Raw genomic sequence first — 144,179 nt, forward strand, 5'->3', positions numbered from 1 at the left:
TACTGCCTCTTGACTCTTGAAACAGCAACACGATAATACAACCACCACTTATTAAACTGTTTGTACAGGACACTGAAGTCATACCTTCTGATTTTGGCATTTACCAGATAACAGACCTTGGAGAGATGAACAACCAGAAAACATACAAACGACAAGTGAGCAATACAAATATAGAAACAAATAAGTAAGCCATTGGCTGTGGGTTGAGTGTATTGGATGGTGATGAATAAGAGACCACGGGGTGTATATTTAGCAAGAGTGGGGTTGCTAAGTAAACCTTCTGTTTTAATCAGTCCAGCATTGAACATTTCCATACTCTTTTCTTCTAAACAGCTAGGGACCTGCTGCAATGGCACTCCAGTTGACCTTAACTCAAGGGTCTTGTCAAAAACACTCAGGAGTTGGAATGCCCCGGTGGCCTGTGGTTAAGAGTTTGGCACTGTCACTGCTGTAGCTCGGGCTGTGGCTTGGGTTCAATCCCTGATCTGGGAACTTCTTTCTGCATGCCGTGGATGTGGCCAAAAACAAAAAGATTCAGGAGTTAACTTTAAGAGGCTCCCCCTAGCCAATGATGAGACAATGTGAGCACCACTTATATGAAATATATCAAATATATTTAAAAATTTTGGAGTTTGTGGAGGTCCCGCCATGGCACAAAGGGTTAAGGATCTGGTGTTGCTGCAGATGTGGCATAGGTCTCAGTTGCACTTCCGATTGGCTCCCTGGCCTTCTGCATCCTGCAGGTGCAGCCAAAAAGTAAAAATGAAAAAATAAAATTTTGGAGTTTGTGATGACAGTGGAATATAATGAGCACCACCACAAAGCAAATGGGAACCAATACATGGTTTTAAAAATTGGTGAACAAACAAAAAGGCTCAAATATTCCCCCAATTTTTTGACATGCACTATGCCAAAGAGCAGCTGAGAGCACGTTTTTCTTTATAGGAAAATTTTCCTTTTAACTGATAAATGAGGAAGGAATGACAGAATACCACCATTCTATTACCATTAATGAATTAATGACTCTAGACATTAATCATCAATGACTGCCAATGTCATTAAAAAAAAAGAACCCCCCCACCTGATGATGGGCCTCCTGATGGAAGAAGACAAACAAAATTGCGCCACCAAAAAACCCCAGAATAACTGGATGCCAGTGAAGTAGGTCCAACAACATTTTTCTTTTTCTTTTTTAGGGCCTCTCCTGAGGCATATAGAAATTCCCAGGTTAGGGGTGGAATTGGAGCTGCGGCTGCCAGTCATTGCAATACCAGATCCAAGTGGTGTCTGCCACCTACATAATATACCACAGCTCATGGCAACGCTGGGTCCTTAATTCACTGAGCAGGGCCAGGGATCCAACCCATGGCCTCATGGGTACTAGTCGGGTTTGTTACTGCTGAGCCATGGTGGGAACTCCCCAACAACAAATTTTTAAGACACAAAGAGGATAGAGAAAAGTGTTAAATGACATAGACTATGGGAAGCGGCATGACCAAGGGTCTGGTTCCTAAACATTAGTTTCAAGGAAACAAAGAGAAGGATGGATAACCACAGACTAAAAGAGAATTTATGAGACATATTACCCATTTATAAGGTGAGGATTCAAACAAACTGTAACAATCTTCTAAAAACATGGATAATTGGAAACCTGAACTCTGATGGGATATTTGATGATTTTAAGGAATTACTGTTAAATTTTCAGGTGTGCTGATGGTATTGCGGTTAAGTTAAAAAAAAAAAAATCCGTTGGCCGAGAGTCCCCGTCCTGGCTCAGTGGAAACGAATCTGACTAGCAAGCATCCATGAGGACGCAGGTTCGATCCCTGGTCTGACTCAGTGGGTTAAGGATCTGGCATTGCTGGGAGCTGTGGCGTAGGTCGCAGACGCCGTTCTGATCTGGTGCTGCGGCGGTTGTGGCATAGGCCAGTGGCTTCTGTTCCAATTTGACCCCTAGCCTGGAAACCTCCAGATGCCACAGGTGCAGCCCTAAACAAAGCAAAACAATCCATTGGCCAATCCAAAATCTGTCCATCCTTTCAACATTAAAACCGTTAATTACTATTAATAGTATTGTATCGATATGAAGTCTTTTGGTGGATTCACCCAATTCCTTTCATGGAACGTCTGGAGAATGGTCTTGGCAATTAGGAAACCTGGGTGTTTTTTTGTTTTTGTTTTTTTCTTTTTTTGGCCGCCTTTCCGCTTATGGAGTTCCAGGGGCAGTGATCGGATCTGAGCCCCAGCTGCGGTTGAGGCACAGCCGTGGCAACGAGGGATCCTTAACCCACAGTTAGGGCTGGGCGTGGAACCTGTGTCCCAGCTCTGAAGAGATGCCCTGGATCCTGTTGAGCCACAGCAGGAACCCCAGGGAACCTTCACTTTTCCATTCACTGGTGGAGTGACTTTGGGAAATGAGGGGCAGGGATGATTTTTTGAACATCCTGCTGGCTGCAGATTCTTGGAGTGGTTAAGAGATTTGAGTCCTGCAGTCAGACTATCTGGATGCCCTAAGTATGTCCTAGTATAAACCATGTGTATCCTAGGCTAAATGTACTTAATCCCCCAGAGCTTCCGCTTTGTAAAATGCAAAGAACAATAATGCTTACTTCAAAGGGATCTTTTGATGATTGACTGAGATACTTAATGCATTCATTCCAAAAATACTGAGTACCTAGCCTCCAGCTCTGGGAGGGGCAGAGAGTGGAGTGGTGAAGAAAACTCTGGGATCCAGGCTATCTGGAGCCTAAAGGGAGATCCCAGATAAAACACAGTAAACGCTAAATAAGAAGGATTTCAAATCGCTGGAAATATGAAGAAAACGCCACACAGCGACTTCATTGAGAGCAGCTTTCCAGGAACATGGGCTACAGTATTAAGTAGGCTGATCGGGCTGCGGAAAGTTGCCTGCCATGGCTGCATGGACAACCTGGCCTTCCACGTGTAGCTGTGGTTCTCAGCCTGGTTGATTTCATTTCCCTCTACCACAGATCTACATCTAGCAAGATTGGGGCATTTTCGATGGTCACAAGTGGCGGAGGCGTGGGGAGGTTGTTCTGGCATCTAGTGGGAAAAGGCCGAGGTATCCTACACTGCATAGAACAGACCAAAAAAATTATCTAGTCCAAAATGTCAGTAGTGGCATGGTTGAGAAAACCTGCTGTAGAGAGAACAGCAAGGGCAAGGGTCATGAGTCAGGAGGGAGCTTGCTGTATATGGGGTACAAGTGGAAATCCAGTGTGGCTGAGTAAACCAGGATGAAGTGAGAGAGGGGGGCTGGGATAGAGGATGGAGCGCTATTGAGGGCACATGTTGAGGAACTTGGAATCATCCCCAAAGCAGCGGGTAGAGAGCTTTAAGCAAGGGAGGAAGGTAACCTACGTAATGCGCTCAACCCTGTAAGCGCAGCCGCAGTAACTCCTCCTGGCCAGAAGGCGGCGCTGGTCAACACTTGGCCTCGGGCCGCTCGGGGCGGCCTTCCTCTTGCCGTCTCCCTGCCTCGCTTTTTCCCCTCAGGAGAAGTCGGGAAGGTGGCGGCGGCGGCGGCGGCGGCGGCGGCTGCGGCGGCGGTTGTCCCGGCCGGGCCGGTTGGTGTGGTCCGTCAGCCTGCGCTCCGCAGCGTCCGCGCGGCGCCGCGCCCAGCTTAGTCGAGTCGAGCCGCGGCGGCCGGGTCCGGCGCGGGCGGCGCGCGCTGACGGAAGGCGGCGGCCGCGGCCAGGGCGGCCGGTGGGACCGCGGGTCCCCGGCGCAGCGCCGCCCGGCTCCCGGCCCTGCCGGCCTCCTCCCTCGGCGCCGCGGCCATGGCGGCCAGCGCGAAGCGGAAGCAGGAGGAGAAGCACCTGAAGATGCTGCGGGACATGACCGGCCTCCCGCACAACCGAAAGTGCTTCGACTGCGACCAGCGCGGCCCCACCTACGTGAACATGACGGTCGGCTCCTTCGTCTGTACCTCCTGCTCCGGCAGCCTGTGAGTGCGGGGCCGCGGGGCGGGCGGGGGGCCTTTCCCTGGGCGTGGGGAGCGGGCGGCGGGCCGGGGGCCCTGCAGGGGTCCGGCCCCGGGCGGCGGTTGGGGCGCGGGCTCGCGGCGCCGGGGGGTCGAGGCCGGGGGCCGAGATGCGGTGGGCCCAGGCTGCTGGGCTGGGGGTGGGCTTTCGATTTCGGTGGGCCGGGGTCCAGGCCCGGGGCAGCCTTTGTGGGTGGGGCGTGGGCGGGGCTGGGGTCGGGAGGGGGCGCCCCGGGTGAAGGTCTCTAGTCCCTTGGAGCCGGCGCCGCCTCCCTTGGGCCTCGGCTCTTGGCTGCTGACCCCACGAAGCTACGGGGAAAAGACGCGAGGAGCCTGGGGAGGGCCGTGCGGGTCCTTTGTGTGCCCCGCCTCCCGGCGGCCGGGGCGCGGCGGTCGAGAGCGAGGCACCTGCCGGGCGCCGGTGGGGGGCGGGGGGAAGATGCTGGGGTGGGAGAGAGCAGGGACGCTTAGTCTGGGCTTTTCCTTCTAGGCTCGAGAGTACCTAGATCACTACGAGAAAGCTGACATTTAGGAGTAGCAGCGAAATTAAAATGTCTTGATGGCAGAGATGTGAATCCCAGGGGAAAAGTTAGAGAGGGTTAATTGGGGGGGGGGGGAGGCAGAGGAAGCAGACGTGAGGTTGTGGGGCTTTATCTTTATGGTCCAAAAAGAGTCAGGAGTTTGGGGAAAGTTTTAATGGAAATAAGGTATTGATTAGAAGCTGTGTCATTGTAAGTATGGTGGTGATATCTGTAAGATTTCTGTCAGTACCAAGTGTCTTGGCTGTATTCAGAAATGGGGAGCGGTGGAAAGACAGCATTCGGAAAAACGGAGACTACCGTCTTGAAATACTGGGATGGTTTCTATTTGTGCTTCTTTGCTTCATTAAACTTAGTTTTGATAAGCCTCTTGCTGTGATTGAAGATTCTTTTTTGAGAGTTTCCTTATGATTTTAGAACAGAGTAAGTTGCTTTTATGTACTAATTATTTTGTATCCAAAGTCATTTATTGACGAAGTGGTCATTTATTCTATCAAACTTCTTAAGTTCTTTCACTTGTACCGTTCTTTCAAATAAAGTAGTTTGGTGCCCCTCCCCCCAAAGAAAAATCTTTGTAAGATTAATGCTGAGACAAAGTATATAGCATATGAGGAAACTCATTCTTGGAAAATGCAAGGACTGCCCAGTAGTGTACGACTTTTTTTTTTTTTTTTTTTTTTTAAAGAGGCTTTTTTGGGGTGGGGGGCGGGGGCAGAGAGGCATTATTAGGCTTCCATAACTATGATTTCTTCAACAAACATTTATTGGGTAGTTTACTAGGTTCTTTGTGAAGCCTTGGGATGTGTTGATGAACGCAGCAAAAGCATTCTCTTGGTGCTTGCATTCTATTGGAAGAGATGGTAACACATAATTAGTAATTAAATGAGAAAAATGTCAGGGGTAAGTATGCACTAAAATAGTATGATGGGAGAGACGTCTGAGAGGCTGCTTTTAGATTGTAGAGTCAGAAAAGCACTCTGAGAAGTTGATAATTAGTGATGTTGTTGAATTACAACAGAATCTTTGAGCTGGGGGTATGTAGGAGATAGAATGGTTCATGCTTTTCATTTAAAAAGACCTAGTTGTCAAGCAGCTTTGCTTCTAAAATTAAGTCACTGGTCCAATTCGTTTTAAGTATATTTGACTTTTATTATGTGCATCATAAGTATTCCCTATTTTTTACTAAACACAAGGTCCTTTGATACACTTAAAGTATTTGGTTTGAAAAAGGCAAGTATGTATTTACTGTTCTGGATTTCTGACATTTCTGTTTAGGGCTTTATCAGTGTAAATTTAATTTATTGCAGCAAATGTATAATATCAAGAAATATTTACAAATTTCTTCCTAGATTCCACGTCAGAAACATTATATATAAAAAGATATCTCAGTATAATGACAATTGTTTACTTTAATGGAATTTAATCTGTAATAGATAGGACTCAATATCTCTGTTTAGTGGTGATTCCACAAATATTTATTGCTCACTTGGCCTGTGTCATACACTGTGGGAGGCACTTGTCCTACTTGGATCTCACTGTCCTTAAGGAATTTGCAGTCTAAGTATGAAAAGACAGTTATGATACATTGTAATATTTCATTTCTTTGAATGAGCTATCTTTGGAATATGTAAATAAATAAGGAAAGCTTCCCAGAAGATTTGATGCCTGAGCAAAGTCCTTTAAAGACAAGATCCATATGGCAAGGGGCTTCATGCAGTTGAGAAGAACACGTGCTTGTGAGCTAGAGAAGCCTAGTTTTGAATCTTGGCTCCACTTAAAAGCTGTGTGGTATTGAGAATGTTATTCAGTCTCTTTGAGATTGAATTTTCTCATCATATGAGAGGATAAAGTTTACTGCATACGTATTGCATGTAGATTAGTTTTCAGTGTTAGAGATTTTGTTTGTTTTACGTCTCATATGATGCCTGGGATGTAACATGGATGGAGGGGCATTATTAGTGAGGGAAGAGGACATTGCTTGTGCAGGGAACACAGCATGAAAGGTGTTGAAGTGAGAAGCACCTTTATAAAAATTTGTGGGTTCGGATTCTTTAGAAGTAACTCAAAACCTGACTCAAGTTGGTTTAAAAATATGAGGGAAATTTATTGTTTGTTTTAAACTAAAACTTTATCCATTGATAAAATGATGTTGCCTAGATTTCCCTCATCCAAAGATGGCAGGCAGTCCCCAGCTCCTGGGGTTACATACTGCCTTAATTTATATCATTGTTGCAACTTTTCCAGAAGTTCTGTGATTCACTCTGGACTAGCCTAGGTCATATGGCTGCCTTGAACCTGTGCCCTCATTGGACATGTTCTATGATGATGTTACTGGAAAAGCAAGGACCCGAAAATAGATTCCCAAATAAGAAATCTAGGATCCTTGCGAAGAAAAGAATGGATCCCAGATCAAATGTCTTCTGTAGAAATATTGAAGGAACAGTAATTTCTGAGGTTTTTTTCCTTTAAAAAGCAATAATACAGGAAAATAATTTAAGAATAATAACATAGCTATTGAGTTTAACAATTATTATGTCTTTTGCTATTTAGATGTCATCGTTTAATTGACAGAATATGAATTTTGAGAAGACTTTGACACTGCCACTAGCTTTGTGACTTAGGGCAAAGTATTAAGCAAGGCTGCTATGTGTAGCTTGGCCTGAATCCATCCCCTTAGCCTCCGTTTTATTTTTTTGTGATAAGAAGATGATATATAACTTAAGGTTGTTCTGAGGATTAAAGGATAAAATTCACTGAATATTTATTGAACATATATTATTTTTGAGGATGGGGCTAAGCAGTGGATGTACATATGCTAAATAAGGCATGCTAGCTGCCCTTCAGAAACCTTGATGTGCCTAAAAAAATGCTAACACAGTCAGTGGTGTCTACTATCATAAATTTTAAATTTTAGGGTAGTCACATGCCTTTTATTATTTATTTAGCAGTATCTTTGTTTAAATTAATTGAACATGTATCCTATGTTATTATTATCACTAGGCTCAGAGCTAATCTTTTCTTTCCTGTTTTTCTTTTTCCAAGATGACTATACTCTGTGCCTGTATTATGCTCATGTGAAACTTTAGATTTAGATGCATTAAGCTATTTGTCACTGAGGTAGAACGGGAGGGTGTTCTAACAGATTGATTTGTTACTATTTCTGGTTCTATCTACAGAAATATTTAGTATTACGAATGGCACTCCACTACAGCCAACGATAAAATATTGCCTTCATGTTAAAGAATTTTCAGTTGATTTACAGACTCAGCTTAGATCAAATTATTTATTTCATGAAGATTAACATTAGGGTAACTAGTAGGTAAGAAAAAAGAAAAAAAACGTTAAAGAATTGTGCTGTCCTGTAAAACTGAGTCGTAAACTTTTCAGGGAGAGTTTGGATAAAAATAAAAAATAATATTTGAGCAACAAACACCCTGTCCCTTTAAATACCAGCTATTTTATGTGGACAGTGCACTTAAACTTGGAATTTCACAGATGGATAAATGTAGCTGGATATTAATTTATACTCTGTTAATTTTGTGTGCATTCTGAGTCTTGTGGTGAATCTTTCTTAGAAGAAATTTCACGTTAAAGTTGGGCTAATGGAAAGAAGCATTTTATTTGTTTTAATACCGTTATTAGCATTTGAATGGATTGCCATCACATACCTTTTTGGAGCTCTGCTTGTAATATTCAGTACCACGTGAGGTCACAGTAAGAAGTGACATATCGTTAATTCCTTTTCCTCTTTTTTTAGTACTCTAACATGGCTACATTCAGTGACATATTTTGACAATGTAGTATAATTTGAAATTTGTGTAAGTGGCAAAACTATGATACTTTTTTAATTATGAAAAATGGTTTTTTTTTTTTTAAAGCAAATATTTTTTAAGTCCAGGCAGTAGCACATATACTGGGGATACAACAATGAAAGTATTAGAAATAATGTTAGTAACTACCTAGTTAGAATTATTGAGCGCTTGTTGTGTATCAGGTATTATTCTAGTAACAATCATATGAGGAAAGCAGTAACCCCCTACAACTTTAAATTGTAAAATTAGCTTACACTCTTACTGCTTATTTGTAAATTATTGTGAATTCTATATATGGGGGATTTAAATGGGGGATTTTACTTTATTGGATTTTAAAAAGACAATCTATGGATGTATCATGCTTTTTTTTTTTTGTAGCTATGTCATGCTTTTTTTTTTTTTTTTTTGGCTGTGCCTTTGGCATGTGGAAATTCTTGGAGCAGGGATTGAACCATAGCAGCCACCTGAGCCACTGCAGTGACAAGGTGGGCTCCTTAACCCACTGCACCACAAGAGAAGTCCAAGTCTTTTTTTTTTTTTTTTGTCTTTTTGCTTTTTCTATGGCCGCACCTGCAACACATGGAGGTTCCCAGGCTAGGGGTCGAATAGCTGCTGGCCTGCGCCAGAGCCACAGCAGTGCGGGTTCCGGGCCGCATCTGCAACCTACACCACAGCTCATGGCAACGCCGGATCCTTAATCCACTGAGCAAGGCCAGGGATTGAACCTGCAACCTCGTGGTTCCTAGTCAGATTCGTCAACCACTGTGCCATGACGGAAACTCCCCTTTTTTTAAAATCAGAGCCTTACTTAGCTTCAAATGTCTGTTCTTAGTTTTGAATTTTAGTTGTAAACTACTGTTGTGTATTGTGACTGTAATGGGATTTGGTTGATGTAGACTTTGGTAAATATATAGTTTAACTTATATACTGGTTCTGATACTGTTTTTTTTTTAATTTGGCACATCTGTACAGCCATGAATTAATCATTTTGATATTTGCTGTAATTGAACTGTAAATATAATTGAAACTGCTAATCTCAGGCAGTTCCATTCAGAATTGATGGTGGCTAGACTTATCAAAGGCAGTGGAAGCAAGCAGTCACGAAAAAGGTACACAAGCGCACACACACACACCACTTAGATTTTTAAATCTTAATATAGAATTGTTAATTTGCCAGAGCTAGGACTTTGAATATATCCGCTGGTTAGATTTTAATATAACTTAGACTCACGTTGTTATGTAAGATTTTTAGAATTTTAAGTTGCTTTTAAAGCAGTTTGAGCAGTGAATTGTTCTAGATCTTTTTTCAGTTTATATCTTTTACAATTCTTTTTTTTTTTTCAGTTTAAATCTACAGTTCTTGTCCACAGTTAAGTAACAGCTTTTCATAATGACTCAATTAAGTCTCTAAAATACTTAGTTTTCACTCATTTATCATTGTTTAGTTAAACTATATATTTACCAAAGACTATACAAACTAAAATTTTTTATATAATATATTAGTATTATATCAAACAATTCTTGATAACCATAAAACTCATTTGGAAGGAGCAAGAGAGAGAGCCTTCTGGCATGAAACTTCATTGAGCAATAGGCATTTGCTGTAGATTTTTTAGCAGAAAGGATGAATATGGATTCATCCAACAAATTGATTAAGAGAGACTCTTCTGTTGTGCTGTGAGCACCTTCTGTCCTGGGAAGACTCTTGGACATGACAGGAGGTGGTGAGGTCATTTGAACTGAACTTGCCACCAAGGGCATTTTTATATCACGTTTGTTTCTGTTCTTCTCGCATTTGTCTATGATAAATTTGGCTCAATGTGGTTGTAAACAGGTTTTTTTTTTTTTTTTGGCTTGCTTTTTAGGGCTGCACCTGCAGCATATGGAAGTTCCCAGGCTAGGGGGCCAAGCGGAGGTACAGCTGCGTGCCTACACCACAGCCACAGCAACGTGGGATCTGAGCCTCGTCTGCCACCTACACCACAGCTCACGGCAATTCTGGATCCTTAACCCACTGAGCGAGGCCAGGGATGGAACCCACATCCTCATGGATCCTAGTCGGGTTCATTAACCACTGAGGCACGATGGGAACTCCAGTGTGATTGTAAACACTTTGACTTTTGGTCATTTTCAAAGCAGTGGCTGTACAATTTATCTAGATTAAATTTATATTAAAATTTAAAATATTAGTGAGTTGTATTACAAATGAAGATAATTGAAACATTCCTTTAAGGAGCTTCCTAACCTCTGGGCATCAATTTGAAAATTATTTTTTAAAAACCTCTGGAGGGCAAGTATTTAAGGCATTATTAGCCTGTTGTGGCCCCCTTTGCCTGGCAAAGCAATAAAGCTATCTTTTTCTCCTACAGCTCCCAACTCCCCACTCCCCCCAAAATAATAAAAACCTCTGGAGTTCTTGGCTGTGGTGCAAGAGGATCTATGGCATCTCTGGAGTGCTGGGATGCAGGTTTGATCCCTGGCCCTGCACAGTGGGTTATGAATCCAATACTGCTACAGTTGCGGTGTAAGTCGCAAAACATACACCTGTATCTAATTTCAGTACACTCTTTGGAAAATAAGTAAATCCCCAGACTGGTAATTTTCAGAGTTTTCTGTGCAAGGTGCACAATGCTCACATGCTTGAGAAGCTCCTGTGGAGATATTCAAGGCGAGTGCCATTATTCTTCCTGTTCCCCCACCCCCCACTCAGTATGGATTATTTCTCAATCCATATAGTCAGATTGATGATCATTTCCTCTTATGTATAAAAAGTAAATGATTCATCCTGGTGTACTTTGTTTAATAGCAGGTTCCTTGTGATATTGTTTCAGTGTGCCACAGGAGAGCTTTTGCCCGAAGAAACCTGATTAGACGTGATTAGAATGACATTCATTAACTTATAGGAGGGGTGGGAACCTTATTTGAATTACTTGAAATATGGGGAATGAGTTTTTGTTTAAGTTAAAACATACTTTTCCAAAAACTCCTGAGTAAGACATAGTCCCTTTTGGATTGGTACCATATCTGTTTGATAGAGGGAAGGAAGTTATAATTGCACTTTGTTTTTATTCTAGTTGCTTATTTTAAGAGATGAATTAACAGAGTGAAGCGTGATATAAAGAATTTGATTAGGATGATAAGGAGATTTGACTAGAGTGAGGGTAGGGAGCAGTACATGCGATCACTATCTTTGGGTAATTTTAAGGCCTTTATGTGGAAGAGGTAATAGGTTTATTCTGTAGGGGGAGATAGAGGACTAGATATGAAAGTAACAGAGAAACATATAGGTAGTGTCAGATTCTAAAAATTCTTGTTCTTCTGGGTTTTTTTTTTTTTTTTTTTTTGGTTAAATTTTGCGAGATTTTTCATGGGGGAGATATGAAAATTGGCAGAACTAATGATGTGGGAAGATGTGGTAAGTTCCTCATTTCTTTCCTCAAACCTTTATCTCCTAATTACTCAGTGATATTTGGTGCCTTTAACTTGGAACAGTTGTGTTCAGTAGGTGCTTTTATAAAAAGATTGCTAGTGTCTAGTGAAGAATCTTGATATTTTTGAAATTTTAAAAATTCTTGGTGAGTGTTTTCATCAAAGAAAATAGCCTGTGTGTGTGTCTGTGTGTGTGTGTGTGTGTGTGTGTGTATATGTTAAATTTGTGAGGTGGAGGAGCCATTTCTTTTTCTTTTTGGCCACACCCTTGGCCTGTGGAATTTCCAGGGCCAAGGATTGAACCCACACTACCCCACCAACTGGAGCCACAGCGGTGACAATACCAGGTCCTTAACCCTCTGAGCCACAAGGGAACTCCTATTTTCCATTTTTAAAAATGTTTATTTTAAAATTCAGTTTTATCTTTTATCAAAAGAACACATGCTCATGGTTTAAAAAGGCAAAGGCTTAAAATGAGCAAATAGCACTTGCCTATTCCTTTCCTCCATTTCTGATTACTGTGGATGGTGAGGTGACAGAACTCAGGTCTGTTTTCTTCTTCTCTAATTGCCTTAATATTTCTAACATGCCTACAGCTATTTTTTTTTGTCTTTCAGTTTTGGCTTTTATCTATTGAATTTTCTACTGTACAAGAGGGAAGATGAGGCTTTGACTCTCTTTTAACACTCCTCTCACTGTCCACCTATACTCTGCGTCTACTCCTTCAATATCATATCACAGTTTTTGGTTTAATCACTATTTAGCATTCTCTGTATTGCATTATGTGCATATTGTTTCCAGCTAAGTCATATAGTTTAATACTACTACGTTTTCTTTCTTGTACAACCCTTTCTCCCTGAAGCTTTTAATCGTCCAGCTTTCTTCATTTGCTTTGTTTTCTATGGTACGTATCATTAATACATCTCCAGATAAATTACCTCTGGCTGAGTTATAAAACTTTTTCCATTATGATCAGATATATCAGGTACCTTAAAAAAAAAAAACAAAAAAAAAACCACTTCTGGGTACTTCGGTCATCCTCTGATCTGGATACGCTGCTCTCTAGGCCTGCTATGCAGCAGTCATCCTAAGACTTTCTTCTACTTCATTCTGGAAATTCCCTTTATGCCTGACTTTTGTTGAACCCTCTCTTTTCAGGACCCCCACATTTCCATTAGCTTCCTGATTAAATGTTAATAGGAGGTCATTTTTGAGAGCTCCATGGCTGAAAAATGTCTTATTCTGCCCTCATTTTAAAAGTATTGATTTGTCTATATTCACAAAGGTGAAAATAGTTTATTTTACCCTTAGAATCTTTAAGACATTGTTTAATTGTCTTTAAACCTTCAGTATTGCTGTTGAGAAATTTAATGCTGTTCTTATTACTCATTCTCTGTGCCCCATTTTCCATTCCCTCTTTGGGAGTATATATGATCTTTTTATTTTTTGTACCTGCTGTTCTGAACCTTATATTGAAGTATTATTTTCATAAAGGTTTTGCTCAGTGCCTTAGGCTTTTTTTGAGGGGGGTGCTGGTTTGGAAACTCCTGCTTTCTTTTTTTAATTATTATTAGTTTAGAGATAATTTTGTCTCATCTTCTTGGGAAATAAAAAAAAAGCCTTGCTGCCATTCTTCTAGGAGCCAGTTGAGGGAGAGGACTAGGGACATAGAATGTATTGTTCAGATAAGCCTCCGGTTTTTATCAGAGGACCCAGTGGCAGTCCTCAGCTATGCCTGAACCCAGAGTCTGTTTGCTATAGTCTCTCCAGATTAAATTTTCCTCCAGACATCTGCCTAGGATTTGGTAGGACTAGTCTTGTTGGATGTAGGGAAACTGAGAATCTGACTATTTTTGACCCTATGAAAATCCCCCCAACCTGTGTTTTGGTTCCTTTTGTAAATCTTTCAGTGGCTCTCCGATGGGACTCACCTGCTAGTTGGCTTCTCTCACCTCTGTAGGAGTTTCTGTTTTGGTTTGCTTTATTCTGCAGAGTCAGTTCACTGCCGATATATTCTCTGAATTTTGTTATTAGAGAACTGTAGTATGTATGCCTTTGAGTTCGTTCCTTGTTCCCTGACCCCCTCTTTGTGGGTTAATGCCTTTTTATTCCTTTGCTATCATTTCAGTGGGGTTTAGGGAGGTAGTAAAGACAGACATTTTTGGATTTTGTCCTCTTTTAACTGGCGTACCTTAATTAGATTTAAATTGTTACCTAAGTATTATTTTTTTGGTGCTGTCCTAAATGTTACAAGGACCTTACAGTGTAGTATTTCTCGCTTTTAAAAATAGGAACCCAAAATAACAGTTATGGTTTGCACTATGGGGTGGGTGGGGATGTGTGTGTGTATTTTCAGTATTTTAAAGTTTGGTTCTGGATAGACTAATATTTTGGACTATCTGATACAGATAGTATCTTGATATTAAAACTCTGTAGATTTTTTGATAATCTCTTAAAGGTATTTTCCATTCATTGTAGAACTTAAATGTGTAATTTTTATAATATGAAACATTCATACATAGTATTTTTACTAAATAGCTAAGATTGGGATAGATCTATGTGTCAAATTAGCTTTATTACTTTATGCTAACATTAACAACCACCTAAATTTCCACAGCCTAATAAAACATTTTAACCATTTTTTCCCCAGCAGGAGAAAAACAATTAATAAATAAGCTAAATAAGCTCTCTTACGTATTCGTCAGCACACATTGCTATTTGAGTTGAACATTTGACTATTTGCAAGATTGTTTGAGGCATAGTTAAGGGTAGCACACTGGGAGTTCCCATTGTGGCTCAGAGGAAACAAATCTGACTAGTAACCATGAGGTTGCAGGTTTGATCCCTGGCCTTGCTCAGTGGGTTAAGGATCTGGCATTGTTGTGAGCTGTGGTGTAGGTCACAGACCCAGCTCGGATCCCATGTGCTGTGGCTGTGGTGTAGGCCGGCAGTTGTAGCTCTGATTAGATCCCTAGCCTGGGAACCTCCAACATGCCGCAACTGCAGCCCTAAAAAAAAAATAGCACACTGGTGGACATATGGAATGAGTCACACCATCTCCATCTGGTTTGCTGTCATACCTGGGTGGTGGTCGTTACAAGTAAAATTCCTGGGGATCTGCATATGACTTAATTACACTGCAGAAACACTGGGCTCCACCAGTAGATGACTTTGGAACTTCTTGAAACCAATTTACTGGCAAACATGCTTTCAAAATATCAGTGCTACTATTATTAAGTGAGTCATTATTTAATTTTTTTTCACTAGAGACTTAAAATGTGTATTTTAGGATCCAGAGTGAGTAGTACTTCAGTATTGGAACTATAAAAATGATGTTGTTTACTTGCCTAACACTTTGATCCAGTAGTTATGACTAATGTCATTATAGTAAAGTGTTTTATAAACACCGGCTTCACATACAGCTAGACTAGACTTAGTAAAAAAGGGGAAGTGGCTCCAGCTTCCAGAATATGTCTTAAAAATAACTAGATGAGTAAATAATTCAGTATTGATTAATTTGGATTTCATTCATTTAACTGATCAGATTTGGTAGATGGAGAAGATGGTCTGCAAATGAAAATTTAATTTGTGTAAAAGTAGTGGCTGCGATAGGTAGTGACATGGATTCTTACGTTGACATACATTAAAACCAGCTTTTTTGTTGTGTAGTTCTATGAGTCTTGTGTGTGTGTGTGTGTTTTGTCTTTTTAGGGCCGCACCCTTGGCATCTGGAGGTTCCCAGGCTCTAGGGGTCTAATCGGAACTGTTGCTGCCAGCCTACGTCAGAGCCATAGCAACGCCAGATCTGAGCTGCGTCTGCGACTTAGACTGCACCTAACGGTAACGCTGGATTCTCAACCCACTGAGCGAAGCCAGGGATTGAACCCGCAACCTCATGGTTCCTAGTTGGATTTGTTTGTGCTGTGCCATGACGGGAACTCCCTAGGAGTCTTAACATGTGTACAGATTCATGTAACTCCGACCACAGTTAGCATATGGAAAAGGGAGTTCCCGTCGTGGCGCAGTGGTTAACGACTGTATAATCTTTTTAGGTTTTAGTGCCTTCTTCACTCAGTATAACTTTAGGATAAATTCCATGTTAATTGTTACATATTTTGATAGTCCATTTCTCCTTATTACTGAGAGTATTTCACTGCTTGTGCATTTACTCATATCTCACTTGAGGGACATTTGGGTTGTTGTCCAGTTTTTGATGCATGTGAACCAACTCAGTTGTTTCATACAGATATTTATATACAGATTTTTATTTCACTGGGGTAAATAGCTAAGAGTAGAATTGTTAGGTCATATGGTAAGTGTATGTTTAATTTAATTAAAAAAATGACGGAGTTCCCATCATGGCTCAGTGGTTAATGAATCTGACTAGGAACCATGAGGTTGTGGGTTCGATCCCTGGCCTCGCTCAGTGGGTTGAGGATCCAGCATTGCCGTGAGCTGTGGTGTAGGTCACAAGTTGCTGTGGCTGGCAGCTACAACTCCAATTCGACCCCTAGCCTGGGAACTTCCATATGCCAAGGGTTCGGCCCTAGAAAACACACACACAAAAAAATTGTCAGTGTTTTTGTTTTGATTTGACTTCCCCTTTATACTGGTTTTAAGGCTATAAATTCCATGTTATTTCATGGTCACCACTGAAACTTTTATTCTCCATCCTAATATTGTAGAGTTAATCAGTATTTTAACCTTCCCCTAATAATACAAAGTCTTTAAAAATACGAAGTGCTGTTGGTGGCAAAATGTTAAATTTGCTCCCTCCCCTCTACTATAAATAGGACACTTTGAAATCAGATGATATTTGTTTACATTTGCCAGTGTGTTTCACAGTTTCTTTGCTCACCTTTTTGCATCTCAGGACCTTCTTGGGGTTATTTTTCTTCTTAAAGTATATGCAGTATACAGTCATCCCTTGTTACACATGGGGGATTCGTTCCAGGATGCCTCGTGTTTACCAAAATCTGAAGATGCTCAAGTCCTTGATGTAAGATGCGTATAACCTGCACCCATCCTCCTGTATACTTTAAACCATCTCTAATTGCTTATGATACCTAATACAATGTGAATGCCTTGTAAATACAGTGTGAATGCTGTGGGCATATGGCAAATTCAAATTTTGCTTTTTGGAACTTGCTGGAATTTTTCTCCTCCAGTAGTTTTGATCTTTAGTTGGTTGAATCTCTGGATGTGGAACCCACGGACACAGAGGGCCAACTGTATGTTTATTTAGTGAAGCTGTCCTGGGGGTAAACTCTGATCTTTGCTTATCTTGAAAATATTTTGATTTTACACTTCAAAGTTTTTTTTTTTGCTGGGGTTTACACTGTTGCTTTTTTCTTCCTACTTGAAGATAATATTCTGCTATTTTCTGTTTTCCATTGAGAAGTCTTTCAGTCAGATTTTGTTTCCTCTGTCTTTTCTTTCATATTGCTTTTAAGATGTTCTCTTCGGAGTTCCCGTCGTGGCGCAGTGGTTAACGAATCCGACTGGGAACCATAAGGTTGCGGGTTCGGTCCCTGCCCTTGCTCAGTGGGTTAATGATCCGGCGTTGCCGTGAGCTTTGGTGTAGATTGCAGATGCGGCTCGGATCCTGCGTTGCTGTGGCTCTGGCATAGGCCGGTGGCTACAGCTCCGATCGGACCCCTAGCCTGGGAACCTCCATATGCCGCGGGAGCGGCCCAAGAAATAGCAAAAAGACAAAAAGAAAAAAAAAAAAAGGTGTTCTCGTCATCTTTGAAGTTTCACCCAAATGTTTCTTAGTATGAATTTCATTTTTGCTGATTTTGTTAAGCTATGTTTCCTATATCTGTAGAGACATGACTTTCATTGACTCTTAAAAATCTCAGCCATTGGCTCTTCTAGTGTTGCCTCTCCTTTTAATTCTGTCTCTCAAAATCAAAAATGTTGATTACACTTTTTAATAGCCCCCTCCTTTCCTTTTCTGAAAGTCTTTTCTGTCTCCTTTTGCACTTGTGCTGCCTTCTGGGTTATTGCTTCTATCTTCTAGGTCACCAAATCCCTCTTTTGTTATGTCTAATCTGCTCCTTTATTTATTGAATTTATTAATGAATTTTTAATTTCCACATTTATACTTTTTTTTAATCTGTGAAAATTCTGACTTTTAAGTTTACATGTTCTGATAATTACATATTTCCTGTTCACTGTTGTTCCATCTTTTGTTAAACATTTCCCATATGCTGTGTTTATCTTATATTTTGTGTTTGATAATGCCAATGGCTAAAATCTTGGGGAGAAGTGGTATAAGAGAGATGTTGTTTCTACTGACTCAGGCTCAGCGATTTGTTGTTGTGTGATGATTTTTTTTTGCTTTTTTTGGGGGGTGGCATTTGTACCTGGCATATGAAGTTTCCAGGCTGGAGTTGGAATTTGGACCTGCCGGCCTATGCCACAGTCACAGCAACACGGGATCGAAGCTGCGTCTGCAACCTACACCACAGCTCATGGCAACACCAGATCTGTAACACACTGAGTAAGGCCAGGAATCAAACTCACATCCTCATGGGTACTTAGTTGGGTTTGTTACTGCTGAGCCATAACAGGATGATTTTTATTGTATTGAACTTAATGGTTCTAAATCCTGATAGCATAAATTATAAGTTAGGAATGCATTTCTCTTGAGAGGATTTGCATATTCTTTTGCTGGGGTCCATGGGGACTACTAACCTGAAGCTACTTAATTCTACGTCCAGGGCCTTAGGTTTAACAGGGATATCTCAGGTCTACGTCTCTCAATCTTGTCTTAGCTGTTGTGGGTATTTGCCTTCTGAGCGACACTGAATTTTTTTGTGTAACATGGACCACTCTTCTGGTTTCAGCTCAGTTTTTTATTTTTTGTCTTTTCTTTAGCAAAGAGGAGTCCTAAGAGATTCCCCTTACTTTCTAGAAATATTAACAATTAAGTGTTTTTTTATCTTTTCTTTTTGAATAATTTACTATGGAGTGTCAGATTTTAGCAGAGGGATCTTTTCAGAATAAATAGTTTTTCGTACTCTTGTAAATTGGGATGGATTAATGAGATTGGATATGCAAAGCGTCAGTGTAGTTACTTTATAAATACTTCCTTCTGCCTTACTAACTTATATTTTACCTACCAATTTGTGTAAGTGTGCTTGACATCATATAGTTTATTCTTGGTTATTTTTGGGGGTGCACTTTGGTTAGTCTTTTCTAATTTAAATTTTAGCATGTACAAATTTAAAACTATATAATTTGTAATTTGATAGTATTTCTAGTTTCTGTTATTCTGGAAATGGTAAAGTTATGGGAAAGTAAAAATCTTTTATTGTAGCGAATTACTGTTGTGGCTCAGTGCGTTAAGAACCTGACTAGTTATCCATGAGAATTTGGGTTCGATCCCTGGCCTTGCTCACTGGGTTAAGGGTCCAGTGTTGCCATGAGCCGAGGTGTAGGTCGTAGACATGGCTTTTGGATCTGGTGCGGCTGTGACATAGGCCGGCAGCTGCAGTTGGAATTTGAACCCTGGCCCGGGAACTTCCATGTGCTGCAGGCGTGGCCCTAAAAACCACAGCCATGGCCACACCACATTCAAGCAGCATCTGTGACCTACATTGGAGGTTATGTGGAGGTGAATGTGTAGAATCTCTTATAAAGATTGAACCTAGGTACAGTTTATATCTCAATAGCGACCTAAAAGAATTCTGCTTCTTTCTTTCACTTGGTAGTTAATATATTTGGTATATTTAGAGCAGTGGTTCTCAGCTACGACTCTGCTACCCCACCCTACCCCCAGGGGACATTTGGCATTATCTTGAAACATTTTTCATGATCTTTACTGGGTTGGGGAATGCTACTGGCACTTAGTGGGTAGAGGCCAGGGATGCTGCTCTACATTGTACAATGCACAGGACAGTCCCGTCACAATAAAGAATTCTCTGGCCACAAATGTCATTAGTGTCTGATTTAGAGAAATGAAGTAAAGGTAAATTGTTGATGCTGGTAGGTGTATTTAGGAGGAAAGTTTTCCAGGATTTTGAGAAAAACTGAAAGAAAGCTTTAGAAAGGAAAACTGTTCTCTCTTTCGTTTTTTTTCTGTAATTTTCAGCATAGACTTTGACATCCATAAAGCCAGGACTACAAGTCCACAGATTTTTTGACTACTATTATTTAGTTGAGTTGTCTATATTTCTTGCTATTTTTTTTATTACAGAATAATAGAAATTCATTGTAGAAAGCTTGAAGAGAATAGAACATTATAAATAGGAAAAAAAAAATCATTCCGTGCCATCATATATAGACACAGACTGTTAACACTTTGGGGTATTTAGTTTATTTTCTTTGCAGACATTTTTTTCTTTTTATGGCTTCACCTGAGGCACATACAAGTTCTTAGGCTAGGGGTCGAGTTAGAGCTGCAGCTGCCGGCTTATGCCACAGCATGACCACACCAAATCCGAGCCGCATCTGTGACCTGCGTTGTAGCTTGCAGAAATGCCAGATCCTTAACCCACTGAGCAAGGCCAGGGTTCAAACCCACATCCTCACAGAGACAACGATGAGTCCTTAACCTGCTGAGCCATAACAGGAACTGCTTCTTTGCAGATATTTTTAATGGGGTTTTGAGAATACTATGTAATTTTCGTCTTAAAAAATTAAAACATAAGCATAAATATATACAGTTATACAGTTTTATTGTCACTTAACCACTTCCTTTTTGGTAATGAAGTGTTTATGATTTTTTTATTATGAGTAATGTTTGATGAACATCTTGTACATAGTTAAGTTTCAGATTCCTTCTTTAGAATAGATTCCTAAGAGATTATTAGTAGGTCAGCTGGCAGGAATGAGGTTCTTGAATCAGGATGGTGAGTTTGGAGTTCATGTCATGGCTCAGGGGTTAACAAACCCGACTAGCATCCATAAGGACGTGGGTTCGATCCCTGGCCTTGCTCAATGGGTTAAGGATCTGGCATTGCTGGGAGCTGTAGTATAGGTCGTAGACGTGGCTTGGATCCTATGTGGCTGTGGCTGTGGCTGTGGCTGTGGCATAGGCAGGCGGCTACAGCTCCATTTTGACCCATAGCCTGGGAACGTCCATATGCTGGGGATGCATCCCTAAAAAGACCAAAAAAAAACATTTTTCACTGCAGACTCATCAGTCTGCATTCTTCCTAAGAGATCAGAGTTGGCCTTCGAATTTTTTTTTCTTTCCACCAAGCTATCTGTAATATTCATGTACAAAACCCTTGAAAGCTATAACAGGAAAACTTTTTGCACTGAAAATGTAATCTACCAGAATTAATGGAGTATAAAAGAGCAATTAGACAGACCAACATGAACAAATGTAAAATTTCCTTGGAGTTACTTAGTTTACATATGTAATATGCCCTTGCAAAATTGTGTCTACTACATTTATAAATTGAATCCTATTTTAAGTGGGCTCAGGGAGCTCATTTGAAGATAGTCTGTAATAAATGTTCTTGTTAGGTAGGAAAGTGTCCTTTCATATTTTGGTTAAGAGTATGTTCTGGTTGTGTTTGTTTCATAAGTTCAAAATTTTGTCCACTTATTTAAATAATAAGAATATCTTCTTTATGCATATATGGACCCTAGGAATAAAGTAGGGCCTCAAGAAGGTATGAGCGAATAAGCTGTACACTGCAGTGCTTTCATGAGATTTTATCTGTATGATATAACTTCAGAAGAGTCAGGGGGTTCCCTCATTTAATGATTTGCAAAGTGTAGGGGTATGATTCATTGTTCCAAAGTTTCTTATCCAAAACATATATCCTTCTAGCAGTGTTTGTCATTTGAAACTTATTAGAAAATTATTCCTTTGCCTTTTCTACATTTTAAAAGCATATTGCAAGGGAAGTGGAAGGGTAGAGGCTGGAACAAGGAGGAGGTATTAGAGACTAAGAAGAGACAAAGTTGCTAGTTACGAGGGAGGGAGCAGAGGAGTTTGAGAGAACAATGAAATTATTCCTCTTTAAGTTGTTTGGAACAAGCCAGAACAAAATAAATATCATAAATTTATAAGCTTGGTGAAAATGATGAGATTAGTTTTATGCTTATGGTATGGATGAATTAGAAAGCAAAATATCCAGCTTTAAAGGACAATAATGACTTTCCTAAATTTGCACGTTTCAAAATTTACAAGACATCTTTAAAGTCTTAATTTGTGATTGCTAGTTTTAAAGGTACTTGAAAGTAATTCATACTGTAGTTTATGTCTTCATAGTTAAGTTTGAAATTTTTACTGGGGTAAAATTGCTGTGTTCAGTTTCTCCTACTGTGCTATCTTTATTTCTGTGTTTTATGACTTATTAAGAGCTGGAAAGAACATAATTTGTTAGTTTAAAACTTAAGGAAAAACAACAGAACCCAATTTAACGTTTCTCCACTTCAAAATGTGAAACAGATAAGTTGCATCTTGTCATAAATCAAGGCATAATCTGAAAAGTATGCCATTTATTTCTTATAGCAGGGAGAGAAAGAAGCAGCAACATATGAGAATTGAGGCGCTTTTGTTAATTCTGTATTATTGTTTTGACAATATATTTTCTATTTCTAGAATTTTCCATACCATATTTAATTATTCAAAAATGTTTCCAGAATATTTTTTGAAAGACTTTTGGTTTATGTGTTATTTTACGTACATTGTTAACTCTCATCAAATTAGCATGGATGATTGCAAGTTAACTATGGCAAGTTTTACAGAAGTATAAACTATCTGTTCTAGACCTTCAATTTCAAGTGAGGTCTTTACTGGAGGATATGATGCCAAACTGATTTTATGAATCTTTACATAGATTACTCATTACTTTGCATAGATTATTTAACCCTTACTCTTGTGGGTGGAGTAGGCCATTTAGTGACAGTTGGATAAAATGTAAGTAGTTCTTACTCTCTGAGTGCATTTCTGTTTAGTTTTTCCTGTGTGTGATACATCAAGCAACTTAAAATCCTCTTGAGGCCATTTATACAGAAAAGGCTTCAAGGTTGTAAAGTACCTTAAAAGTACTTATTCAGGTATGTCTTGAACCTCTTCATGTCCCTACAATTTCCTCTTGAACACTTTGGCCTTGTGAAGTGATTGAAATTATTCTTTATTAGTAACCCTTTTTTGAATTGAAGTTGAAATGGAACTTTTTTCTTATCAGTTAATAACTTCAAGGTTCCTTGGGTTAATTTTCAGTTTTCAAAATCAGCCTCGAAGGTAGTAGGTATTTGATTACAATATTTGTATAACTCCATACTTGACACATCACTGTCACTTTCTTAGGAAATACGAAAATATTTAAATAATAACTTTGTGAATTCTTTACCACGAGCCCATCATGTATATATACGTGTGTGTGTATACGTGTAAAATTCTCCTTCCATCAGAAATACCGCTAAAGCAGTATACCAGTATTTGTATTTTCTAGAAGCCCTTGTGTTATAGTTACTTTGTGCTTCTAACTAGGTCATTTCTCAAATTTATCTGTATATTATTTGGTAAGTCTCACCAAATTTACTTCAACATACCTATTGTGGGGATTCATAGTTTAAAATAATTTTAAAATACTCTTAGTTTATGGAATGAAAACACTGTTCCAGGTTTAAGTGTGTTAATTAAAAATGTTTTGCACTGATGTGCAGTTTTTAAAATACTATGGTATGTAATACTAAATCTGTAAAATATTTTGTTTTTTTAGGCGAGGGTTAAATCCACCACACAGGGTGAAATCCATCTCTATGACAACATTCACACAACAGGAAATTGAGTTCCTTCAAAAACATGGAAATGAAGTAAGTGGCTTTTTTTGTTTGTTTTTTATAATTTTCAACTTTTTTGTTGGCAGTTATTTTAATAAGTTTAGAATGGTGAATTTTCACTGTCTAAAAAGTTATTTTTTTATTCTGTATTTAGATGTTTTAGAATGTACTCACTTAATAATGTATTCAGAATTAATGTCTGCCCCGTAAATACTTTACCTTAAGCCTGGGATGAAACCTGGGTTTAAAATTTGTCAGTATTGAATGTAAAAGGCATTTATGGAGGACATATAGTATTGGCGTAGTTGTTAGTCATTGCTTTAAAAGACAGGAGAGGGAGAAAGAGAACTAAACTTTGTGGTACTGTAGCAAAGTTTTGTTAGGTTGTTTTGAGGTTAGGCTGACATCAGCTTTCGCTTGAGGTCCCCACCTTCCTTTTTATTATGTGTTTAACTCTGGATGTATATGTGATGTCCAGTGTTGAGCAGGTGCTCACTAGCGAGGAAGCTAGTGTTCTGAGGGGGACAGCCTAGTGTCACAAGAAATCCAGTGGAGTAAAGATTTGCAGAGGAACCTTTTCTTTTTACTCTGCTGTAGTGCGCTTCCAGGAATTCCATTCTGTTTGTTTGCTTTCTTGTTGTAGTTTTATGTTTTGGTATTAGTAAAAGTGGTTGTCTGTTATTTTAAAAAGTATATAATAAAATTAACAAGGAAAGCTGGCATGTTTTTTAATCTTGGGGCAAGGATGAGCCAATCAACTCAATTGACTAGTAATAGCTGTTATTATTTAACAGGATGGTTTTATCACCTCCTAGAAAGGAAGTATTTCTTTACTTTTTTTTTTTTTTTTTTTTTTTTGTCTTTTTGTTGTTGTTGTTGTTGCTATTTCTTGGGCCGTTCCCGTGGCATATGGAGCTTCCCAGGCTAGGGGTTGAATCGGAGCTGTAGCCGCCGGCCTACGCCAGAGCCACAGCAACGCGGGATCCGAGCCGCGTCTGCAACCTACACCACAGCTCACGGCAACGCCGGATCATTAACCCACTGAGCAGGGGCAGGGACCAAACCCGCAACCTCATGGTTCCTAGTCGGATTCGTTAACCACTGCGCCATGACGGGAACTCCAAGTATTTCTTTAGTTGTGCCATGGCAGCTTCATGTTTTTGCAGTGAGACAGAAAAGAAGTAAAGTGTTAAGATTTTACTAGTTTGGGGGTTCCTGTTGCCACTCAGCAGTTTAAGAACCCGATCATGGTGTCTGTGAGGATGCAGGTTTGATCCCTGGCCTTGTTCAGCGGGATAAGGATCTGGCATTGCTGCAGGCTGCAGTGTAGGTCGCAGATGTGGCAGATGTGGCTTGGATCTGATGTTGTGCCTGTGGTGTAGGCCTGCAGCTGCAGATTCAGCCCCTAGCCCGGGAACTTCCATACACCATAAGTGTGGCCATAAAAAGAAAAAAAAAAATTTTATTAGTTTCAGTCTTCTTTTTCACCCTCAGAGATGTATGCAAGCATTTTATGCTCTGCCTTTTTCTTCCTAACACTTTAACAGTAATATCTTAAACTTGCTTGCATACTTATGTTGCATGTGTGTATTTGGTTCTAAAGTAGTAAAGAAGTACAAATTTAGGATTATAAAGTATTTTTTAAAACGTGATTTAGAAAATTGAGCACCTACTCGAAGTTTCCAAATTTTGCCAATAAATTATTTTGAGTAATCAAGTTCCAGACTGATGTAGGTACATTGCAGGAAGATCTAAAGCAAGATGAAGGGAAAGAAGATGTGTAATGCCAGTAATTGTAGAAGTGTATTTTTGGATTAAAAGTCAATGTGAAATATTTGTATAAAGTTTGGGATTAGCCTAACAGTGCAAACTTTAAATTACTTTCTTCCAATTTTGGCCTTGTATGCAAAATTTTGGACATCAGAATGGAGCCAGAAATGAAAGAATATCATCTGTTCTTAGATTAAAAATCTAATGATGATAGATAAAGTCAGAGTAATAAAACTGGAAAAGTAGACAATCCACTGGAAAAGTAAGTAAAAAACATTCAAACATGTCAGTAGATAAGGTTAGGTGGAGACTGATCCAATATACAATTGAAGGACCTTTTTTCCCTTAATTTGTGGTAAGTACACTTAACATGAGATATACTCTGTTAAGAAAATTTTAAGTGTACAGTATATTATTGTTAACTTAGGTAAAGTGTTGTAAACAGATTTCTAGAACTTACTCATCTTGCATAACCGAACTTTATACACATCGAGTAGCAACCACTGTTCTACTTTCTCCTTCTGTGAGTTGACTATTGTAGATACTCATCTAAGTGGAATCATATAGTATTTGTCTTCTGTGACTGGCTTATTTCACTTAGCATAATGTTCTTAGGGTTTATCCATGTTGTTGCATATGACAGGATTTTTGAGGAAACAGCTTTTAAGACCCGTGTCAAAATAAATCTAGAATATTTAAAAAATTTTAGACAACCAATTATTTCAAATAGAAACAAAATGCAAACAACTTGGAGGACCGGAATGGATTTAAGGATACTAAATTCTAAAAAGAGTCGTGAAAGTTGATAGGCCGTTTAAGTCCTCACCGTGACAGTCACCGTGCTGGGTGCTTGGATGCAGTTACAGACGTGTCACATAGACTTAGCTGACATAGAGCTCGTGGTATTGTGAGGGTGACAGATAGGTAACAGATAATTATAACTCTGTTAGGTCATTAGTGATAAGAATAAGTTTCACTACAAAAATTGAGTAATTAATAAAAGGTAAGTTTCAGAAGTAATATGGAAGAGGGACCTAACCTGTTGGTGAAAGGAGAGGATTGGGAAGATCTCACAGGGAGGCAAAACATTGTTGGCTTTTGAGGGTGGCTAGGACTTAGGCTGGAGGGAAAAATATTGAAGGCAGAGCAAACGTAGTGCACAAAGAAAAAGAAATTTGCAGTGGTTCTTACTGCTAGAAAGTATACCAGCTGTTTAATTACTTGTTACCATACTTTCCTGTGTCCTAAGAACATCTTAGAATTAAAATATTAGACTGGGTGTATTTGATTCCTTACAATATTAGCAGTATCAGTTTTCTTAAAAATTTAAGAGATGTATAGGTGAGGAGTGTATTATGAAATATAGGACAATTGGTATAACTTGATAAAAAACTGTATAGACAAGTGCTTTATTAGCAGTGTAGTTTATTTAAACATTTAAATCTTAACCATAACATGCATGGAGAAAGAAAAGTACACACATCTTTATTTTTCATTTCAAATAATGTTGCCGTATTTGCACTATGGGTTATCTTGCAGTAGTTTGGAAAGGATCGTCAACATGTAAAGTTTGGGTTAAAAGGCACTGTCACACATCTTGTGCATGAGTGGGTTAAAGTTGAAAGGTCAGAAAGTATATTGACAGGCAGAAGTCCTTTATATTCTACCACTGCAATGGAGGTTTAATATTCTGGGGGGCGTGTTTGTTTGTTGTGATTAGGCAGTGCTGCTGGCTTAATTGTGATATTGTGAGTAAATCATTGTCCTCTATTTAAAGGAATTCCACTATTGGGTTAACTTCAGATTATCAAACCTAATGGAAGGCAGGCTGGCAAACAGCGCTATGGATAATTCAGTAAAAGGAAAATGTAAAGTAATTCCATTTTGTACCACACAGTTTTTCTTTTCTAGTAGTAAATTAATCTTCCTAATTATGTTTTAGAACTGAGAGTGAAAGGGTTACTGCTGATGCCTGTGGACAGGCATGCAGTCTACACATGTGGAAATCATGCCTTGACAGTATTTGATCATCTTTATGCTAGATTAGAGAAATAACTCCAAACTCCAAACTATAGCTTTTAAAAAAAATTCTTTTTTGGAGTTCCGGCTGTGGTGCAGTGGGTTAAGGATCCAGGCTTGTCTTTGCGATGGGGTGGGTGCATTCCAGCTCAGCTTGGTGGGTTAAGAATCTGGCATTGCCACAGTGTGACATAGGTTGCAGCTGCCACTCAGATTTGGTCCCTGGCCCAGGAACTTCCATATGTTTTGGGTACGGCCAGAAGAAATCCTTAAGATAAAGTGTGCTCTTTTCCCCAGTTAACATTCACGATTTATTCCTTCTTCATTCTTGAAGCAGGTATTTATTTATCACCTACTGCGTGCCAGGGATTGTCCTGGCTGTAAGGGGTACTGCCAGTGATTCCTGCTCTCATGTAAAGCTGATGGTTTGGTGGGGGAGAGACAATACAGATCATCTTTTTTCAATTCTGTTTTGGTATAAGAGTGAGAAAGGGCTTCACTTTAGAGTTAAAGATGCTTGGGATTATGGAGACAGTATTTTTCAAGAAGTTATACTTGGATTTAAATAGGTTTTATTTTATGAGACAGCTTTTCTGGCCTTTTGGGCATTTAAATTGCGTCTTTGGGAAATATTGGATCTATTTTACAGTCAGAAACAAGCACTGCCATAAAGAAAAGTATTTTTATATCTAAAAAAGTTTAAAATTCCAAATTCACATGCCGTGACAGTTTTGCTGGAATATTCAGGTATCATTTTATGATATGTTATACTTAATCTATTCTGATGTGAAGCAGGACACTAGTGGTGATTTCCTAAATTGTCTTATCTTATAAACGGTAAGTGATGGTCATTCTCAGCACAGAATAGTGGGCTCTCTAAAGTGGAAGGCCAGTATCAGAAGAGCCAGTAGGCCATTATCAGAGCAAAGACAATGAGCTTTTTTCTTTTTCCTTTTTTTTTTTTTGCTTGTTAGGGCCACACTTAACAACATATAGAAGTTCCTGGGCTAGGAGTCCAATCGGAGCTGCGGCTGCTGGCCTACGCCATAGGCACAGCAATGCTGGATCCAAGCTCTGTTTGCTCATGGCTATGCTGGATCCTTAACCTACTGATCAAGGCCGGGTATTGCACCCACATCCTCATGGTTACTGGTCTGGTTCGTTACTAGTTACAGTTCGAGCCACAATGGACACTCCCAAAAAACAATGAGCTTTTGAGTCAATCTTGAATCAGTGCATAGAACTGTCATGTAGTTTCAGTATTGTATTCATTTCTTTCAATTTTTATTAAAATTTAACAGTCTAACTCAAACTGCAACTTCTGTAGGGGAATTGCTAAAATTTGGGCTTGGCTTGTTAAATATTACTTGCAGTGCAGTGGTCTTTTGCAGAAAGGATCAGATTTGGACTTGGAGGGTAGAGAATGTTGGACAGGGTGTATCTGAACCTCAATTTTTACAACTGTAAAAGAGCAGTAGTCTCTTAAGCTAGAATGCTTTGAGCTCCAGCAGCCTGTGAAAGTTCCCGGCATATCTCTTGTAGAATAATATAGATATTTACATGTTTATTGATTCAAATCTAAGATAGTAGAAGTTATAGGAGAAGAGTTAATACATATTTTTTCCTCTTGCTCAGAGTGATATGATTGGGGGAATTTTTTGTTTGCTTAGGATACAGTAGCATCATTTACGTTAATATTGAGGTTATTATTTAAACTCTTGGAGTATTTTACTATATGCTCTGCTTAAATAATATTGCTAAAATCTGGCAGTTCTTTTAGTAACAACATACTAAATGTCATTATTAAGTGACACAGTTACAGTTGCCTGATGGGTTTACAGTTACCTTGTGGTCTGTAGCAGAGATTGGCAAACTGTTCATGTAAAGGGCCACTTTCATTGTTTCATTATCACTTTCATTGTTTCTTCTGTATTGGTTTTATTACCCTCAAAATGTTATAGACATTTCCATGGCATAATCTAACATACTTTTTCATTACACCTAGAGCAGTGAGAGTGTGTGTGTGTATTTATTTGTTTTCGGTAAAAATTCCTTTACTCAGAGATTGTGACTCTAGATGTGGGGTGAGGCACAGGAGTCTCTGACTGCATTTTCAGCCAGAAGCCCCATGTAATTCTGTTGCTGATGGCTATGGAACCCTTTTGAGAAAACCAGTATCATAACTAGAGGCTCCATCCAGTCTAGACTCAAAACAGTTTGTGGTCTAGTTTCACTACGACTAATTGATGAGCCTTCTTACCTTGGGGAAGCTCCTTTTCCCTGAGCTTCATTTTCCTTTGTCTTCCATGGGAAGTACCTATCTTGCCTATTGCATGAGGTTGATTTAAAGGTAGTGTATGTGAAAAGCATCTTGAAAACTGATGTATCATGTAGAAGTAAAATATCTTTTAAGTGCAAGGATATTTTTTCATTGATTCCTAGGCTCAGGGAAGGAAAAAAAGTGTCTTGTAAGAGAATGGTGTCCTTTGAACTGAAATTAGTTCTTTTAGCACACATAGGAATTTTGCAGAGTTGCAGTCAAAATGATGATAAAAATTAATATGAAAATTTAGTTCAGTAATAATGTTAACATTTCAAAAAATTTTAACTATAAATACGTAATTATTTGAGAGAGTAGCTTCATAGTGAGATATTTAAGGTGTAAAACCATCTGGCTAAAATATTGAAGCACACCCTATTCAGAGGATATTTGTTCAATGTCTTCATATTTATGAAGAAATACATTTTAAAGTCTGGCCTCATTTCGAAAGAAAGGTGAGGTGTCAGGGTTCTTTAAAATTCTTTTAAATCAGTAGTAAAAGTAGTCTTTGAAATATTCAAAGTGCATTATTTGATATTAGTTGTTGGCTTTCAGAGAAATATTTAGTAATCCTAATTAACAGAAAGTAGGAAATGTTACCTTTTTTGTACATACTATAATGTGGATATTTTTGAATGATGACTCAAAACTCAGACTATTGTAGAAGATGTTTAGAGTAGTTACAAACTTTTTGTTGAATTGGTATTCCAGGTCATATTATTTATTTATTTTTTCTAACTATTAGCTTTAGCTATTCTGGCTTCCTCTCATCTTTCAACTTTTCTTGTTTCTTTCTTGCCATTAAATGTGTTATTTTTTTTAAAAAAAACCTCATTTGAATCTAATTAAAAATATAAATTATTACACTTTTGGGTTTTTTTTTTACATTTTTTTGGTTGTAGAGATATATATCTACAGAAGAAGAATAATATAGCAAACTCATATCTTTTTATTATGTGAAGCGGATATGAGACATACAGTTTCCTCTGTAAATTCATGCACTAGATGTTATCTCTAAAAAAGGACTTTAACAAATATAAACTCCTTGGAGTTCCTGTCGTGGCTTAGCATAAACAAATCTGACTAGCATCCACGAGGATACAGGTTCGATCCCTGGCCTCACTCGATGGGTTAAGGATCTGGCATTGCTATGAGCTGGGGTGTTGGTCGCAGACGTGGCTTGGATCCCGCGTTGCTATATGGCTGTGGTGTAGGCTAGCAGCCATAGCTCCGATTTGAATCGGAGAATCTCCATATGCCACGTGTGTGGCCCTAAAAAGATAAATAAATATGTATAAACTCCATACAATTTTCTCATCCATAAAAATTAGTAGTAATCTAATTACCTAGCCAGTGTTCAAATTTCCTGTTATTTCATAAATTTCTCATCAGTGTTTGTTTAAATTGAGATGCAAGTAAGGCTAACATGAGTGGTTAATACAAGTTTTGAAACTCTAACAAAGGATTGGAGGCCAGGTGATAGGTCAGAGTTTGGCCTACACAGGCCAGACTGGGACCAGGCGACTTCATGGGACCTGTAGCGCTTTAGCTGTGGAAAAGAGCCAGGTTTGTGCCAGGACAGTGTGGGCCCCAGATCAGTTGATTACTCTGAGGATGGATACTTGTAAACTGGGGCCCTGCTAGCTCAAGTCCCTGGGAAACAGCAGGTGAGGTGAATTCCATGCGTTGCAGTCAGACTCAAAGTACAAATTCCCCCTTGTACACCTCTGAGTGGGTCTTTCACCTGTTTCTTTTACTGCTCCAGCATAGCATCAGCTGCTACCAGACTCCTGAAAATGGATGTTGGGCTCTTGGTACAGAGCAGGAATGCTGGTTGGTTGCTAGGACAGTGACTGGTACTCATCTTGGCAACAGAATCTGCCATCTGGATATGGGGTGCTTTATGAGCTGGTAAGAAGAAGCTAGAAGCAAGGTCTGGGGCCATAGTGTTTTGGGGAATTAGTGATGACATTGAAGGTTTCTTCATTCTGTTTCATGAAATTCAAGCCATCCTGCACAGACAAGGAGAGCCTTGGGTAGGAGTAGCCAAAGACCAGGTCAGGCAGGAACTAATTGAAGATTTCAATGTTAGCTTTTGTCAGTTTTCTACTGGACCATGGGCTCTAGTTCCCTAGGGATGATCTCATACTGGCCCCTGGTGCTGGGAGTTTACCCACGGATGGAGTGGCTGTGAACAATTATTTCTGGCACCAGAACTTGTCCTGTGTTGTGCCATCTAACTGCAGCATGGTGCTATAAGTCTTACTGTGGGTGAGCAGGGTCTCCTGCTAGTCTGAGGGCAGCACCTGCTCTGTTTGAGGGGGGCCCTGGTTGGGCTACCTGCTGCCTCATCTCTCAGAACTCCCTCTTGTGGAAGGCCATAGCAAGATCTTGTCCCTGCCAGAGGCTGCTCAAAGCCACAACACAATGGCTGTATTTGCCTCTCTTCTCCCTCCCACCCCTTCCCAACATTTTATTATGAGAAATTCACATATACATAAAAGTTTTAAAATACTCAAGTACATTAAACATTGTACTGTATTTGCACTAGCACATGTCTGTTTGTCTCTCCATTTGTCCCTCCATCTTATATTTTTCTTTCTTTTTTTTTGCTTTTTAGGGCTGAACCTGCAGCATATGGAGGTTCCCAGGCTAGAGGTCAAATGAGTGCTGTAGCTGCCTGCCTACACTACAGCCACAGCAACGCAGGATCTGAGCCACATCTGCAAACTACACCGCAGCTCATGGTAGCACCAGATCACTGAGCAAAGCCAGGGATTGAACCTGCATCCTCGTGGATACTTGTCAGATTTGGTTCTGCTGTGCTGCAGTGGGAACTCCCGAATCTTATATTTTTCTTTTTTTTTTTTTTTTTTTTTTTTGTCTTTTTTGTTATTGTTGTTGTTGTTATTGTTGCTTATTTCTTGGGCCGCTCCCGCGGCATATGGAGGTTCCCCGGCTAGGGGTCAAATCGGAGCTGTAGCCACTGGCCTACGCCAGAGCCACAGCAATGCGGGATCCGAGCCGCGTCTGCAACCTACACCACAGCTCACGGCAACACCGGATCGTTAACCCACTGAGCAAGGGCAGGGATCGAACCCGCAACCTCATGGTTCCTAGTCGGATTCGTTAACCACTGCACCACGATGGGAACTCCCGAATCTTATATTTTTCTTACATTTCAAAGTAAGTTGCAAACTTTAGTTCCTGTCATCCCTAAAATCTTTCATTAATTAGAATTCAATATTTTTTGAGAATTTTTGAGGTATAATTTACATTACGTGAATGTAAAAACCTTAGTGTACCTTTGGTAGAGTTTTGATAAATATATCCAGTTTGGTAACCCAAAATTCTATAAAGATATAAAAACGACCATCTTCCCCCAAAGTTCCCTGACAGCTCTTCCTGTGTACGCCCTCCCATTTCCAGAGGTAACCACTGTTTTGATATTTTACTCATACTCATAAATAGAATAATTAGGAATGTGCTTTTATGTGTGTAAAATTCATTTATCTTTTTACTGGTGTGTTTTGGACAAGCAGGTTTTGTCTTTTTGATGAAATGTGTCCATTTTTAGTTTTACCGTTATTGCTTTCTTCTCTCTGTGTTAAGATATCTTTGTCTGTCCCCAAATCATGAGAATGATATCATTTTAGAAGTTTTGAAAAGCTTTAATTTTTTTAAAATTATAAACTATTTATTTATTTTTAATTTTTTAAATTGTTATTTCCCCAACACAACTTTTTTTTCCCACTGTAGAGCATGGGGACCCAGTTACACCTACATATATACATACTTTTTTCTCCCACTGTCATGCTCTGTTGTAAGTATCTAGACATAGTTCTCAGTGCTGCACAGCAGGATCTCATTGTCAGTCCACCCCAAAAGCAGCAGTTTGCAGCTGCCAACCCCAAGCTCCTAATTCATCCCACTCCCTCCCCCTGGTAACCACTGGTCTATTCTCCAAGTCCATGATTTTCTTTTCTGTGGAAAGGTTCATTTGTGCTGTATATTAGATACCAGATATGAGTGATATCATATGGTATTTGTCTTTCTCTTTCTGACTTACTTCACTCAGTATGAACGTCTGTAGTTTCCATCCATGTTGCTGCAAATGGCATTCTTTCATTCTTTTTTACGGCTGAGTAGTATTCCATTGCGTATATATACCACATCTTCCTAGAAAGCTTTAATTTTTATCAGTTTTGATGAATTGTTTCTTTCAAGGAATTTGGCTATTTATCTAAGTTGTCATATTTATTGACAGTTAAGTTATTAATCGTAGTCTTTATTTTTTAGTATGTATAGATTATAATTTGCTCTTTATTACTTCCTTTCCTTTCCATTTACTCTGAGTTCTTTGCCTTTTCTTAGCTTGCGAAGATGAAACCTAAAGTTACTGGTTTCAGAGCTTTTTCTCCTAATAACATTTTGAGGAAATAAATTTCTCTCTATGCTGTACTTTTTATGCTTTGCACAAATTTTGATACATTGTTTTTTGTCATTCAGTTCAAAGTATTTTCTGGTTTCTCTTGTGATTTCTTCTTTGACCCATGAGTTATATAGAAGTAATTGTTTGATTTCCACATGTTTGGGGTTTTTCCAGGTCTCATACTGAAGTTGATTTCTTCCTTCCTCTGTTCCTCCTTCCCTTCCTTCCTTCCCTGCCCACTGCCCTTTTTTTGGCTGTCCTGCAGCATATGGAGTTCCCAGGCCAGGGTTCAGATCCAAGCTGCAGTTGTGACCTATGCTGCAGCTGCAGCAATGCTGGATCCTTAACCCATTGTGTGGGGCCAGGGTGGAACTGGTGTCCTGGCCCTGCAGAGACACTGCCAATGGGAACTCCGTGTAGTTGATTTCTAATTGTTATTTACAGTAAACATTCTTTCTATACTTTGAACCCTTGTTATTTTTCGAGACCTTTTTTATGGTTTAGCACATAGTCGTATCATGGTAAATATACTATGTATACCTGAAAATATTGTGTTTTCTGAAGTTGTTGAGTATAGTGTTCTATAAATGTCAGTTATAGGTTTGTAGGTTTGTGATTTACAGTGTTGTTCAGATCTTGTGGATCTGCTTTACTGATTTTTGTCTGGGTAATTTATTAGTTGTTGATAGAGCAGTTAAACAGCTGATTGTGGATTTGTATATTTTCCTCTAAATATGTCTTGGTTTGTTTTGTGTATTTGAAAATATTATTAGGAGCCAACATATTATTATTATTATGTTTTCGTGATAAGGGGTCATTATATCATTATTACAATGTCTCTTTCTCTTTGGTAATGCTCTTTTGGTATTTATGTTGTTGTTTGTTCTGTTATGATAGGTCATCTTGAAGCTCTTTGTTTTCCACAGAGTGACTGTGATGTGCTTTGTGTGATTTATGTGTTGTGTGTTTATTTTTCTTGGGGTTTGCTGAGCTTTTTGAATCTATAAATTTGTCTTTCATCAAGTGGGAAAATTTTTGACCATTTATTCCCCCCTCTGTCTTCCCTCACCTCTCTTGAGATTTGACCTGCATGTTCTCTGGCCTTTTTCATTTTGTCCCAAAGTTGCTGCAGCTCTGTTTAATTTTTTTCCCTTGATCTTTTCACTCTTCAGATGTCTGTTAATTTATAGTCAAGCTTACTAACTTTTTTTTTTTTTTTTTTTTTTTTTTGTGCACCTGTGGCATATGGATGTTCCTGGGCCAGGAATAGAATCTGCGCTGCAGCTAGACCTATGCCACAGCTGCGGCAACATGGGATCCTTAGCCCACTGTGCTGGGCTGGGGATCAAACCTCTGCTGCTGCAGAGACACTGCCAGATTCTTAATCTGCTGCACCACGGTGGGAACTCCTTAACTACTTTTTTCATCTCTAACCTTAAGTCATCAGATTAAATTTTTGTTTATCCCTATCTGACTGTTCTTTTGTCTCCAAACTCTTAATTTTTTATTTGGAGTTAATTTGATACTATCTTTTCTAGCTCTGGAATCACTTTTAGTTCTTTTTTTTTAATGGTTTCTGTTTTCCTTCTGAGATTTCATACAGTTTTATTCATTGTGTTTTCTTTTATACTCTTGAATATAGGGATACTAGCTGCTTTAAATCATTATTAGCTAATTCCAAAGTCTTTATCATCTCAGGTCTGTCTCCCTGATGGCCTTTACTTTTTTTAAATTTTCTCCTGTTTCTTTGTCTATTCAGTGATTTTTTTTTGGATTATATCTAGAGCATTAACCAATGGTAGGTTGTAGAGCCTCTGAATTATATTTTGTTTGTCCAAAAGGCAGCATTGTTTTTTTTTTAATTAAAAAAAATTTTTTATTGTAATTGATGTAGTGTTCTGTCAGTTTCTGCTGTACAGCTAAGTAACCCAGTTACACATACATATACACTCTTTTTTTTCACTTTATCCTCCATCATTTCCATTACAAGTGATCAGAAATAGTTCCTTGGGCAGAATCTATTTTGTTTTTTGCTTTTTGGGTTTTTTTTTTTTTTTTTTTTTCACTTTTTACTTTAGCAAACAATGCTTTTCCTGGTGGATGCCAATTGAAATCTCTGCTTAGTTTTTTAGTCCTTAACTGAACTGCTTTGATTTAGTCCTGCATATGCCTCAGCCAAGCGTGAGCTAGAGATTTGGACAAAGTTGTTGCGCACGTTTTGCAGCCCTTCCCTCTTGGATAGACCCTTCATTTTCCAGTTGCTGCGTTCGTGAACCCTATCCTTAAGCTTTAAGATTTGTGGATTTCTCTCTGAGCTTTAGTGACTCTGCTTGCCACAGGCTTACTTTCAAATGATGATCCTTAAAAAAAGACCGGATACCTAGTGCTCTTTATTTCTTAAAGGTATTGACTCCTTTCCAGTTTGTGTTTACTTGCGGATGCTCTCTTATGTCTTCTTCTAGTTTTTATAATGTGTGCTGAGTTTATAGTTGTTATTTGCTGGGAGTTGGGTTTTAATACAACATTACTGGATGTGGAACCTGCTCTGGCTGTCTTTTAAGTCTTTTTTTTTTTTTTTTTTTTGGCACGCAGAAGTTCCCAGGTCAGGGATTGAATCTGAGCCACAGCAGTGACATTGTCAGATCCCTAACTGCTAGGCCGCCAGGGAACTGTTGGTCTTTTTATTCTGTAAATTACAATATGAGTTATATCCTCATATTCTTTCTCCCCTCCCTTCTTCCTTCTTCCAGACCAGTCGTTCGTTCAGTAGTTTCCCACTGAGAACTTTGCTGATTCATCCATGTAGTGTCATCTCCATTCATTCCTCTCTTATCCCAGTTACCTGTACATTGATAGTTGGGTCTAGTACCTTCCTAAGATGCACATTTATTTTAGGGAAGGCGGAAGACTCAGTGTTTCATAGGTTGGGTGATATGTTCTTTTGTGGAGAAACACATTTTTGTGTTTGTATGTGTTTTGAGGGGAAGGGGGTCTAATACTCTGTGCAGACAGCCATTAGTAGGGATTGTAAAATGGTAATAACTTAGTGATTTTCCAAGTCTGGGGACCTGTGAGGGGTTCCTTAAGACCTTTACAGGGGTTCTGTAACATTAGACATTTTCAAATAGTAATTTTAAGACTTGATTTGCTGTATTTATTCCCAGTCACATGAATGCAGGGTGGAGTTTTTCAGAATCAACATAACATAAAAATGCAGAAGCTGATGAGAAATCAACTGTCTTCTTTTTAAACAGATAGTACTGAAATTTGCAAAAAAATGTACAGCAGTACTACTCTCTTCACTAGTTTTTGTTTGTTTTAGAAAATATAGCTATTTTTACAATTAAAAGTTACTTATATTACATGCAATAATTTTATTGTTAAAAGTACATTAACACTATTCCTCATAAATACAAGTAAATAAAAGCCATTTGTGGTCCTCAGCATTTAACTGTTTTCAAAATGAGTTCCATAGCATCTTCCAACAATGGCCAGTTAGGCTCTGTCTACATACACACACACACACACACACACACACACACACACACACACCATTGTGAAATCATTTGCTTGATTTATTTCAGTGAGTTGCAGTTATTCTTGTTGATGTTCAGATGTTCCCTTTGGACAGTGAAATATTCTGTTTTGGAAACCTACTTAAAACATACCTTTTTTGCAAATGTCATTTTTACTTAGAAGAGCTTTGCCTAAATATTCCTTTTCCTCTTTTTATATTAACCTGTGAACCATCTGTATATTTGCAAATACTCAAAGAAAAACGAAATGTTTCTTCTTATGATTGATTTATGTAGAGTATGGTACAGATCAAGTTTACTTCAGAGACTTGTTTTGCATTTGGGCCCTTTAGTCTCTCTATTCCTTTGCCAAGGGCTGCATTCCCAACCTTAGTCAGCTGCCTGGCAAATGCATGCCTTCAGTCACCAGGACAACCAGACAATAGAGTGTCAGTCCAAATCAGTCACTATCCTTGAGCCTTAGATGGAGCCAAACAATGGATGAGTGGTGTTCATGTTAGAGGTGGTAGGTACCCTGTATTGACGATATCCCTAAACCATCGATAATCCACAAACAGTTCTTTGTATCAAAACAAGTAAATAAAACTCCCCCCCCTGCCCCATTTTTACGGCTGCACTTGCAACATATGGAAGTTCCTGGGCTAGGGGTCAAATTGGAGCTGCAGGTGCAGCCTGTGCCACAGCCACTGCAACACCAGATCTGAGCCACATCTGCAACCTGGCCACAGCTTGTGGCAATGCCAGATCCTTAATTCACTGAACAAGACCAGGGATGGAACCAAAACATTGGTGGGAATTTTCTCCCCTTTTTTAAGAGAATGGTTCCTAAGTTCATCCAAAGATCAAAGAAGTAAAGCTAGCTGGGAAGAATTTGTAAAATAAGGAGTTAAATGAGATCAGCTAGTAGATACTAGGTATATCTCTGTGTTTATACAAGGTAAACTTGAAGTGATTAATTAACACAGTCTTAAACTGGTATAAGAATAGGCCCAGATCTGTAGACTAGATTCTGAGATATACCATAATCTTTATGTATATTAAATATGTACATGAAATTATTATAAAGTAAATGAAGTTCAGCAGTACGTTGTGGAAGGGATTGGTCATTTTAGTGACATGGTATGCCAAAATAAATTTTGGAAAAAATTTAAAATTTAGAAGCCATAAAAATATAGAAAATAGTTTCAGAGTATTTCCCTACAAGATACTTATTAATCTTAAAGGGAAAAATAGTGACTTTACTATGGCAAAATATGACCTATGTCATTTTAACATGATTAAAGTTAACATCACCAGGAATGGAACAAATTGCCTTCATGTGCCTCTTGATATGATACACTGAGAAGGATGCAGTATCACTTTTATGTGGTATTCCTTCTGAAATGCATAACATTTAATTATGAGGGACCCTAAATTAGGGAACATATTATAAAATAACTAGCCTGTACTCTTCAAAGATGTTAAGGTCATTAAAGACAAAACAGACTAAGAAACTGTTCCCAATTAGAAGAGACTAAGGTGGCAGGACAGTTATGGATGCTGTACCGGGAGAACTTTTTCCATTTGCCTTAAAGGGTGCTATTAAGATAATTGGTTAGTCTGTGAATCAGATAATAATAGTATAAAGTGTTAATTTCCTGATTTTGATAATTGTGTTATGGTTATAGAAAAGAATGTCCTTATTTTTTAGAGATACACATTGAGGGGTAAAGGTTCATCTCTCTAAATTAAATGGTTCCAAAATTTTTTTTGGAGGTTGGTAAAGCAAATGTTAATTTTAGAGACTCTGAGTAAACAGTATGTGGGACATCTTTTCACTACAGTTGCAACTTTTTTGTAAAACAGGTTATTTCATAACTAAAAAACAGGTAAAACTAAATGATAGTGTTTAAGGATATATGCATTTGGGGGTAAATGTTCAAAAAACACAAAGGAGTGATTACTGTAAAAATTAATAGAAAATAGTTGACCACATATTTAGCATTTAAATGCATGAGGACTTTTTAGGCTAAAAACAATGGGAAAAAAATTACAAAAGTGAAAATTGATAAATTTAATTAGCTAAAACATGGACATTTGTTAAAGACATAACATACCTGGGGAGTTCCCGACAGGGCTCAGTGGTTAATGAATCTGACTAGGAACCATGAGGTTGCGGGTTCAATCCCTGGCCTTGCTCAGTGGGTTGAGGATCTGGCGTAGCCATGAGCTGTGGTGTAGGTCGCTGTGGCTGTGGTGTAGGCCGGTCTACAGCTCTGATTAGACCCCTAGCCTAGGAACCTCCATATGCCGCGGGTGTGACCCTAGAAAAGACAAAAAAAAAAAAAAAAAAAAAAGACAACATACCAAATTAAAAGTCAGATCAGTTGTTTTGTTACACATACAGGGGACAGAATTGTCTTAGGGCAATTGATAATCTTTATCCAAACCACTGTCACTTTTGCTAATATAATGAATCTTACATTTATAAGGGTCTTTATAATATACAAAGCATATTAATGATTAAATGTGTTTAGGAGGTGAGGGGTACTTAACAAGCCGATGTTCTTTACTGAAGGAAGAAAGGGGGAAAGCGCCCTTTCCTGGGAAAACCACAAAACGAACACACACACACACAGACACACACACACACACACACACACACACACACACACACACAGAAAACAGCTAAATTGGACCAGGAGTTGGATGCCTAACCCCCAGGGGCTAGTAGCTAATCAGACCTTCATCTTTTACAAAAGTGTGTTAAGGTTCATGGAGGCTGGACTAAAAAGATGAATAACTTAACCAGAAAGGCGGTATGTAGTTGGGCCATGTGCAACCTTAACAAGTAAACAACCAAAAAATTGTATTAAGATAAGCAGGATCGGGGATTAGACACAGTATGAGAAGCAAAAGTGATAACCTTTTTGCAGGGGGCAGGGCTTAGGAAATAGGTAATCAGACTGCCTAGGGTCCCAGATGGATTCCTGTTTGCAACCGAAGTTCCCATAAAGTTTTTAAGTGTTAAGCCATAGTACACACATAAACCTGTTTTATATAATCTAGTGTGGCTGGGTTTTGGTTCTTTACAACCTACCTGGAATGCAGTCCTGTCTGACAGTAGAGACATTAAAGGAAATAAAGCATGGGAGTGTGCTGTGAGTTGTGTATACTGACTTGGTAAGTCTTCACCGTAGGTGTCTGTATTAGAGCTGGTTTCCTTCACCACCCACAGTTAAGTTTTATTGCTATTTCCACTTCATTTAATTTCTCTCTAGTGTCCTAAATATATGCTTCTTTTATTTTTTCTATTTCTTCATAATTATCAGTTATTTTGGAAAACAAGTGTTAAATACCTATTAACTTTTCCTTAAAACTTAAACTCTGTTACTTTTCTCCTTTATGCTCAAGTGAATGGGTCTTTATAAGAAACTGGGAGTTCCCGTCGTGGTGCAGTGGTTAACGAATCCGACTAGGAACCATGAGGTCGCAGGTTCGGTCCCTGGCCTTGCTCAGTGGGTTAAGGATCCCGCGTTGCTGTGGCTGTGGCGTAGGCCGGTGGCTACGGCTCCGATTAGACCTCTAGCCTGGGAATCTCCATATGCCGCGGGAGCGGCCCAAGAAATGGCAAAAAGACAAAAAAAAAAAAAAAAAGAAACTGGCCCTTAGGTAGTCCTCACTTTGAGAAATTTCTTTCTTTCTCCAGGGAAAAGCTTTCATTTGTGTTCATCTCTTTTCTTTCATTTTATGTTCATTCCCCATGCACTTATAACATATCTCTAAAACAGGTTTTTAATTATTACCCTGTTTAAGTCGTTACTGTTCTTAGATTCATCCTATCATAGTAACTCCACTTTGTAGATAAGTCAGGAGTTGGCAAACTTATTCTGTAAAGGGACAGATAGTAATTGTTAGGCTTTTGAATCATTCGTTCTTTGTTGCAATTGCCCAGCAAAGCAGCACTAGACAGTAGATAAACAAATGAACATGGCTGTGTTCCAGTGAAACTTCAGCTATAAACATAGGCCATCAGCCAGATTTAATCTAGAAGGTGTAATTTGCCAACCGCTAGCCTAAATATTATATGAGAATTTGGGTCAGTGAATTTACTTTTTCATAAGTTGATGAGCTAAATGTTCTAGGTCAGCATGTGTATTTTAAATAGAACAGAAGGGGGGAAAAAGAAAATTTCTACCGTACGTGTATTTCAGGTCTGTTAGGAAGTGGCTTTTACTCATGCACCAGATAGTTTTTTTGTGTCGGGCAGTCACTGAGAATACAGATATTGGCGAATCAGAAGATTCTTGCCATGTGAAATTTACATTTAAAAGTTTTGCCTTACAGGGCCACTAAAATAAATAATATGTTGTGTTAATGTGTACCTGAGTTTTGGTTTGGGAATGTTGCCCTTTTGGATTGGATGGTCAGGAAGGACTTCATGAAGGGGCCTCTGTGGTTGGAGAGAGTGAAAGTAAGATGAATTTGGAGAGCCCATGGGTCCTCAGGAATTTTAGTGGTGATTCTTATGCTAAGAAAGCCATTATAAGGTAGTTTGTGCTTAAATTAAAGAAAGACAACAGCAGACCAGAATTAAGTAAATTGAATTTGGTACCATAAGTCTGATATTCCCTCATATACCCATTTATGTGTCTGGTTCACAAACAAAACTGTAACATGTCATCTCTACCCATATCTGTTTGCCTGATGCAACACTGTTTCCTTACTATTCCTTTTATATGTGAGTGATTGAGAATTGGTGTGGATGTTCCCTATTTTTGGTGTTCATAATTGAGTTTGTTAAATTGCTTGCACTGCCTATATTTATTATTCTGATTAGGTGCAGTTCTGGATAGCTTTCTAGCGCTAGATAGCCCTTCTAGCTCTAGTTTTTTACCCTGTTCTCTCTCCAGGCACCTTGTTTGTCTGGATATTCAAATGAACTCTTGCTTCCTGGCTTCTGGTGGGGTTCAGCTGATGGAGAACATTGTTAGCAAAATCAAAGGAAGGAAGGAGGGAAAGGTTAGGATATTTACTTTCCTAACTTTTTTTTAGCTGCATTAAATAGAAGTTCCTGGCCCAGGACTCTAACCTGAGCCACAGTAGTGACAGTGCCAAATCCTTAACCAATCGGTCACCAGGGAACTCCTCTTAACTTCTTTCATGTGGGATTTCTGTAGCCTGGCAGCCTCCTTTCATTGGAAGTCAAAGCTTCCATCTAGTAGCCCTCTTTGTTTTAAGGTTGCTGGCCATTCCCTCTTCCTCCCACCTTTACTGCCATGGGGTGGTGGAAGGCCCTGCTGTTTCTAACTCTGGCACCCCATGTTCTCCCTTGCGATTTCCTTATAGCCTGCTGTGAGTTAAACAGTCTCTATTAAACTTCCCAAATTACCCAAGTTGAGTGTGCAATCTGTTTCCTAAGGCAACCCTGACTGATAAATATTCTTTAAAATATTTTAGATTCTGTCAGTGGTTATTGCGGTTGCAGTTCTAAAGTGAGTTAACACTAACATAAGGAAAAAGATTATTCTTCAATTTCATGAATTTATTGTTGGTTGATATGTTTGTTTTTAATTCCTCTGTAAGGTCTGGTTTTGAGTTCATCAGTCTTTTTACCAAACACGTAATATGGCACAACCCATTATTTTAAGCATTGTTTGGAATTCAAAAGTAAGACACATGCTCAGTAATTCTAATATAAGGCAGTTTTTAGTGAGTTTCATGGGAGAGGTATAATGAGCCATAGAAGCTGAGAGAGAGAGGCTGTTCCCTTAAGACCACTTTGATTCTGTCTGCAGCAGGAATGAAGAGGGACCCACAGTTTTTGTTCATTATGTATACCTATTCTGAGAAGCATATGTTAACTCATTTAACCTTTCCAACTTCCCATTGAAGCAGGGTCTGTTACTAAACAGAGTTGAAATTCAAACTAAGGCAGTCTGGTTCCCTAGTCCAGGCTCATGACCGCCATACCTTTATTACTATGTAACTGGTTATTCACCTCCCCAAAGAGATCATCAAAACTAATTCTGTTGTGTGTGCAGCCTTTTCAGATGATGGCTTTTAGGTATCCTTCTTGCTCCTCAGTGATGTTTCTAGACCCCAGCCCCATGTTCCTCTTGTTAGTAGAATTTATGACTTGTTCTGTCGTCTTGTTGCAGTTGTACCAGTCTTCACCCCCTCATCCATTATAGAGTTTAGCACTTTACATAATCAATGTCTTTTTTTTTTCCCATTAGTGTTAATCATTTCTGCCAATCCCAATGTCCTTAGGTAATTCAGCCTCCTGAATTCCTTGACTTCTTATTTCCAGTAATCCTTTATCAATAAGTATATACTTCTCAGATTTCAAGTTTAAGCATCCTGTTCTCTGACCTGGTTTGTTCCTCTAATTTCTGCTTTTCCTTTTCCTGCTTCTCTCTTCCCAGTTTGTTCCTCTAATTTCTAACTGCAGCAGTTTTGGAACATCCATTAAGACTCCAGTCTTCTGATGCTAAATTTCTTGGTCTTGCATTATCCTTATCATGTTTTCATTTTTCTTAAACTAGCTTTGATTTCATGGTCTGTTGTTATAACACTCCTTTTTAAGTCCTATTGTATTTTACCAGATTAAAGTCAACACTCTACTTACTTTGTACCTAAAAACCCAGATGAGACTGGAGGAAGACACAATTGTTTTGATTAATTTCACTTTATGTATGTATGTATGTATGTATGTCTTTTTAGGGCTGCATCCGGGGCATATGGAAGTTCCCAGGCTAGGGGTCAAGCTGGAGCTATAGCTGCCTGCCTACACCACAGCTCACGGCAATGCCAAATCCTTAACCCACTGAGCAAGGTCAGGGGTCAAACCGAGTCCTCACGGATACTAGTCAGGTTCATTACTGCTAAGCCACAACAGGAGCTCCTTTGATTAGTTTCACTTTAAATACTCATGATCATAATACCTTAGTGCTGTTGCATTTTTTGTTGATTCCCATTTTCATCTTTCCATTTTCCTTCAACTCTGGAAAACCATTCTTTTTCAGTTGATGGTGTTTATTATTTTACTAAAGAAACAAAACCGAAAACAAAACAAACATGGGAAAAAAGAGAACTTTATACTTTGCTGTCATCATATCTGCAAACCTGAAAGAGCGATTTCAGTACATTGGTGGGAGCAAAAGCCAGCTTTTCAGGGACTAAAATGTGAATGGATCACAAAGAGATTAGAGACCGTGGCATTTTCCCAGATGTATCTTTGGAATACTGTCTTTGTTAAATGTATCTTGCCCAGTAACAGGTTTAGTGGCTAAGTATATTTGAGAAATGCTGAAAACTATATATAGTATTTAAATGGAAAGGCAGTTTCCATCTGCTGGCCTAGATTTTACTAAAGCACTGGTTTTTCAGACTTTAGACTATTTCACAATCACCTGAAGGGCTTGCTAAAACAGATTGCTGGGTACCACCTCCAGAGGTTCTGATTTCACAGGTCTTTGGTAACTCCTAAAAAGTTTGCATTTACACAGGATTTTAGGGGACACTGATTTTGCCAGTCCAGCAGGAGATTGGAGGGATCCACTTGAGTAAGAATTTTACTGCCAAGAACGGAAGGTATACTTAGAATTTTTGAGCAGTATAGAAAATAGCATTGCGGGGTAGCATAGCCAGAAGTAAGAGCTGACTAACAACAACCTGGAACATTGGATAGTGAGATAGCATGAATTTGTAGTGGACCCAAGAACTAGTTTTAATGATTTTCCCTAGCAGTTTGGCCTGTCAGGGAGAAGGAACAGAGCAATCTGTAGACAGTACAGAATTTTGAGTGACTTCTATAGGCTGCTAATGTCAGATATCTATAAAATTTACCATCAAGCACTCCGTCTTTGCTTTGTATTACCCTGAGTATTAAGATAGTAACTTTATGATCCATCTTCTACCCATCACTTTTTTGTTAGTGTACTTATTATTTACCTTTCATTAGTTGTTTTTAGTTGAAAAACTATAAATTAATAGGGGTTTTGGAATGCAAAGACTAAGTGTTATAAAGTGACATTCTGTTGATTACAGCTAATAATTCTTTAACTTTGAGCAAATGCCTCTTGTTTTGTCCCTTGGGAATTTTTAAAATAAAGGAATTAGAAACTTCCAGTTCTCCCTTTAAGAAATGCAGTTGTACAGTTGTAAAGCCACACAATCTTTCAGATTTACATTTTGGAAGAATCAGTAATTTCTGCCTGAATTAGTAGTTTCTGTCTTATGTGGGTTTTTTGTTTGTTTTTTTTTTTTTTTGTCTTTTTGTCTTTTTGTCTGTTGTTGTTGTTGTTGCTATTTCTTGGGCCGCTCCCGCGGCATATGGAGGTTCCCAGGCCAGGGGTTGAATCGGAGCTGTAGCCACCGGCCTACGCCAGAGCCACAGCAACTCGGGATCCGAGCCGCATCTGCAACCTACACCACAGCTCATGGCAACGCCAGATCGTTAACCCACTGAGCAAGGGCAGGGACCGAACCCGCAACCTCATGGTTCCTAGTCGGATTCGTTAACCACTGCGCCACGACGGGAACTCCTGTTTTTTTTTTTTTAAGGTAGCTAAACATTTATTGGAGAAGCTGGCCCTCTACAGGGTTTATATAGTATTTCTGACAGTAAGTTGCATTGTCATTCCTGAGTGTCTCTACTCCTTGGGCTTTGGCAGTGAAATGTTTTTATAATGAGATTGTGCCTTCACCTAGGCCCAGCTTTTTGTCAGCTGTACTGCCTTAATGACTTTATAGTATTTGTACTGAGCCTAGAGTAGGAAGGAACAATAAGAAATGTTATTTTGAACCATATTTGGGTTACATGATGGGTGAAGAAAAGAGTGAATCCTTTATTCCTGTCCTTGTGTTCCCTTATTCAGTTCAGTGAGCAGGTAAGGAGGATGCTGCTTTTTCCTTCTCTGATTTCTCAGATCTTTGTCAGCCTTTTGAAGTTAGATACTGTGTTCTTTTCACAGTGTTACACTTGGTTATTCTTTAAAGTAATGTAATTTTGGAAACTTGTGGACTTTTTTTTTATAGCTTTTTTGAGGACTAATTATAGTAACTTGTATATATTTATTTATTTATTTATTTGTCTTTCGACATGTATATATTTAAAGTGTACAATTTGATAAGTTTTGACATATGTGAAACCATCATCACAGTAACAAGATAACATGCATTTTTGTCACCCCCAAGGGTTTTTTGGTGATCTTTTAAAATATGTCCCCTGCTCTGTTTTCCATCACTATAGATGTTTACATTTTCTAAAATTTTAAATTAATGGAATCACGTATAGGTGTACTGTGTATGGGGGGGCCGTCTGACATCTCTCAATCAGTGTAATTAGCTTGAGGTAATTCACATAGTTGCTTGTATCAGTACTTTGTTCCTTTTTATTGCTAAATAGCATCCTACTTGGATATTCCAAATAATCCATTCACCTATTAGTGGACATTTGGATTGTTTCCAGTTTGTAGTTATTGTCAATAAAGGTGCTGTGAACATTTGTGTACAAATCTGAGTATAGACATGTGCTTTTATTTATTTATTTATTTTTGAGTAAATACTTCGAAGTGGTTGGCTAGGTCTTATGGTAGGTATATGTTTAACTTTTAAGAAATTGATGGAGTTCCTTGGTGGCTTAGTGGTTAAGGATCTAGTGTTGTCACTGCTGTGGCTTGTGTCTAATGCCTGGCTTAGGAACTTCCACGTGCTGTAGGGTGGCAAAAAAAAAAAAAGAATAAGCAGGAGAAAAAAAGAAACTTCCAGCTATTTTCCAAACTGGTTGTACCATTTTACATTAAAATGTATGTGTGTGTGTGTGTGTGTGTGTATTCATTTATTTGGCCACAGCAGTGACAACACTGAATCCCTCAACCTCAAGGCCCCTGATAACTCTGCATTTTACATTATTGGGAGTTGTAGTTGTTTCACATTCTTACCATCATATGATATGTTCAGTCTTTTTATTTTTGACCATTTTAGTGGTATGCATGGCTGTCTATGTAGTGGGGTCTCAGTGTTTTGATTTGCATTTTCTACATGACTAATGATGTTCAGGTGCTTATTTGTCATCTGTTTATTTTTGGTGAATATCTGTTTACATTTTCTGCCTATTCTTTAAGAATATATATTACTTTTTAGTCTTTTTTTACAATTGAGTTTTAAGAATTCAAGTTCTTTTATTTTTTTGTCAGTTGGTGGCTTGCCTTTTCATTTTTTCTTTTAAGTTTTTTGAAGAGCAGCAGGTTTTAATTTTGATGAAACCCACTTTATCAGTTTTTTTATAGTTCTCTTTATGCTTCTTGTCCTACTTGAGTTCCACATCATTTTACTTCTTCGATTTTACTAAAAAGTTAAATATCTCAGGTTCTCATTTTTTTAGCCTTTAGGAGGAAAGGCATAGACAACTATAAAGCTAGAGTTGTAGCTGCCATGTATTTTTGTTATTGTTATACTAGAAAATTGTTTATGATTCTGGTACTTTTTATTTGTTCTTTTGTTTGATTTTTCTAAATCTGTGAAGGATCCAGGAACTCGCTACTGGTCTAATACCTCTGTTTTACGGGGTGAGGAAACTAAGGTTCATTAAGGTTACATGATTTTGCCAGTGGTTTAGAGTTTGTGATTATTCCAAGACCAAAGAGTCCCAGGTCCCCGCAAATCCTATTTCACTGTTTGTTTCCCTATGAAGTGCTATTCTTTGTGATGCTTTTGATAAGATTTTACTGTATACTATAACATACTAAAATAAACCTAGTTCCTTCATGTGTTACTTCTTGCTCACTGTGATAAATGACCTCATTGAAAGCTGTATTATTAAAATTAAGTAGGTCAGCTTTTTGAAAGAGTCTTAATTTTCCTTTAACATATCATTAAGATGTTGAATTTAACACTTTTGTTCTTTTAATTCTTTCCAAAGGTCTGTAAACAGATTTGGCTAGGATTATTTGATGATAGATCTTCAGCAATTCCAGACTTCAGGGATCCACAAAAAGTGAAAGAATTCCTACAAGAAAAATATGAAAAGAAAAGATGGTGAGTGAATAGTTTCTGTTTAGAGCAAAGGCACCCCCAAATCACATCCATTATGGTCAAGATTAGTATGACTGGAAGGAAGGAAGGGAGGAAGGAAGGAAGGAAGGAGATAGGTAAGTAGGTCATAAGGATATAGGCAGATACTCATTACACTTGGGCTTTTTATTAGATTTGGTTTCCAAAAACCTTTACTTCTACTTTATCTTCACTCATCTGTGTCTAGCAACACAGGCCTGTTTCTTATCACCAGGCCATCTACCCTTTTTGAGAAGTTAGGGATTCTTCCTTCTAAACCATGTCTATCCCTTTTAGCTTCTCTAGACATTTTAGTCTTTAAAAAAAACCTCCTTTCTCAAAATCTTCCTTTCCTTAGCAAGTGTGTATTTAGTATCTTTTTTTATGGTATCTTTTATGTAGTAGGCATTACGCAAAAGCACTTGTATAGCAGTCTATTTAATTCATTGCTCATTGTGGTCATTCTTTGCTCAAGATATCCCTCACTGCCCACCCAAGAAATCATTTTACTACCTGGTCAAGAAGGAGGTTGTGTTTGTACTTTAATCTGTCCGATGTTATTATTATTATTATTTTTTTTGGTCTTTTTTGTCATTTTAGGGCCACACCCTTAGCTTATGAAGGTTCCCAGGCTAGGGGTCCAGATGGAGCTACAGCTGCTGGCCTACACCAGAGCCACAGCAACTCAGTATCCCAGCCGCATCTGCAACCTACACCACAGCTCACAGCAACGCCAGATCCTTAACCCACTGGGTGAGGCCAGGGATCGAACCCAAAACCTCATGGTTCCTAGTCAGATTCATTTCTGGTGCGCCACGATGGGAACTCCCAATGTTAAATTTTTAAAAAGAAATTAAAACACATTGGACATATGGCTGATAAGCCTTTTAAAGCAGAGCAGGAGATATTTGTCGAACTACTAGTGTTCACCTCCTTTGAGCTCTTCATTTTTAGCTGTATGAGCACAATTTAAGTCAGTTTACTAAGACTCATTGGTGATGAATTTTTGGTTGTTTATCAGTATCCAATAGTATATATTTCCCTCTTAGAGGGTAATGAAGATGAAAAAGTGAATCACAAATAGAATAGATAATAAGGAAGTAAATGGCTTATTTTAACGCAGAGAATAATATCTTCAAGAGCCTGTTTTGTTTGAGGGAATCCTTACTATGACTTATGAGTGAGAGCTCTACTTTCATTAGGTAAGCATATTAGAAGTGGCTCCGATTTGTGTGTTCCATGAACTTTGTATTCTTACTGTTCCCTAGAGGAAGCTACTTTTTGCCAGAGCTGGTATATTCAGTGTTACTAGAAACATGAGGTGTGAATATAGAAGAAAACATACCAGTAAGATTTTAGTTCAAAAAAGAAAAAAAACTTAGAAGGTGGGGCAATAGTTAAAATTACATGGTGCCGTAAATGAGACTCTCAAAATGAAATGTGTAATTATTGTCATTTTAGTTCCTAATATACTAGACCTCTGTCTTTGATAGCCCTGGCTTAATTTTTTGGTTTTTTTCAACAATTTTACTTTTATTAACTCAGAGTTAATTTGAATAGGACTTAGCTGGGATTTCAAATAGTTTTAGCTTTAACTAGCAAGAGAAAAGTGTGTGTAAAAATAATAGTTGATAGAATTAAAACCAGGAAACACTCCCACAGTAGTTGTAATAATAATGATAGTGATTAAAATTATTCATTCAGACCATAACCAAATAATTTTAAACCTCAAATAATCATAATTAGTGTTATCTTTTCTGTCCCGAGAAACAGGTAGTAATAACAAGAACAGTACAAATACAAACCTCAGTTGGTGGGAGGGGGAAAGGGAGTGACCAGCATTCAGGTGGGCTGGGACCTGTGATTTTAAATTCATGCCCCCACACACCTATGATGTGTAACCAGAGAGTGGTACAGTGGGTTTTTAACGTGGCGTAAGCACTATACAAATGCGGTCTCCCTGAATATCCTCACTATAGGCAACTGTGCTGAAAACATTGAGAATGTTGCTGTCATCTGAAGGATTTTGAAATTGTTCTTTTGACTAATTTTCAAACTCATTTCCTATGCTGTACAAGCCTAGCTTTTTTACTTTTAGTTATAAGGAAGCCTTTGAGCCAAAGACTATTATCTGGTTTTATCCTTTAGTAAGACTTGGCTGTACTCAGAAATTGACTTGATCACTGACAGGCCAAATTACGAGAAAGTGCTAAACTTCCTGTTTTCATCTCTCCCATGTCCTGGAAAAAACAAAGCAGTTTCATTGTTTGTGATTATTATATAATTTAATAATAGCCAACACCTGTGCCAGAAAACAATTCTAAGTACTTTATAAATGGTAACTTGTCTATGCCTCACAGCAACCAAACTTCAGTTTTTTAGATGAAAATTGGAGGCATGGAGACAAGTAGTTTGCCCTAGCTTTCAGAGCTATTGAGTGGTGCAGCTGAGATTTGAACTCTGATTCTGGAACAGAGTTTTTCTGCTTCTCCCACCTACATGACATGGAGGCTGGGGAGGAGGGTAGATAAGACAAAACCCAGAAAAACAGAGAGCAGAGGCTCTCGTATAATCCCAGCTCTGAAGATTAGCATTGCCAGTATTTTGCCACTATAGTTCTCTCTTTCCTTCCTTTACTCCCTTCATCTCATGAATCCTTTTACAACTGGAATCAAACCTGAAAGACCTGTAAGGCATCCTACCATGTCAAGACAGAATAGCTGTGTAGCATTGTACAGACATTAGCATCATCCTTTTAAGTATTTTTCTCCTGGCGGATTTTGGTTTGTTGCCCAGTGTCTTGAAATCTTAAAGAGTTCTGTGGTAACATACATGTTCATTTATCTGTGTACACTTGTACAGTTATTTCCTAAGGATAAGTTACTTGCAATGGTACTTCTGGGGTACAGAGTGTACATATTTCTGTGCTTTTAATAGATAGCAACAAAATTTGTAAAGTTTATCCTCAGGTCAAATGAAATAATTTTTACTTCATTATAAGTATTTTCATTTCTCTATCTCTCTTAGTGAATTGCTTCTGTGCATTTAAAAATTGGGTTTTTGATATTATTCTTACAGGTGTGTAACAGGCCTTAATATTTTAGGCCATTAACTGTAGTATAAGTGTTTTTCCTTTCTTTTGCTGTTTTCAAATGTTACTTGTGATTTTATGATACTTTAGTTTTTAAAAACTAGAGTTATAAACTATTTATCATCATGATTAAAAGTCTTTCTTTTTAGGGCCACACCTGCGGCATATAGAAGTTCCCAGGCTAGGGGTTGATTAGGAGCTACAGCTTCTGGCCTACACCACAGCCACAGCAGCACGGGATCTGAGCCGTGTCTGTGATCTACACCACAGCTCATGGCAATGACAGATCCTTAGCCCACTGAGTGAGGCCAGAGATCAAACCCACATCCTCGCGGATACTAATCGGGTTCGTGACCGATTGAGCCACAACAGGAACTCTCCTCGGTTTTTTGTCTATTTTTTTTTTTTTTAAACAGTTGTTTAATATATTGTATTTATTGTCTTAGAAAAACTACAAGTAAATAATTGAAACATTTTGTGGTTGGTCTTTATTACCCTTTTTCTGAATATTTCAATTAAGCTATCAATGCTAAGAAAGTTTTAAAATAAGATTAATATTGAAAGTCTTGTACAAAATTAGAATTAAGTTTATCATTTTAAGCTTATCATTAAGCTTGCTATCCCCTACATCTTTCTTAGTTAACTGCTTGTTCAACTTTTCATGTGTTTTAGGTATGTCCCACCAGAACAAGCCAAAGTGGTGGCATCAGTTCATGCATCTATTTCAGGGTCCTCTGCCAGTAGCACAAGCAGCACACCTGAGGTCAAACCACTGAAGTCTCTTTTAGGAGATTCAGCACCAGCACTGCACTTAAATAAGGGCACACCTACTCAGGTGAGTAGTCTTTAAGTCTTTGTAGAGGCTTCAGCTTGAGGAAGAATACCAAGAATTTGAAAATGGCAATACAGTACATAGCACATACCAGTAGCATTTTGTTCTAATGGTTTATAAGACATTAAAGTATTTTCGATGAAGTGGTTGGATTATGTATGTTTTTGCTCTATTTGCTATTGCAAATACGAGTTTCTTTGTAAAGGTGTACAGGAGCATTGTTATAGCTACCTATTACACAGCATATAATGGTAAACCATGAATCTGTGGTGACCCTCCAAGTGTTAACAGTACAGCCTCTGTGACATACGTTTACAGGAAAGGATTTCTCAAGCAGTAGAATTTCCCCCATCCTCATTATGAAGCATGGTTATCATTGAAATGCAGGTGTCTGAAAAACTGAATAGACTGAAGTCGTTTTAGAAATCGGTTTCTCGAGTTATGCTTCTGCACTTCATGACAGTCACCTGAGCTGTGCCAAATCTGTGTGGCATTATAACATCTGTCCTGTGCAAGAATGCTTCTGAGGCATCGTACTGTTTGAATTAAATTCCACCCTTTTTAATAATGCATATACTAGAGCATCTCAATGAATTGTTCTATTTTCACTGTCTTAGAAGGAAGTCTGTCTTGTGTCATGAGCTGTAACAACTGTTATATCTCATTGCTTTTGACTCTATACTTAAAACTGCAGGATAATTTGAGAGTAGATGTTGAAAATTTGTGCTTTTCAAAAAATATCGAAGTACTCAAAACTACAAATATAATATTATGTAGTATTTAAACTGTATCTTAAGCTTGGTGAGTTGGAAATAAGTGTTATAAAAATTAAGCAGATCTGACTGGAAGCTCTTTATAGTTAATATGTGATTTATAGTCCCCTGTCGTAGGTCGCTCTCAAGGGCAGCAGCAGGAAAAGAAGCAGTTTGACCTTTTAAGTGATCTTGGCTCAGACATTTTTGCTGCTCCAGCACCTCAGTCAACGGCTACAGCCAATTTTGCTAACTTTGCACATTTCAACAGTCATGCAGGTAAGTGTTTTTCCTCACAGCTTTTGCCAGAGATGTGTATATAGCACCAAGAGACATCATTCATTTTTAAACTTTCAAGTATCAGTAAAAGCAAGTTCTGTTGAGAATGTTTGGTCCCCTATAGCTGTTGATGTGTAATTTGTAATCATTTAACTCTGGTGCTTTTTAATCACAAAATGGATTAATTTAATGTCAGATGTTGACATGACCTCTTTCCAAAGAAAAATGAGAAAAGATTTTTTGATGTATTTTTTATCCTTTTATTATGAAACATTGTAAATATTCAAAAGTGGATAATATAAACTTCATAGCACTCATTGCTCATGGTTAATTTGGTTTCAGATAGCATTCTACTCCTTTCCTCCTCTCATGTTATTTTGAAGCAAGTTTTATACATATTATAGTTTAGCCTTAAATTTTTTATATACATAAAACAGAAGGATTTTTGTCAGACAACCATGGAAGTATTTTATTACTCAGTAAATAATACTAGTAATCAATAGGTTTCAATTTTTTAGTTCAAACATACACATAATTTTTTAAAATCTGATGTGGTTTTTTTGTTTCATTTGGGCTTTTTGTTTGGTTTGGTTTTTGTGTTTTTTGTATGTTTTTTTTTTCCCCCACACCTGTAGCATATGGAAGTTCCTGGGCCAGGGATCAAACCTGCACCACAGCAGTGGCCTGAGCCACTGTGACAATGCCAGATCCTTAAACTGCTATACCACAAGAGAACTCCTAAATCAGATTTTAAATAAGGTTTCACATTGTGATTTTGAGATAGGTCTCAGTGTAAGTCCCTTCTCCATTCCTTTTTCTACTCTGTAATTCATTTATTGGAGAAACCAGGTTATTTGTCCTGTAGCTTTCAGCAGTCTGAATGTATTGACTGTACCACTGTGGGACCCTTTAACAGATTCCTTTCTTCCCCTCTATTTTCTGTAAATTGCTAGGTGAATGTAGAGACTTGATTAGTTACAGATTCCTTTTTGGTTTTTTTTAAATAAGGGGAGATGGTATAGGGGCAAGCCTGCTACTCACAGCTTAAGAGACACATAACATCGATTGCCTTTTTTTTTGTGGTGACAGTTGTTGATACTATGCCTGAATCCATCAGGCAAAGTGGTGATATTCTAAAGTTGTCATTCCTTCATTCATCTGCTGAAATACTCCTTTTAAAAAACTTTGATTAGAAGTTCCCTTGTAGCTCAGCAGGTTGAGGATCCAACATTATCACTGCTGTGGCTCTGGTTATATATGTGACGCAGTTTCAGACCCTGGCCTGGGAACTTTTGCATTTCATGGGTACAGCAAAAACATTTTTTTTTTTTTTTTTTTTTTTTGGTTAACCAGTGGTGGTACAGTTAGTATAGGAAAATCAGTATATGATTGATTCTAATCAATCAGTTGATACCTTAGCATTTTTTAATGGTGACCTGATTTTTCTTTAGCTTTATTATGAATTCATAGATTTAAACATTTGATGCATCTCAAATATATTGTCGCTATTATCTTTATTAATGCTCAAATTATCCCATCTTTGGAGAAATAATATCTTCAGGTTGGCTCCTGAAGATATAACTCCTTTTTTATTCTCAGGTTTAAAGTGTATGTTTCAAAGCATTTAATGAACTTCACTAGAAATTAGAAATTCCAGAGTTTTCTTTTGTTAATGAACATACAAGCCTTACAGAGTTACGTAGGGTAATATTTAAAAATTGATTAGTGAAGTGGTATAAATGTAGTCATTTGTGCCTCTTCAACTGTAACAGTAACAGTCTTAACAGACAGTGAAACAGCATAATGTAATGAAAAGAAATGGGCTTCAGAGTGAGCTGAGCTCAAAGGGTGATTTTGTTCCTTATTGTCTATTTTAGAAGATACCATGTAAACAGTCTAGAAGCATACACTGTATTTATGTGTGGAATCTATTTTGGATGCGTATGTCATAGAAAGTTTACTCATCTCCATTTGTGAGTTATTGAATATGCATTAAATCAAATGTAGAATACTAATATAAAAATTTTGGTCACTTTGAAGCAGTTTTATTTGATAATTTGAAACTTTGCTTTATATTTTTTGCATGTATATATTTCACTTTTTTATGAGCATAACAGAATCCAGTACTTACAGAATTGATTTCCTGTGTGTATTTTGGGACTTATTTTACCTTCTTTTACTCACTTGTGAAATTATGATGCTATCCCTTTTTTTCTTTATTTTCAATTTGATGTCCTGGCTTATAGTTGGATAATAATAGTATAAAGTATATCATGTATATATATACCCAAAAATGTGCTGTTTGAGGTAGTTTGGAAAATTGTAGAAAAGCTGCTTTTCAGCCACGTTTCTTTCTGTCCAGCATTAAAGGAACTTTTTGTTGTAAGTACTAATAAAAGCATTTTCTAAGGGTATGCTGCAGAAGGAATTTACGGTGTAATTTGTGTGTGTGTGTGTGTGTGTGTGTTTGCTTTGAAAAAGGACGTTATGTTGAAGATTTCGTTCAGGAAAGCTTATACTGAGAAGGGTAAGAAATCAGGAAGTGTAAGTTGTTGGGGCTCTGGTAGGTCTTCCATCTTCTTTCACCAGATGAGCAGCCCAAGTCCAGAAAGAGACTGACGACTCTTTTGCCTTCATCCTCCAGGTGGGAAGCCAGTTCCCTCACTGAGCAGACAGTAGCCTCAGCTCTCTGTTCCTATACCTCTTACTTTTTGAATGGTGGCCAGGAGTTGGAAGAATAAATGAATAGAGAGTGTGAGCCTTGTGTATTTTATGAATTTTCTGCATTTATCTTAATTTTAGATTTATTGAATATAATTTGAAATGGTGGATAAGAAACTGCTGAGCTGTTTTGTAAATTCTCAACCTATTTCATGTTTCCTTTCTATTTGTTTTATTTGATTTGTTTGTTTTCGTCTTTAAAGCAATTTGTGAATATTCACAGGTCAGGGAATTAATGTTACACTTTTCTTTTTCTTTCTTTCTTTTTTTTTTTTTTTTGTCTTTTTAGGGCCACACCTGCGGCATATGGAGGTTCCCAGGCTAGGGATTGAATCGGAGCTGTAGCCACTGGCCTACACCACAGCCACAGCCACAGCAACACCAGATCTGAGCCTCATCTGCGACCTGTACCACAGCTCACGGCAATGCCAGATCCTTAACCCACTAATCGAGGCCAGGGATTGAACCTTTGTCCTCATGGATACTAGTCAGATTCATTTCTGCTGAGCCACGTTGGGAACTCCTGTTACACTTTTCTTTGTGGTCTTATGGGCCAAAAATAGACAAGTCACTGCAACTCCATAGACTAATTTTGTAACATGATTACCCTCATACTTTCAATAACTCCCTTAAAATGCTTTTTGAAAATAATTGTCATTAATTATAGAAAATATTTAAAAAAGAAACAACTATGGAGTTCCCTGGTGTCCTAACGGTTAAGGATTTGGCATCATCACTGCTGTGGCTAAGGTTTGATCCTTGGCCCAGGAACTTCTGTGTGCCATGGGTGTGGCCAAAACAAAACAAAAAACCTATGATTTTATCAGATCGATAGAAGATAATAGATCTTAATTATTTTGTCTCTTTTCCACAAATGGTGGAATTAGTAGAACAGATGAGTCTGTAAGGCAGTAGTTTAATAACCTTGTAAATTAGGTCAGATTGCTTGAGAGTATAGGCAATCTGTTGTTTTTAGCCTATCGTTCTATAGTTTTTTAGCCTAAAGTTCTTTCGTATTTGCAAATGACTATTTAGATCACTCATTTCTTATTACTTCATTTGACCCAGGAGAATAAAGTATGTGTGGATATTTCAAGAACAAGCTAATAAAATTACTTATTTATTTTCCCTTCGAGTGTAGTTGTTGCCATCTTTTACATTTTACTTTAAGTAGTTTTTAAGTATAAATCAGTATCATGGTTCAGTCTGAAATGTCTTCTTCCAGAGCCTTTGCAAGCACTTTGAATTTTTATCTTTCTATATATTTTTCACATATATAGAGTCATTAATAACTGAGTTCTTGTCCTGAAATTGTCATTTAAAAATATATATGGTGAAAATTTTTTCCTGAACAGATTGATGTGACAAATGGAACCTTTAAGAGTAAATGACAGTTATTCAGATATGCCAATCAGGTTCTCATTGTTTATAGAGAAACCTGTTCTTTTGCAGATAGCTTAATAGCTTAAAAGCCAGAAGTCTTTAACCCTTCTTCATTTGAACATTCTGACTGGAATGGTGTGTGTGTGGATGTGTGTGTCATGGTGGGGTCATTATTGTGTTCAGGAAAGTCATCTACAGAAACATGCATGCATTTAGAAACATAATTTACTACAGAATGTAATAATTATTATGTCTGTCAATAAACATATCCAAAAACCTATGAAATGTAAAGTATAATTAACTTTTGACAAACCTTATACCAGGGACGTCGAACTCAAGTTCCTTGCCAACAAGTTAGCACAGATGAGTAGCGGAATGCGTTGTGGGAGGAACTGTGTTGCCCCAGTCAAAGGGGGATGTTCTATAATCCCATTTACCGTATGGAAATAGAGGCTCAGGATTACTAAGTATATTGATTTTCTTTTAAGAGAAGCAAGAAATCTTGTTACGTAATGTAAAGTGCTCCTTTTTTTTTTTTTCTTTCTTTTTTCTTTTTGGCCACACCCTTGCCATGTGGAAGTTCCCAGACAAGGGATTGAACCCATGCCACAGCAGCAACCCAAGCTGCCACTGTGACAATGCCAGATCCTTAACCCGCTGTGCCATAGGAGAACTCCTAAAATATCCTTTTTTAAAAAATGTTAGGATCGATTAAAATAATCTAAAATGTTGTATAGGTGAAACACTGTGTTTGTTAGCTGAATTATGAGGGTTTTAAGTTTCCATCCTCTGGTCTCTCTCTTTTTTTTTTTTTTTTTAAACTTTCTCTTGAGTATCTGTTTTGCACCAAAGAGTAAAGAGAGCTCTCAGCAAGATTCAGGCTCATTAACTTGATGCCTTAAATTCTAAACTGAGTTGACTCCTTTATACTTTTTGAAATAAAATTATTTAAAAAGCATCTATTTTGTAACATTCTTTTTAGTTTGGATTTCTTTGTGTAGAGATTGCTTGAGGTTCCAGATAATATTGTTTATTAAATTTATTAGTGTTTAATTTCCAAAGTTCTATATATCAGAGTTTCACTCCACAACTTATAAATTTCAAAAGTTACCATAACAGTTTTTGAAAACTGAGTAGTTCAGTGTCTATAAGTAAAAACTGATGGAAATGTTAAAAAACCCTGTCTTGCTATAATAAATAGGTATTTGATTCATATATTTGGTCCCTTGGTTGGAAAATAGACCTGACTTAAAAAGATGGATTGCATTGAACTTATTTTTTCCCCTGATGATGTTCGAAGCATGTTAAATGTAAATTTTTCCCATATGATGTTCTAAGTAAAATTTAAATACAGTGTATGCATCATTATTGTTATAGACTACGTAGTCATGTAGGTTTCAGGTTATAAGCCATAAACTAGCTTAGGGACCCAATTCCTATTTCTGCAAGGGACAGAGGGATGTATTTCATTAAAAGCACAGCTGAAGTGTTCAAAGAAATTGGAAACTTGCCTTTTGGAATATAACCCACTTTAAATTTGAGAACTTCTTATGCCATATTCTCTGTTTGGTTTATAGTTGTATTATCTATTTTCTTTTGGATCTTAAACTTATTTTGTCTTTTGGTAGAGTTTTCTTCTCTGTGGCTTAGTAATTCAAAGCTCTTAAATAATTTATTCCCGTTGTGTTCACACATTGTAGAATCATTGTGTTGGATTTGCAAGTAGAGACCATCTAGTGTATCTTCTCATTTTGTTAGTGAGGACACTGGTAGAGGCAGAACAATTGAGGGACTCGAAGGGTTTACAGTTACACAGTTAAGATGGAGTTCTCTGATTATTAAATGGATTCCCTTTTCACTAAACTGTACTTGCTTACTGGAGTTCTCAGCAATGCTAAATAGTAACTGTGTTTAAAATTTACTTATTATTTAAAGTGGTATAGATATTTCTTTCAAAATGTTTTTCAAGAAATCAGTTTTTAGGGGTTCCCATCATGACTCAGTGGTTAACAAATCCAACTAGGAGCCATGAGGTTTTGGGTTCTATCCCTCGCCTTGCTCAGGGGGTTGAGGATCTGGAGTAGCCGTGAGCTGTGGTGTAGGTCACAGACATGGTTTGGATCCTGCATTGCTGCATCTCTGGCGTAGGCCGGCAGCTACAGCTCTGATTAGACCCCTAGCCTGGGAACCTCCGCATGCTGCTGGTGCAGCCCTAGAAAAGGCAAAAAGACCAAAAAAAAAAAAAAAGAAATTAATTTTTAAATTTATTATTTATCTATTAGTACTTCTTCCATTGTTTATTTTGGGGGAAGTAAAATTTCTGCCTGTAAAGAAAATGAATTTTATTATGTTAAGTAAAAAATAGACAAAATATTGCAGGGAGACTAGAAAATAAAGAATTTATATTGTTAGCCAATAAGGAGATTTTTAATTTTTTTGTTAACCGATAAGCATGTTTTGTATAGTGTTGGAGAGCTAGGATAGTGCGTTTTAAAGAACAAAGTGTGAGCAGTGATGCTTGGGGCAGTACTCACACACCAGAAGTGGTAGGTGTAAAGACTCAAGGGCACAGACATGGTGAAAGGGGATCTCCTCTCCCCCTAATTTCATACCCATTCAGATGTGTATAAAGCAGCAGTTACATGAAACCTGTATGTTTCCCTGATTGTCCTTTTAGAATAATGCTTTACTTTGTAAATGGAAAATTTTTTTGCTTAGTGCCTTGTGGTTTGTTTACAAGTAGAATACATATTCCTTGAAAAAGCTTGGCGAACTCAGGCAAACAAAGAAGGAAATGTTACTACCTGAAATCTCACTAATTCATTTTAACTAAAAAGTAGATTTTCTGTGTATATAATACCGTGTTTATTGAAATTAACAGATGAAAATGTATCTGGAATTTACTACTCTAGTTATTTTATTTACTTTGCTATAAGGATTTTTCAATAGGACTAAGTATTCTTCTACATGATTTTTTTAAATGGCTATATTATATTCCATCATATGATATTCCATATATATTTAGGTGATCCCTCATTGCTGGCCATCTGAATTTCTAATTTTTTCATTATTATAAAAAACACGTTTGTTTATCTATTAGATTCAGTCATGCTCATTGCAGGATTATCTCTCTACAAAAACTATCTAGAAGTAGAATGGCCTGCAGAGTGGCTGACTCACTTTGTTGGTGACGTATAACCTTTCTCAGTCTTTTGGACATGCTCTTGTTACTACTGAGCATTAATTTACCTGCATACAGCCACTTCTTATTCTTATCTGACCTTATAGTTTATAAAAATTTTACTCCAGCATCTGTTTTGGCCTTAAAAAATCTTTTGACTATTTTATTTTACTTACATATTTTAAGTTTATGGAAGCCTAGAATTTTGCTCTTAGGTTGGTGGCCAATCGGGAAATGCCAGTTGGCCTTTTTTGCTGGACATGAGGTACCTTTACACTATTACTAGGTTTTATTATTTTTTAAGTTTGAAATGGCAGGCTGGAATTCCAGTTGTGGCTCAGTGGTAACAAACCCAACTAATGTCCATGAGGATGCGGGTTTGATCCCTGGCCTTGCTCAGTGGATTAAAGATCTGGTGTTGCTGTGAGCTGGGGTGTAGGTTGCAAACGTGCCATGGATCCCTCATTGCTGTGGCTGAGGCGTAGGCCAGCAGCTGCAGCTCCAATTTAGTCTCTAGTCTGGGAACCTCCATCTGCTGCAAGTGCAGCCCTAAAAAAGCAAAATAAATAATAAAATGGCAGGCTTCTAATAAAATTTGAGTATCTTCAGTTTGTTCGGTGACCATGTCCTCCTTGTTATACACCCAAGTTTTCTTTCTTTTTTTAAAATATGCTATGGTGTGACAGTTGTAAACCTTAAAAGCAACCCAAAAAGAACATTCATGTAATTAAGCTGTCTTTGCATCATTATTTTAGATTCACATATCTAAGAAATCACTCATCACCATTTCAGATGAATTCCCCAAATGTATCTTACGTCCTGCATCTCTGTCTTCTTTATTATAACTCAAGTATTTAGTTAGTGCTTTCAGTTTCCTTTATTTATTTATTTATTTATTTAGTCTTTCTTTTAGGGCTGCACCTGTGGCATATGGAGGTTCAAAACCCAGGCTATGGGTCTAATCGGAGCTGTAGCTGCCGGCCTACACCACAGCCATGGCAACACCAGATCTGAGCCACATCTGCGACCTACACCACAGCTCACGGCAATGCCAGATCCCCAACCCACTGAGCAAGGCCAGGGATCGAACCGGCAACCTCATGGTTCCTGGTTGGATTCGTTTCTGTTGCGCCACCATGGGAACTCCCAGTTTCATTTAATAGAATCACTTGATAATGCTATTCCTGAGGTCACTCAAAGGCTATTGTGTACAAATTTATCATTGTACAGAGTATTTTGGAAATTTCTGGATACCCTTTATTAAACTGCGTGAAATTGGGTGAAATAAACATTGGTAGAATTTACAGTCTGATTTCTAAATAAAGTTGTGAGACATAGAAACTGCCATAAAATTCTTAAATTCATTTATCATATTTTCCATTTGTAATTTCATATTCATTAACATATATTGTTCATTGCCATTTACAGCTCAGAATTCTGCAAATGCAGATTTTGCAAACTTTGATGCATTTGGACAGTCTAGTGGTTCGAGTAATTTTGGAGGTTTCCCCACAGCAAGTCACTCTTCTTTTCAGCCCCAAACTACAGGTAGAGCTTCTCCAGCATTATGTTTAAATGTTTACTTTAAAAAATAAAATAAAACTCTTTAGATGTAGTTTTAGAAAACTTCTCTAAACTTAAATTCTATGATTATCTGGTTTTAAAATAGTTCTATCTTACAAAGCTCTGGGGAAACCTGAAATCTTTATATTTTTCTTTGTTCATTTGTTTTTTTCTGAGTGCTGGTATTTGTCTAATTCACATGTGTTCTCCCTTTCCTACACATGAATCTTCCTTAAATTTCTTATGCACAGAACCATTAAAGTACTAAAAGTTTTATAGGTTCACATAATACATTATGATTTAGGCTCTGAATGAAGGAAGCGCATTGATTGCTTCCTTTAATCTAAAAATGTAAGGAATTTTCAGGGCAATAAGCTTCAGAAAGTAAATATTATTAGTCCAGTAGATTATTTAACAATCACTTTAATAAACTTGAAAATAGTTCTCTGTGCAGGAATTGGTCTTTAAACATTGAGTACTCTCTCATAAACTGTACTGTTTCCGGAAACTCATTGAACCCTTGTTTAAATCTTTGCTAGTTACTTTTCTTTCAACTTTTAACTCTGTGTATTGTCTTAAAGCTTTTTCTTTCAATTTCTTTTTTTTTCTTTAAATTTCACCATTTACATAATTTCTGGCTGTCCAGCATTTAGAATGCTTTCATCTAGCTGCAGTTTTGGTGAATTTACTTCAGCTTTTCCTCTCCAGGCTACCAACAGTAAGTTCTGTTGTCAAGTAGGCATATTTTATTAATTTATATGTTTTATACTGTATTTCATAGGTTTTTCAGTTATAGAATGTTAATCCTCTTTAAACGATAATCCTTCATAAATTCTCATTTTTACTCTCTCTTTACTATTGCTAAACTCAGATTTAGAGAACGTAATAGCATATAATAGTTAATAATTCAGTTTTTTAGTATATAAGAGTTAATTCAGTTTTTTAATAAACTTCAAATAAAATTTTCATACAACTTTTGAAAATTTAGTATCTACTTTGTTTACCATCTCCTTTTAAGCAGATCACAACCTTTTAAATACAAACGTAACTTAGTTTTAATTGAAAACAAAGTTTTAATTGAGAACAACTAATTTAATTCTTGAAAGAAATTTTATCAGTATTTGTTTTGAATGTCTGAAAAACTGATGTAAAGTGTTTGTGGTCTTTTTAAAATAATAGCATGTGATCATTCTGTTTCTAAAATACTGTGTGCTTTGCTCTCTCTTTAGCATATAACTATGTGTATATATCATCTTGATTGCTGAAACTAATGTTTCAGTATAAAGAACCAACATCAGAAATGAATCATCAAAAGCGTGGAATGAATATATACTGGTCTTAGTCATTCTGGCTTTATGTTAGTGAAGACTGTCAAATATGGAACAGTCTTTAGAATCTTAGCAGGATAAACTTGACGTAGTATTTAAATAACTCATATAATGTGTGGTGTAATTTTTTCCTTGAACTATAAATCAGGGAATAATTTTACTAAGACTTTGTAGTGTTGTGTGTATATTAAAATTATTATGTGGAATTATAACTCTTCAAATAAAGTAAGTCTAAAGCTCAAAGACCACCTTAAAAGAAATTTTGGATCAAAATGTATATCTTAAACATTTTTAATCTCTACTCTGGGATTTGTTTCAACCAGGGCCTTAAAAATCTAGTTTTGCAAATTATGATAAATCACAAGTAGATTAAAATTGAATACCATTTGCCAAGTTTCCATTTTAAGAGCTTAGGATTGCTTATAGAACACTTAATTTTGGGTAAAAAATGATCATATATAATCTAGAAAGGAATATTGGGAAAAGTCTAGCAATTTCAAGCTTTCTGTCTATTCTATTACAGGTGGAAGTGCTGGATCAGTAAATGCTAATTTTGCTCATTTTGATAACTTCCCCAAATCCTCCAGTGCTGATTTTGGAACCTTCAATACTTCCCAGAGTCATCAAACAGCATCAGCTGTTAGTAAAGTTTCAGCGAACAAAGCTGGTGTACAGACTACAGACAAATATGCAGCGCTTGCTAACTTAGATAATATCTTCAGTGCTGGGCAAGGTATCAAGCGTTAAACAAATGAATACAAATTTTATACATTAAACAGTTGTTTAATTGTGATTGTATTTGTTAAAATACGATGATATGCTTTTCTTAGTTGTGTAGACATTTTGTCTACACTAAATGCTCATAACTATGGCACATTTTGGATCTGAAATAACTATACACCAGAAGGCCTAGAAACTAATTTGTAAACTTCTAGTATAAAAGAAAATAATTGACAAAAATTTAATTTTGTCCTAGCATGCTTTATTTTTTTGAGGCCAGAAAGGGTTAAATCCTGTTAATAAAACTGACTGGAGAATTATATGATGGTTTATATGATACATTCATTTTGAACTATTTTTTATTAATGTTTTGTATTTATTAACAAAGCAAAACATCTTTGCAGTGTATTGTTATAGCCAGTTTTGGTCTTGCGGCTAGTATTTTGCCTCTCAGTGTATGCATAGTGTGGCGGGGACAACAGGGGTCTGCTTTCAGGCTGGATTCTCCATCATGATCTCTGAGCCCATTTTCTCATCTGCCTTCCAAAATGAGGATAGTAGTACTAGCGTTGAAGTTAAAGAGTTGTTTTAGACGTGTTATTTATTGCATGTAAGTCATTTAGAGCAGCGCCTGACACACAGTGTTCTAGAAATGCTGCTTCTTAATACTATCTCTAATTTTTTTTCATGAACAACCCTGGAAAATGATATTACTAATAGATTGTTCACATAACTGCAGAACTTTATGCATTTATATGTTTATTTGAATGAGCTATCCCTCTCTTGCAGATATTAATGTGGCACTTTGAGAATTTTTTTCATTATGCATAATCTAGACATGTTATTGGTACTGGGTCTTAGTTTTTGTTACAGAAACAGTATTTTTGTCGTTATTAGATTCGTATGTATAGCACTAGTCTTGTCCAGCTTCTAGATTATTTACTATGTAAGGCACAAAAACCATGTCCATTTGTTAGCTAAGCTCCAAATAAGTTTTAATTTGCAAATTTCATCATAAATGTTGTTGATAAGTTGAAAGCATAAGTTAAGATTTTTGATGTGATTTGTTTTCATTTGTTCAAAGGTGGTGATCAGGGTAGTGGCTTTGGGGCCACAGGTAAAGCTCCTGTTGGTTCTGTGGTTTCAGTTCCCAGTCAGTCAAGTGCATCTTCAGACAAGTATGCGGCCCTGGCCGAACTAGACAGCGTTTTCAGCTCTGCAGCCACCTCCAGTAACGCATATACTTCCACAAGTAATGCTAGCAGGTACTTTGTCTTAGTCTGTGTTCCTACTTTGTGTTTTATCTTTTAAGCTTTTTTTCAGCTCTGAATATAATCTTGTTACGTAAAGACTATTTGGGGCTTAAAGATTCTTGAATATTTTCGTAAGTTTAAGGAAACTGAGTTTAAATTTTCTAATTAAAATATAATCCTTGAGTGTTTGCCATAATTTAATCTTTTTATAAATAAAATCAAAAGTTTTGTTACTTTTTTACCTTGGACACTAAAATGTAATTAAGAGTGTGTACACATTTCAAAATGGACAGTTATATACAAATTTAATTGTACGCATCAGAAAATCCATTTACGAAATTATTTACTTTTAAGGTACAGTTTTCAGTCATGAGGACTAAATACTGAAAGTAACATGTTGTAGCCTCAGTTGTAAATAAAGATTTTGAGAGATGTTTGTACCAGAATTCAAGACCAATTCTGTATCTCTTCTGTCGTATTGGTATTTATAAATCTGTTATATCTGTTAACTGTGTTCAGATAGATCTGGTGTAAGGAATTCTTGGCAGCAGAAAGTCTACCAGATTTTAACAACATTTGATCTTTAACAGCTCTTCAGTTTTGACTTCTTCATTTTTGAGTTAAGGAAGCAGGCCCAGAAGCACAGGGGACTTAGCCTTCCAGTGTCTTATCCATCTCTTAGTCTTGCATCCCTGCAGATAGTCTCTTCTTTCTGTTATTTGAGTAGTTTTTTTTTTTCCCTTTAGCATGTTTCCCAGAGAGAAGTGGCTCTCTTCTCTAACACTAGCTGTTTGGGCTCACTTCTCCAGTAATAAATTTTCTGTATGGCAGATGGGAAAAATTGAATCTAAAGAATAAAATTTAGAGGGAGTTCCCCTTGCAGCACAGCAGAAGTGAATCCATCTAGGAACCATAAGGTCGCGGGTTTGATCTCTGGCTTCGCTCAGTGGGTTAAGGATCTGGCATTGCCGTGAGCTGTGGTGTAGGTCGCAGACATGGCTCGGATCCCGTATTGCTGTGGCTGTGGCACAGGTCAGCAGCTGTAGCTTGGATTAGACCCCTAGTCTAGGAACCTCCATATGCCTCAAGTGTGGCCCTAAAAAGAAAAAAAAGGAAAGAATAAAATTTAAAGTATTTATATATATATATATATGTATATATATATATATTTACTTTATTAGTGTTATCTACTCTAGATACGTGTAATAGCAAGATGCACATAAAGTCTGGAAACATAGTGTACATATATGTAACAAAATGATTTATTGGTATTATAAGTGGTCCACAAAGTGTGATCCGTGGACTCTTTGAAGCACCTAAGACCTATTCAAGGGGTCTGTGAGATTTAAACTAAATCCATAATAATTCTGAGAAGTTTATGTTTTCAGTAATTGGCATCTGTATTGATGGTGCAAAAGCAATGGCAGGTAAGACTTGTTGGTGCCTTAGCATGGATTATGGCTGTGGTACCAAGCTGTGCAAGTTGTCCTCTAACAGTCATTATGTTTTTATCACTACACATTCAGTTTTACTTAGGAATATTTTTGATGCAGTTTTTATTATGAATGTGCTTGCTGAAGCAATAAAGAAATTTAATTTTTGAAAGTCTTGACCCTTAAATATGTCTTCTTAATTTCCTGTGTGTTGCAGTAAGGTATACATCAGGTAGATCTTCTGCATATTGAAATATTAAGGTTGTGGTTTGAGTTGGTGAATAAACCAGCCACTTGTTTTATGGGGCAGCATTTTTCCTTGGAAGTATGACAATAATTATTATTGATAGACAATAATCTGTGGTTATTCAGATGTGGATATTTGGTAGACATTTTCTCAAAATGAAATTCTAAGTCTGTCGCTTTAAGGAAAATAACTGATAAAACACCCTCTCAAGCAAATAGTAGAATTTGGGGGAAATTTTTGGCCACCATGAACTTAAAGCTTCCCATTACTTTTCTTTTTCTTTTTTTTTTTGCCCTTTTTAGGGCCACACTCACAGCATATAGAAGTTCCCAGGCTAGGGGCCGGCCTACGCCACAGCCACAGTAAGTCGGGATCTGAGAGCCACGTCTGCAACCTGCGCCACGGCTCACGTCTGTGCTGGATCCTTAACCCACTAAGTGAGGCCAGGAATCAGACCCTCATCCTCAAGGATGCTAATCGGATTCATTACCACTGAGCCATGACAGGAACTCACCCCACCCGCCCCATAACTTTTCTGATGAAGTGGATGGTGATATTAATGATTCTCATTTTTTTTATCTTGCATAAGGAGTTGTGTTGACATTTGGCATCCAGTATTTTCCAAATGTTGTATGTTTAGTAAAAGATTCATTTCAAGTAAAAGATAGACTAGTGGATGTTACTTTAAGAGAGTACATGAAAGTTCATCGATAGAGGTTTAAATTCCATATTGCAGCTAGTTTCCTTTCAGAAACTATCACTGTTGTCAGATAACCCCAGTTATCTGACTAAGATATTAAAATTCTCCTATATTGTTCAACTATGGTACTATGTGAGGCCAGTTTTTCTTCATATACTTCAACGCAAACAATATATAACAGATTGTTCTTATGTTAAGTAACCCATTAAAGAAATTTATAAAAATATCAAACAGTGTTACTCTGATTCTCATTAAGTTTCTTTTGTTTTAGAAAATACAGTTACTTATAAAAATGCCACGTATGTTAGCTTATAATGGCTTTATTATTTAAAAAAAATAAAAGTTTTTAAAATTTCTTATTTAATTGATGTACTATATATATATTGGTGGAGATAGCTTACCCTTGCTTTTTTTTTAATTTCACCATCGAAACGTGAACTCTTTCAATATTTGTTTTCAGTAATGTTTTTGGAACAGTGCCAGTGGGTGCTTCTGCACAGACACAGCCTGCTTCTTCGAGTGTGCCTGCTCCATTTGGAGGTATGTATTTCTAGTATATATACTGCTTTTTAAATAGAGCCCAAATATATATTGTATAGCATTTTCTTAGGGTTACCAGAATACAAAGCAACAATTTATTATCAGAAAGCTCTAGTTTTCTGTCTTCATAAATATATGAGCAAATACTTTAAATAATTGAATACAAATATATCGGAATTTTATAGTGTATTTTATATTTTTCAAAGCTACACCTTCCACAAATCCATTTGTTGCTGCTGCTGGTCCTTCTGTGGCATCTTCTACAAATCCATTTCAGACCAATGCCAGAGGAGCAACAGGTAAGAAAGAAATACAAAGTATAGAATGGTAAACTTTGAGAAAGGTTTATGTTGCAAAGACACCATGTGAAGAACATCAGAAAGTCAAGTTCCTTTCTTACTGAAGTCAGTGTAAAGTAGATGGAATATTTTGTCCGTGAAGACATCTACTAGCTGAAAGTTTATAAAACCCTTGAATTTAATATTTGTAAAGGGACCCTAGAAGTTATTTAGCACCCACCACTCCCCAGTTAAAGCTTTCATTTTTTAGGTTAGGAAACCCATGCATGGAGATGAGAGTTAAAGTTTTTTTTTTTTTTTTGTCTTTTTGCTATTTCTTTGGGCCGCTCCCACGGCATATGGAGGTTCCCAGGCTAGGGGCTGAATCGGAGCTGTAGCCGCCAGCCTACGCCAGGGCCACTGCAACGCTGGATCCCAATCACATCTGCAGCCTACACCACAGCTCACGGCAACGCCAGATCCTTAACCCACTGAGCAAGGGCAGGGACCAAACCCGCAACCTCATGGTTCCTAGTTGGATTCGTTAACCACTGCGCCACGACGGGAACTCCGAGAGTTAAAGTCTTGAAGCCACACAGCCAATTTATGACAGAGATGGCACTTGAACATTATAATTCTTAAGTATTTGTTCGTCTGGTTTCACAATTACTGGTTTACTCAGTCTTAAAAAATGATATAAGTTTTCTTGTTTTGTTTTTTACCTTTTCATGGAATTGCAAAGAATAGATGACTTTGTTACATCAGATATTAATGAGGGTTTTTTGTTTTTGTTTTTTTTTTTTTTTTTTCCTTGTGTTCTTTTTAGGGCTGCACCCACGGCATATGGAGGTTCCCAGGCTAGAGGGTCAAATCAGCACTGTAGCCACTGAACCACGCCACAGCAACGCAAGATCCGAGCCACTTCTGCGTCCTACACCACAGCTCACGGCAACACCGGATCCTTAACCCACTGAGCAAGGCCAAGGATCGAACCCGCAACCTCATGGTTCCTAATCAGATTTGTTTCCACTGTGCCATGACGGGAACTCCAATGAGGTCTTTTTCTAATGCGTATCTCTTTTAGAGTGCGAACATTTTTTTTTGTCATGGAAACCTGGTTTAATTTGGAGTATGATATTTGGATGTTTTGATAATTTTTTAAAAAAATTCTCTTTATCCCTCCCTTTTTTCTTTTTGGTTCATACTGTGTGCCAGCTGCATATTTCTTGAATTGTACCTCTTTGATTTTTGTCTTATTACCCTGAACACCAGAGCTATTTTTCAGTACCTTAAGAGTATCAGCAAGTGCATGTGGTATGGCTCAGTACCTTTTAAACTGAATTTGTCAGTTTTGTTTTTGTGTCTTTGTCCCAATAATTTTAGAACTAAGGCCTTTCGCTCCAATTATAGCATATGTTGGTGTGAGATTTTGAGAGTAAGGTGCTTGTGATATCACTGTAAATTGGCACCAGTAAGAATTAGTAATTGGAGGAGTTCCCATCGTGGCTCAGTGGTTAGCGAATCTGACTAGGAACCATGAGGTTGCGGGTTCGATCCCTGGCCTCGCTCGGTGGGTTAAGGATCCGGCGTTGCCGTGAGCTGTGGTGTAAATCACAGGCACAGCTCAGATCCCACGTTGCTATGGCTCTGGTGTAGGTTGGCAGCTACAGCTCTAATTCGACCCCTAGCCTGGGAACCTCCATATGCCGTAGGAGCGGCCCTAGAAATGGCAAAAAGACAAAAAAAAAAAAAAAAAAGAATTAGTAATTGGAGTTCTCTGGTGTCTCAGTGGGTTAAGGATCTGGTGTTGTCACTGCTGTGGCAGGGGTTCAGTCCCTGGTGTGGGAACTTCTGCATGCCATGAGTGTAGCTAAAAAATAAAGTCAAAGAATTAGTAATTACTGACAGATCTTTTTGTCATTGGCAAGATTAAGAATCGTGATATTAGGAGTTTGAGCCATAACTTTCCTTTTCATGTAAAATGTCTTTAGTCATAAATTATCTATATCTCACATAATGGATGTTTAATAAGTATGTGAATTTCACACACGATTTGATTTTTAAAAAATGGTTTAATTCAGATTTACCTAATCCGTGATTGTTTCAATGTTTCAAATTTCCATTGTGTTTTGGACAGTATTTATACTATTCATTATTTATGATATATGTAATATATTTATTTCTTAGCATATTATTTTGACTTGGGATGAATTTGTAAAATGTCACAGGGCTTTGTGTATTGTGTCATTTCAGTCCTTCTTAACTTACTCTCATCAAATAAATGCTTTAATCACTTTTTGAGAGCTGAAGGAACTGAGGCTGAGAAAAGTTAAGTGCATGTGTTTTGCATATAGCCAGGTTTGTGTTCAAATCCTGATTTAGTATTTACTTGCTAGGTAATCCTGAAAATGCTTTTTGTATATTATTTTTCTAATGAATAGAGTAAAGGTGATGGGAAGATACATTATTTGCAAGATAATTTTGAGATGTTTATAGCTATTATAATGGCCTGAGGAAGGAAACTGAAATTATACTTGAACCAAGGTTATGTTGATGTAACTTCTCTGAACCTTATTGTTGCAGTTGCACTTTTCTGTAGAATGTGAATATTCTCTGGCAGAGATGTTTTGAGAATTAGATGATGCAAATCACCATGTATGGTCTTTGAATTAATGTATGTACTTGGTAAATCATTCCTGTTATTTTCCTTTCATGACTGTACTTCCAAACTGGTTGTGTTTCTTTTGTTTCTTTGTGTTTCTTTTGTTTTTGTTTTTGTTTTTGTTTATTTAGAATGTGAAAGTCCTTTTAAAGTTAAGGTTCTACATGGGATATGAAATAGTATAAAATTACATTTTATGTTCAGATGATATAGAGTAATTTTAACATTAGCCTAAGCAAAATGTATTGAAAGGTAAATCTACTCTGTCCACAGATTTTTATTTCAAGAAAAAATACTTTTTCCATAATAAACCATTTTTATTTATCGCATTGATCATCTTTACCAGGTTGTTATTGAATTGACTAAGCCAAATTAAAAGTTAACCACATAACATGTTTCTGTCGAGCTGAAATATAAATAGTACCTTGACAAATACACTATACTTAGGTTTTTCTAATGTTTTTTACCATCAAAATTAATATTCTTTAGGAAATATTTTTTCTTCTCATTTATGTTAGTGTTAAGTTCCATTTGAGGTAGTTTTTGAAAAAGGGCGTTGCATAATAATTCTGTGTGAACTATTTTAAGTTTTACTGATATATTTTATTCTTAAAATACACATTTTAAATAATTTTTTTTCTGCATTTGCAAAGCTTTGGGGCTTTCTTTTATCGTGTTATGTAGAAACCTTCAGTAGAGTTGCCAATATGGCCTAAGACTTTTTGTTTTAGGATTCGATAATATTTAGCATTCTGTTTTTCCAGAGCCTTCAATCCCTTAAATCTAATTAAGAGTTAATTTAATTTTCAATTTAACTCTTAAATCTCCTTTGCCTCTGAATGAGTAGCCTTTATTTTTTTAACATTCATTTAGTGAGTAAATGGATGACTTTTTAAAGTCATTCCCCCCTCCCCCCAAGGAGATAAACTTGTAGAATGTAGAGCCGAAAGAATCACTGTAACATCTAGCCAAGCCTTTTTGTTTTTTTACTTAGGTGGTGGATCCGCTTAGGTGATGCATTTGGCTTAGGGGTCCCACATAGCAATGACTAATCTAAGACTGGTACCCCCTGATGCTTCTAAAGCAGCACTATTACCACTGGTTCCACACATTGGAAAGTAAATGAAAACATATATCCACACAAAAACTTGTACACAGATGTTCACAGCAGCATTATTCCTAATAGTCAAAGAGCAGAAACAACGCAGATGTTCATCTGTTAATGAATGGTTAGACCAAATGTGGTATAGTCATACAGTGGAATTAGTTTGAAGTAAAAGTAATAATGTACTAATACATGGTACAACATGGATGAACCTTGGAAACAATTAGGCTAAATAAAGGAAGAATGCCATATATGATTCCATTTACATGATCTATCAAGAATGGGCAAATCCAGGAGTTCCCATCATGGCTCAGTGGTTAATGAACTTGACTAGTAACCAGGAGGGTACGGGTTTGATCCCGTTGGTTAAGGGTCTGGCGTTGCTGTGAGCTCTGGTGTGGGTTGCAGACGCAGCTCAGATCCCGCATTGCTGTGGCTGTGGTGCAGGCTGGTGGCTACAGCTGCAATTCGACCCCTAGCCTGGGAACCTCCGTATGCCACGGGTATGGCCCTCAAAAGACAAAAAAAAAAAAGAATGGGCAAATCCGTAGAGGCAAAAAAGTGAGGGGCGCAAGATGGAGAGACATAGCTGATGATGGGTATGAAATTTCCTTTAGTTACAGGGGAATGAAAATGTTCTAAAATTAGATTGATTTTTTTTGTTTGTTTTGGCCACGCCCACGGCACACGGAAGTTTCTGGGACAGGGGTTGAACCTGTGCCACAGCAGCAACCCAGTGGCTGCATCGGCAATGCTGGATCCTTAACCCCCTACACCACAAGAGAACTCTTAAAATTAGATTTATTTTTGTTTTGTTTTAGGGCCATGTGTGCAGCATCTGGAACTTCCTAGGCTGGGGGTTGAATTGGAACTGCCACAGCAACAGCACTGCAGGATCCAAGTGACGTCTACGACCTATACCACAGTTTACGGCAGTGCCGGATCAGTAACCCACTGAGCGAGGCCAGGGATCAAACCCATGTCCTCATGGATACTAGTTGGGTTCTTAACCTGCTGAGCCATAATGGGAACTCCTAAAATTAGATTCTGAATGATGGTTGTATACTCGGTAAGTATTTTTAAAAAACACTGAATTCTACAGTGGACAAATTGTATGATATGTGAATTATATCTCAAAAAGCCTGTTAAAACAAGTCTAAAATACTTTTATGGCAGCTCAGGACTAGGCATCATTGTTGCAGATGTTGGTTAACCATCACTGTTAACTAAAAGTCAGTTTTTGCCAGTGTATTTTGTGAAATATATCTCCTGACATGTTGTTACCAGTACTTCATGGAAAGAGGTTCTGTGTCCAAATACATATGGTAAATGCTGAGTTAGACACAGTTTAACCAGTATTAATGCAGGATTTCTCAGAGCCTTTGACTTGCCCTTAGAAAGGAGATAAACAACAAAGTGGCCAAACTTGTCTATCCCATATCCCTGCCCCCTCAATCAGCCTTTTGTTGAATATAGACACACTAAAAAATATTTCTTTAGGTTAACAAGGAAAAAAATGTTGGGTTTACTCTGTAGCACTTTTAATCACAGCAGCTTTGTAAAGTGGGTATTATTATCCCTGCCCTTCCACCCCCTGTTTGCACATGAGGAAACTGAGGCTTATAGAAGTTAAATGATATCCTGTAATCACAACAATGACAGAACCAAGACTCAGAACCCCTCTAATCCCTCAGCTGCCTTGTTTCCCCAAATTCATTTGGTTGAGGATACTAATTTAAAGTGCATGAACGTGGATTTTAGAAACAGTCCCATTCCAGGTGGGACATAAACAGACATAAAGTGATTCTAGTACTTAACAACCTAAAATTTGTTTTCTGCTAATTATATTTATTTGTATATAACCTTTCTGACCTCAGTAATGCCAGGTAAGATCTGCACGAGATGTATTTTTCCTTTTCTTTCTCTTTTTTAGCCATCGTATTTTAACTGAATGTGCTGCTCACCTTTCTAATGAACTGCCTTGAGTAATTGTCCCCTTGTAATATTCATTAGTTCACTTGAGTTATCCTTACGTATTTCTAGTTAAAGTATGGAATTGTAATAAAACAGTTGAACATTATTCAGATGTTTTCCCTGAGATTTGACTTTTTAGATGCTAGCTCATTATAGATGATCCTATGAATGGCATTTTGGGGTATAACTGATGAGGCCTAGAAAGTCTTTTTATGGATATAGCTGTATCTTCACATAAAAAAGTTAGCAATTTATTTAAAAGATGGATTTCATAAATGTTTCTTCATATGATATTTGTTTATCTGGTATTACTCTAACCTTCCCTTTATTTCAAACAATGTAAAGATTAGTATCATAAATGTAGTTGAAATAAAGAGTCTTTGTGGATGTGTTTTTATTATGTACTCTTATGCTACTTACTTTGTAACAGTTTTTCTAATTTCAGAACTTTTTAATGAAACAAATTAACTTTGATTTTGACAGTAGTTACTCATAAGTTAATTGACATTGGTCTCTTTATGGCTTTCCATAAGGCCTTTCTGGAGCAATGCATTCTCAAGTGTTTCCTCACGCTCATTTTGGTAGGTGGCCACAACTAATACCTAGATTTGTGTGGCAATTTGTCTACCTGCTTGTGGAAGCTTCTGCTAGTGTTCTGGATCCCTGCATGTGGAATTAGTTTTTTTTCCATGTTTTTAAAATGGAGTGGGCATGGATGTGTGGCATTGAGAATACATTACATTTAAAGTTCCATGAAAATCTTTTGTAGTGATCTGTGTTTTAATATTGAAAAGCATATTGCTTACCTCCATGGTCACAGTAGATGTTAACAGCTTTTTCAATTATTTTTCTTAAGTTTGAATTCATAATACTTTGAATGATATACCTTTTCGATGTACCAAACCATTTTACCACATTCTTCCATGGAGTTTGGTTTTGCTTAACTTTTGCTTTTTAGTGCTTTCTTAAAAAGTGATTTGTCAAAGTTATGTCAGTGCATTGATGTCTGTTCTGAAGCCCTCCTGTTTCCCTTGCAGTGTGCTTATTCTTCTTTAATTCTCTTGCTTTCCAGTGGCTTATTTCCCCTTTTTTCTTATCAGTAATAAAATATAATATTTAAAATTTGATAGTCTAATTAGGTTCATTGAGGAAAATTACAGTTATTAAATTTAGCATTATGAGAATTAACTTTGGGCAACATCTATGACATGATTTTTAGGTTTTTTTAATTGAAAGATAATTCTGTGTAGCAATTTTAGTGTTAATTTCTGTGACTTTAATCAGCAATCAAGTTGGTATTTTTTTTAAATCAGGGAATTATGGTTTTTTATAGCATCATACTGAAAATATTTCAACATGTAATTACTGGTATTCTGTATTAAAAGCAACATTATTGGCTCTTAGTTCACTGAGAACTTCCCTACACCATATAGTTGAAGGTTCTGTTTTGAAACTTCACTAGCAATAAGCAATATATTCTCCTCCTGTATGTATTTAATGTGAATGTGTAATTCATAAATGAGGACGTGATGGCAGGAAACCACATATGGAGCTGTGGTTCACACAAGAATTTCCGCAACCTGTGAATGAATGCCTTTATTCTGGGTTCAAGTAATAGTGCCTAGATGTGGCAGTGGAGCAGTACCACCTTGGACAGTGTCATTCCCCTGCATTGTCTCTTTTAAGAACGCTTATTTCACTTTCTTTTTAATTTTTATGTGCTTTGCCTTGATTTCCGTTACTCATCAATCCTAACTTTCCTTACACTCCTTATCCAAAGCACTCTTCATCTACTTTCCAGAAAAGGAATGGGAGTCCATATATTTTCATTTTAGTTGTGTTAGTGTTTTTATTAGGACCACTTCCCAATCCCTTTTCTTGACTTTGGTTACAAAGCTGCATAGGGCCTCCCTCCAACCCTATTTCTCCTATTAATTTTCGTGAGCTATTTTGCAGAGATTTTAAATATTTCTTCTAGGAATACATATATTAAATTACATTATAGCAGACAATTCACTAGATACAATTAAATATTTGACTGTTATTGTGTATAGCAAAATGAAACTTAAAACAAAAATGTATGCACTAGTATACATATGAATTGCATGGTGGTTGGCTTTAAAAGTAGACTACTGTTTAGAGTCAAACTTTATGTAATTTGAGAAACTTTCTTATGATTTCAAACGGTATCTTTATTAGTTTCATTCTGGTTATTGATTTCAGGAGAACAGAATTTTATAGCTTATTATGTTAAACTCTGTGGCACTAAAACTTAGTACTAAGTTTGTTAGTTTTGGAATTTAAAATATATCTTATTATTTTTAGGGTAAATATCTATTCCTCTAAGTATCCATTCCTATAACGTTGAGTGTGAGCACCAAAACCTACTCTTTCGTGTGTAAGTGATAAGCTGTCCTTCCTCCTCTCAGCAGCGACCTTTGGCACTGCATCAATGAGCATGCCTGCAGGGTTTGGGACTCCTGCTCCCTACAGTCTTCCCACCAGCTTTAGCGGCAGCTTCCAGCAGCCTGCCTTCCCAGCCCAAGCAGCTTTCCCTCAGCAGACGGCTTTTTCTCAACAGCCCAATGGTAAGATCCAACCTTTGGCTAGCCGAAAGCCCGCTTTTGGTATCCTTATATATCGTAATGTTACGTGTTTGGACCAAAAGACTTACCGAAAGAATGCGATAGCATTATCTACTGAATGTTGACTGCTGAAATATAAAAGCCATTGGTAATTTGGGCCTCAGAAAATTAAGTGATTTTGTAAGTTTTTGTAACCAGATTACAGATTTAGGAGAAACCAGAGACTAAAGAGTACTTCTTCTTTCTCAGAATCTCCAGGGTCTTTCTTATTAATTTGACTTCTGAATTGTAGCATGCCTCTTGATTTTAGAAGGATGCTTTATAGACCTAAAATGTTTTTGCTTGTTTTGCATTGGAGAACTGTTATTACCGCTCCATCTTGTATACATTTTTGTTTTTGTTTTTTTGCGAGTGAAATAGATTAATTTTCCAAATAGGTAACTGTATTGTGTTTAGAGTTTGTTACATGTTTTCAGAAAGATTCACTTGAGACCAGTTTTTGTTGTTGTTTTTGCTCATTTCGCTGATTTGCCGAAGTCTAAAGTCCCTAGTTTTGAAGATTATTCTTGAGTTACAATTACTCATATTTTCTTTTTTAAAGAGTGGTTAGATAAAAATTTGGAGATATGATCCATGGCAGAGCCATACAGGTGAAATATTTCCTAAGGAATACTGTGATAGTCACATGGAAAACACTGTATTGTCTTCACAGTTCCTCTCAAGTCACAGGCTCATCCATCTCTCAGATCTTTTGTCAGCAATTTACATAGTTGAGGCAAATTAGAGTTTGTCATTGACTCTGGAGAGTCAGTGTAAGCTCTTTAAGACATATCATTGGAAATTTGACTGGTAGTTGAAAGAACGTGAGACTCAACAAGGTGATAGTAACATTGATTGATTATTTATTTATTTATGACCACACCCAAGGCATAGGGAAGTTCCCAGCCAGGGAATGAATCTGAGACTCAGCTGCAACCTTCACTGCAGCTGCAGCAACACCAGATCCTTTAACTCTCTACACAGGGCCCGGGATTGAACCCGCTTCTCTGCAGCGACCCAGGCTGCTACAGTTGGATTCTTAACACACTGTGCCACAGTGGGGACTCCTAACATTGGTTTTTTTTTTTTTAAATTTTTAATTAATTTATGTTTTTATTGTTGCTCTGGTAGGTATTTTTCTCTTTATGAAGCTTTATGAGCACCAGATTGTCTCTCAAAGGTATGTTTATAATTGGTGATTCTGTTTTAATAAGGTGCAGGTTTTGCAGCATTTGGACAAACAAAGCCAGTGGTAACTCCTTTTGGTCAAGTTGCAGCTGCTGGAGTATCTAGTAATCCTTTTATGGTAAGTGAGGTGCAATTTTAAGCACTTTAAAAGTTGTTGCATTGTTTTCACTTTGGGAAAATCAGGATGTGATTCCTCCTAGATGCTCTTTGGTCTTATAGCGATGTGATGTCACAACATTGTACAAATTGAGGCAGCCATTGTGCACAAACCCTTTTTTGACTTAAGAAAGCACTCATTTGATTGCAAAGCATTGACAGTAAGGTATTTTATTTGTGAAACTCACCTGCTTTCTTGTCCAAATAGTATTTTCTGCAAGGCTGTAGATTTAGTAAACAATGTGATCAGTGGGTCTTGGAGTCAGAAATTTGGTTTGAATCATAAATGTAATTTCTTTTTAGGGCAAGTCCCTTCTTAGAATCGGTTATGAGACTTATATGAAATCATGGATATAAAAGGCACAGCACAGTGCGTGATACCTGTAATTTTATTACAGTATGCTGCTAATAACAATAATGAATAAACATGACTGCCAATAATTATAAAATAATTCCTAATCTAAGTAACATGTGATTAAATATGATTTAATTAAATAACGTAATATTTTTGTATTTTGCCGACACACCACTCTTATTTGTCTGCTTATTTGTCTTATGTTTTCCTTTAGACTGGTGCACCGACAGGACAATTTCCAACAGGAAGCTCATCAACCAATCCTTTCTTATAGCCTTATATAGACACTTTACTGGAACGAACTTTTATGTGGTCACAGTACATCTCTCCGCCTCTTGCACTGTTGTCTTGTTTCACTGATCTTAGCTTTAAACACAAGAGAAGTCTTTAAAAAGCCTGCATTGTGTATTAAATACCAGGTAATATGTGCAAAACAGAGGGCTCCAGTAACAACTTTTAACCTGTGAATTGGCAAAAAAAAGTAGCCGTATCATGTATATTAAAAATTGGCTAATATTAAGTTATTGCAGATACCACATTCATTATGCTGCAGTACTGTACATATTTTTCTTAGAAATTAGCTATTTGTGCATATCAGTATTTGTAACTTTAACACATTGTTATGTGAGAAATGTTACTGGGGAAATAGATCAGCCACTTTTGAGGTGCTGTCATATATCTTGGAATGAATGACCTAAAATCACTTTAACCATTTTGCTACTGGAAAGTTACAAAGTCAAAATTGGAAGGTTTTATTCATTCTTGAATTTTTCCTTTCTAAAGAGCTCTTCTATTTATACATGCCTAAATCTTTAAAAATGTAGAGGGATACCTGTCTGCATAATAAAGCTGATCATGTTTTGCTACAGTTTGCAGGTGAAAAAAAATAAATATTAGAAAATATGCTATTGTTTTTGTGTTCTTGCTGCAATGCCTTTACCAAAGTGGCCTTAAATATGAGTAGTGAATTGAGAACATCTTGAATTCTTAAATTAAAATTTCAGAAGACTTCTAGTGACTAACTTTTATGTCTAAAGAGAAAATTTTATAAAAAGGCCATGTAGAAAATTTTATTTAAAACTATGACTGCTATATTCAGGAGTATGTCAGTGGTAAAGCATTTAAATGTAGCTTGTTAGATTCACCATAATTCTTCTAATTTCTTTGCAACTCCTTAATTTTGTGAAAATTTGTATATATAAAGAATTTGCATGTATGTGTATTTACAAATTTTTTTAAGTATCTTGAATTCTCAGACTGCAAAAGGCTTATTTTAACTATTGATTTTTTAAAAAAAAATTGTCTTTGAATGTATTGGAAGCAGACATGCATTAACTGTGACATGATTGCACCTCATTTTTTTTTTTTCCTTTGTTTGGACAGAATGATATTAATAGGACATTTGTTTATGTTCATTTCTAGTGGGAAAGAAACTGGAACCCAGTGTTACCTTGAAGTTATAGAATACTTTGTTTAAAAAGGCAACGATACTAATGTTTAGTTATATCTTTATGTTAATATTCAAATGAATTTGTTTAAATATTTATATAATGCCTCATTCATCCAGTGATAATATAGCAATCTCAATCAAAACAGAACACAACTGAGAAACCTGTAATAGTTTTTTAAAAAATGCCTTTGAGCAGCCCACATAAGTCACAAAATCTATATGTTAGAGCTCATGCGTTTGTTCTTATGTGAGATTTTGATTAATATATTTCCCAGCCCATAGCATACTAGCAGTTCAGGAGTGATGGCTTGAAAGGAAGGAGACAGGAAAAACCATTAAGAGCAAACACTGTTGAAGACCTGTTAGTGTAGCGACAGCCAGCCCCACTGTTAGAGGACATTACTACATTGCATCATCTTTTGTTAATTGTCTGTTACTGTGACTCTGTGTCACAAGAAAAGGTGAACTTACATATATAAATATGTGATACATGTTTGAAAAGCTTTCTTATACTGATTAAGATTGTTTTTAAGTTTTGGTATTAAAAGAGGTGAACATCAGCTTCCTCAAATATTATTTATTCATGTTGAATACCTTTTCCAATGGTGACTACAGGAGTTGTTTTCATACTATATTAAAATCCGTGTAGATTTTTAGACTTGTTGAAACATTGCTGTCCATTGTGTATCTAGCTGAATGTGTGGTATCTGAACTATGATAAGCAAGGAGACTGGGAAATCTCTGCCCTTTTTCTGAGCGGAATGCCTCTTTTAGAATTAAATGAATGCTGCAAAGGTCTGGGTGTGTGTTGGTGTATACTTGAAATGTCTCTACATTTTTGGAGTCACCCTCCAGCCCCCTTCTCATGGAGGGAATACACAAAATGTCTTGGAATTCCTATCTTTAGATTGTATTGGGTCCCAATCAACTCATGTACAAAGTCGTGCTATACGATTGTAGGTCGTTACTCAGTTAATCCACCAGGCTTTCCATCTAAGAAATAAGTACATTAAACAGTTATTAAAATAATTTCAAAGACTATTTTTTCTGGGTGAATATGGAGGTTCGTAATGGAGTGGGAACTCTCGTTGACTTTAAATGAGTGTTTGTAAAATGGAGGTGTCTAGTATAGGAAGTGAGCCAGCTTTCATATGAATTTATCTCTCAGTTAGGCTTTCACATTCATAGCTGCTTCTGGTTTTATATGACCGTCAGACTCGTGTTGAGTACTGAGGAGAAAATACTCAGAGGTGGCAAGGATGAAGACACAAGCTTCCCAACTTTCTAGTTGAATCAGATCTCTCCTGCGTTTGCTCAGGAAAGAAAATGTTCTTTTCTTTTAGGGTGGCAAATTTTATTGGTACCTTTAAAGTCATATTTTTATTCTCATTTTTGTGAAGGTAGAGATTAGGTAATCATTTTCTTCCATAGAATGATTCCTTCTGTAAATTTGGAAAAGCCTATCAGTGCTTTCTTTACTCGAGAGTTGCCCCTGCTCCTAGCATACCTCATCTTTGGTGTTCGGTTCTTGTAAGTTAGTAAAATGAAGAGAGTAACTAACTGGCTGCTTTCAGATGAGATAGGCGTGTTGAGGGTGGTATGGCCATAGACTCATTGGCTGCTTTCATATCACAGTACCACCAGCAGTTCTGAAACACTTTGGTCTCAGGACTTCTAAATTATTGAAGATCCCCAGAGAGCTTTTGTGTATGTGGCTTGTGTCTGTCAGAATTTGCTAAATTAGAAATTAACACTGAGATATTTAAAAAACATGTCATTTAAAGATAACAGTAATAAGCCCCGTTACATGTTAACATAAATACATTTTGATGACAGAACTGTTTTCCAAAAACAATCAGAAGACCATTGTTTTACCTTTGTGCATCTCTTTAATATCTGGCTTAATAGAAGCAGTGGGATTCTCATACTGTCACATTGCAATTCTTTTCATATGACATGGCATGTGGGCACTGGAAAATTCCATCATGCACTTGCGAAACCACGAATGGAACAGACATACAACATTGTAGTATTATGAAAATAGCTTTGACCTTGGGTTTGGGGGACCCTCAAGGGTCCTCAGACCACACTGAGAACCGTTGCACTATACTTTAAATGTGTGTGTTTCTGGAGCAACAGTGTTTAGTTGTAGGGTAAATGTACTACGCCCTGAACTTCTAAGTGTTTTTGTTGGCTTGGTGGGAAAAATCAAAATTTCTGTTGAAATTGCAAACTTTTAAAACATCGTTTTCTGAGTTTTCTTCTATTTTTATTTGAATATATTTCAGTAATGATAAAAGTGGTGAATATCTCCTTTTTTTTGAAAAGGATATTACAAGTCCTGACTCGTAGTTATTGGTGTTTATTTTGGAGTTATTTACTATTCTGACCACTTTAAAATTGCATAATTGGTTTGGGGGGGCCATCAATAAACTTGCTGAGGAAAAATTCAAAATGAAGAATAGTTTCTTATTTCTTTTATGTTTGTAGGTAATAAGGAATTTCAGTTTTGTTGTGTGTGTGTGTGTGAGTGTGTGTGTAATTTTTTTAAATGAAAACTGAATTTTATTAACAAACACTGCTTCCCTCCAAGTAGTCAGCTACAACTAAAGGAATGTGTTTACTTCTTAAGGAAGATGATGTTTGCTGCTCCCCCCCACCCCCAAGCTTTTTATACCTTGTCCATCTTTAGAGAGAGCTCTTGTTGCTTATTTAACAAAATATTTTTAAATTCTTTTGAAGACATAGTGACTTTATAAAAGGTAGTTTACAATACGTAATCACCACAAGCGCTGGCTGTGTTGCTATTGTTGGCAATACTGCAAAACACTTTGCCGTCCCCAGGCACGCCTGTGCTCTGCTTCTTGGGCCTCTTTGTCCCTGTGTTTGTCCTCCTGTCCTGAACTCCGTGTTCAGAGTGGCTTGCCTCATTTTTGGCCTCCACTTGCAGTCTCAGACTTACATCAGAAAACTAATCTCTAGGGGACCTTATGAAGATACATTTTTTTTAAAAAGTCATGACTTCAAAGTAAAATGAATGGCGGCTTTATGGGGTGTGATCTAACAAGCTCTTTCAGTGTATCAGAAACTTGCTAAATGCTTTTCTTTTGTTCTCTCATATAGTCCCTAAAGTGGACTCATACTTAAGGGTGAAAGAAGCAAAGCATAGGCTAACAATAGAGCTTTTGCCCTAGGGAGCAAATATTTTATTGTCAGATTAAAATGCTGTCACATTTATGTGTGAGTAGATTTTTTTTTTAAATCTTAGGAAATTCTAAGAGTTACTTTCTATATTCTATATATACCCAATAAAACCTAATCATTTTAAATTTGGGTTCTATGTATAATTTGATGAAATCAATAGTTTAACTCTACAAATAAATTAATGGGGTGATAAGCAGATCAGGTTTTAAACCGGAGACATCTGAAGTATCGCAATGACTCCTATTTTGTGAAACATTGCAACTTTGATAAAGTTTGTGCCCTTGACAGTAGTAAAATTTACTTTTATAGGGATGTTGTTACTAAAGTTTGTACTGACCTAGTGTATTAAATTTGTCTTCATTAGTTAAATTTTTGTTTGTATGTTTTAAAACATGTCTTTCACTAAAATTTTTATGTGGTAGATTTGAACAGGTGAATATATGACCATGATGTAATCCAGTGCTGTGCTGGTGGGTGTTTTTCTCTCAAGAGGAACTGCTGTTCTTTAGTGTTTACTGACATTTGTGGTATAAATACTCTCACCATGGCTGAGTTCACCTACCCATCTGATGTCATTAAACGTGCAATTAGAGAGAGAGCTGGCTGGAGTGCCAGCTCCAACACAGCCCTGATGTGTCATTCCACAACTCACTTCCTTAAATTTATTGTTTGGTGATTATATCCGATCTTTGAAGAGCCTTCTGTTTTATGTTAATTTAGCAAGCATATGGACACTAGTTTATTTCTAGAAGCGTACCTGGGCACTAGAGTTTTTAATCTGGAAAGACCCAAGCAAGTGTCGTGAAATCTGGTTTTAAAAAGTTGAGTTACTGTGCGAATGTAAAGGTTGCACATTCATGGCAAATACTCTGAATTCTCTCTGCAGTTGTGTTGTGTTTGACCCTTGCAGTGTTTTGAAAACTTGGATTTTGTACAGCTCGAAGAGTATTCACATTCAAGGTGGCCACTAGCCTACCACTACCAGTTTTTTGAAGCCTCGGGCATTCAGATGCATTTTAAGGCCTCTGAATTGACATAGCCTTTGTAGACAGAAAAGGGCGTTTCTTTTATTTTTTTATTTTTTTTATTTTATTTTTTTTTTGTCTTTTTGCTATTTCTTTGGGCCGCTCCCACGGCATATGGAGGTTCCCAGGCTAGGGGTCGAATCAGAGCTGTAGCCACTGGCCTACGACAGAGCCACAGCAACGCGGGATCCGAGCCGCGTCTGTAACCTACACCACAGCTCATGGCAACGCCAGATCGTTAACCCACTGAGCAAGGGCAGGGACCGAACCCGCAACCTCATGGTTCCTAGTCGGATTCCTTAACCACTGCGCCACAACGGGAACTCCAGAAAAGGGCGTTTCTTATGTCACCTCTTAACTCTTCTGGTTTTGGGGTCTTAGAGGATTTGAATTTATATTGTCATTTTCTGGTGAAGACTTACACCAAAAATGTATTTCCTTTCAGACCTGCTTGCTTCTATGTATTCTGCTTATTTTATGCCAGTGGATAAGAATTCAGCGTATACATCAGTATATTTTTGAAATCTGTGCTTGTCCAACTCACAGGTCTGTGGAATTTAATGAAAACAGAGTGCCGTGATTCAGGCTTTTGGGACAAGGAAAAGTGATCCTGGATATAAGTGGTGATTTAAATGCCCATTGAGTAATGTTTTAATTTGTTCTCTGAAATCTTGAGAAGATGTTATCCAAGTTACAGTGCAAACAGTGAGCGTTACAACTTCAACTAAATTCTCAACATTTTCCCTCAGTCTCAAGTGGAGGGACCGAGGAAGCAAATACGCCAGGAAGCCTTCTAATTTTGACTAAACGACCATTAAATAAAAGGCATCAAAGGATTGTGACTTGATGTTAGTGTTTCATAGAATGCTATGGATACAATCAGGTTTTTTAAAGACTTTAAAGGTTTTTTAATATGTTACCATAAATAGTACATGTTTATGATGTTTAAAAATTATGCATTGTACAAAGGATGTAAAGTGAAGAAGCTTGTCGCCTTCCTGTGACTTGATTCCCACATTCCAAGGAAATACCGTTTCTTGTGTTCTTGTATAGGCTGTCAGAAATGTTAACGTTTATTTTATATACCTCTTTATATGTGTGTGTGTATGTGTGTGTGTGTATGCCTCTCACTGTCCTCCCTTATTTTAAATGTATGGTTTTATAAAACTTGGTTCTCTTTGTTTTAACTTGATTATCTTTCCATATTACCACATCCAGCTCTAACTCATTATCTCCTAATGAAGCCAAGATACCAATATATGGATGCCCCTTTTTGAAGAATATTTGTTTATATAGTTTTTCTGCTAAAAACAGTGATACAATGAGAATATCCTTAGGCATATATGAAGGTTAGTCTTGATTCTTCCTGACCCTTAAGTCAATAAAGTAGACATCATTCAATTTTGAGTCTCACCTGCTGATTGATGATGAGCTTATGCTTCCATTAGGAAATTCTTCCATTTAAGGAAGGAAAAATATCCCTGAAATTGACTCTCTCAAAATAGGATATTTGGAAAGGCCTGTGCGTTTTAATTGAACTGTGAAGGCATTCTATTAGTTCATTGAAAGAGTGTGAAGTTCACATCCAGTTGGTACCTTAATTTTCCGTGACCCTTAGAGTTTCTGAAAGTGCAGTTTGAGACTTACTACTCATTGAGATTGTGCCTTTCCTTATCCATATTAACTTAGAATGTACCTTATTTTTGAGAATGAGAACGTAAATTTTAATTTGGCAAAATCTATTTTGGCACAAGTACATGGTTCATTATTTCTTCAAAAGTAGTTACTTTTGCCTTAGAAAATATTTAGGTAATAACTGAAAGTTATCACAAGATCAGGGTCCAGAGAATTTAACATGTATTTACCATTAGTCAAGGACAGGACTTGCTTTCAGGAATAGTTTATGAGAAATTAATCTCAGCCCTAATAGCTGCTAGAGAAAGTACCTTAGCACTTAGGGCTGGAAATAGTGAGCAAGAGAATTTGAAATCTGAAGGAAAAAAAAAAAAAAGAAAGCAAGCCCCTTTTAGTCAGCAGGGTATGTCTTGGAAGATGTGTTAATATGCCAAGATTTATGAAGACCAAGATGGATTTAGGTATTGGACAAAAACAGGTTGATTTCAATTTTCATCTTAAATTTATGCTAAATAAATTTTTGGTTAAGTTCTTGTTCATTGTGAAATATCGTTGGAAGAATTGTTTCAAAATAAAGACTCCTGAATTTGTGTACCATTTGAAAATAGTAGCCTCTTTAATTGTCGCATAGTGTGGAGCATTGCGGGAGCAACTTTTTTTCCCCCTTTTGTCACGCACATTACTCTTGCCAAACAGCTTGTGCATTTCCTTCCAGCCTGACTTTCTGTTCCATTAGTTATACATACAACGTAACAGCAACTTAACTCTTTTTTGTTTGCTTTTTATTTATTTTATTTTATTTTATTTTATTTTATTTTTTTGTCTTTTTGCTATTTCTTGGGCCACTCCCGTGGCATATGGAGGTTCCCAGGCTAGGGGTTGAATTGGAGCTGCAGCTACCGGCCTACACCAGAGCCATGTCTGCAACCTACACCACAGCTCACGGCAACGCCGGATCGTTAATCCACTGAGCAAGGCCAGGGATCAAACCTGCAACCTCATGGTTCCTAGTCGGATTCATTAACCACTGCGCCTGGACGGGAACTCCTGTTTGCTTTTTAAATTACCAAAAAAAGCACATGTTTATTACTGAACTTCTAATATTGGCTCCCCCTTCCCCCAGAGTATGACATTTTTTCTTGAAATACATATTGGTCTAGTTTGGTTTTAAGACAGTATTTTTTATAACTGGATTTTTGTTACTTTACTACCTATTGAAATTTGAAAGACAAATAGCAAACTATCTAGTTCTTTACACCCTTATCTTATTTCCTTGTAGTAGTCACTATTATTTTTTGTGTATCCTTCCGAATTAGTCTATATATTTTTGTTGTCTAAATTATTTTCATTAATAATCAGATCCCAGAAGAAAATTTACTTTCCTTAGAAGCTGTATTTCCACCACTGCCACCAGCACTGGCCACTCCTCTCCCCTGGAGGAAAACTATTATTTATTTTAGTTTCACTTATTTAATGAGGAAAGTTACTATTTTCTTCTTAAGTTGTATGTTAGTTTTTTTAAAAAAAAACTGAACTTGAGAATTGGAGCTCTGAAAAGTACTGACCCAGACTCAGGTTTTTTATGTTTCATCTCAGGTCCTGCCATTAACTGGCATTCAGGGAGGTAATTTAGCTTCTGGTTCCCCAGCTTTAAAGTGAGATCTTTTCTGAGTGGTACATCATGATTCCCATCAGCCATTTGGAATACGTATTTAGGGAATAACTAGCTTTGGAAATTAGAATCAGACATTTCAGAATAATAGCTGTTAGGTTGAACATAATTCACAATACTAAGGCTGAATAACTTCATCTGCAATGGACTTTCAAATCTAGGAATTTCCTTTTTAGTGTTCCATACTTTTTTTGCCCCTAAATTCAGAGAAGGATTATGTATTCACATCCACTAGTTGAACCCGGTCATTGTTCAGGCTCACAAGCTCCCTACCTTGTTTCACTACATAGGAATGGCTGGCTGTGGGGGCGAGTATTAGTTTCACTACAAAGTATCTGGGTGTGGGTGTGTATTTTTATTTTGTCCTTGGAATATGATGGGCTTCTTGAGTCTGAATTGCTCTTTTTACCAGTTCTGCAAGTTTCTTGACTGTTTGATCTTCAGATGTTAGCTCTCTGCAGTGTGCTCTTCCACAGCAGCCTTTAAGGTTAAGAGAAAAGTTTGGATGAGGGAACTGAATAAAATTTTGTGGAATCTGAATTTTGAACATTTAAAAGTTTATGGTTATAAATAGCATTTCAGACTAAATTTTCATAAAGTTATCACATAATATTGTAGTATTTATAGAATACATTAGTTATAAATTTAGGACAGTACAGTTCCTTTCAAGCCTTATTGCTCTTTTCAGTTACTAAATATATTTGGGTAACTTACTCAGAGAGAGGAGGAGGGGATTACCAGGCTTTCTAGATAAGATGTCTAACATCCTAAATGGGAATTTTTTTTTTTTTTTTTTTTTTTTTTTTTTTTTTTTTTTTGGAAATTGCAGCACTGGAGTATCTGTTGGGGTGCAATGGAAACAAATCCGACTAGCATTCATGAGGATGCGGGTTCCATCCTTACTCAGTGGGTTAAGGATCCAGCGTTGCCATGAGCTATGGTGTAGGTCACAGATGCGGCTTGGATATGGCATTGCTGTGTCCATTTTGTTTGCGAATTCCCGTCGTGGCCCAGTGGAAACGAATCCGACTAGCAATCATGAGGTTGTGGGTTCTATCCCTGGCCTCTCTCAGTGGTGTGGCTCAGATCCTGTGTTGCTGTGCCTGTGACATAGGCCAGTGGCTAGAGCTCCAATTGGTCTCCTAGCCTCGGAACCTCTATGCTGCAGGTGCGGCCCTGAAAAGACAAAGACAAAAAAAAAAAAAATCAAATTATGTGAAAGCACATTTGAACTAAGTTCCCTTCTAAGGATGTCCTGTTTTAAATGTTTTTAAGACTGAGGAGTCAGTGTGAAGCTATATATTCAAAAGAATTAGTAAAGAAATAGGCCAGAACTGACCACATCGTAGCTAAAGGCATTGGGCGATGCTGTCGGATGAAGATTTGTGTGAAGCGTCGTGTCAAGGAGCACAGGTTTCACCATCACCACGAAGCCCGTCACTGGGAAAAGGGTAGGGCTCTGCGGACGGAACAGAAGCCCCCCCCAGAACTCCCGAGGGAGCTCTTGGTGACAGTTGAACCACACCAGTCCACCGTGGAGTGGTTGGCTCAAGAGTGGTGGCTTTAAGGATGAGGGTACATGAATCTTGACCAAGGTATGGCCCAGGGAACTGAAGGGGGCCAGTGGTTCCTCTGATGATTTTAAAGAAATGGTGTTTAAAGTTGTTTTTCTCATACTCTACCCATTTTATTTATTTTTTAATTTTTTTTATTTGTTTGATTTTTAGGGTCGCACCCATGGCATATGGAGGTTCCCAGGCCAGGGGCTGAATCGGAGTTGTAGCCGTTGGCCTACACCACAGCCACAGCAACACGGGATCCGAGCCTGGTTTGTGACCTACACCACAGCTCACGGCAACTGCTGGATCCTTATCCTTAACCCACTGAGCGAGGCTAGGGATCGAACCTGAAACTTCATGGTTACTAGTCGGATTTGTTTCCACTGCACCACAATGGGCACTCCTACCCTAACCATTTTAAAAGCAGTTCCTTCAGTTCATTGTCTTGCATTTTTGCAGAAAATATAATCCTGAAGAAAACTTCATTTTCCCCCAACTGAAGGAAACTTAAAAGAGAGTTACCTGAAAAAAATGATCTCAGATCACCAATATCAAAATTTTGGTGTAGAATTCTTCCAAACTATAACTGGTTTATTGTATACAATTTATGTAAGTATTATATCATCTGATTTCTTTTCTTCCTTTTTTTGGCCGCACCTGCAACCTACGCCACAGCTGTGGCAACGCCAGATCCATAGCCCACTGTGCCTGGCCAGAGATCAAACCCATGCCTCAGCAGCCTTCTGAGCCACCACAGAAACATCACTGGATCCTTAACTTACCATGCCACATCAGGAACTCCATCAACATTTAAATTTTAACATGACAAGTACCTTTTAAATGGTGTATAAAGTCTTTTTTTTTTTTTTTTTTTTGGCTTTTTGCCTTTTCCAGGGCTGCATCTGTGGCATATGGAGGTTCCCAGGCTAGGGGAATAATCAGAGCTGTAGCTGCTGGCCACAGCCACAGCCACAGCAACCCGGGATCCGAGCCACATCTGCAGCCTACACCACAGCTCATGGCAACGCCGGATCCTTAACCCACTGAACAAGGCCAGGGATCGAACCTACAACCTCTTGGTTCCTAGTCAGATTCATTAACCCCTGAGCCATGATGGGAACTCCTGAAGTCATTTTTAATGGCTGTAATTTATATGTCTTTTTGGTCAGACCATATATTTCTTCACTAGTCCTATAGAATAGGCATTTGTAGGCTTTTTCTTTAAATGTCAGGTAGTTATTTAAGACTTTGCAAGCCACATGGCCTCTGTCCTGAGTAGAGCCAGAGTGGCCCTAAGCAATGCGTAATGAGTTGACTCCACCCTGTTCCAGTGAATCTACAAAACCAGGTCTGCAGGCTAGAGTTTGCCCATCTAGTTGAAACTTTAGGTTGTTTGCATTCTCTGTAATCAGGAACCATGCTTTCAGCATCTTTGCATAATCACAGTTCCATCACTTAATCCCTGGAATGGATATATCTGAGCCAAAAAGTGTGCAAAATTTTAACTGATTGTGTTTTTAGTCATTTATGTGAAAAATGATAGTGACTTGAACCACCATAATGGGGAGATGGTGTAAATTTTAGGAGTAAGAGGAAGAGAGTAATCACATGACTCCCAGACATCTGGCTCAGGCCATTGGATAAATGGGAGTGACATTTGCTGATTTAGAGATCTCTCTGTTCACCTCAATGGGCAGCCCCTACCTTATAGCTTGTCTGGACTTACTTGGGAACTAAGACTTGGGTAGTAGTTATAATGCAGAAAAACTCAACCATTTTGGGTAATTAAGAATTTTTTAGGGAGTTCCCTAGTGGCTCAGCAGGTTAAGAACCCGGCATTGTCAGTGCTGTGGCTTAGGTTACTACTGTGATGTGGATTCTATCCCTGGCCTGGGAATTTCCACATGCTCTGGTGCGGGGGGAAAAAAAAATATAGACTAAAACATATATTTTAAAAAATAGACCCATTTGAGGTGATTGGAAAAAAAAAACACCATTTTAAAACTTTGAAATTATTTTGGCTAAGATTTCAAAATAGGGCAATATCATAGGTATTAGAAGATTGAAAATTATATGAGAAAAAGATGGTTCCATCTTCTTAGAAATGGAATTGTCACATCCCTGAAGAGACATTTTAATGGCGTGAAATATAATAAATACACATGACATTTGTCTTGGCATCTTTAGAAAAGAAAGTGTTACTGAGTTTGAACAATAGTTTGTGGTTCAGATTATATGAAGACTCATCAATTATTGATGGATATCTAGCAACCATTGGTAATTTTCCTTATCATTGAAAAAAGTCATGTGGCCACTATACAAATGAGAAGCATAATAGGTGACAAAAAGCACCTATTTAGTATATGCAGTAGAGAAATTATTTTTTTCCTGTAATAAAATCTGAACTTATGTGGCACTGTTTTTTACTGTCTGTGTAAGACTTGGTAGAGCTCTTAACACTTCTTCCGTATGTTTTCCTTTTTAATGACTGTATAGAACTTAATTTTTTGAAATATCAACTCATAAAATATTGAAATTGTAAGACAAAATATTATGCTTATATATGAGTTTTAAACATATTTCAAACTGATATGTGTAATACATTACTTTTTGTAGTTTTAACTGTTTGGAGCACTTTTTAAACTAAACAATAAAAAGGCAAATGACCTAACTAAAAAATGTGCAAAGGATCCGAATTGACATTTTTCCAAAGAAGATATGCAAATGGCCAGTAAGAACACTAAAAAAAATGTTCAATATCATTAGTCATTAAGGATATACAAACTACAGTGAGATATCACTTTACACCTACTGTGATGGCTATAATAAAAAAGACTAACAAGTGTTAGCAAGAATGCAGAGAAATGGGAGTTCCCGTGTGGCACACTGCAAACAGATCCAACTAAGCACCATGAGGTTTCAGGGTTCGATCCCTGGCCTCACTCAGTGGGTTAAGGATTTGGCGTTGCCATGAGCTGTGGTGTGGGTCGCAGACACGGCTTGGATCCTCTGTTGCTGTGACTGTGGTGTAGGCCAGCAGCTGTAGCTCTGATTCAACCCCTAGGCTGGGAACCTCCATGTGCCGCGGGTTCGGCCCTAAAAAGCAAAAGCAAAAAAAAAAAAAAAAGAAGAATGCAGAGAAATGGCACCCCTCATACAGTGCTGGTGTGAATTTAATTTTAAATATCATTTGATACAGTTACTTTGGAAAACAGTTTGGCAGTTCTTCAAAAAGTTCAACGTAAAGTTACCGTATGTCTCAGCAATTCCACTTCGATGTATATACCCCAGGGAAATAAAAACATATGTCCACAGAAAAGCTTGTACATTGAACGTTCATTGCAACATTATTTATAATAGACAAAAAATGGAAACAACCCAAATGCCCATCAACTGGTAAATGGACAAATAAAATGTAGCACAACCATACAATGGAATAATTTAAGTACTGATTCATTCTGTGACATGGATGAGCCTTGAAAACCTGCTAAGTGAAATAAGCCAGCTACAAAAAGCCACATACTTGTGATTCCACTTACATGGAATGTTCAAAATAGGCAAATCCATTGAGACAAAAAGTAGAATAGTGATTTTTCCAGGGCTTGTGGGAATGGAGGAATAAGAAATGACTGCTAATGGGTAAAGTGCTTCTTGGGACGGTGATAAAAAATGATCCTAAATTAAATAGTGAATTTTGTGAATATACTCAAAACCGTTGAGTTATACACTTTAAAAAGCAGAAATTTATAGTGCATGAATGATACCTCAATTAAAGATGCCGAAGTAAAATAAAAACTGTATGCATAGGTAAGTCATTCAGCTATTTAACTTCCCCTAACCAGACTGCGGGGACTTCATCTGAATCTCTAGCACCAAACCAATGCTAGCAAGTGGGAGGCTCGCTCTCTCTCTCACTTCTCTTTTTTTTTTTTTTTTTTTTTTTTTTTTGAGCAGTTAAACAAGTGAACTAAATACATACATCATCCTAAATTGAATTCCTTTGACTCATTTCCCAGGGGCGATGAAATGGGTCCCTGTGACTCATTTCCTGATGACGATGTGTCTGGTGGTTCCACTGCTTCCCTTCCTGGAATGGCTTTTGCCATCAGCCACTTACCAAATATTATCCATTTGCTCAAGTGATGTGATGAGCAGTCTAGTCATAATCGATTAGGTTTTAGCACTTTATGGATGAGTATTCTAAAATTTCATCTGAGATGCTACTACCTTAGATTCTGGGATAAGGAAACCAGACAGGCTGTGTCTGGGATGAGAAAATGTGATGACTTACTGCATCGTGTGTGGGTTGAGGCGACATGGAAGGTGGAAGAGAAGATACAGCTGGCAGTGGACTAGCCAAAGTCCAAATGGAAAATCATCCTGTCCCCAGCTTAGAAAACACCTGCTCTCTGTGTTTCTCTACTGCTTTGAAAGGGATACAGCGCAAATCAGGAAATAATTTATTTGTCATCAAATATTTCCCAATAAATTGATTGTCCTTATCCAGAGAGAATGAACAGTGCTTGTAGTTACTGCTAAAACATACCGAGGCATCTGGTCATCCCCACCCCACCTGCTGCCCTAGTTTACCCAGCAACCCAGAGTTTCTGCGGCCCCGCTGGCGTTGGCAGTGCAGTAATTAAGAACTTGGGCTGTAGAATCTTTCAAATCTGGGTTCAAATTCCAGATCCTCACCTCAGAAAGCATTGCACCTTTGGCAGCTCGTTTAATTTCCCTCAACAGTAGTTTTTCCCTTTGTAAAATGTCATGATACTGATCTTTCTGGATTACCATCAGAATTCAATTAGATCGATGTACGATGTACGTATGTGGTGACTATTATTGTATCTTAATTATTATCGTGGTGGATTTTACTTTCAAGTTTTACTTTGAAATTTTTAATTTTAATATTTTGGGGGGCGGGGATGGGTTGGTTGTTGCTATGCTGGTGGCATATGGAAGTTCCTGGGCCAGGGGTTGAACCTGTGCCAGAGCAGTGACCCGAGTCACAGCAGTGACAATGCCAGATTCTTAACCCTCTGAGCCAGCGGGGGTCTCCTCAAGGTTTTACTTCTTCAGAGTCTACATTTCTTCTAGAAGTGGCCTAATTTTTAAGAAGAAAATTGGGGTCTATATGCTTATATTAATTTATAATTCTAGCATTATCTGCTTAACCCTTCATCCATGAAAATAAATTTGAGAAGTAAATTTCACCCATTAGTTGTATACATCGAGTTAATAAAAATGAAATCTTCCATCGAGGTCAAATAAAAATAACTCCTGCCCTCTGTGGATAAACCAGTAATTCCTTTAATAAGCCTATATCTAAGGAATACTTTTTAGTTAACGTGGGTCATTATATGAGTTATCACTGAATTCACTGAAGACTTTAACACCTAGAGGGACCCTTGGGAGAGTTTGAGCCCCAGGGTTTACAAAGGAGGAAAGGGCTTTTTAGGTTTAGTGCCTTATCGACAGGAGGACAGCTATACTGTGACATGGACAAAATGATGCCACTTCCCCCCTTCCTAATCAATGTTTGTTCCAAGGCACCAATCCCTGAACTAAGAAAAAGACAAATAGTAATACTGGTCTCTTGCCCTTAAGGTCTTACTTCATGTTCTCCCTCCCATTAGCTGTTCGAACTCCCCAGTCAGTGTACGTCTTCCATCTGCCACATCCTCCCGACCCATCCTAGCCGATCCACCTTAAAACACTCAGGCTCTTTTCTGACCTCAAGTTTAATGGGCTTCGTAGAGCTGCCAGTGGTAATTATAGCCTCTCCCGCTGGATTCTCAGAGTCTTAGGAGCAATTATAGAGCTGGTTATTTCTGGGCAAAAACACTCAGCTCTCGTTGAAAAGGGCTTAAGGAAGATGCTGGTCCTACCTGCCGGCTCCTGGTGGGGGAGCAGAGTGTCCCAGACACCTTTTTTATGTTGCCTTTAGTGGTTCTTGGTTTCTAATTCATTGCTCCATCCTGTGACATATAGCTCAAAGAGAAAAGAATACCCATGAACACCCTCCTTGAAAAATAGTCAAAAGCTGTTTTGCAGACCTTGAGTCCCAGAGAATTGGGCGTATCTCTTTGTTCTTGCCTTGGTGCTGCTGGCAGGTCTTTCTACCCCAGGATGAAGAGGCTGGTGATTGAGCTGAGGAAAGGCCTTGCCCTCGGGGCAGGTGGGGCTGGTACAGCAAGTTTTGCAAGTGTGGGGTTGGTGGGAGGTAGCTGGGGTCAGTCTTCTCTCTGGAAGCCGAGTTTCTGGCCTGTTGAAAACCTGGTGGGACCCTTATATGTAGAGTGTTAACAAGTATCCACATAGATTAGACATTTTAAGTTTCTCATTTCAAAGGTTTTCTTTTTCTTGTCCAACTATTGGGCCCGTATTTTTTTTTTTTTTTTTTTTTTTGGCAGCTCAATTTTGCTTGTATCCAATTACTACATTTTTTTGTAACAAGCAATGAAAAACACCACCACAAAAACTCTAGATTAAATTGGGAGATCAGGAGTTCCTGTCGTGACTCAGTGTTTAATAAATCTGACTAGCAACCATGAGGTTGCGGGTTCGATCCCTGTCCTCACTCAGTGGGTTAAGGATCTGGCATTGCTGTGAGCTGTGGTGTAGGTGCAGATGTGGCTCGGATCCTGCATTGCTGTGGCCCTGGCATAGGGCGGTGGCTACAGCTCCGATTAGACCCCTAGCCTGGGAATCTCCATATGCTGCAGGTGCAGCCCTGGAAAAAGACCAAAAAAAAAAAAAAAAAAAAAAAAAGTTGGGAGATCATTTTAATGTCTTCTTTTAAAAATTTATTTAATTACTTATTTGGGGCTATGTCCACAGTATGCAGAAGTTTCCAGGCCAGGACTCAAACCCTAGCCATAGCAGTAACCTGAGCCATAGCAGTGACTATGTCAAATCTTCAACAGCTAGGCCACCAGGGGACTCCCTTAATGTCTTGTTTTTAAATGGCATCAGTGTGATCTTACATTAGCATGGATTTTTTAAAAAAAGGAATATTGGGAGTTCCTGCTGTGACACAATGGGATCAGTGGCGTCTCTGAAGTGCTGGGATGCAAGTTCGATCGACAGCCGGCACAGGAGTTAAAAGGATCCTGTGTTGCCACAACTGTGGCTTGGATCTGATACCTGGCCTGGGAACTCCATATGCTATAGGTCAGCCAAGAAAAAAACAAAACAAAACAAAACAAAACAAAAACGGGCTGGTAGGGGGGGGAATGTTCGCTTTTAGGATAACTTGATTTTCTGAGTTTCCATCACCTGCTCTGGTGACCTCCAGGAAGAAATGTCACTTGGGCATCCCTTATGAAAACCACTGATTTGATTTTGAATGGATTTTTTTGTTGTGGTTATTATCAGGCTTTCCTTTCCCTGCTGTTTTAGATGATGCGCCTTTTTAAAAAGCAGTCCAATTTAACTCTTTCCAGCAGACGCAATTGTGCTTTTGGTTTTCAGCTTTGCTCCTTTATTTTGCGAGTTTTCTGTGAAGAATGTCTTTGGCCAGACGCTTAAGGACACGGCTGCTGAACTGCGTACTTCGGTGAGCAGGGAAGGGTCTGCTCTTCTGTGTCTGACCCTCGTATGCCTCACGTGCGACACTGCTCTGTACCCCTCGTCACTGGCCTTGTAAATGGCTTTAAATGGATTCCTGGTGATGTGGCCACCTGCTATCCTCTGGAAAGAGAGAGAAGTCATCCATTCATCAAATATTAATTGATGCCTTTACTGTGAAAGGACCTGGGAATTCAAAACCAAAACACGTCGCTCCAGCCCCCTAGAAGCTCAAGGTCTTGTAAACAAGCGCAGGCGTGGTTGTGTTGATGAACCAGTAAGATCGTGTAAAAGGCAGCTGTTCACACAGGTTAGGGAGTAACTGAGTCTGTGAATGATGGGGGAGGGAGGACAGCTGGAGAGCTTGTTTTTTTTTTTAAAGTGGGTGTTTCCCATGTGTGTGCCTGGCACTGTTGCAGGCACCAGCACACAGCACTGAGTAGACAGGCAGACAGGACTCCGCTGTCATGGAGAGATCGAAAGAAACAATACATAAGGGCCAACGGAGAAGCAGAAATTCAGTGTTTAGAACATGGCAATTTAAGGGCTACTTCAGGTCGAGTGATCAGAAAGGAACACTCTAAGGAGGTGAGATTTAATTTTAGACCTGAAAAATTAAGCAGGAATCATTTGTGCAAAGATTTGGAAAGCGTTGTCCCAGGCATAGACAACAGCTAGGGCAAAAGTGTGCAAGTTGGCACACGCTTTATGTGTTTGAGAAATGGTTGCAAGGCAGGTGTGGCTGGCGGGTGAGGCTGATGCACAAGGGTGGTGGGCAGGGGTCAGACCCTGTAGAGCCTTGCGGGCTGGGTAATGGGTTAAAACAAACCCAGACTGTGAAGGGAAGCATTGGTGTATTGTCAGCTCGAGTGTGGTGTGGTCCAAACCCCAGCTGCCATGGGGAAAATGGAATTTAGTTGGGATAAGAGTGAAGCATGGAGAAGAGTGGAGAGGTTGCATTGGGATTTCAGTAAAGAGGCAGTGGCTCGTACTGGGGTTGATAGTACTGGAGAAAGAATTGGAGGTTTTTGAAGGAAGGAAGAAATTCACCAAGTATACATAGTGAAGGTAGGACAATCAGGCTGAGAGCGAGAAAAGGGAGCTGCCAGAGAGGGGCTGGAAAGGAGGGCTTTGGGGTCTCGGTCAGCCCAGGTGCCATATTGATCTAGACAAGTTCTTTGCAGCTTAATTTTTACTTAGCTTTAAAACTTTTTATTTGGAGATGGGTGTATATTTACAGGCACTTATAAGAAATATAAGAAAACTATAATTTGAAAAGATGCACGCACCCCAGCGTTCATGGCATCACTATTTGCAATAGCCAAGACAAGGAAGCAACCTAAATGTCCATCAGCAGATGAATGGATAAAGAAGATGCGGTACCTACGTACAATGGGATACCACTCAGCCATAAAAAAAAAATGAAATAATGCCATTTGCAGAAACATGGATACACCTAGAGATTATCATACTAAGTGAAATAAGTGCAACAGAGAAATACAAATATGTGGAATCTAAAAAATGATACAAATGAACTTATATACAAAACAGAAAGAGACCGACAGACATAGAAAAACTCACAGTTACCAAAGGGGAAAAGAAGGAGGTAAATTAGGAGTTTGAGACTAGCATATACACACTACTAAATATAAAATAGATAGCATGGGAGTCCCGTCATGGCTCAGAGGTTAACAAACCTGACTAGTATCCATGAGGACACAGGTTCAGTTCCTGGTTTTGCCCAGTGGGTTAAGGATCTGGAATTGCTGTGAGCTGCAGTTTAAGTCTCAGACCTGGTTCAGCTCTCTCATTGCTGTGGCTGTGGCGTATGCCAGCAGTTGTAGCTCTGCTTGGATCCCTAGCCTGGGAACCTCCAGCTTTAAAACAGACAAATGCCAAAAAAAAAAAAAAAAAAAAAAAAAAAAAGATAACCAATAAGGACTTACTGTATAGCACAAGGAACTTTTTTTTTTTTTTTTTTTTGGCTTTTTTAGGGCCCCGCCTGTGGCATGTGGAAGTTCCCAGGCTAGGGGTTGAATCAGAGCTGTAGCTGTCAGCCTACACCACAGGCACAGTGGCACCAGATCCAAGCCACATCTTTGACCTACACCACAGCTCACGGCAACACCAGATCCTTAATCCACTGGGCAAGGCCAGGGATCAAATCCTCATGGATAATAGTCAGATTTGTTTCCTCTGAGCCACAAGGGGCACTCCCAGGAACTATTTTCAATATTTTATAATAACCTATAAGGGAAAAGAATCTAAAAAAAAGATACATATATGCGTATCACTGAATTACTTTGCTATACATCTGAAACTAAGACAACATTATAGATGGACTGTACTTCAATTAAAAAAGAAATAATGCAAAGAAGACCTACACACACCATTTCCCCAGTTTCCCCCAATAGTAACATCTTGCATAACCACAGTGCAAAATCACAGCCAAGAAACTGATGTTACTTTGACAGTGTGAGGTTTCACCAGTTTTACAGGGCACTCAGTTGTGTGTCCTTACTTCTATGTGTGTACTTATGTCTATGCAATTTTATTGCATGTGTGGATGTGTGTGACCACCGCAGTGAAGACACAGCAGTCCCATCACCAGGACCCCTCACGTCACCCTGTTATTGTCACATTCACTCTCTCCCCTCCCTTCTCTCTAACCACTAGTAAGCACTCCTCTGTTCTCCATCTCTGCACTTTTGTTATCTCAAGGATGTTATATAAACAGAATTATACAGTATGTATCGTTTTGATCTGGCCTTTTCCCCTTGGATCCTTTCAACTGAAATCATCCAAGTTTTGCATGTATCAGTCTGTGATAATCCGGGGATGGAGCAGTCAAAGCTTGTTTGACTCTGCACCTGTTGAAGCACTTCAGAGCTGTTTCCAGTTTGGGGTTATTATGAATCAAGCTGCTATAAGCACTTATGTATAGGTTTTTTGGCGAGCATTAAGTTTCCATTTCACCAGGATAGATATCCTAGTGTACGACTGCTGAATCGTATGGTATAAACATGTATGTGGTTTTGTAAGACACTGCCATCTACTTTCCCAGAAGGGCTGTACTGTTTTCCCTTCTTGCTAACAGTGTTTGAGTGACTCAGTTTCTTTGCATCCTTGCCAGCTTTGGGTTGTCACTATTTTTTATTTTGGCCATGCTGTTGGGTATGTAGTGATATCTCACTACGGTTTTATTTTTTTTTTAATTTTTTAAAGAGTTTTTTGTTATTGTTTTGTTTGTTTTATTTGTTTGCCTTTTGTCTTTTTTTAGGGCCACACCTACTGCATATGGATGTTCCCAGGCTAGAGGTCTAATCAGAACTGTTGCTGCCAGCCAACGCCACAGCCACATCAACACTGGATCCCAGCCACATCTGTGATCCACACCACAGCTCACGGTAACCTGTATCCTTAACCCACTGAGTGAGGCGAGGGATCGAACCTGTAACCTCATGGTTCCTAGTTGGATTCATTTCCGCTTTGCCACGACGGGAACTCCTCACTATGGTTTTAATTTGCACTTTTCTAATGGTTAATGACGTGGAACACCTTTCCATGTGTGTATTGTCATCTGTATATCCTCTTCAGTGAATTGTCTATTCATGGCTTTTGACCATTTTCTAACTTGTTGCTGTTTTTCTTACTATGGAGTTTTGAGAGTTCTTTATTGTAGTCTAGATACATGTCCTTTGCTGGATATGTGGTTTATAAATATTTTCTCCAAGTCTATAGCTTGTCTGTTCCTCCTCTCAACAAGGTCTGTAACAGAGCAAACATTTTTAAATTCGATGAGGTCCAATTTGTGAATTTTTTTCTTCTTTCATTTGTGTTTTTGGTGTCAAGTCTAAGAACTCTTCATCTGGAGTTCCCATTGTGGCTCAGTGGAAATGAATCTGACTGGTAGTATCCATGAGGACGCAGGTTCGATCCCTGGCCTTGCTCAGTAGGTTAAGGATCCGGTGTTGCTCTGAACTGCGGTGTAGGTCGCAGATGTGGCTTGGATCTGGCATTGCTGTGGCTGTGGTGTAGGCCAGTGGCTACAGCTCCGATTTGACTCCTAGCCTGGGAGCCTCCATATGCCATATGCTATAAGGATTATCTATTAAAAAGATCTTCACTGGAAAAAGATAGAAATAGTTAACTAGGAACTTATTATGAGATGGTATTCCAAATTTATATGGGAAAAAAAACCTTCCTTGATATTGATAGATTCCAAAGATCTCAAACTTGAGCACATTTCAGAATCACCTGGAGGACTTGTTAGAACACAGGTTACTGGCCACACCCCAGACTCCTTGAGAATGTGAATTTGTAATGAGTTCCCAAATGTTACCAATTGCTGCTGGCTCTGGAGGCTACACTTTGAGGTTGTCTGTTCTGTTTTTAACTCTACTGAGGCTAAGAAATTTAAGGCTGTGGGATATTTAAAAAGGAGAGAGAGAGACCAAAGACTGTCCTTAGGTCTATAAAGACTTTTGATGAGCAGACTCCTAGGTGTTACCTCTAAGTGTGCAGTGGATGAGGGGAATCATGAAGGCAGGAAGCCTCGAGTTGTACATCTGGACAATGGTAAGTTCTGGGGTAGAGGTTCGGGGGACCACGGAAAGCATGGATTTCTATACCTAGAGTCCTTCTAAAAACACAGGTCATCCTTTGTGCTGAATTGTTTAGAATGTCTCCTGTCTCATGGTAAATGTTTAAGTTTCTAAAAATGTAGGATATGGCGCAAAGTCAGTATAGATTCATTTTTCCTAATGTCTAAACCTACTACGTGTAGACATTGCATTCTTCAGTTTTATAGATGTCTTTTCCTCTATGTTAGATTTGCATTCACTTAGCTACACACAAGGATTTTTCCTCTGTCATGACAGTCAGGTACTCATGGTGTATTCTCACTGTGGCTTGGCTAAGAGTCCTTGTCATCCTTATCCCCATGTCACGCAGAGATGTCACAAGTCCTCATAAGTCTTCATCATCCTGCCCATTTATGTGCATAAATAGTGTGTGTGTGGGGGGGGGTCCTTGATCAACATCCATTTTGCCTCCTTATTTGTTCTTTTCATAAGAATGAGGTAGAGAATTACTCTCAGAAAGTGGCAAATACAAAATTAAAACATTCTCAGCATTTCCAAGAAGAGTAAGAACAAAGAGGTTGGGATCTAAATCTTCAGGTGTAGGCTTAAACTGGGGTCAGTGAATTTTGATGGCTCCTGGGTACCCCCAGCTCCCAGTCCATCTCAGCACAGCCTGGCACAGAGCCATCGATACCTAAGAGCCAGATGCCTGCTTGCCTGACCTGGTCACGACCTTGTGCAAACATCCCTCTCTGTGATAAGCATTTTGGGTGGAAGGTTTGAAATGTATTATGTTCATCCTAAGAATAGCCTTTCCAGGGATGGGGATAGGCTAAATTTGGGGTAAAACACCTGCTATTCCTCCGGAGTGGCAACAACCCAAACTGGCTTCAAAGCAAGGTGAGAGGTAGGCATTTTCGGAACGAGTGATAACATTTCCATTGACTGCAAAGAAATGAGTGTCACAAACAGTGAGACGAGGAAATGGAACTTGGGTTCATAAGGCTGCTCTGAGACCGGCTTGTGATCGTCCCCTAATGCATCTGTGATTGTAAAAGAAAGGAATCGGACAACTGGGGAGATTCTTCCCAACAAGGGTTTCTTTATTTATCTTGCCTGAATTTAGAGACCACAGAAGTTCCTTTCATAGCAAGACAAGAAATAGAGTTAAAAAGAGAGATCTTTGGCCATCAATGTATGCATTCTTCTCTTTATGATTTAATTTTCAGCAGTACAGAACTGCTGGGCAGAAAGAAACAGACGAAATGCCATGTAATGGCATCATGAAAAGAAGAGCAGGCACTGACCTTGTGGGAAAGAATTTACGAAAAGCAAAGAAGTTAGTGACTGTGATTCAATTTTCAGTTTGTTCAGTAAGTGAATCCATCTCCAGAAGCCGGGCTGTCTTGTTTTCATAGTTCTTGTTCACCTCAGTAGCAGGGTCTTTTGAAAGGATCAGTTTGTGATATGACAGAGAAGAAAATAGCCAATGATTGCTCTTGAGTGTGCCCGAGTGACTTCCAGGTCACGGAGAGAGATGGGGAGAGTTGGAGCAAAGCCTTCCCAACAGATGAGCTTGCTCCCAGCAAACTTAACTGGAGGCCGCAGCCGCCTAGCAGCAGCACTGCTTCTTGCAGCAGCTATTCTGCTGGCAACAGCACTTCTGCTGGCAACAGCCCTTCCCACAGCCACAACCACACGAGTTGCACCTGCAGGTGCGGCGGTAGCAGCAGACCACGGGGGTGCTGCAGCAGCCCCCACAGCAGCCACAGCAGCAGGGGCAGCAGCCAGAACAGCAGCCCACTCGGTAGCATCTGCAGCTGGTACAGCTGTTGCAGCCACCACAGCCACCACTGCAGCCACCGCAGCCACTGCTGCAGCCACCGCAACCACCGCAGCCTCCGCAACCACCACAACTTCCACAGCCACAGCAGCCCATGGTGTCGTTAGAGAGGACTCAGGAGAGGTGAGGAGGAGACTCAGGAGGTGAGAAGGTCTGATGCTTGCCTCTGCCAAGGGGCCCTTATATACTACATCTGGGGCCTGACACATGACGTGCAATTTGTTTCCTCGTTGCTGTTTGGACCAGTTTCTGTGGCAGCCACTTATTTCCTGTTTGTTAATACCTCACGGATGCACACACCTTGATTTTTTAAAATTTTTGTAAAATTCACTTGTCTTAAACAGGGAATCAGAACTACTGAAATATTTAATGAAACACTGTATTTTTCCAATTTGTCTGCCTGTGTGAGCGCACTTCTCTGGATTCTTCTGCATGGTCTAAGCTGAGGACAGACAGCTTTCCCTCTGCTCTTGCTGATCAGCAACAGCCTGCAGAAGAAAGAGATTGGAGGCTAACTGTCTCCATCCTTTTGTCTACTTAGATGCCTTTTATTCGACATCTTATCTAATCACCCTTACCAAGCAACAGATTAGATGTATAGAGTCTTTACTATTAAAAATGGATTTCAGGGAGTTCCCACTATGGCACAGTGGCAAACGAATCGGACTAGGAACCATGACGTTTCAGGTTCGATCCCTGGCTTCCCTCAGTGGGTTAAGGACCCGGTGTTGCATTGAGCTGTGGTGTAGGTTGAAGATGCGGCTTGGATCTGGCATTACTGTGGCTGTGATGCAGGCCGGCCCCTGTAGCTCTGATTAGACCCCCTTGCCTGGGAACCGCCATATGCCATGGGTGCCCTTGCCTGGGAACCGCCATATGCCATGGGTGCGGTCCTAAAGAGACAAAAAAAAAAAAATGGATTTCATAGTCAAAGAAGCCTAGGAAATGCCTCATAATATGTCTCCATTTGGGAAATTGACATTAACATACTAGAAGTGATAAGAAGTCCCGAAGGAGAGAAAAAAAAAAAAAAACACTCAAAAACATCAGTATTCAGCAACAAAGAAATTTCTTACCCATCAAATAGAAAATGTAATTTAAAAAAGAACACTTTCAAAAGAGCCGGAAAAATTCTCATAAAGCAGTGAATAAATCTAATGACATGCAGTTCTTTAAGGAGAAAATTATTAAGTTTTGTTGAAGGACATTAAAGAAAGAGAACAAGTGAACTCTATTAGTTTCTGAATAGGAATTCTCAATATCTAAAAGATGTAAGCATCTTGAGTGGCTAAGGCACATATCCAGATATCTGGTAAAACATTATTTCTGGGTGTGTCTGTGAGGATATTTCCAGAGAGGATGAGCAGTCGACTGAGGAAAGAAGATCCAATCCAACATATATACAGGGTGCGGGGGGGCAGGGATGGGAGAGATGGATAAATAGATAGATAGGTAAATGGATAGATAGAAGTAGGATATAAATTGAGGAGTCCCAGAGAGTAAAACTTGACACGTGATAACTGTAATTAGAAACATGCAAATTAAAACCACAATGTGGTACCCAACCTGGTGGGTATAAAATGTATACCCACCTGATTATCAAAATGTTCAAGACTGATGATACCAAATATTGGTAAAAGTGTTGATGACTGGACTTTTCATGCCCTGTTGGGTGGGAGTGTCAATTGCTACGACCACTTTGCAGAGCAATTCAACCTCATCTGGTCAAGTGGAGGGTGCATATTCTCCCATTTATTCTTTTATATCAGGGCATGTTAATGCAGAGAATGATCCCAATCTATTTGATGAGTTACAATCTGTTGCTGTCATTATTTTGATACTCAAGCAGGACAAGATTTTGTCTGGGGCCACACCTGCAAGCTGGCTTCCGTAGTTTTTAAAAATATCTCCAGGAGTTCCCGTAGTTGCTCAACGGTAGCAAACCTGACTGGTATTTATGGGGATGCGGGTTTAAGCCCTGGCCTCGATCAGTGGGTTAAGTATCGGGCATTGCCATGAGCTGTGGTGTAGGTCACAGACACTGCTCAGATCTTGTATTTCTGTGGCTGTGGCGTAGGCCGGAAGCTGCAGCTCTGATTCGACCCCTAGCCTGGAAACCTCCGTATGCTGCTGGTACAGCCCTAAAAAGAAAAAAAAAAACAAAAAGTCTCCATCATTTGTTGAGGACTCAATTATCGTCTTGGCACAAGGTGTTCAAAGCTTTTATCATCTTTGCCCAGCCCCAGATCTGGAATCAGCCTTTTCTCTAAGGAGTCTGGTTCTTTTACTGGTGAAAGGCAAGTATTTAGAATCCAAGATCTAGATGCTAGATGCTCTTAGGGCTGAGGTTATTTTCTATACCAACAGTCAGTGCAGCTATAACACAACACAGGAGTTTTTAAACATTGTGGCACTCTGCAGACTTGGGCAATAAAACCACAGGGTTGGAGTTCCCGTCGTGGCTCAGCGGAAACAATCTGACTAGTGTCAGACACAGGTTCGATCCCTGGCCTCACTCATTGGGTTAAGGATCCAGTGTTTCTGTGAGCTGTGGTGGAGGTTGCAGACGTGGCTTGGATCTGGAGTTGCTGCAGCCATGGCATAGGCCAGCAGCTATAGCTCTTATTCGACTCCTAGCCTGGGAACCTCTTTATCCTGCAGGTGTGGCCCTAAAAACAAAACAAAAACAGACAGCGTTAGGGAGTTGGGAAAGAGCACTCAAAACTTCATAAATGACTTGGTAAAAAATAGAAATGTAGTAAAAATTATGCACAATTTTACACGTTATGTGTTTTAAAATATGTAAGTCCTATGATAAATGCGATACTTTACCTTGAAAGAGACTTGGAGTTTGCTTGTGGAAGTGGGCCTGAGAAAGGTTGCAGTTGTGCTATTGTCAAGCTGTGAAAGGGGCATGTGTGAAATGGGGGGAAATTTGTACCTACGGGTGTGATGAGTGAAGCTCATCACACAGGTAGCTGGCAGTTGTTTGAAGTGTGTGTGTGTGTGTGTTAGCTGGGTGAGGCTATCTGCATTTACTTGGTGTGTCTCGTGCACAGAATCCCACACCAGCAAACACAAAATTTGCTTTATGCTCAAATCATTCCCTAACATATCAGTCTTCTCGAACCCATTTTTTTTCCAGCTTTACTGAGGTACCATTAAAAAATGAAAATTGTATCTGTTTGAGGTGTGCAATGTGATGCCTTGAGATACGTCTCTATTGTGAAATGATTTACCATAATGACGTTAATTGACACATCCATCACCTCACATAGTTAGTGTGTGCGTGTGTGCACAGTGAGGAGCCACTCTCTGGAGCAGAGTTCAAGTATTTGATGCATTGTTGTAAACGGGAGTCACCACGGTGTAATTGGACCCCTAGAACTTATTCCTGTTATAACAGCAACTTTGTGCCCTTTGACCATCATCTGCCCGTTTCTCCCAATCCTCCAGCCCCAGGGCAGCCAACATTCTACTCTGGTTCTAAGAGTTTGACTTTTTAAGATTCTACCTATAAGTGAGAACATGCAAAATTGGCATTCTGGGTCTGGCTTACTGACTTAGCATAATGTCCTCTTTGGAACAAATTTGAGTTTTCGAAACAAGTGTTAGAGAAGAGCGGACTGTATTATCAGAAAACATGTGAGATGCTAGGAATTTAATTAACTGATCTGACCTCTGTATGGTTTCCACTTGTCCCTTTCCTTGTAGGATTGTTCATGTTACATTATTGTCCTTGCTTCCGTGTCCTTTTTCATATGCTTTTTATGCCTCTTTAAGGCCAGTTTCACCTCTCATTCATCTTTTTTTTCCAAGTGCTGCACAGACTTGAGAATGTGGTAGACGATTATTAAATTTTGATGAATTCACAAAGAAGGATGAGCCGTGCTGCCTCCTTTTAAGGTGCTGTGATTCTGGAGCTGTGCTGTCCTACATGGAAGCCACTCACCATACATGGCTATTTAAAAGTAAATTAATCAAAATTATATAAGTAAAAAATGTGGTCCTTCAGCCCCATTAGTTACATTTTCAGTACTCCATAGCCACATGTTGTAAGTGGCAGCCACAGTGGCCAGCTCAGAATAGTACTGAGTTCTGGTGGTAGTACCGGTCTAGACTCCAGTGGGTAAAAAGTTATAGCTCCTCATTATCCATATCAGTCTCAGAAGACCTTCCTCTCACCTCCTCACAAAAGAGAAAAAAAAATCCCACGCTGGGAAAAGATCATTGAAAACATTTGAGACTGATGAAAGTCTTCTTCAGAAAAATAATATTTTCAAAGGCGGTAAATCCATGTAATAAAGTCTACAGTATTCAACGAAGGAATCAAAGCCAAGCGGTAGGAATGTGTCAAGAAAGAGATGTGTCAACTGTGTAGGTCTTGGAAATCAAAGTTGTCCAAAGAGCGTGTGCTGGATTTAGCCTCCTGGGGGCCATTAAGGACTTGAATTCGAGTAGTGTAGGTAAAGTGGTTGTTTGGGGGTTTGAGTGAAATAGTTTGGGGGGTTTTGGGTGAAGATTTTTAGGAATTACAGTAAGTGAATAAAACAATGACACCCAGGATATTCACTATAATGTCTAATTTTGTTTTTAAAACAATGCATCTGTGTCTACACAAAATTCTGGAAGATAATTACAAAGGGAACAGAAGTTATTTCAGGAAAGTGTGATGGGAGGTGGAATATGTATTTTCTTTGTTTTCTATGTACTTGTCAACTTGTCTACCATGCATGTGTGTGGCTTTCATTGTCAGAAAAAGCAAAAGCTATATTAAATACGGATAACGTGCTCTCCAGTTATCAGTAATTCAATAGTGAAATTTGCGGGTTTTCTCCTATTTGTTCTGGATATTAAAAGATTGGCCCGTATATCCTCTTGCGCCTTCTTTGCTGACTGCTCTTTCCCTCATTCGTGATCCTCCCACTCAACCCCTACTTTATGGTATGTTTCCCCAGCTTTACCAAGGTATGATTGACAGTTTAAACTGTGAGATATTGAAGGATACCTCATGATGATCCGCTCCCCGTGCATTGTGAAGCATCATGCTCATGCCTGTCATCTAGAGGGAGCTTGTTTTGCGACCACACTATTTCCTCTCTGTCCAGGGGAGGAGAAATAGAAGGCAGCAGCAAGATGGGGAGGCAGCCTGGATCCAGCAGAAGGTGGGAGAAATGCCATCTTCAAGGTTTGGGATGCTGATGAGAAGGTTCCCAAACCTTGGATGTGAACATCCAACTGTCTCTAAGCCACCTTTTTTTCTTCCCCCTTAATGGCCACACCCACAGCACATGGAAGTTCCCGAGCCAGGGCTTGAATCCAAACAGCTGCTGTGACCTACACTGAGCTGTAGCAACACTGGATCCTTTAACCCACTGCAGGCCAGGGATGGAACCCACACCTCTGCAGTGACTTGAGCTGCTGTAGTTGGATTCTTAACCCACTGCCCCATATGGGAACTCCTCTAAGCCATCTTTTAAACCGGACATTAAATCAGACACACAAGAGATGTGCAAAAATGTAAAACAATGTCACTGGGCTCACTGAATTTTTCTTTTTTGGAAAATGTATTTGTCCCCCAAATGTGTTATTTATGTGAACACTTTGGGGGTTTTTTTGGTTGTTGTTGTTTTTCATTTTAGGGCCACACCCGAGGTATATGGAAATATTCAGGCTAGGGGGCAAATCAGAGCTGCAGTTGCTGGTCTACGCCACAGCCACAGCAATGCCAGATCTGAGCTGCGTCTGTGACCCTAAACCACCGCTCACGGCAATGCCAGATCCTTAACCTACTGTGCACGGCCAGGGATCCAACCCGCATCCTCATGGACGCTAGTCAGGTTCATTACCACTGAGCCACAGCAGGAGCTCTTTGCTATTTTTAAATGAATTCATAAATACATATTTTAAAAGATGTCTTAGTGTTAATTTCTAACACAAATAGCAATAAATACAAGACACACAACAATGCTTTGGGGTCCTTCATGCGTTTTTAACTGCAGAAGGGCTCCTGAGACTGAACAGTGTGAGAACCGCTGCTGCACCCTTTCTCTTCTCTGCCATCAGGATGCTTTTCTAAATCCACCATCAGGATCTGAACTTGGGTTAGTACTGGGAGCGCTCACCTTTGGAGTAAAGGAAAGCGGTGTTGTCTTGAGTGAAAGTTGGCTCAACGGTCTAGTAGGTTTGCACCTTTGCGAGTCACATGACCAGTTGAAGCTCTAAGAAGATCTACAGTCAAAAAGCCTGTTTCGCTTTGCTTACATGTATTACTTTTCAAACATGTTTGAATATCTTTTGTACTGTAGCCTTTACCATCCTATGGAATTAGTGTTCTACCAAACACACCTGCAGAAGCCAACATAGCCCTTCTGCAGCCAAGGATCTAATGTGAGTCCCGAGCTGATGCTGCGGAAGTCAGCCAGATGTCTGAGGAGGGGGGCTTTTGGGGGAACAGAGGGTCTTCCTAGAAATTCTGAAACCTTACTTCTCTGCTGCCTTGTCACCTGCTCTATGATTAAGACTGGACGTACAAACATGACTCATACAAGAAGAATTAATTACAAGGCAGAAATCTGAGGATGCGGAGATCCTGAAGATGGACCTGGAGACTCTGGGATCCCCCAGTGAGGGTGATTTTTTTATCATTTGCTTAGTGAGTTCACTGCTTGCACTCAGGGCACCTATCTCTGGCAAGAGAAGCAGACCTATCTGATAGTTTTTGTATATGTGGCCTCTTTGATTTGTTGATATTCAGACCAATGATGGCAACAGTGATTTTGAAAGTTACTTTCTTTTTTTAATGTTCTTTATTCTCTTTCTCCCACTGAAAGGACCCCTAGGAATTTTTGCTGGAGAGCTATGAAGGCTACATGATTCCCCTGGGGAAATATGAGTGAGCAAAGGCAAACATCAACAGGCAGGTGGGTACCCCCAGTTCGTCTATTCCAAGACTGGTCGTATTTGAAAATAGGGATAGGTCTTTTGCTAAATATTCCAAAGGTAAATTTAGCTTGACTGAAAAGACATGACTTGGTGAGACTAAAAATGTCTAGTAGGGAAATGAGCAGGAGGAGGAGGCTGAGGTTTTCCAACAGAAAACTGAAATAAACAATTACAGGGAAGTGGTCATGTGTCTTCCCTCTCCTGTCCCCATTGTTGGTATATAAGGGCCTGCCCAGTAGAAGGTGGCATCACACCTCCCTCACCTCCTGAGTCTCCTCCTCACCTCTCCTGAGTCCTCTCTAACGACACCATGGGCTGCTGTGGCTGTGGAAGTTGTGGTGGCTGCGGAGGCTGCGGTGGTTGCGGTGGCTGCAGCGGTGGCTGTGGTGGCTGCAGTGGTGGCTGTGGTGGCTGCAGCAGTGGCTGCGGTGGCTGCAACAGCTGCACCAGCTGCAGATGCTACCGGGTGGGCTGCTGTTCTGGCTGCTGCCCCTGCTGCTGTGGCTGCTGTGGGGGCTGCTGCAGCACCCCCGTGGTCTGCTGCTACCGCCGCACCTGCAGGTGCAACTCGTGTGGTTGCGGCTGTGGGAAGGGCTGTTGCCAGCAGAAAAGCTGCTGCCAGAAGCAGTGCTGCTGCTAGGTGGTGAGTCTGGTTCCTACCCTGCCCTGGAGCTGTGGGAGGCTACCCATTCTCCTGCTGGTAAGACTGCTTCACTGCTTTGGTCCACTTCTTCCTCCTAAGCCTCTGTCACCAGCTCTTCTTCTCGTGCTTCCTGTACCTCATGCTTTGTCCTTCTGAGATCTTTCTTTGCTCACACTTGGCCAAATTTACTGCAAATGCACAGTACTGCATGAAACAACATGAAACAAATATGCGACAGAGAACCGATGATAAGATTGCTGGGCAAAGCCGAAAACGTAATATTGCTGAAAACCCTAATTTATGAACAAACCCTAGTTTGTTCATCTGTGTTGTTTAACGTTTTATAAATATTCAGGCATGAATTTGGGTCATTTTGGAGCTTTCTGCCTCTGTGCAGTCTTCTCTGTATTTGCTCTTTTAAATTGCTTAATAAAATGGCTTAATGCACAAAGAAATTGCTTCACTTGCCACATGTTTTGTCAGTTCTTTGTTAGTGTCCTCACCTCCTGTGCCGTAAGTGCGATGCTGGCTCCCATGCTTCTGCATCCCCACCCCCTATCCCGGGGTGGCCCTGGGATGGGACCCTGCTCCTGGAGCCTTTTATCAGAGACATGCATAGTCCCCCATTTCTGCTGATCTCTAATGACGTCATCTGCGGGGGTGTCTGTACTCAGACTCACCCAAGGATCTTCCAGGGTGGGGATAGGTGGTGGGTGGTGGGTGGGGGTCTTTGTAACTTTTGCAAAATCTAAGCAATGAAAAATGGACCCTAAAGGAAGGCAGGACATGCGCGGTCACTACGCTCTGGTGCCCAGTGGTTTCTGAAGAGCCTGGGAGGCACTGGCTAGGGCAGCGAGCTTGAATGCCATGGTTGGTCCTGCAAGGCTCTTGTTCTTGCTGGTGTCCTTGGCCTTGCCTCCCATGGCTGTGTTTTTCTCTTGATTTTGTGCGGTAAACTCCCCAGCTGCTGACTGAGTGGGTTCCCTCGCCTCATTAGGCAGGAGTGGTTGCACCACAGCGACCAAGCCCTAGTTTCCAGCCCAGTCCCCCAGCAGTGCAACAGGGGGCTCCTCTCCTCTCATTTGCACGCTGCTCCGCTCCCAGGTCCATTCAGAAAAGAAGGGATGGAGTGAGCTCGCCTGGACCCTTCTCTATACACTTGGCTACTTCTGTTCCAACCTTTCCGTGGGGGTTGTATTCAATCCATTTTACAGGTAAAGAGACTGAGGCAGCCGGGTTGCGTAGGGGGAGAACAATTAAGAAACTCACCCAGAGAGTTCCTGTTTTGGCTCAGCTGGTTGTGAACCTGACTAGTATCCATGAGGATGCAGGTTTGATCCTTGGCCTCGCTTAGTGGATTAAGCACCTGTCATTGCTGTGAGCTGTGGTGTAGGTCATAGACCTGGCTTGGATCCCGTGGTGCTGTGGCTGTGATATACGCTGGCAGCTACAACTCCAATTTGACCCCTAGCCTGCGAACTTCCATATACTGCAGGTGTAGCCCTAAAAAAAAAAAAAAAAAAAAAGAAAGCAAAAAAAAAAGAAACTCATCCAAAGAGATCCAACTAATTAAATCCTGATTTAATACCAGGTTTCTCTGACACCAAACCTGACAATCCTTTTTCTATACCATCTTGATTCTAGAAGTTTGGACCTGTTTCCTTATTCATTTCTTCTTTTCCCTTTTTTATCTCCCTAAGTTCATGCATGCACATGCTGCTATCTGACTGTCACAATGCCAAGCTGTCCTTGAATCCCACTTCCAGGATGAGAGCCTTTCCAGCTAGTTTCTTTTCCGCCATCCTTGGCGATGCTTCTGGGCTGTGCAAGGGCTGCTCTGTACTTACCCTGTGGATGGCTACTGTACCAACTCATTTCAACTTTTCTTTTTTTCTTTTTAGGGCCCCACCCATGGCCTGTGAAGGTTCCCAGGCTAGGGGTCCAATCGGAGCTGTAGCTGCTGGTCTATGCCACAGCCACAGCAACATCAGATCCGAGCCATGTCTGCAGCCTACACCACAGCTGATGGCAATGCCAGATCCTTAACCCACTGAGGGAGGCCAAGGATCGAACCTGCAACCTCATGGTTCCTAGTCGGATTCACTTACGCTGTGTCACGACGGGAACTCCCATACCAACTCATGACCCATGGGATGTGACTGTCTACTCATGCTTCTCATCAGAAGGAAGATGAATCTCTTACCAGTTTCCCGAAGGGGCCTTGGACTTGCGAAATTCATTCTGGGTTCCATGACGAATGGTGTAGGAGGTGTACCTCTACCGTCCATACCTGGGAGAGAGGGGCCCTGGGTGGGGTGGGGGGGACTTTGGCTATTTTTTTGTTTTTCAGGCCCCTTGATCCATCAGCTTAAAGCCCATTATTAAGTGCCTCCCACCTCTTCCCCAGGAAAGTTATCTCTCGCTGAGCTTCCATTTGCTTCTTTAGGGTCAGGTAATACATTTTCCATTTTACTATTATTATTTATGAACAGCAGATTATAGATAGAAATGCTCTTCTTCATAAAAATGTGTGTGCATTTATATATATAATATTTATATAAAAATATATTCATACATATGAATTTTTATACATTACACTTGAGATATAAAATATTTATATATGCTATATAGTCACATATATGATACATGTGAAATATAGTGATTCACATACATGATGTATATTATATATGATATATATCCTCATATACAATATATATGATATATCTTTATATATATCTTTTTATATAAGATTACATATCTTTATATATGATATATATCTTTTATATAGGTATATATATCTCTTTATAGATATATATTTTATATATAACATATAAATATATTTTATCATATTTATTATATATATAAATTTATATATGTATATATATTATTTCCTGATTCAAGGTCTGTTCAGTCTCTAGAATGAATCTCGTTTCACTGTGCTCTTACTGTGCTGGACACAGGGTGAGAGACGAGAAATATTGGCTCCTGGCCCTGTGGTGCTCATGGTCTATTGATAGGGACACACAAGAGAGTGATACATTCTACGTAATGTGATCTGTGCTATGGCTGCCAGCAGTGCGGGTCTATGTACATATAGCAAGGTACCTAAACCGGGCTTTGGGTGGGGAGAGAGGGTCATGGAAGGCTCATGGAAGTGGCGACACTTGGATTGCGTCAGGAAGGATGAAGACATGCTGGGGCGGGGGTGTGTCAGGGGCCGTGGCTGGGGGATCAATTTCAGGCAGAGGCAGCTATGTGTGCAAAGGGCAGAGGTGAGAGGCAGCATGACCAGTGGGGGGATAGCCGGGTTCAGAGTGGCTGGAGAGTGGAGTGTGAGCAGGTAGCGTGGTGAGAGATGAAACTGGAGAGGAGAGCAAACTCCAGGTCAGGAAAGAGCCCCCTCCAGCTCCGGTGTTTGGACATTGAACTCCACACGGTGAGAACTCTTGGACATTCTTTGTAGAAAGTATGAGTCCAGAGGCAGAAAAACAGCCAAGAATCTGCCAGGGCAGATCTGGGCTCTGATGACAGGGGCTTGAACAGCAGTGCAGTGGAGAGATGCAAGAAATGTTTAAAAATAGAGTGGGAACTTATTACTAAGCAAGTGGACTTGAGCAGAACTCAGGAATGACACTTCCAGCTTGGACATGTGGGTGAATGACAGATGGCGGGTGATCTGACTTGGACAGGTGGTGGGGACAGGACAAATGGATCACTTGGTCACCCACCCAGATGGTGATGAGAACAGCGGCTGACTGTGCCATCATTTGGTCCTTAACAATTTAAGGGTCGTACTACTATTTTCTTACTGTTGACTTTAGGAGATCAAGCTTTTGAGAAGATGTCTCTTGGACATAGCATGGTGGCCCCAGGATTCAAATCCAGTCTTCTGGACACCAAAGCCCACTTTCTTCACACCCAGTCCTGTGTCTTCAGGGGAGGTGTGGGGTTGGCAGTGAACCTTGTCTTTGTGGCCTTTTAGAACCTGGAGGCCTTCCCCAAATATTTTTGGTGTGACTGCAGTTATAATTGAAAATCTGCTCCATGGGAAATGGGACCTAGAATGCTTTGGATTCTGGCAAACCACCTGTATCTTCCCTCCTGCCGGAGTCTTTAATAGATGGGATGTTTATCTCTGTAGAACGATGGTTTTACTTACTCATTAACTTTTAAAATTAGTTTTTATTGAGGTATAGTTCTGTACAATATTATATATGTTACAGGTATACTATACAGTGATCACATTTTTAAAAAGTTATGCCTTCATTTACATCTTATTGAAAAATATTGGCTATGTTCCCTGTGTTGCATATATATTTTTGCAGCTTATTTTTATGTAGTAGTTTGTACCTCCTAATCCCCTCCCCCTATTTTGCCCCTCCCCCTTCCTGTCCCCATTAGTAACCACTGGGTTATTCTATCTGTGAGTATGCTTCAGTTTCGTTATTTTCTCCAGTTCGTTATAACTTTTAGATTCCATATATAAGTGATATCGTATAGTGTTTGTCTTTCTCTGTCTGACTTATTTTGGAAGCGACCTAAGTGTCTATTGACAGATGAATGGATGAAGATGTGGTATATAGACAACATTTAAATGTAGGAGTGGCTTTATGCCACTAAATCCTTATTTACAAAAACAGGTGGCAGGTCAAACGTGGGCTTTAGTTTGTTGATCCCTGATCTAGACCTTGAACTTTGAAGACATGAAGTGCAGTGAAGTGCAAGGTTGCCTAGGGGTTAAAAGGGTCAGCTCTGAGATCCAGCTGCTGGGCTTGTTTCCTGATTCTAAAATTTCTTTGGGACCCTAGACAACTAAATATTCCAGTATATTACTTTTTCTTTATCTGTGCAATGGGCATGTTAACAGTATATAATTTGGAAGGTTATTGCAAAAGTTGAATCAAATGATACATGTAAAATACTTAGAATTGTACCCGGAACAATTAAGAGCTCAAACATGTTGGTACAGAGAACCAAAAAAAAAGGGTTAAGCATTATGGAATAAGTGCTTGTAATAGGGATTTGACTTTTTCTGCAGTTGGGAAAAGCACATTCTTTGTGCTGGAATGTGCTGGCGGGGCGTGGTCTTGGCAGGACCACGCAGGAAATCTGTGCTCCTTCAGGGAGTGGGCTCTGTCTTCATTCCTCAGGGTTTAACTCAGGTCTCCTCTCCCTCCAGACACTGGGTCCTGTCCCCGCTCTCCTCTGAGATCCAAGGCCTCTCACATAGAGTGTTTGTCTCTAACAAAACGCTTTGACCTTGGACTAAGAGCACTGGCCAAGTTCCCCTGAACTTGTGAGGCAAACGAGGCACAAGTTTTCATCTTTAATTTATCCAATGAAATGCTGGCAGCTCCATCTTCCTGAAAGACCATTTTTACCAAGTTATACACTTGACACGCCAGAGGGGAAAAAAAAATCAAAGTCTTCATGCTCCAAAATTCGTAACTAGTCTCAACTTTTATTTCCAGCTTAAATGTCTACTAATTCCCTTGAATAAACTTTCTACAGTATGCAAAGATGCTTTCCTTCCGGCATGTTCCCTGACAATCTGTAGCCTGCCTTGAAATACTAATGATGGCTTACATTTATTGAACACCTGTTATGTCCCAAGCTCTATTCTAAGTGTTTTATATGTGTTATCATATTTACATTTCACCATAACCCTATGATTTAGGGTTTCTGGGTGTTAGGGTATTATTACTGTCAACAGGAAACTAAGGTAGAGAAGGAGCAGGTCACACGCCCAGAGATGGGGGGGGGGATATCTCGTGCAGGATGATCCCAGACAGCGTCTTCCACTCCTTCCTTCCTCCTCTTCACCGATTCACATCCAGTTTCCTCAAGATCCAGCACAAGCTCTGCCTTCTGCACAAAGCCGTAGTGGAAGTCGGGTGGCACTCTGGGAACTCAATATTCACTTGGAACATAATTAGCCAATACTTTGAGTCAACTCTTCTTTTACTGGACTATCAGTTAAATAGTCTTTCTTCCTAATTTATCCAATTATTTTTTTTTCTCATTTCTCTTATTAGTTTGGAATTATTCAGAAGTACATTTCTGTGTATCACCCAGGTTGATTGGCACATAACATGGGTTCAACAAATATTTGTTGCTTTGGTTTGCTTTTGCTCAAGTGTTTTATCTTTTGAAATAGGACTGTAAGCAGGAAGTTAATTGATGGATGTGATACTCAGTCTCCTATATTTAGGTCAGCAACACCCAGTTATTTTTAACTGGCATGCTTACCCATGGGAGCCATGCTTGATGTAGGAATTTATGCTGCTGGCTAATGGTTGGCACATGTGAATGCCCTATGGTTTTCAATGACCTCCATTGTACAGGCTTGCTGATTGGGGTTTAAGATTGTCCATCCCCACGGAGTGGAGCTGAACCGATGGAGGACTTCCAGAATAATAGTTGTTGGGGCAGGAGGACTTTACACGTAATGGTGGCTTCATTTAATCAGTCAACCATTTGACTGACACATTCAGCAAGTATTTATCAATCACTTACTAAGTGACTAAATAGCAGATCTAGTAAAACACTGCTACTCTTAACGGGATGCTTTCTTTCCTGTGGTGATGCTCTCTTGGGGGGAACGTTCTATGCCCAACTTAACACTTTTTCTCCCACTCACTTCCCTGGCTTTTGCCTATTGAGATCCATACTCTCTGGGGCCAAGATGGTGGCCAACACCTTTTAACTCATCCCCATTTTCAGTTTCATCTTCCCAAGTCTAGGTTCTTTTGTCAGTCACCTTCTTGAAACATGCATTCCAGTTCCTGTTACCAAATTGGTTGCTTGGACCCGAGCTGAGGTCCTAACCCAGGCTGAAACCCCTTCTCTCAGCTCGGGTGTTCTTTTGCTGCTTGGATTTGCACAACCCATAATAAAAACCAATGCTGAGACTGGAACTGCATAAGTTTTACTTAATGACCAAAGAATGGAGAAGTGGGAACTTAGTTTGCAAATCAACTTCTCAGACCGATTCTGGCTGAGGCTCTGTATACATAGGAGGGCGGAGGTAAAAGGGAGGGAATCCAGTAGAGAGGGAGGAATATTCACAACTTCTCTGAGAACACAGGTATGGTCCTTTTCAGTTCTTGCATAGGCTCTTCTGGTTGTTGTCATGGCAGCTGTCAATGGTCATGGCACTGGTGGCTGTGCCACTTAGTGAGCTAATACATTATAATCAGCATATAATGAGCCTCAAGGTCCATTGGAAATCAAGCCTTCCGCCATCTTGGGCTTAGTTGGTTCTAACCAGTTCTTGTTTTTCTCTTGGCAGCTTCCTTCTTTGATAAGTGAGCCTGAAACCCAGATAAGAGCAATTCATTTCCATTCAAGGGAAGGACAGCTGTATGGTTCTGGGGCAACAGCCTTGGCAACATTCCCACTGATTTCCAATTCATCTTCAGTGTGGTACCCAAGGATTTCTACCTTTGGACTCTACCTGTGTTCTCAGGCTCTGCTCTCACTGTTCTTACCTCCTATGCCTCCCCCAGTCCCATCCTGTAAGTCCCACCTATTGGCCTATAGCAGGTGCCGCCTGACCACCCCTCACATTTTTCTAGCTCCAGTCTTTCCTGAACCTCTTATGGGGTGGCCTTTCATGTGACAGAGTCCTTGTCCTTGTGTTCCCAGTTCTCCTTCTCTCACATACACTCAGAATCAACTTTTTCCCCATACCTCTAAAAAGTCAATGTATAGGGTTATTCTGGTTCTTGTCTCATCGTGTTTGAATTTCTTTACATGCATTTCTAACCCGATTATGTTCTTATGGATTCATCTTATGTTTTCAGTACATAGAAGTCATTTTTAAGACTTCTTTAGCAGTAATTAAAAACTAACTTGAAGAGAGCCTGGTGTTAAAGACTCAGATCATAACATTATTCCAGGGGAACTGCAAGTTTCCCCAGCTCTGAGTCCTGCAGAAGGCTGAGGGTCTCCTGGTCTTGCCTCAGCTGTGTGCTGCTTGGACAGGCTCAGGGTGACCCTGAAGGGCTGAGAAAAGCCAACAGATCCTGATCTGCAGGTGCCGCCAACTGCCTCCACTGTTTACCTCTAACAAGAAAGGATGGTCTGTGCAAGGAACTGTTTCAAGTTCGCCTTCCACAGGGACTGGGGTCTGACCACCCCAGCACTACACACAACTGTTAGACATATGCCTTTGATTCTGTCTTTTTTTTTTTTTTTTTTTTTTTTTATAGTCACACCCTTGTCATATAGAAGTTCCTAGGCCAGGGGTCGAAATGGAGCTGTAGCTTCCTGCTGGCCTACACCACAGCTCTTGGCAACACCAGATCCCTAACCCACTGAGCAAGGCCAGAGAGCAAACGTGCATCCAAATGGATCTTATTTGGGCTCCTTACCGCTGAGCCACCATGGGAACTCCTGTCCCTTTTTTTTTTTTTTTTAAACAGGCTGTTGATAGCAGAAATCTCCTTGCATTTGGCAGGTGACTTGGGAATGTTCTGTTCAGGATGTGCTTCTATCATCTGGCACAACGCAGTGGATGCCCTGGAGCAACCCCAGATAACACAGGCTCATCTCTCCTCTGAATCAGAGTCCTGACCTCTGTTACAGGATGAGGAAAGACCTGAGGATGAAATAGTGTGACCCGGCATCGTACATTCCCTTTCAGTTTTCAACATTTTCTCCTCCCTTTCCAGCCAAGTTTTACCACTTAGCAAATAGTTATACATAGTGTAGGAACGAACCATCTTTGTTCCTGGCTGACATCACTGAGAGATATAAAAGTCACCAAGGGAAATTTTGACCAGCTCAGACCTGCACAAGCACAGAAAAAGAAAAGGGGGTTAATAGTTGTTTCCTGTTCTATTTTAAAGACGGCTTTAAAAAAGACAACGGAAAGCTAAATTTAGCAAAGTTTTAAGTGAGCAAGCTCCGTTAAGGAAGTGCACAAAACCATGTGAGATTCTTCTGTGGATATTTGCATCAGCAACAGGGAAGTGGCCTTGAGTCCTGGGTCAATACCCTCCCCCAGATGGAGTATATAAGGACCCCTTGGCAGAGACAAGCATCAGACCTCCTCACCTCCTGAGTCTCCTCCTCACCTCTCCTGAGTCCTCTCTAACGACACCATGGGCTGCTGTGGCTGTGGAAGTTGTGGTGGCTGCGGTGGCTGCAGCGGTGGCTGTGGTGGCTGCAGCAGTGGCTGTGGTGGCTGCAGTGGTGGCTGTGGTGGCTGCAACAGCTGCACCAGCTGCAGATGCTACCGGGTGGGCTGCTGCTCCGGCTGCTGCCCCTGCTGCTGTGGCTGCTGTGGGGGCTGCTGCAGCACCCCCGTAGTCTGCTGCTACCGCCGCACCTGCAGGTGCAACGCGTGTGGTTGTGGCTGTGGGAAGGGCTGTTGCCAGCAGAAGTGCTGTTGCCAGCAGAATAGCTGCTGCAAGAAGCAGTGCTGCTGCTAGGCGGCCAGCCTGGTCTCTGTCCCCAGACCTTTCTCCCCTCCGTTCACCTGCCCTACCTGACGTCATCTACTGCTCTGCGACTTAACTTCTGGGTGAGGCTGTTACTTTGATCCTGGATTTGGGTTTCTGTCTTTTCTTCTGTGGGTGTTTTCAGTTTTCCTCTCTGAAAAGTGACCATTCAATTAGCCAACCTCCAAAACAGAGATAGGAATACAGCTTGGCTCTTAAAGAAGTATTGACATCCCTGAGCCCCCACCAAATACGATCATGATTCCCCAAATCCTTTTGATATAATTACTTCCTTTCCACTTATGTGCTGTTACCTTTGCCTCTTTTTTGTCCCATATTCCTATTTGTCAACAGCTATTTTCTAAAGTTCCTAATAAAATAAATTAATCATGTAAAAGTTTCTCTTTGCCTTTATTACGGTTTGACCACATTCCACCTCTTGGAAGATCCCAATATTTTAAAAGGCACTTGATGGAAGGGCAGTGACAGTGGAGCTAGGAAAGACCATAAGATCAGCTTTCCTGACTCTGCTGTCCATGAACTCCAGTTACCAATGCAAACAGACCAAACATAATTGAAAGCTTGGCTCTATTTGCAATTTGAATTCTGTTTTGAGCTGACAGCTTCATGCATAGATAGACAACTTCCTCTAACTCATTAACAATCCTGTTGTACTCACAAAGAACCAGTTCAAACACATTTTCAGAAACACATCTACTAAGGAAATATGGGTGACTGGATTTTCTTTATTAAAATTTTTTTTTGGCCACCTCCATGGTATGCAGAAGTTCCTGGGCTGGGGATGAACCCAAGCCATAGCAGCAACCTGAGCTGCTGCAGTGATCATGGTGGATCCTTAACCCACTGTGCCACAAGGGAACTCCCAAACAACATTTTATTTTATATTTGTTATCTTTAAATTTTTTTGGCCACACCCATAGCATGTAGAAGTTTTCAGGCTAGGGATTGAAATTGTGCCACAGCTGTGACAAAGCTGGATCCTTAACTCAACGCATCACTCCTATTTTTTAGTTTTTAAATGTTTTAAAGAGTATAGAACACTTCACTAATTTGCTTGTTATCCTTGTGCAGGGACCACGTTAAACTCCGCATCATACCCGTTTTAGTACACGTGCTGCTGCAGTGAGCACTGACGTGCTTTAGATTTCTACCTGGGGGGCCATTTTACTCTTTGTTTGAAGGGCAGAGTTCCACCCCTGCCATGCAGGCCCTCTCATTTTGCCCCCTATAAGTTCAGCCAGCAGTGCACATTTAGAAATTTGCCATCATCATTTTAACTTTTCCTTCTCCCCGATTACAAAAATCAATGCCATCAGGTTCTGCTAAATGACTCGGCATTTGGAGGACATGGGACTTCCTTCTTTTGCACCTGCCTTAGGCCTCAGTGGTTCTGTTCACGATTTCTGTTTGCTTTTCTCTGTCTATTACTTTGACGTCGATGGGGGTATATTGTTAAGACTTAGGGTTTCTTTCTTTCTTTCTTTCTTTCTTTCTTTTCTTTTTTCGCCATTTCTTGGGCCGCTCCTGTGACATATAGAGGTTCCCAGGCTAGGGGTCGAATCGGAGCCATAGCCGCCGGCCACAGCCATAGCCACAGCAACACGGGATCCGAGATGCCTCTGCAACCTACACCACAGCTCATGGCAACACCAGATAACCAACCCAGTGAGCAAGGCCAGGAATCGAACCCATAACCTCATGGTTCCCAGTTAGATTCATTAACCACTGAGCCATGATGGGAACTCCATGACTTAGGGTTTCTTTGGAATTCAGATCTGAATAACTCAAATCATGACTTATGTTTTTGTTTATTTATTTCCATTTTTTAGACGCATGAGCCTAGAGGGGCCTTGAGAAATCACCTAATCTGTGTCCCTTTGCCAGGCTGTGGAAGTCCTTCTAAGGGAAAACCATTATATGAGTAGGATCTATGTTTTTCCTACTTAGAAGAGACTCTCAGTTGATGGTCAATCACCCTCATTCGGTTTGAAGATACAAATTGAAAGACAAATGATATTTTATGACTTCAGACCATGATTAGTATTTAGAAGGATTTAAATATTTTAGAAGCATTTGCTTTCTGTTGACAAATGTTCATTGAGAACCTGCTGGATGCAAAGACACGACTAGGGCCAGACCGAGCAGATCCCGCCTTGGAGTGTTTGGCTGGGATGAACCATACACACAAAATTACAATCCAAGGCCAAGGGTAATATTTGCTGTGAGTGTTTCCATCATAGATGGGAAGAGAGTTCTTGAAAACATGCAGAATAACTTCACAGCACTGCATCTTGTGTCTCCTTGGTCCTTGTGGACTTTCCAGTGTGTGTTCTCTCCATCGTGTGTGGTCTATTTTGGACCAGAGCCAGAGACTGGCAGAGGCTGTTGTTGCTGTGATGGGAAGGTCAGTATCCTTGTTTTTGCAGTAAGTTTCCTTATCCCTTTGCCACAGGTGTGAGTTTCTCAGGTGGACTAAGTACTGAAAAGACAAAGTGGGGTGTAAAGAAAATATTTCTATCATTACGTTGAGGTCCGCAAGTCTTTCCATCTTTCAGTCTGATAGTATTCTCACTCGGTTTTCAAATTCTTGTAGGCCTTGTCTGTATACTTCCCACAGGAAGGCACACAGACCACGTTTATGCCAATTATTCGGAAAATCGAATGAAGACCCAAATTTGCAGTAGGATCACAGAGGAACCTACAACCATTCACCAGCACAGGCGTGATGCAGGATGTGTGCACACCCCATACTCTCCAGCTCCCATCACACGTTCAGAGCCTGTCTGATTTCCTTGTGAATTTTGCAGTAGCTTCATGGGGTGGGAATTAGTGTGGACCAAGCTCAGGGGAAGGAGAGAGCCTAGTGTGTCCAGGAAAACCAGGAGCCACGCTGCCTACATGGGCCACACTCTGGATACAACAGCAGCCTGTTTCTTTCATTTAAACATCAAGAGTCCCCTGGTGGCCCAGAGGTTAAAGATCTGCCATTGTCACTGCTATGGCTTGCATCACTGCTGTGCGGTGGGTTTCACCCCTGGCCCCAGAACTTCCTCATGCTCTGGGTGCAGCCAAAACAACAACAGCAACAAAACCCCAAAAACATCAAGAGTGATTCATCACACAGACTCGCTGAAGTCCCAGCATCTCTTTAGGTCCCCAACTCAGAACTCACAAGAACACTTGTACAGTTGACATTCATCACGTGTGACCAAAAGAGTGTATTTGTTTTCAAGGGCTCCCATAACAAAGTGGCACAGACTTGGTGGCTGAAACAATAGGAATGTATTTCCTCACAATTAGGGAGGCTGCAAGTCCAAGAGCAAGTCCAGGTTCCTTGGCCGGAAACCCAAGAGCCAGATGCCAGCCAGTTAGGTTTCTTCTGCCGCCCTTCTCCTTGGCGTGCAGATGGCAGTCTTCTGACTGTGCCCTCACATGATCTTCCCTCTGTGCACATCTGTGTCCTAATCTCCTCTTTTTAAAAGGACACCAGTCATATTTGTTCAGGACCCACCTTAATGACCTTCTTTTAACTTGATTACCTCTTTAAGATCTATCTCCACCTATAGTCACATTCCAAGGTACTGGGACCTAGGAGTTTTAGAGGGACACAGTCAACTCATAACAAAAGAATAACAGGACATAGAACTGTCATATCCTTTGTCCTTCATGTATGGGATATTTTTGGTGATCTATATTGAATGCAATGTGCCCTTTGCTTTCTTTTTTTTCCTTTTCAGCAGCATTTATGGATTTACTCTCATCTTCTTTTCTATATCAAATTGTCATTCACCAAACTGAAGGAATGATGTCCTGATGTCCCCCTATGAGACCATCAGGATGCCTGGCAAATAACATTCAGTAACCGTCAGTGGTTTACCTGCTACCCAGGTCCTTTTCAAACAAATCAATGTCACCTGTGAACACTGGGTGTTCGACTTGTTTAAGCATCTATCTTGTGTTAGGCCCTGCGTAGAGTGACAAGAAACCGCCCCAAGTGGTCCTTGCGGGGATGGTGTAAGAATGTCCTTCTCTTGAAAGACAGTCACAAGGGCTCAGCTTCCCTCAGGCTCAGTCCTGCTGGGAGTCCCCCATGTCCTTTTCTGTTGTGAAAGCAACTGGGATGGGTCCAGAAGCTAGAATCCACAGCAAAGGGCCTGGAAGAGCCATGGGAGATGAACAGAAGGGGTGTTTGGGGACGCATTTTCACATCTGTGGACTCCTTCAGAGAACACTAAGGGGGTGATATGAAACTTTCCCATGTTGATTATCTGGATTCTGATGCTAAGTCTTGTGTCACAACTGAAGGCTGATCTTGCCGTCTGGGGTGGTCATGGCTAGAGATGAACTTTGTGGTCTGGCTCTGGAAGATCTGAGCTGGAGGATAGAGATGCTTAGGGTGATGGCTGGATGGACAGCTCGTGTGAACCACAGAGTCTGTGGGCAAAGGAATCCATGGGACCCAAGGCCGCCATTTATGTTGCCTTTTGGAGTAATTCTCAGCAAAGAGGCCCCAGTGATCACGATCAACGTGCAGTAGAAGGACACTCTATAGGAGACGGAAAGTGACCCTCATAAACAATGAGCCTAAAGTGACCACATGACGGTACAGCTCATGTCCAAATATTCTCGCAATCAGAATTCTGCTCCTGAGACTCTATCAAGGGAGAGATTTCAAAGAGTGTAGTTTATTACCTCGAAGGGCTAAGACTGAGGATGTGTCTTTAGGTCCCTCATTTCTGGATAAGCCCACATGGATTAATCATCATTCACGTCTATCCACATCTCTGGCAACAATTTATTTTGGTTTTGATTCGTTACTGCCTTTACACGTACAACATCTGCCTTATCTGTTGGGATCAAAACACATTTTTCCTGATAGAAAGACTGTTTAGAGGCTGGAAAGAGAAAAGCAGTGGCTCTTGGAGGTTGATGTAATGTGATTTATTGTGGAGTTATTTTGTGGCTCAATGGGTTAAGGATCCAGCATTGCCACTGCCGCAGCTTGGGTCACGGTGGTGACTTGGTTTCAATCCCTGGCCCAGGAACTTCCAAATGCCATGGGAGAGCATCCGCCTGCCCCCCACCCCCCCAAAGAAATAACAGTTGCTTTGTGTCTACAGAGACGCCAATGCAATGGTATAAATAGGACACAAGCACAAAGGTAGAAGCATTTTAAGAATGTAGAACATCAACTTTCTTGACTCAATTTTGTAGACAACTTGATCTGAACAGGAAAGAACAGAGAGATTGCGCATTTATTATTTTGGTTGGTGTTTATTAAATGCAGGCAGGATCACAGGAATATGAGATCCCAATGGTCTGGTGATAGGGATCTGGTCACGCTTGTGACTTACAAGTCAAAGAGGAGCAGACAGGAAGGGAAGGGCAAAGTCTTACCTACAGCACAGTTACCTGCAGCACTGCCCAGAGTCTGGGCTGGCCCATCTAGCAGCAGCACTGCTTCTTGCAGCAGCTCTTCTGCTGGCAACAGCTCTTCTGCTGGCAACAGCCCTTCCCACAGCCACAGCCACACGAGTTGCAGCTGCAGGTGCGGCGGTAGCAGCAGACCACGGGGGTGCTGCAGCAGCCCCCACAGCAGCCACAGCAGCAGGGGCAGCAGCCAGAGCAGCAGCCCACCCGGTAGCATCTGCAGCTGGTACAGCTGTTGCAGCCACCACAGCCACCGCTGCAGCCACCACAGCCACTGCTGTAGCCACCACAGCCACCGCCGCAGCCTCCGCAGCCACCACAACTTCCACAGCCACAGCAGCCCATGGTGTCGTTAGAGAGGACTCAGGAGAGGTGAGGAGGAGACTCAAGAGGTGAGAAAGGTGTGATGCTGCCCTCTGCTGGCCAGGCCCTTATATACTACCTCTCGGGACAGGAGAGGGAAGACACATGACCATTTTCCTGTTGCTATTTGGCTTGTTTTACATGGAAGAAGCCCTCCTATTTTAGTTACTTCCCCTTTTGATAGTTTGTCTTCACTACATTTTCAGTTTTGTTTATCCTTTTATAAAATTATATTCCAATGCCGTTTGAAAAGGCCTAAGAGTTCTAGGAAAGTATTCTGGGAACCGGGCTGCCAACAGGAATGGGTGGACTTCATCACCTGGTGATGCTCAGGGAACATTACTGTGGGGGGGGGGTGATGGGGGTGTCGCAGTCCCTACCCATCTTTTTTTTTTTTTTTGTCATTTTGTCTTTTTGTTGTTGTTGTTGTTGTTGTTGTTCTTGTTGCTATTTCTTGGGCCACTCCCGCGGCATATGGAGGTTCCCAGGCTAGGGGTCGAATTGGAGCTGTAGCCACCGGTCTACACCAGAGCCACAGCAACGCGGGATCCGAGCCGCGTCTGCAACCTACACCACAGCTCACGGCAATGCTGGATCGTTAACCCACTGAGCAAGGGCAGGGATCGAATCCGCAACCTCATGGTTCCTAGTCGGATTCGTTAACCACTGCGCCACGACGGGAACTCCCCTACCCATCTTTAAAGCCCCTATGCCAGGTGATCTGCGAGCTTCCAAGGGGGTCAGAACAATGACGTTTAAGGTACCATCCCTGACCTCAAAGAGTACAATAAAGTGTCATTGGGTGCTAGGAAAATGAAAATGGCAACAGATTCAAAGTCCACTGCCAAGGCCAGGTGCTGTGACTGTGCTTTGTACCAGGGAGAACTAGAGGCTGAAAACTCTTACTCCCCAGGTCTTCATTTGAAGCATACATTGTTGTTTGTCTTCTCACACCCCTGTAACGACTGTTTTAATACCAGAAATAAATCCTCTGCAGAGTCTGCATTTTGATGATGTAGTTCTTGGTATGTTTAGCTGTGGATGAGGAGCTAATTTTTGTATTTGATTATATGACATTGGTTGATGTCTGAGAGCCACACCCAATGCTAAGTAGTCTGAATTAGATGATTCCAGTGCAGGGTGGGTACCCTGAGGAGAGCAGGTACTGAGGCGAGAGAAACAAGGGAAGTGGGGGGAAAGGAGTCTGTGGCTATGAGGTGAAGCGTGTAGCTGTGGATCCTGGTGGGATTGGTGACAAACATGAAAGCTGTAAAAATATAAGGCAGGAAAAATGAGAGTGCAGGCGGGCTGTTCATCTCTGGCCATCACTGAGAGTTCAGAGATTTGGGTGACGGTGTTTGCTGGCTGACTTTTCCCGCAGGTTTCATGTGGACCAGACTTGCTGTTCAGAGCCCATTTTCCTGATCTGGTAAGATTGTTCTTCAGGAATTTGAGTGAGAGGAAGTGCTGTGATAGCCCTAAGGTGGTATCATCCATGATCCCAAAACATTCCTTGGTATGTGGACTAAAGAGCATTTCAGCTGTTCAGGGGGTGCTTAACCGGGGAAGGGGTGCAGTGGAGCAGAGGTGGGTGAATTGGTGTGAGGGGTTTTTAAAGAGGCAGAATACAGAGAATTTTTTTTTTTTTTAATGACCACACATGCAGCAAATGGATGTTCCTGGGCCAGGGATTGAATCAGACCTACACCACAACTGTGGCAATACCAGATCCTTTAACCCACTACACTGGGTGGGGGATCAAACCCTCACCTCGGCAGCAACCTGAGCTGCTGCAGTTGGGTTCCTAACCCACTGCACCACAACAGGAACTCCCAGAACCAACAGAATTTGGTGAAAGACTGGATATGGGATAAGAGAAAGGCAGGATTCAAAGATGACTTTTTTTTTCTTTTTATGGCTGCACCCACAGCATATGGAAGTTCACAGGCCAGGGGCTGCATCAGAGCTGCAGCTGCTGGCCACAGCCACAGCCTCAGCAATGAGGGATCTGAGCTGCGTCTGCGACCTACACCACAGCTCATGGCAATGCAGGTTCCCCAACTCACTGAGTGAGGCCAGGGATTGAACTCACATCCTTATGAATACTAGTTTGATTTGTTTCTCCACCAATGACTTTAAAAAAAAGTGGATTTCCAACTTGATGGGGCGGAACAGTGGGGAAATTTACTTTTTTTTTTTTTTTGCTGGGGTTATTGAATGGACAGGGAAGATTAGGACTGAGTCTGGGGCAAGTGACACTGGAGGTGCCTCTGAGATCTCTGCAAGGAGAAGATGAAGTATGAGTTGGCTGCATATGAATTTGGAGTCTGGAGAAAATTCTAAGCTGGACATGCCTATTCGAGAAGGAATCCAGACATATCCATGTGGAAATTGAAACCAGGGGTGTGGATGTGAGCATAGAGTGAAAGAGGAGGGCATTGGATGGAGACTTTTAATAGACAGGTTTTGAGGTTTAAAAAAAAAAAAGAAGGCCATTTCATTTGAAAACAGTTTTTGAGAATATAGCTGTGAACATGTAACTTCACAAGAATTAAAATGGCCAACTTAATGAGATGGAAGATACATACTAGTAACAAGTGGGAACATTTTGAAAGAGAATGGCTTGATGTTCAATTAGTACATTTATATTTACTGGTCTGCATCTTGAAGTGTCTGTGAAAGCAGGGTGATTTCAACTGGCTATTTGGAAAACAAACAAACAAACAAACACATAGAGGAGAAATGGAATAGGAGCTGCCAGCAATCCAGGGCCTTCTTAATCCAAAACCTCAAAGCTTCAACTGTGTTTCTATGAAAATGAAGATTCCCTTCCAACATGTTAGGATCTCCTGGTTTGTTTCTAAAATAACGTTCAGGAGAAAAGCTAAAATTAGCAAATGTATGGGATCAAATATAGTCTTTAAGAATGTAAACGAGGAATAACCCTACGCAACCCTATTTGAACACTGCAGTAAACACTGCAGTGGCAACGATGAGGAAGTAGCTGCTGTCATGTGTCCTGGGTCACTCCATCACTATCCTTTTCAAGATGGTATATAAGGGCCTGCCCAGCAGGAGGCGACATCAGACACCCTCACCTCCTGAGTCTCCTCCTCACCTCTCCTGAGTCCTCTCTAACGACACCATGGGCTGCTGTGGCTGTGGAAGTTGTGGTGGTTGCGGTGGCTGCAGCGGCGGCTGTGGCGGCTGCAGCAGTGGCTGCGGTGGCTGCGGTGGCTGCGGTGGTGGCTGTGGCGGCTGCGACAGCTGTACCAGCTGCAGATGCTACCGGGTGGGCTGCTGCTCCGGCTGCTGCCCCTGCTGCTGTGGCTGCTGTGGGGGCTGCTGCAGCACCCCCGTGGTCTGCTGCTACCGCCGCACCTGCAGGTGCAACTCGTGTGGCTGTGGCTGTGGCTGTGGGAAGGGCTGTTGCCAGCAGAAGTGCTGTTGCCAGCAGAAGAGCTGCTGCAAGAAGCAGTGCTGTTGCTAGGCAGCTGGTCTGCAGGTGCTGCTGGTACCCATTCTGTTGGTAAGACTTCCCTTCTTTCTGTTCTTCCTGTTCTCTCCGCCCCAATCCCTGTTCCAACTCTGTGGTCCTGGACTGTCTTCCTGGCTTTCTTGGATACCTCAAGTCTTTCCATCTGAAAAATTTCCAAACTAATATGAAACATCTAATGGGAAAAAGTGTGTATGCAGCCCAGCACCAGAGTCATTATGCAAATCTGTAAACTCAGCTGAACGAAATCATAATTCCTAATGTTTGGTTTCATGGTGATCAGTACATCCAACTCACTGCCGTTCAGCTGCATCTTCCATTTCCCTCCATCCACATGCATGGTTTTCTTTTCTCTTTTTTCCTTTTGTGTTCTTAAAATATCACATAATGTTGTCCCAATTTCCTAATCAAATAAAAACTAGATGCCCATAAAAATGATTCTCTTCGTGTTTGTTTTGTTTGAGTGTGTTGAATCCTGGTGTGTCTGTTCTGAAATTCGAGAGAATTTATCTTTGAACAAAGCCTTGAAGACCCGCACAATGGAGTTCCTGTTGTGGTTCAGCAGGTTAAAGACTCGCTGTTGTCTATGTGAGGATATAGGTTCGATCTGCTCCCGCTTAGTAGGTTGAAGATCCAGCGTTGCTGCAAGCTGCGGAATAGCTCAGAGATATGGCTCGGATCTGGTGTTGCTGTAGCTGGGGTGTCGGCCGCAGCTGTTTAATCTTCTTTATAAGAAGTTAAATTTATATCGAAAACATTTATGGATTTCATAGTGTAAGGAGTTTTGATATCTAGTCTGCCATTGCTTTGATGGAAGTAAGCCTTTCTTATTTTAATATTCTTAAAAACAACTTATTGAAATGTGCTTAAATTTCAAACAGCACTCTTCTCCTTTTTCAAGTTCAATCCCTTAGTCTTATTCCCCTGAAGGTAACTGTGTTGAGGCCATCTCCCTGAAAATTAAAAAGTAAGAAAAAAAATTGTCTGAAGGATCAGGACCCAAACTCAATGAAAATCCATATAAGTAGTAGTTCTTTTGTTTGATATTGAAAATCTGGCTTCCAACTTCATCTGCTATTTGTGTTAAGACTCTAAAACAGCTAATGAAATAATGAAGCCCAAGGCTGACCAACCACACCCATCACAGGTTGAATGAATGGTAAAAACACTCATCTGAGCTATCTGGGCTGGCAGATACTACCTGATTTAAATACGTCTGGAAATTTTCAGTTTTGATATATGTGAGGCTGTCCCAAACTTGAATGCATCCCCGTTTCTTGCACTTTAAAGTAACAGCATCACTGTTCTACTTGTTGTGAGGTAATCTTTCTGTTTAGAGTGCCCTTCCCTTACTAAGCCCTTGGGGGTTACAAGTAAGAACCAATTTCTTGATTCTAATTTTTTATTTAATTTAGGGCCGAAGAAAGCACCAGTTATCCTAGCTAGATAACCTAATGGAGTGTGTAATCAGGGCCCATCTGGCTGGTCCTAGAGGGGCTGAGTGCATTGGCATCTTGCCAGAGAGCTGGAGAGGATCCCTCTGTGTGCCCAGTGAGGACGAGAAAGAGGGCAGCACAGCAGCTGTGACTTTCACGACACCAAAGGGGCCCTCTGCACCACTGGTCACTCCCTTTCCTTTTTCATGTGTACTTCCCAGACTTGGTGCTGATGGGGTTCAGGACATGCCACCTGCAAATATGGCATCTTGGCATACTAATTTTTTTTCATTTTTTAAAGTTTTATCAACGTGTAGTTGATTTACAATGTTCTGATCATTTCTGCTGTACAAAAACGGTTCAATTTTATATGGACACACTCCATATTTTTTCAGATTCTTTTCCCAAATAGTTTATCACAGAATATGGGATAGAGTTTGCTGTGCTATATAGCAGCTCCCTGTGGGCCAGTCATCCCATGTACCACAGTGTGCAGATGCCAATCCCAAAACCCTAGTCCACTCCCCACCACCTGTCCCCTTGGGTAACCATAAGTTTGTTTTCAAAGTCCGTGAGTCTGCTTCTATTCTGCGAATAAGTTCATTTGTCTCCTTTTTTTAAGATTCCATATACATGATATCATATGATATTTGTCTTTCACTAACTTCCCTTAGTATATTAATCTCCAGGTCCATCCAGGTTGCTGAAAATGACACTATTTCATTTTTTATGGCTGAGTAATATTCCATTGTACATATGCACCACATCTTCTTTATGCATTCCTCTGTCAATGGACATTTAAGTTGCTTCCATGTCTTGGCTATTGTAAATAGCGCTGCTATGAACATTGGGGTGCATGTATCTTTTTGAGTTATGGTTTTCAGATAGATGGCATACAAAATATTTTTAACTGAAGGAGTCTGAGACACTGCAGGTGCAAGAAGGACTTCCTGACCTTCCTCTGAAGCAGGTCATAAGATCCTCATGTGAGAGATGCCCTCCTTGTATCCAGAGGACAGGAACATCCTTAGCTCCAAAGACAAAGGGACACAGGGAGGGACCCGAATGAACGAGCCATGCTTAGGATCCCTCAGTTTACTATTTTTAGTTCATATCCTTTTTGTCCTCTCATATTTTTTCATGACTATCCACTCTTCATAATTCTAGGATAAAAACACACAGGTTTAACTATTTCTCTGGGTCTTCATTTCCTTATGAAGGCTTCTGTGCCACATGAAATGTAAATAAACTTGGATACTTCTCTCCTGTTAATCTGTCTTTTGTTACCCGCTGAGAACCAAACAGGTAGGTGAGAAAAATATTTTTCTAAAGCTGCAGAGTTGCTTTTCATGTCTGAAGTCTCCAGAACGTCCACGGAGGAGAAGGGGGAAGGCACTGAGATTCAGGAATGGGAGGGGTTCCTACAGTCAACTCCCTTAATCAAGGAGAAATGGATGTTCACCCAAATGTTCCCCATTCAAAAGAGCGTCTTTGCAAGTAGGATGATGGAAGGGTGTGTGTGTGTGTGTGTGTGTGTGTGTTTTGTGTGTGAAAGAGAGAGAGAGAGAGATGGAGAGATATAGTAACACACAATAAATTTGTCAATGGTTGGCTCTTTGCTGTGAAACTAGTAGTACTTCATTTACCTAACTAAAGGATTATTATTATTACTATTGCTCTTTTTAGGGCCTTGCCCATGGCATATGGAAGTTTCCAGGCTAGATGTTGAATTGGAGCTGTAGCCGCTGGCCTACACCATAGCCACAGCAACGTGGGATCTGAGCCATGTCTGTGACCTACACCATAGCTCACGGCAACGCCAGATCCTTAACCCACTGAGTGAGGCCAGGAATTGAACCTGCATCCTCATGAATACTAGTCGGGTTTGTTACTGCTGAGCTACGACAGGAACTCCCTAAATGATTTTTTTTAAAGAAATTAACGTCTCTTGAGAGGCCGTGTGGTTGTTCTCCCACCCCCTCCAACCACTGCCCCCACCTCTATTTTAGACTTAGGAATATCATCACATTTTAATAATAAGATTCCCCTAGGAAATTATTCTGTATTATCTATATTCCATAATATATTTTTATGCTTCCAGTAATGATAGAGACTTTCTAGTTACCACTGCTTGCCTAACTAGCTGTATATTTAAAGATTATTACTAAATTACTCATTAGCTTTTTCTAGATGAGGTAAAAAGATTCTTCTGGCTTTTCTCATGGACCTTCCCTGGCTTCCCTGCCCCATCCCCGAAACTCGTGCCCAAGACTTTCAGTACTCTTGGAAGATGGGCTTGAAACCTCTCTTTAAGCTCTTTACGGCATTTTGAAAAAAGTTTTATTGAAGCAGAGTTGATTTATAAGGTTGTAATCAGTCCAGAGAAAGCGATTCATCCTGCAGACACATATCCATTGTCTTTCAGGTTCTTCCCCACACAGATTGTCACAGAATACTGGGTAGAGCTATTATGACATTTTTTTTTTTAATTTTTAATTTTTTGTCTTTTTGCTATTTCTTGGGCCGCTCCCACGGCATATGGAGGTTCCCAGGCTAGGAGTTGAATCGGAGCTGTAGCCACCGGCCTACGCCAGAGCCACAGCAACGTGGGATCCAAGTCTCGTCTGCAACCTAACACCACAGCTCACGGCAACACCAGATCCTTAACCCACTGAGCAAGGGCAGGGACCGAACCCGCAACCTCATGGTTCCTAGTCAGATCCGTTAACCACTGCGCCACGATGGGAACTCCCTATTATGACATTTTTAAGTTGGGAAGTTAATAAACATCCTATGTGGGGATAACAGTTTGCGAAATGCTGAGAAAACAGAAGAATTACTTAGGATTTTCAATACAATCCTCTCTCTGGCGAATGTCTTTGTGTGAAAATGCTGACTTAAGTTGTAGTTTCTATTTTTTTAGATTTCAGTCTTTTAAAACGGCATTCCATTAAAGAGCTCCTGGGATATCATAAGTGTATAGTCAATGATGAATGATCGTTTATGATGGAGATTTGGGTTATTAATCAATATGTCTCCATAGCCTTGGCACTTAGAAGTTTAATTGGAGCATATTTAATTAGACTGCTACCAAAAATCAATTTTGAAGAAGTTTGCATTTTAAAACCAGGGATTGGCCATAATATATTTTTGTCCAGGGAAATATTTTATTGAAATAGACTTTGTCTTCTCTTATGCCTTTGGATTGTGTGTTTTTTGCTTAGTCTGTTTTGGTACCTGGGTGAACTAGCCCTTTCTGTGGAAGCTGAGTTTGAAAATAATTTTCCATGGAAAAACCTCTGCGAAAGTTGTTCTAACACTGAGGATGTTGGCAGACACTAAAAAAGAAGATTTACAAAGAAAGATTTTAGAAAAGTTCCTTAAGTCTAGATTTCCCTTGGTTGAAAAGATAGAAAGATTAAAAGTCAGGGGAAACAAGGTGAAGCTTGATTTTTTTTTTCTGCCAAATTTAATTTTTTTTCTACTAGTCAATATTTTTGTGAACTCCCTAGAAAGATCAAAAGTATTTACTAACAAAGGAGTTCCCATCGTGGCGCAGGGGAAACAAATCCATTAGGAACCATGAGGTTGGGGGTTTGATCCCAGGCCTCGCCCAGCAGGTTAAGGATCTGGCATTGCCATGAGCTGCAGTGTAGGTCACAGACACCACTCAGATCCTGCGTGGCTGTGGTGTAGGCCAGCAGCTGTAACTTCGCTTTGACTCCTAGCCTGGGAAACTCCATATGCCGAATCGCGGCCCTAAAAAAGCAACAAATACATAAATAAATAAATTTTAAACATTGCCAGCAAAACAGACATTTAAATCAGGTTATATGAAATAGTGACAGAAGGAGGATAGACAGATTGATGGGTAATTTTCATCTCATGTTCTATTTTGCCTACTTCAGTTATAGGAATGCATTAATTTAATATTGACACATGAGTTTGTGGAAAAATAAAGGAATTATCTCAAGATGATTAACATAAGTGTTCTTAGAAAAGATAAGTGCATCCTAACAATGTGACTAATGGGAATATTTATTCAATTAGGAAAAGAGAGAAACACAGCCATGTATGGAATACAGCAATGGGCCAGGAGTCATGGATTTAACAGGCTGGAATTTACTTTGTGTAAAATTTCATGAAGTAAGTATTATAGCCTCCCTTTTACTGATGAGAAAACTGAGACACTAAAAAAGATAAGGGAATGACCATCGTGGCTCAGCGGTAATGAGCCCAACTAGTAACCATGAGGACTCAGGTTCGATCCCTGGCCCTGCTCAGTGGGTAAAGGACCAGGCATTGCTGTGGCTATGGTGTAGGCCGGCAGCTGCAGTTCTGATTCAGCCCCTAGCCTGCCTGGGAACTTCCACATGCCGCGGGTGTGGCCCTAAAAAGACAAAAAAAAAAAAAAAAAAAAAAGAGAGAAAAAGAAAAAGAAAAAAAAGAAAGGTAAGGAATTGTGAATTGTGTGGGGAAAATAGATGAAACAAGATTGGTCACAAAATGGTCATTGTTAAAGTTGGGTGAGGTTTCACTACACTATTTTATTTTTTAAAATGCATTTAAAAATTTCAAGAAGTTTTTTAAAAAGTTACTAATAAACTTGAAGACTCAAGTGTTTATTTTTCTAATCTCGAGCTTGCACTCTCTCCATCACACACTTAAAAGAGGGAAGCAAATGGCAAGCCACATAGGATGTCAGGAATTCAAATTTTATTTTAGAAAGTAACAGCTGCTTGCTTTATGATCTCAAAAAGTATGGAATCTATGGAAATTTTAGTTTTAACAATTACTAAATGAAAGTGTCTTTCCTTCTATTGAAAAAGGGGGAGATTAAAACAGGTGTTTAAAGTACTCTAGTAGTATTTTTATTTGATTGCATTTTGTGAAATGATTTATTTTTTAAAAAAAGAAGGTGTCAATATACTAAATGTTTTATATTGAGTATTTATAGAGATATGTGAGGTTGACCATTTTGTTCATGAGACTGAGCAGCTTATGAAATTTGTGAACTAAGCTTTAATAAGAATGAACTTTATCCCACTCCTGGACATCTACCCAGAGAAAACCATGACTCGAAAAGACACATGTACTCCAATGTTCACTGCAGCACTATTTTCAATAGCCAAGACATAGAAACAACCTAAAGGTCCATCGACAGAGGAGTGGATCAAAGAGACATGTTACATATGCACAATGGAATATTACTCGGCCATTAAAAGGAATGAAATACTGGCATTTTTAGCAACATGGATGGACCTAGAAATTATCATGCTAAGTGAAGTCAGTCATACAATGAGACACCAGCATCAAATGCTTTCACTGACATTGGAATCTGAAAAAAGGACAGAATGAACTTCTTTGCAGAACAGATACTGACTCACAGACTTTGAAAAATTTATGGTTGGTCTCCAAAGGAGACAGTTCGGGGAGTGGGGGGATGCACTGGGGTTGTGGGATGGAAATCCTATAAAACTGGATTGTGATGATCATTGTACAACTATTAATGTAATAAATTCATTGAGTAATTAAAAAAAAAAGAATGAACTTTAGCCAATGCAAGGAAAAACTTTTAGCTGTAGGTAATGAGAACTACTTAAACTGGAATGACTTTTTGGCTCTGTTTTAGGTAGTTCTTTCATTCTGTCATCTGTATGATAAAAAGGTCACCTGCTTAGTGAAAACGTTTCTTAAGAAATAGAATGTGTCCTAACTATATTATATTTCTATTTCTCTATACAGAATTATTCCTTCCAAAGACACTAGGAGAAATGAAAGAAGCCAGAAATAAAAGGCTGTACACATGATACATATACATACGATTCCATTTCTATGACTCTCTAAAAAGACAAAGCCATATGGATAGAAAATTGATCAGTAGTTGCTGGGGAGTGGGGGTGGAAAGAGGGGCGCTATGAAACAGAGGCTTGGGGCACTTTTGGGGGTGAAGGAATTGTTCTTGATTTTCATTGTGATGGTGGCTGCACAGCTGTATCTCGGCTCAAATGAATAGAACTGTACATAAATTTCTGTGTAATGGATTGTGTGTAAAGGATGTCTTATAAATCTAATTACATACCTTTATATGTAAAGATATGCATCCGTGTCAATGCAGGCACAGAAGCAAGTCACTTACCTGAGTGAGGACTGGAAGCCCAGGTCCCTTGTTGTCTGTCGGCCACAGCCAGAGTCAGGATGGTCTGGATCAGCAAGGAAGGTGCTGACTCCCAACACCAGGGTGCAGCATTCCATGCTGAGATTAACAGCAATCTGAAATCTAACGTTGTGCAAATGGAAGGTTTTGAAAGAGCACATATGTGGGCTTTTAAATACAGAGCAGTAAATTGCATTGCTCAGGAAGCCCAGGCTATTGTTGACAGTGTTGTGTTTTGTTTGCTTTTGATTTTTCTACTTTGTTATTTTTTTAAATGATTTTTATTTTTTCCATTATAGTTGGTTTACAGTGTTCTTTCAATTTTCTACTGTACAGCAAAGTGACCCAGTCACACGTACACATATACACTCTTGTTCTCACATTATCCTCCATCATCTTCCATCATAAGTGACCAGATATAGTTCCCAGTGCTATACAGCAGGGTCTCATTGCTTATGCATTCCAAAGGCAATAGTTTGCATCTGTTAACCCCAGATTCCCAATCCATCCGGCTCCCTCCCCCTTCCCCTTGGAAACCACAAGTCTGTTCTCCAAGTCCATGAGTTTCTTTTCTGTGGAAAGGTTCATTTGTGTTGTATGCTAGATTCCAGATATGAGTGATATCATATGGTATTTGTCTTTCTCTTTCTGACTTACTTCACTTAGTGTGAGAGTCTCTAGTTCCATCCAGTTTCTGGCTAAAAGCTCTTCTAGAAGAGAAGAAGGAAAGAAGGATAAATGGAATAGGAATGTATTTTAACATTCCATGGGATGTGATAAATTAGGACAAGAATTTATTATTTTTCTTCCAGTTTTATTGAGATATAATTGATATATAGCACTGTATAACTTATGACGAGAATTTAAAACAAGTTAACCTTTTCTAAAATTAAGCCAAATATTCCAACTACTTTGCAACCAGAGAACAGTGAATATTATGTGATGAAGATGCAGTTCAACAGTCACTTTTTAAATAAGTCATTATAAACAGCCATGCTTTTTTTATCTTTTTAGGGCCACACCCTAGGCATATGGAGGTTCCCAGGCTCGGGGCCAAATTGGAGACACAGCTGCCAGCCTACACCACAGCCACAGCAACGCTAGATCCGAGCGTGTCCTCGACCTACACCACAGCTCACGGCAACGCCAGATCCTCAACCCACTGAGCAATGCCACGGATCGAACTTGCAATCTCATTGTTCCTAGTCGGATTCATTTCTGCTGTACCACGACAGTAATTCCCAACTGTCATTTTTTTAAATAAGTCATTATCGGGTCAATTTGATAAACTTTTACCTATTTGGATATTGTTCACTGGATCACTGAGTGTCTAAATTAACAGATTCAGAGTCTAGCGGGTGAATTTTTTCTCTGGAAAACTCACAAATTATTTCCTTTCATGGTTGAAATAATCTGGCAATTAATTAATTTTAAATAATCGTACTGGGTTTTTTAATTTACTCAGGCAAAACCAACATATATGCATTAGAATTCTTCCACGTAATTTAGCTCACACATTTGTAACTTGAATCTATTTAAAAATATAAAACTAAGTGAAAAGTTTTAATTATTTTTATATTCCCTCCAAAAATCTTCACACTAAAAAAAAAAAAACACCAGCAGTTAAAATTATGTGATTCAATGAAAATGCATTACCTCAGTGCAAAGAATTACCAACTAAGCCTAACAAAACCCATAAATAATCATAGATCCCCCAAACTGAACAGAGCAGGTAGTCTAGAAGGGCCTTAAAATTTTAGGTATTTTGGAGCTCTTGTTGTGGCTCAGTGGTTAACAAATCTGACTAGGAACCATGAGGTTGTGGGTTCAATCCCTGGCCTTGCTCAGTGCATTGAGCCTTGAGCTGTGCTGTGGGTTGCAGACGTGGCTCAGATACTGCTATGGTTCTGGTGTAGGCCGGCAGCAACAGCTTTGATTTAACCCCTAGTCTGGGAACCTCCATATGCCGTGGTTGCAACCCTAAAAAGACAAAAAGATAACCAAAAAAAAGATTTTAGTGTTTCTTGTTAAGCCAAAAATTTTTCCCTTGAACAAATGTTATACTAGGTTGATACTTTTGAAATCTAGATTAAATCAAACGGCAGATTCCCTTTTAGTATGAAAATTATTCCAGGCTGGAATCTTGATTTAATTTGTACAGATGCTTAAACAGCTTGTCAGTTTTGGATAAGACCTATGCACATGATGGATTCAGATGAAAACGATTCTGATGGGCAGGCTGGGAATGGCAGTGAATCCTAAGATTTCTCAGTCTAAATCTAGAAATTGCTTTCCCAGATACCTGAAGTTACATGTAATCATACTACATAAAACCTTATTTCAAAATTCCTGCTGGGTCATTTCTCCATGGCACCTGCTTGTTCACTCTGGAGCCAGGAATCTGCCATGAGGAGTACATGGCCCAGGCCAGTAAGTTCTTGGAAAAGAACTATATTCACATTCTTATTAGGCATTTAGCATTAAGTAAATACAGGTGAGCCTTGGGATAGTCTATAATTGAAAACATAGATGTATTATTATGGGATTGGCATTTACCAGTTTACCCTGTAACCTTTTTTTCTTTTTGTCTTTTTTTTTTTGCCATTTCTTGGGCCGCTCCTGTGGCATATGGAGGTTCCCAGGCTAGGGGTCAAATTGGAGACACAGCTGCCAGCCTATGCCAGAGCCACAGCAATGCAGGATTCGAGCTGCGTCTGCAACCTACACCACAGCTCACGGCAATGCTGGATCCTTAACCCACTGAGCAAGGCCAGGGATTGAACCCGCAACCTCGTGGTTGCTAGTCGGATTCATTAACCACTGAGCCACGACAGGAACTCCTACCCTTAGAAGTAACTTAGAAGAAAGAAACAGGAACACTTTCTGAGTTTCTATAAAAACAGAGGTTAAATTAAAAAATTCAAAAGCCCGAAGTTTTTTATGTTTTACTTGTTCTTTTTTTTTTTTTTTTTTTTCCTGTAGTAATGCTGAAGCCCAGTGTTCACCATGGAGGAGAACCAGGGTAAGAAGCAGGCGTGAAATTATGAACAAGCTTGAGCCTACCCTCACAGAGCTCAAATATTCTTTCTTCCCCCTTTTTTATCTCCTTTTCTTCTGGGACTTCATGTTGGTACACAGGTCTTCGAGAAAACTTTAAGGCCAAAGAGCATGTCAAAAATTATGCAGCTAATGATGTTAGGTCAAGGAAAATATTTTCCAGTGATTGCTTTATTCTGGTCAATTTCCTAATTAAAATTAAACAAACTGCCACAGAGGAAATGAGAAGCAACACCTACTTAATCCCGTCAAGTGTTCTCCAAGCAACTTCCACCACTTCCTTAGCTCATTCTCTTTCCTTTTCAATTAATCCAGATCAAACATTTCATATGTTTAAGCTACTGCATAATTTAGCATTCACTATCGTTATAAGTACTTTTATAGAACTGCTTCACTTCTATAACTGCTCTGAGAATATTTGATAAGGTGTTGCAAAAAGAAATAGACGTGCTATGATTATTCAAGCCGGTAGAGAAAATTGAGAGTGAAAACTAAACCATCAAAGTTAGATATAAGCGTGTCTTATATTATGTCGTTACATAAAACACAATTGATGTGGAGAAATTGTAGTGCTAGTACACTGTTGGGGGGAATGAAAAATGGCACAGCCACTGTGAAAAACAATATAGTGTTTCCTCCAGAATTTAAAAATGGAATTGCTGTAGGATCCAGAAATTCTCATTCTTGAGTTTTTCTCCAAAATAACTGAAATCAAGATCTTGAAGTGATACTGGCACTCCTAGGTTCATTATAACACTTTTCACAATAGCCAAGATTTGGGAACAACCTAATTGTCCACTGATGAATTAGTGGACAAAGCAAATGTGTGTATACATACAATGGAATATTATTCAGCCGTTAAAAAGAAAGACATTCTGCAATATGGGACAACACGAATGAACTCTGAGAACATTAAGCAAAATAAGCCAGTGGCAGAAGGACAAATACTGCCTGATTCCATTTATATGATTGATCTACAATAATCAAATTCATAGAAGGAAAGAACAGAATGGTGGGTTCCAGAGGCTGAGTGGAGGAGAAACTGAGGTGTTGCTAATCAATGTCTATAAACATATATATTTCAGTTATGCAACACGAGTAAGTTCCAGAGATTGGATGTACAACATTGCCTATAGGTAATCATACTGTATTTTACACTTAAAAATCAATTACGAGGATAGAGCTCACGTTAAGTGTTCATAACAGGAAAAAAAAAAAGAGTGTGTGTGGGGAACTATGAAAGAAAAAAATGATAAAATGATTCTGTTAAATAAATAAATGGAATAGCAAAGATTAAAACATCAAAACTTGAAAAATGTCACTGTTTATTAATTGTGAGAACTCTGATTTTTTTTTTTGCCTGATTAATACTCTTAAGTCCTAAGAGAAAGTTGGTTAAAATAGGAATGTAGTTCCATTGTCTCTTATGTGAAGCGTTAAATATAAGGCTACAACATGCTCTTCAGAGGAACTGGAAGAACAAAGAAAGAAACGTAGTCGTATTTTGTTGCTTCAGATTTAGATAGTTAAAGAAAGAAGTGATAATTGTGTAAGCTGCTCTAGTTATAAGAAGCATGTAACTTGAATATCAGAGACCAGCAGAGCACACCCAAATATGAGGTGCAGAATGCATGAGAAATAGGGAATCCACACCGGCTACTGGAGGGTTCCCAAAGTCAGCTCTCCCAGAAGATTCCTGTTGAGGTACTCATGGCCCCCTGCCATTCGTCCCTGAAAGGAGAGGACACCACCATCCTGTTATTCTATGCATAATAAAGTAGGGCACCGTTTGGCTAACACCCACTTTGTATAAGCACCGAAGCATTTCCAGGTTCTGGGAAATAAGGACGACTTACTGTGAACTTTGACTGAATGAAAAAAAATCTCTTGATCCAGGTCTGTGAATATCTTTTTTTTTCTTGAAAGCTTGGAAATAGACCAACTACCTTTGAGTTTCCATAAATCATAGATGGGACTATAAAGAGGCCATTTTTTCCCCCTTTCCTCTTCCCTTTGCAGAAGCTAAAACTCAGGTTCAGAAACCTGGTGTCAACAAAAGCAAATCCAGACTTTGACAGGGAGAGGCTTGTGGGTAGAAAGACCGTGGGAATTGGGAGAATGCTGAGATTGCTCAAATCTGCAAGTATTTTAAAATCCAGCAGAAAAAGGATTTTCTTTTAGAAGGTAATTCTTTGCTACTGGGCAAGCAGAAGTAGGAAGGATCTTTGGAGGAGAAGCTGGACGAGCAAGGGGAAAGGACCGATGGAGTCTGACCACTGTCTGACCGCTGTGGTCAGTCAGTTTCTGTGAGAAACTGATAAGGCGGGTGTGTACAGGGACAGGGCTGGGGTCGGGGGGTGGAGGGGTGGCAGTGCGGCACAATCCACATTTTTTTTGTTTTCGGTCAGAGTTGGGGTAAACAGCTTGTGGGGATCTGTAGGAAAGAGAGGAACCTGGTTAAAATTTGGTCGAGACAAGCAATAGGTAAGAAATGGACAACTGTGAACACTTGGTGACTGAATGAGGAGCCAAGTTCTTCAACCCAAATGCCAGCCCCCCCCCCTTTTTTCTTTCTAGGGCACACCCAGGCTAGAGATCCAATTGGAACTGTAGCCACCGGCCTGCACCACAGCCACAGCAACATGGGATTCAAGTGGTGTCTGCAACCTATATCATAGCTCACGGCAACCCCAGATCTTAACTCCTTGAGTGAGGCCAGGGATTGAACCCGACACCTCATGGTTCCTAGTTGGATTTGTTTCCGCTGCGCCATGATGGGAACTCCAAATGCCAGCTCTTTCTAGCATGCCCTCTTTCCATGCCAGGTTACAACACTCTAGCAAAAATGGCCTCTCTCTTGGCCCTTGTCTCTCTTTTTCTCTATCTTCTCTGTAACATCGTTTAAAAAATTTCCTCAAGATTCCTGATAGATACCGAACTTTTTTTCCAGAATTCTCTCTACGCACCTCTTCCCCATTTGCGCGCTTGTTTATTCTCTTCTTTATTTGTTCAGTCACCCTTTCATTCGCTTATTTGCCCACCAAGCATTTTTGAGCTTCTTTGTGGGAAAATATGATGGTAAACTATGGATCTTTGCTCTTGAAAATAATACAGCTTACTGGGGAATTAGATAAACAAATTTGCAGTTTTTTCTTAAAATTTATTTTATGGAAGTGTAGTTGATTTACAATGTTGTGTTAATTTCTGCTGTACATCAGATTCAATTATACATATATATTCTTTTCCAATGTGATTTATTACAGAATATTGCATAGAATTCCCTGTGGTATATAGTAGGATCTTGTTGTTTATCCATTCCATGTATAATAGTTTGCATCTGCCAACCCCAAACTCCCAATCCATCTCTCCCCTCCCCCCCTTCCCCCTTGGCTACCACAAGTCTGTTCTCTATGTCAGTGAGTCTGTTTCTGTTTCATAGATTCACTTGTGTCAGATTTTAAATTTCATGTATAAGCGATATCATATGGTAATAAATGTGTAGTTTTAATAGAACGTGATAAAAATTGTCAAAGTTCTGACCCTAACGTGAATGGAACCTAACCCTGACCCAGAATTTCTCAGGAGGGGTGTTTTTGCCTCCAGGGAAAAGAGAGAAATATCTGAAGACC

The 144,179-nt window shown here is 39.5% G+C and overlaps 2 protein-coding genes, 1 non-coding gene and 1 pseudogene across 25 annotated transcripts; 3 read left to right on the forward strand and 1 right to left on the reverse strand.

Moving 5' to 3' along the window:
* The first annotated feature begins 3,516 nt into the window (after positions 1–3,516).
* On the forward strand, positions 3,517–81,495 carry AGFG1 (ArfGAP with FG repeats 1). 23 transcript variants are annotated; one of them, XM_021075860.2, is made up of 15 exons: positions 3,517–3,967; positions 23,477–23,570; positions 48,521–48,636; positions 52,415–52,577; positions 53,452–53,605; positions 62,319–62,438; positions 63,100–63,171; positions 64,305–64,514; positions 65,586–65,766; positions 68,595–68,674; positions 68,881–68,973; positions 75,227–75,274; positions 77,123–77,281; positions 78,532–78,623; positions 79,231–81,495. In XM_021075860.2, exons 1-15 carry the CDS (start codon positions 3,801–3,803, stop codon positions 79,288–79,290), a joined length of 1,809 nt encoding a protein of 602 aa, XP_020931519.1. In that variant the 5' UTR covers positions 3,517–3,800; the 3' UTR covers positions 79,291–81,495. The 23 variants fall into 23 exon arrangements, with proteins under 23 accessions (XP_020931519.1, XP_020931522.1, XP_020931521.1 ...); XM_021075863.2 differs by having other exon boundaries at positions 78,538–78,623; XM_021075862.2 differs by having other exon boundaries at positions 77,126–77,281.
* Positions 81,496–110,804: 29,309 nt separating this feature from the next.
* On the forward strand, positions 110,805–111,200 carry LOC146396171 (small cysteine and glycine repeat-containing protein 9-like). The gene has a single exon (XM_084999128.1). The coding sequence runs from the start codon at positions 110,812–110,814 to the stop codon at positions 111,139–111,141; it is 330 nt and encodes a 109-aa protein (XP_084855254.1). The 5' UTR covers positions 110,805–110,811; the 3' UTR covers positions 111,142–111,200.
* A 9,051-nt stretch (positions 111,201–120,251) lies between these two features.
* On the forward strand, positions 120,252–120,962 carry LOC146396172 (small cysteine and glycine repeat-containing protein 9 pseudogene; annotated as a pseudogene).
* Positions 120,963–121,637: 675 nt separating this feature from the next.
* Positions 121,638–121,741, reverse strand: LOC146396173 (U6 spliceosomal RNA). Its single transcript, XR_014830682.1, has one exon. It is a non-coding gene; the product is annotated as a U6 spliceosomal RNA (small nuclear RNA).
* Positions 121,742–144,179: the final 22,438 nt, after the last annotated feature.

Source organism: Sus scrofa, chromosome 15 (assembly GCF_054392235.1).
Source record: "Sus scrofa isolate SSC_HxYL_T2T_F1_AM1 chromosome 15, Sscrofa_HxYL_maternal_Yorkshire_Landrace_v2.0, whole genome shotgun sequence".
NCBI classification, from domain to species: domain Eukaryota; kingdom Metazoa; phylum Chordata; class Mammalia; order Artiodactyla; family Suidae; genus Sus; species Sus scrofa.

Bases quoted from the DNA above. Each gene is read 5' to 3' on its own strand.
- AGFG1 (XM_021075860.2), top strand. From the start codon at position 3,801: ATGGCGGCCAGCGCGAAGCGGAAGCAGGAGGAGAAGCACCTGAAGATG. The intron at 63,172-64,304 runs GTAAGTTCTGTT...ATTCTATTACAG, and splicing joins TCCTCTCCAGGCTACCAACA to GTGGAAGTGCTGGATCAGTA. The intron at 64,515-65,585 runs GTATCAAGCGTT...ATTTGTTCAAAG, and splicing joins TATCTTCAGTGCTGGGCAAG to GTGGTGATCAGGGTAGTGGC.
- LOC146396171 (XM_084999128.1), top strand. From the start codon at position 110,812: ATGGGCTGCTGTGGCTGTGGAAGTTGTGGTGGCTGCGGAGGCTGCGGT.